Genomic DNA, 110406 nt, shown 5'->3' on the forward strand with positions numbered 1-110406 from the left:
AAAATCATAGCAAATCTAATAATTGCACTACGAATCAATTTAGCACCATTTGTGTACTTTCTCATTAAGTTTAAAATGTATACATGATTGAAAATAAATTTAGTAATTTCTTAGTAGCATTCAACTGACTGTGTGCTTTATTTCATCCATGCTACCAATGTCCTCAAGCATGAGGTCTATGCAATGGGTAGTACACAAGGTCCAAAAAAATGACCCAAAATTTTCTGTCAATTATTTACTTGCTACCCCATAATTTGATACATTATCAGTAATGAATTAAATAATATTTTGAGGTTGAACATCTTTCACAACCTAATCAAATACCCTGAGCAATGCATCCGCTATCTTGGGTGCATCAGATAGATTAATTGACTTCAAGTATATAATTTTTTTGGGGTAATGGATAAGAAAATTGATCAAGGTCCTTGACTTTTTGTTTGTCCACCCATCTACCATGATGTTACATCTAGTTTCTCTTCATGATTGCCTCATGTCATCATAATATCTATTTACTTTATTTATATTAGTATCTAATTTTTTTCTCTCAAAGCATGATATAAAATCATTTTATATCCAAACCTGATATTGGTTATAACATCTGTCATGACCTAAAATTGAAAAGAATTTCTTGCATTGAAAGAAATGTAGACATCATAGAACTATCTCCCAACCATAATATTTATTTATTGGACTAAATGTTGAGGAGACATAGCAATATGAATGTTGGGTTGTGCCCTAAGAGTAGTCTTAGAAGGAAAAAAACTTCTAATAGATCCTCTAACTCTACCTCCTCTCGAAGAACTCTCTTTTACTCTTCATCTTCTTTTTGTGCCTACAACACTATTACTACTAGCACCAATCACACATTTCTTCTTTACTGTAAAACTTTCTACTTCTGATACTATGCTAGAGTTTGTAAGATTAGAAGTAGGGAGTCTATATGTATCCTCTCAGGGTTGTTTTCTTATTTTTTTTCTCATATCAGTGAGTAATTGTTGGCATTGCCATTTTACGACATTCAACAATTTTCTTGATGTGCAAGCCATAATATTGAGATGTGTCATGGCTAAATGATGCTTCAACTGAGAGATACTACTAGAAAAAACAACATGACTTCACTATTACCACTCTCTAACAAGAGAAAAAGAGGGTTAGATTAAAGCATGTCATTAATTAGTGCAATTTTTAACTGCCTCCATGTCTTTGTGTACTCCAACATGACCAATCTATCCAAAGATTTGTCCCATCATTTACCCCATATTAAATAGACCAATAATCCATGTTGCTCCACTGAGATTTGACTTTCATGTTCAGTTCCCTACTTTAGGTGATATATTCTAATAAATAGAATTAAAGTGCAGTTAGCTCTCACTAGTTAATTTTTTTTACTTTAAATGAGCAAAGTAGTTGGGTGCCAATTTTTTGCGAATAAGTGAATTTGCCTTCAATGTTCACATAAGGGGACATTTCAAATATCACTAAATCAAGGATTTCTTGATTTTTATAATTTCAAAGCAGTCTTGTATATCTTGAAAGTTCTGGGTTTTTAAAAGCATATACCAATGCTTTGAGCCTAGAGATGAAGTACCACCAATGCACTCAATAAACCTTGTAACCCATCAAATATCTAGTTTATCCTCTATATGATGGTCAAGTTAATCTTAAGGGAAAGATACTGTTGGCTAATCATAGATCACGACTACTATTCTCATGTCAAAAATTATAGAGAATGTCAAGAACAAGTTGATGCCATTCATGTACCTTTATCTGTGTTGCATTTGGTTGCATCTCCTTGGCAAATTTTCATGTGGGCATTTGATGTTATAGGTACAATTTATGTACATGCATCCAATAGTCATCGCGCTGCCACTTAGTATTTCACCAAATGGGGTGAAGTTATCTCCCTAACCTAAGTAAAAGGTCAACATATATTTGCGTTCATTTACAAGAATATAGTGTGTCATTTCGGTTTACCAAAGGACCTTGTAAGTGACAACGATTCTTATTTCAAGAATAATAGAGCTAGAAAGATATGTAAGAAGTTTGCTATAACCAATCATTTCTTGGCCCTTATTACCCCCAAAGTAACAGTTAGGCCAAAGCTACAAACAAAACCATCATTCGCATTATTAAGAGAACCGTATAAACTGGTTGAGATTGACATGAAAATCTACATGATGCATTGCTTGCATATCATACTACCATCCACACACATACTAGTATCATTCCATTTGAGTTGGTGTATCGGCTCAGGCTGTAAGTGTAGTGACCCTCATTCTGAACTAGATCTTTTAGATGAGAAGAGGCTCCCATCACAATGAGAAATATAAGAGAAGAATAAAAAAATACTATGCTAAGAATGTGATTGAGTAATCCTTTCAAGTCAATGAGATAGTCCTTAAATTCATTCACCATACTGGACCATGTCCCTTGGGGAAGTGATATCTCAATTGAGAAGGACCCTACATTGTCAAGCAAGTCCTACCCAGTTACTCATATCGGTTAATTAATTTTGATAGAGTTGACTTATCCAATTCAATAAATGCAATGTATTTGAAAAAGTTTTATTGTTAGATTGGGTATGCTTTTGATTTTTTTTTTTTTAAAACCTCTCTTTGCCTTGTGAAAATATGTCTTTCAAGAAGATGAGATGAGAAGGAAACCATAGAAGCTTGAAGTTCTAATGAAAAGGTTATCCTAAGAAAAAAAAATGCAATGAAGCGTAATTACCTGAATCATTGCATGCTAAGCGATGGTCTTTAAAAGCGAATCATGAAAAGTTATAACTTGACCATACAAGACTTCCCTAGATGACCTACTCTATAAGAATAAGATCAAGACTGGGTCACTTCTTCCTTGTCCTTACTTCTCAACATCCTTTGATCAGTTATAGGGGATCCTTAGTCACTAGCCTAAGGTGGAGTCCATCTGATAGCCAAAGAGGTGAATAAGGCCAAAGAAGTGCCAATGTGTGAAAATCATATAAACAAAGTGAGAAAATACCTTGTCATACCCCTAAGCCTGGTGGTTCTCGGTAAAGTTATCACCCGGTCATAAGTTCAGGTGAGAGGTCTTTTAAACCCAAAAGAGCAAAAATGGCCGCACATAAAAAGTCAAAAAGGAAAGAAAAAGGCCACACATGAAAGAGCAAAAAATTGTGTCATATCTTGAAAAATGGGGAGGTCAATAGTTGAAGAAAATCATAGAAAGGTAAACTGACTTAGGATGAACTTGGAGTTGTATCCAATGCTCTATTTTTTCTAGGATCATAAGAAAGATCTTTGAGGTACTCACCCTGTTTGGTGGCAAATAGAGTTCTGATCTCTGAGAAGCCCAGCTATGGCCACCCTGTACTATGGACATCCGATTATAAGTTCTTGAGATGGTAGGATAATTGAGGGAATAAAGGATAGGGAATGATAAGACTATTAAGAAATAATATTAACATAATAAGCAAATTATGAAATGTCATTTTGAATGAACGAGGATAAAAACCGCCAAGGTAGGTCAGAATGCTAAAAGTTAAGAACATTTTTTTATTTTTACTCAAAGAAACCACCCTAGGTGTAGGGACCGAGCCGCACTGGCTCAGCCTGCCGTACTAACGGTCTATGTTCATGTCGGCGTAAAACTCTAAGGGCATACCCCTCAACCCACGGGAGTAACCAAGCTTCGACTTACGCAGGAGGTGATGCTCACAGGATTTGAACCTAGACCGCCTGTCAAACTGTGCAGGCCCATCCGGCTACGCCAACTCCTTGGGTCTCAAAGTTAAGAATTGTTTGCAGCAAGTTTTTAACAATTTAAGTATGACATTTTTAAGATAATAATGTTTTCTCTTAAATAATACCACTCTACTACAAGTATGAAGTGAAAGAATAGTATTGGCAATTATTGGAGAATTTGTTATCTCTGTCTCTCTCCATGCGTTAGCATCCTACGTCCCTACCACACCACCTTGGTTTCACCGGTATAAAATGACAATTTTGTTTTTATTAAACAACTAAGGGTGTGTTTTGGGTGACACCCAAATCCTGGGTGCAAACCTGGTTTTCACATTAAAACTAGGTTTGGTGTTGGTTTGGAAGACGCCAAACCTAGTTTGACAAAACTAGGTTTTCATGCAAAAATAGGTTTGGCAAAACCTGGTTAAAGCCAGGTTTTGAAAAAACTGGGTAGGTGAGCTAACTAACTCGGTTTATTCGGCTACCCCCTTCACCTATCCCCATGCCCCAGCCTCATCCCCACCCACCCCTTTTTAACCTACCAAAGGCAACACACACATGACATTTTTCCTACAGTGACTTACCGACATAGTACCGCCCTCACCGGGCAGTACCAACAAACCATTTTTCTGCCAGTTGTCTTGCCAAAAATAGTAAAAAATCATCCTTTTTTTTTGCCTTTCTAATGTAAGTTCGACCATTTTTCGGCCAGTCACCGGCCAAAAAATAATCAGGTTGGTACCGCTAAGCAAGGAGAGTACCATCTTGGTCAATTTTCAGCTACTAGCTAGCAAAAAATTTATTGGATTTTTTTTTTTTTACTTTTAATGATTTTTACTTTTTTTTGCTCTTTGGCCATTTCCGGTCAGTCACCGGCTAGAAAATGGCTAGGCTAGTGCCACCCAGCAACGGTGGTACCATCCTGACCATTTTCAGGCTGATAGCTAGTTGAAAAAATGCTTGGCAATTTTTTTCATATTTTTGGCTCTTCAGTTATTTTCAGCTAGCTAACGGTCAGAAAATGCATGCCAGCTGGGAAATGGTCGAGCTATTGCTGCCCTGTAAGGGCAGCACCATCCCTTGCCATTTTCCAGTCAGTTGCCGCCTGATAAGGACATCATCCTAGCCATTTTTCTGTCGGTAGCTAGTCGAAAAATAGCTGATGATTTTTTTAATTTTTATATTTTTTAGTTTTACCGACTGTCATCCAAACTAGGCCTAATCCTATCTCAACAAAATCAATAAAGAGAGAGCCTCTATTGTCTTTTTTTTTTACTAAACAAAGGCTATTTCTCAAGGACATGCCATTTTGGGGGCATGTCCTTTATGATATAAGCAGACAAGCTTGGACATGCCTACATGTATCACATTATTTTAATATTTTTTATACTTTTCATAATTAAAATATAAGAAAAGTTTTTTATTGATTAAACAATAAAAATAATTTTGTGTCCTTGTGCCTTATTTTTCATAATTTTTTTTGAATTTGCGAGTTGAACTTGCATCACGGGTCCTTGGTTCCACGAATCTTTGTGACATAGAAGGTCGACTCCTTGATCTTATGACCAAGTGTGTCTTTCAATAAAAGTGGGCAACTAACCACGACAGTGTGTCTACCGAGGTAGTTGTAAGGGTGCGGCTTGTGCTGAACTTTATTTGTTATTGGTCAAAAGTGGTGCACATGTGTGTGCGGTGAGGTGGAGCTTATGGTGACACGTGCATTGCTAAGTGGAAAACCCATGCCTTAACTATGGCATGAGGCGACAACACAAGGTAACGCTACATTGCTCTTAAGCAACTCAACAAGCTAGCCTAAGTGTTCATGCTAAATATCAAATGTTTTTACTCAGCTACATGCTCTATGCCACAATTGTTTCTTTGGCCACTCACAACCATGTGCCATGCTTCGGGAGTGCTACGCGACCCGCAACAATCTTAACTTCTTATCCACACACGAAAGCCTTCCCTATAGAATTCATGTATCATAATCGAGTATTCTCTAGCACAATCATATATAGGGAACACATCCTTGAAGTCAAAACACTGAAAGAAGCTACTTCATCAGGAGGTACCACGCTAGTGCCCATGCAGGCCTGCTCGAACTTTAGGGTTGTGCATCACTTTGCACGTTGAGAATTATTGAGCCAAGATCAAAATTTCGTCGACATATTCATATGTGACAAAGACCCGATGCGATTGTTTTGGCAAAATACAATGTCTACTTTCAAGAACTCCATTGGAAACAAAAACTGTGTGTTTGTAAGGGATATTAGGGTTCCTCCTATTGGTGAGGGTCAACGCTCATAACATGGAGACCTTTCTCTTGACTTGCATGGATGCACCACCATGCGGTCTCGAGTTGGTGACCCCTATATCTTGTGAGTGTATGGGGGTGCTCACAAGTATGCAATTTTCTCATGTGAATTTCAAGCATGCACATGACCCACTCTTGTCACCCAACCTCACACTCTTGCGAGAAGCTCAACAAGTGCATGTCGAACGACAATGATTCATCTTGGCTAAGGAGCTTCACTATGTCAAATTAGCAACTCACTTAGGTTGGGGGCTAAAAGGTCTTATCCATCACAGTGGACAATTACCCATGGGGCGTGTGCACTGCACTCTGCAGGGTTTACAGGTGCTGAAAAATAATATACCCCCTTGTTTGGTGAGACTTAGGAACTCGATGCTCACTTTAATGTTCGTGATGTTTATTCAGACACGTAGCTAGCTCTATTGACCCTCGACTGCTCGTGCATTCATCATAAGAATGTGATACAATCATTTCTCATGGACTTGAATGCTCGTATGCGCGCCAAAGACTTTGGCATCACCCTATTTTATCAACCTGTTCAACATTGTCGCTTCAGATATTTTGCTATGCTAAGCATGCATGACATATGCACTCTCACGAATCCACTTTCTTCAAACTTACACAACTCCTCGCCTAAAGCAAACTGCGTGTCAGACGACCTAGATAGCCCGTCAATCTCTCTTTCTATGCGAAACTGAAAGATGTGAAGAAAAAGTCTGTGATATGTTGGATCAAACTCAACTGGTGCACAAAGGTGTTGAAAGCTTTTAGAAGTGGTTCACTAAAGTTGGGTGGTCGTGAGTAGGGGTGGGCAACGGGTCAGGTGGCTCGATGAGCCAAGCCGACCCAAATCGATCCATCATGGGTCAAGTTTGGGTCAAGGTTTTAGATTCAGACAAGTTAGCTACCAGGCCAAAACCCGACCCGTTATATACGTGGGCTAGGTTCGAGTCGACCCATGAGCTACTGGTCCAATCGGACGGGCCTGTGCTATTTATTAATTTTTTAATAATATAAAAATAAAAAAATTAATTAATTGTATAGTAACTTGGTAAGTACTATTATTTATTTATTATATTAATTTTATAAAAACTAAAAAGACAATTAGTTGGTTACATGAAAATTTATTAATTATTTACTTAATTTATTGCACTAATTAGTTAGGTTTGGGCTGAGCTGGCCCAATGGGCTGCTCTTAAGTACTGGGTTGGCCCATTAGTAAATGGGTGTGTGAGACGGGGCTGGCCTAATGCCCACCCCTAGTTGTGACTCGTGAGGCCCGCAACAGTTTTTCTTCCCTTCGACAAGGATCCTTGTCATAAAAAAAAAAGATTGTGATAAGTTTTAGGCTTAAGCTCAAAAACTTTCTTTTATTATGAAGGCTTTTCTCATGAAAGAAATGCTTAGAAGTAGGGATGGCAATGGACCGGGGCGGGGGCGGGAGACAAGCCTGCCTCCATCCTCGCACGGGTTTGGATTTTAACCTCCACCTCCCGCCTTCATCCTTGTTTCATGTTCTCCATCCCCGTTTGAAAGGGGGCGAGGCAGAGCCCGTTTTTCCTCAGTCCATTGCCATCCCTTACAAGGATTTGGGATGGGGCAGGGCAGAGATTAGGACGTGGATCGGGGCAGGAGAAAGTGTAAGTCCATCCCCGCATGGGTTTTGATTTTACCATTCATCCCTGCCTCCATCCCCGTTTTATGTCCTTCATCATCGGTCCAAACGGGGTGAGGCTAGGCGAGGCGGGGCCCCGTTTTCCCCGGGTCCACTGCCATCCCTACTTAGAAAGAAAAAGCGTGCCGTGAGTCCGGATCGGGTGCAATTACATGGCACACAATTTGTGCATTAAGCACCTGCACCTGATTTTCTCCTTCAGGCCTTGGGCCCCACATCTAACAGGTCTTGTCTCAAGATGGAGGGTGATCAGTACACAAATATTTGTGCAATCATATTGCACCGATCTTTTCGCGTTCGCTGTCATTCGGAGACCGCGAACCCCTTCCTCCTTCCTCTCCAATAACCCAACGACGTCTTCCTCCTCCGGTGGGCTTTGAACCCTTCAGCCCCTTCCTTTCTCTGCTCCCTCCCCCTCAAGCAGTCTGTCCACGACAAGGCAACTCTCTCTCTCTCTCTCTCTCAATTTCTCTCTTTTTTCTAATATTCTTTTTCTTTCTCCCCGTGGTTTTGATTTAACTCCCCCCCCCCTTTCTCGATGTGCATCAGAAAAAAAGGTCAGAAGAATTTTTTAATCTATTTGATTTCTTCATTTCTTCAAATTAAGATGTTAAATTTATTTTTTTCTTTAGCACTTCTTTCTGTTTTTTTTTTACCGATTGTAAAAGGGATGCCATGACCTTATACTGTTATGCCTGTTGTTTCGTGTGTTCTTGATTTCTTGTATGAGCTTGATTGATGCTGTGTTTTTGGTTAGCGACGATAAATTTTTTACTTTGGGGTCAATGTTACATGAAACCCAACATTCTTATGTTGCACAGATCCTGAATTTTTGATACAGTTGAAAAAAAATTCTACCATAATGATTTTTATGGTAATAAACCGACTTCTTGGTGCATGTTTTTCCTTTAGGTGGGTGAATCTTGCAATTTTGACCTTCATGCGCATAAGAGAAACCAGAGAACGTTTGTTGAATATCATGATCAGGGACTATAACTTGTCTCTTGTACAAGCTGTTGTGTTATATATGCATATGTTGAGGCGTTGGATTTTGTGGCATTTAAAATAAAATGAAAGATCCATTGACGTGTTTTAAATTCATGAATATTCTTTTGCACTGCTTTGATTGAATTGTATTGCATTGGTGACAATGATACTTGTAGTGCCCGGGTAACATTGCTGCCATTAAGTATTTCTTTCCTTTCTTGTGGCAGTTTGTTACACCGTGTAACTGACCATGCTTCAAGACACATTGTGGATGTCTTTCCCAAGGACAACTATTTGCATAGTACAAAACAGAGAAACCGGTTATGTATTACTACAGGAAAAGTTTATACAATGCAAAATGCTTGTTACAGTTCTACAACCAGCTTAGCTATGTCAGTTTGTTGATGACTCGGATATCTCTTTCCCTGCCCCAATTTCATCTTTAGGGTGATAAGTTTCCTGACATTCTTTGGGATTTTTATCTTGCACCGTTTCTTTCCAAGGAATCTCTTTAGAATATTTATCTGAGAAGTAGATCATTTCTATTTGTTTTGGCTATGTGTGTCACTGCAAGACTGATTTCATGGTTCTGATAGTTACCAACTTGGATGGTTATGCATAGTAGGGGTGGCAAAATCTGACCCGACCTGCCAACCCGCTTCTTAGCCGGGTTAGGGTTTGGCTTAAACGGGTTCGTGTCGTAAACAGGTAGACCTGCCCAACCCGTTTATTAAACGGGTCGTGTTCGTGTTAGGGGTATGCCAACCCGCCAACCCGTTTGACCCGTTTAATAAACGGGTTAGGCAGGCGGGTCAACCTGTTTACACGAACCCGTCAACCCGCAACCTGTTTATATATATATATTAACTTATCTAACCCTAACTCTATATATATTAACTTATCTAACTGCCAACCTGTCAACCCATCAACCGGCAATCGTGTCTATGTTATCGGGTCGACCCGTTTAATAAACGGGTCGCCATGTCGTGTAATCGTGTCGTGTCGACCCGACCCGTTTATTAAACGGGTTAACCGTGTCGTGTCGGGTTACCCGTTTATTAAACGGGTTAACCGTGTCGTGTCGGGTTACCCGTTTAATAAATGGGTCGTGTTCGTATTTGCCACATCCGACCCATTTAATAAACGGGTCGTGTTCGTGTTGAGGTGTTCTGACCCGCCGACCCGACCCGACCCGATTGCCACCCCTAATGCATAGTTGCCAATTGGTAGGGAATAACCCCCAGGTTTGGCTAGTGATATTACATAATTTTTTCTAATAACTGTTCAAAACACAAGCTGCCATTCACTAGTTCTTCCAAGTGTCTGTTATGCTTTTAGTTATTATCACTGATGCAGTGATGCTTGCTTATTTACATTTATCACTATGAAAGTCTCTATCACTAAGGGAAATTATTAGAATGTTTAGCATTTTAAACAGACCTATGAGCTTATACACTAGTTTCTGTATCAGATGCAAAACATGTCAGAGCAAACAAAATTGATGTATGGCACAACTGTTTTACTTTTACTGAACCTGAGTTTCCATGAAACTAAGTGTCTCAAAAGAATGGACACAGGAGAGAAGTCTGAGCAATAGATATCTCTTAGTCATGGGACTGGATTGCAAATTGAAGTGATGAGTGTGTGAATGTCGTTCCAAGCATCTTTTGCCCAATCTTATAATTTTGTGATCTTAAAAACGGTCAATAGAGTTCATGATCCAACCAGAAACTTTGATGCGTCCCAAGCCTCAAATTGCCCAAGAAAATATGTTTCTGCATCTCAATCCCTTTGAGGACATTATGGTGAGAATAGGTCCAAGGTATTATTTCTCAATAAATATTCTTAACAGTGACCTGCAAAACAGTTTACCAGATTCTGCCACAATGTACCTTAATTCTATTGAGTTGTCAGTCCAAATGTCAGCCACAATGAAGACAAGATAGAACACAATAGGAAATAGATAGAAAGAGAAAGAATAGTGACAATAAAAGGATAGTGACTGCATAGCAATACCTGAAGTGACACCAATTTTATGGACATAATGGTGACTAAAGAATTAGTAGGAGGATAGTTGGAGAAATCAGAAGTTGAAGCACTTGTGCAGTAGATAACAAAATGTGAAACAATGAAGAATGCTAGAATTTTTTCTTCAAAAAAAAGAAAAGAAAAGAAAAGAAGAATGCTAGAAAATTAGTATTGAGAACTTGTGAAAGCTCAAATCAGAATGAGACCAGAAGACACATGAAACCTGATAAAATTGGAAGTGAGAGTCATAAACTGAGCATGGCACACAGAGGTGATGTAACCCAGGAGAAAAATAATTGTAAAATTTCATTTTGAAATTAGTACCTCTTTTTATAGTCAAGCTGGGGGAAATGGTCCTCTACCAAGATGCATTTTTAATTCAATAAAAATAGTGCAAAAATTCAAATTTTTACATGGAATCCAGTCAGGCAATTTCTTTTTCCAGAAAATATTGCCTAATTCATTTAACAAACAAAGAGAAAGACAGAGGCTAAGATCAGGATTGGTAAATGCAGTTATCAGAACATTAGGTCTAGTATGGAGCACAATCAGTTCTTTTAACTGTCTGCCTCTACCAGCTTAGGAGCCCTCAACATCATTCAACAACATATTGTTGGAGAAAATTATGACATTCTTGGACCTGCCTTGTGATCTTTGCAGATCATCATTGCCCCTGGAAATTGCTTTGATCTCTGGTGTGTAATCGCCTCTATCATAACAACCACCCACCACCAAAAACATACCTTCAGAATCGCTAACAGTATATGAGATCATCCCATCAACTCGATTCCAGATTTCAAAACTGAATATGCAATACCCCTGTGTCAGGTCTCATGCAAGCCAAAGGTAGAGGCCTACCGTCAATCCACGTAAGCACCGACCTCTTTGGTCAGAAATTCAATTCAGCGTCAGAAAATGTTCCCTGCACACATACCCCAGTCTTCGCTCTTCAACATGGAGATACTATAAATCATATCTTCATGAACTGTATTGTTACGCACATAGTTTTGTTATGATAATATGGTAAACTAAAGTTCCAGCCACTTTACACTCTCTGCCAGCAATGATTAAGAAGTGGTAGGGTAATTCTTTTGGCCAAACTTCCTGCTGATATCAGACCAAAAGCTAGCTGCAAACTTTGAGCTACAGTGCAAATGATCATGAGTTCATCACTTTCCTCTGAAGAGTTGCACAAATTCACCAATTGAATTTTTTTTCCTTTGACTAATCTTGTGTAGGCAACCTGTAAGCTGCAGCACTATACTACATCCACTGATGCTTTTTTCCACTTTCAACAGGCATTCTTCCTGGTAAAGTTCCAGATCTCCTGCCTGGACGCCTCCCTGCACTTCATCCTATCTTCCCAAATCAGTATGTCATCTTCTGCACCAAGATTAACTGAAAGCATTTCCTGCTGCACTGCTTCCAATGATTGAAAGGTGGTTCAATAAAGAGAGAACTCAAGCTTTCTGAAACATTGCGCTTGAGTCTTCCTTGAATAAGAGTCCTTTCATCCCTGTGCAGCAAGGAATTTAAGTTAGTTCTGACCCATGAATCAGTCCATAACCTAACTGAGTTCCCATTCCCAGTCTTCCAACTAATGAGATCTTTAATCCTGCTCCACCCTAAGAATAAGCTCTTCCAGAGGTAAGAGCCTTTCCGCACCTTCTCCATAGACCAAATACCCCTGTTATGCATCTACTCGGCCCTCATGATCTAAGCTCAAGGGAGTTACTTTGGATTGCATTCAGCATAATTTAGCCAGATAAGCTTATGTAAAAAATATATATATATAAACATATTATAACTTATAAGCGTATGTAATTATGTATATATATGTGTGTAATTCATATATAATCTGTTTTTTGTATGTAAATATATAATTATATATATTAACATATTATAACTTATAAGCTTATGCAATTATGTATATGTATGTATATATTGTATAGTTTATGTATTTGCTAACTATGCAAAGAAGAAAAAATTCCAACCATTGTTCCAGATTCTGAAGATGATGATGGTCCACTGCAGTGAACTCGATTAACTTCACTTGCAAAAAAAAGATGCCAATATGAAGAGATGGTGGCGCAACAGTTGGATGCAGCAATGAGGATTTTCTGTCTTAATTTTTGGCCTATATAGTTTAATTTTTGGATCTTTATAGTTTAGAGATGAAGATTAGCATATGAAATATGATGTTTTTAGTTATCATGAACTATCAATAGTTCAGTTATGACTTGTGACATTTTAGTATAACTTGGATGTAAATTTAATATTGTTAAGGTTTTAATTTGTGTTTAAATTTGTAGCCTTTTATTTGCATTGACAGTTCTCATGCATGATTTGTTTATTCAATTGTTCATTTCCTTTTATTTGTCTATTGCTTATTTTATGTCTATTGTCATGATTTTATTTTTTGTATATTGTTCATTCATTCTTAATTTTTTTGAGAAGGTTATTTAATATAATTGCTTTACTGTGTTCGATGTTGCTTATTGTTGATTGGTTTTATGTTGTATATATGTTTGTTATTAATTTTGACAGTTTGTTTACACATTTTGTGTACTTTTTTAAAAAAATTTAACTGGGGTACCAATTAGTCCGCCTAAGCCCCCGCCTAGTCTTTTTAGGGGCTCACCACCTAGGCTGCGCCTACCACCTTTGATAACTAAGATCATGGTAATGGTGTGCATGGCAATGTCCTACTTTGTTGACACGGGGTGGGGCACCTTAAATGAAGAGTCCATGTCACATATGTCATGTTGGCATGATTCTCTTTGTGTTCTAATCAATATCCACTAAGTAGATGAATGGCATCATGCTTGATTTTACGACTTGCAGTTATGAGAGTGATGTTAGACACTTCTGCTATGTCTGCTTTGATCACGTAATTGAACTATGTAAATATCAAGCTAAACATATTTGACTTTCCATGATATTGATGTTCTCAAAAGACATCTGCGTCTGTGGACTGCTGCATTTGGATAGTCTTCCGCAAAACTGGAGAATTAGGCATCTAATAGTTTTTCTTTTTCATTTTGTTTCATGGGTACAGTTTACCATCTAGTGGGCAAGGTTTCATTGGTTGGTAGATGGCTCGGGCTCACCCCAATGATATGATTTTAAGCTACAATGATGTTGTATTGAGAAGATCAGACTTGGATATTCTTAAAGGCCCTCACTTTCTCAATGATCGTATAATTGAGTTCTATTTCAGCTATCTGTCTTCAACCTGTTTCTCGTCCCAAGAAATACTTCTTGTTCCTCCGTCCATATCCTTTTGGATTTCAAACTGCAATTCAACTGAAGACGTCAAAGATTTTGTTAGTCCTCTGAAATTACAAGATCGGAAGCTAATAATATTTCCTGTTAACGATAACGAAGATGTGACTATAGCAGAGGGTGGATTTCATTGGAGCTTGCTTGCATATTATAAGAACTGGTCCTTGTTTGAACACTATGACAGTTATGGAGGGTCCAACAAAAGGCATGCTATGAAGCTACACCAAAAGATCTGGAGTCTCATGGCAACACCTGCGGTACCGAAGAGTCATTTCTGTGAATGCAATACACCACAGCAGAGGAATGGCTACGACTGTGGTTTATATGTGCTGGCTGTTGCAGAAGTTTTGTGCCGTTGCCATCAGAGAGAGCCTGAAGATGATGGGCATCATCGATTTCAGGCAGTGACATTGTTAGAAGTGGGTGACATGCCTAATCGCATCCTGAAGGCTATCGAGGATTTAATGGCCTCAGTAACGCACGATGGGCAATCATTGTAGAGGTTTGTGATTTCTAACTGAAACAACGTGTTTCATGTGTTTTGAAAGAATGTGTAATTGTCGTTGCTTTTGTTGATAGATAACACAAACGCCCTCATTACTAGATCATCTATCAAAAGCATTTACATACCGTTTTTTGGTTCTTTCATTCAATTGCTCCGTTGGTTATTCATGGATGAAAAAGACTACGCGGTTGGGCAGTGGATTTAATCTTAACGAGATTCAGTCCTCTTGATAGGTTGCATGAAGGTCAGGCGGTAATCGCCGGCGCTGACGGTATAGGGTTGGACTTTTAGTATATGGCTTTCTCAGGGGCTGCATCATTCGCCACACTTGTCGAGCAATAGAGGAAGCAACAATCGACAAGGTGGTTAACTATATGGAAAAGCAGTTCAGACATGTTCTACTTAACATAAATTCATGTCTTTTTAATACAAAGCAGGTTTTATAAAGAAAATTGCAATTTTCAAAGAGTTCATGGCAAGAAAAGCAGAACTCCCATATGAAGTCTGTTTAGTTTTTTATTCCGGGTAAAACAAGCTTGCCATTCTTTGAAAGTGGTTTCACATAGGTGGAAACCATGGAGGTGCAAGTAATAAGTTTAGGGTTTAAATCCTATTTCTTACAATTAGGGATTCAAATGGGTCAGATATGGTACAGCTAAATGCATGGGAGAGTCCGATCTGGTTAGATTCGGAACAGCAAAAAATTACAAACCCTTCATCCTGGATCTGACCCATTTGCATCCCTACTTACAACTTCAAAACAATGTTTTTTTTTTTGCAAGTGATCGAGTTTGAGCTGGGCTCAGTAGGTTTAGACTTCAATTTCTATTATTTTCAATTTAAAAAAATGTTCTTTTGGTTGCTTAACGGGCCAGTTTGAGCTCAATTTGTTTAACTTAGGCTTGCAAAAGCTGAAGCTCAACTTGTCTTTCCACAAAAACGGGCTGAGTTTGAACACCCTCTGTCTATTTATTCGGCTCATTCACCAACCCTACATATCGGAGCCTTCTTCCGCACATGGCATTCAAGAAAAGGCATAAAAAAAGGGTGGGCCATCCACACCAACAATATTTCTGAAATAAGACTGTATCCCTACTATTTCCGATCTAATAAAATCAGAGAAAATGGGCAGAGCTGACTCCCATCTCCCATCCTTTTCATAAACCCGACCCTTATAACTAGGGGTGTCAATGGGTCGGATCTGGCCCGGACCCAGTTCAGTCCGAACTCTAATGTGTCTTTGATGTATTGGTACCAGGTCCGGACCTGGGTCTTATTGGATTCACTATAAGAAAAACCATACCTGATTCCTATAAGGATTACATAAACTAGACCCAGTCCATACTTGGTAAAATATTTTTTTATCTTTTTTATATTGAAAAATCACAGGTCTAAATCGGAACTCAGATGCACTTGGGTCTGGTATGAAATTTCACAAACCATACTCGGCTCCATATACTAATCAGACCCTTTGGGTCTGACCCAGTTTTTAATTGAACCTCTTTTCTTTATCACCAAACTCAGACCCTATATTCAAACACCTTTTCCTGTGATTCACTTATAGGAAGAGGACTTGAGGTTTGAACTGGCAGTGGCCCAAATACCTCCTCAAACTCAAACTCCATATATATGCTCCGAGGGTATATTGGCAGGAGGGTCAACAGACAAGACCAACTTAGATTGGAAGGTCTTGCACATGCCAATTGATGTAAAACCAGTTATCTGAGAAGCAACCGTCTCTCAAATTTTCAAATAACCCACAACTGAAGAGGGCAAACAAATAACAATGTGCTGCTATGGGTGGTTTTCTCCAAGAGCCTTTGGTGCCACAACTGATGAATAAAAGATATCTAACAATAGCCTTAAACAACTGAAAGTTCACGTGCACAACTGTAGCTAGAAAGAATCTTGGACGGAGACAAACATGGATCCAAAAAAAGTTGTTCTTATTTTCCGAGTTGCCGGAAAAAGTAGATGCCGATCAAGGGTCCAGAAAAAAAAGTTCTTGTTTCCTGAGTTGCAGGAAACAGTTGATGTCGCTCTGCTTCTTGAATTCATGAAGATCAGGTTGTAGAAAACCTGTGCCATATGTTCAAGGAACAATATAAGTTGGAGAAAGTACAAATAAGTGCAGTGCAGAGCAGTAGAGAAAAATAATGATCCAACAAAACTGGAACAGTATGGGGCAAGGTATGTAAGTTCAGTAAATCAGATGGAGGAGAAAAAAAACAACCAGAGGACTGATTCATGATATCACAGTATCACATCTCTCCTTGTTTTCCTAGCTAAACAGCTCCTAAATATGAGAATGACAGTTTGAGAATATAGCTATACATATTAGCTTTCCCAAATTACAAATGTACCTGTAGCACAGTAATACACGGTTTTACGAATATGAAACAATTAACATACAACAGTAAACTTCAATACGGCCCTTCAAGTTGGAGCATGAAGATCGAGCGTACCCAACTTGGTCTTCAAGAGAGAAAATTGGTCATTGCTCAAGGCCATGGTAAACAAATATGTTAATTGAGAGGCCATGTGAATATATCTGCAATTTTTTGATGCTTTTACCTGGGTTTTCGTATTTTCTTTATTTAATGATAAATCAAAATATTAAAATTGGTAGACAATGTGTTTAGAGGGTTTGTAAAGTTTAGAGAGAACTTTAAAATGATAAAAATAAATTCTACATGCCCCAGCGTCTTACTGACCCTATAGAGCTCAAATTTTTCAGAAATTTATTCTAAACAATTTGAATTAAACCTTAAAAGAATAATTGGGATAAATAATTTAAATATTTAAGACTTTGAAAATGTATTAATGAAATTTAATTAGGTGTGAATTTAATTAAATTTCATGTGAATTTACAATTCCATTATAAAATATTACATTTGAATTAATTTGTATTTAAGTAGAATTTCATTTAGTGGAATAGAATTAAAAAAGTTAGTTAGATTTTATAAAATGGTATGAGTCCATAAGTAGGCCATCCCATCCTATGTGACATCATAATTTAAAGTTTAAAATGATAAAAACAAAAAATAAGCTTTAAAATGAGGTTAAAATGAAAGTTACCAAAAACTAAAAACCAAAAGGAAAAGTCAAAACTTTTCTTTTTTCTAAAACCAAGCCCCATAAAAAGGGAGCCAACCCTAAATGGGTCTAGAAAGGTCCAGCAACAGTTGGACCAATGAAAAAAAAGAAGAAAATAAGAAAAAAATGGTTTTAAGGCAAGTTAGAGAGTTTTCCTCACTAATGTTCTTTTTTTGTTGTTAAGGAAAGAGGTAAATGCTAATAGAAGGAAGTGGGTTTAGAAACCCACCTCCTTTCACACGATTTAGGCTGAAACTCTAGTGGAGAAAAAATGATGAATGATAATAATGGTAATAATAAAAAAAAGGGCCAAGGCTTTTTAAATAATAAAAAAGAATGGAAAGGTTGAAATACAACTTATAAAAAAAGGTGCTTTTAGAAAGTTTTGAGAAAAAGGGGACGTTCCACTCTTGTGGGGACCTCTTATGTTTGGCTGGAACCTATTTAAGAGGTAAGCCAACTTGTATTTATATGTATGCTATATAATTTATCTTATGTAGTTTATATAATGTAATTTTTACAACTTAGAAAATAATATATATCTAGTTAAAATATGAAAAGAAAAAAAAATCAAGGAAGACAATTAAAAGGGTTTGAGAAACTTTTGAGCTAAAAAGTTAATTAGAATAGGGGAAATCTTGTGGTAATAGAAAACAAAAAAAAACTATAAAGAGATAGGTGTGTTCACGCCCCTCCTTCCTCTAATTGCCTCTTCTTTTCATTCTCTCTCTTCTCTCCTTATCCTCTCAACTTTCTCTCCTTTCAAATGTTTCTTTCCCTCCATATGACATTGGAGGATTGAGACTTGCTTGAGGTTTGTGCCTAGATAAGGAAGCACAACCATGTTTGGAGGATGTTTGGCTCGTACTTAAGATGTGGTGATTCATATCCAACAATTTCGACGATTCGAGAAAGGGGGATCTATACTTTACTTGCAAAACATAATTTGTAGCACAAATTTCGTCGATTTTTTATAAGCATAGACCCTAAAACAAGCCTCACATATGTGGGTTTAGCTTAGGGCTATTGAAATATGAAAATAGAATGGGGTTCAAAGAGAAAACCACTTTTGAAAACACATTTTCTCCAAAAATCAATTTCTCAGAAAATAAAACCGTAGATTTTCAAAATATGTTGGTTATGCTATAATTTATCTGCAAATCTTGATTTGGGTCAGTAGTATATATTATGTTAGACTTTCTGTATGAATTTGAAGGATTTCCATGGCCAAAATCTTTAAATATTGTGCTTTTAGTCATATTGAGTTTTTTAGAAAAAAAATCAGTAAATTTAGCAAATCCCATGAATTTCGTAATTAACCCCATACAAAACTTAATTGTAGTTGGTAGAATATGTGCATGTGGATATTTTATGATTTTTGCATATTTTTTTATTTTTAATTCTAAGGAAATTCTATGATTTATTTATTAAATTATATAGTTTATCGAAATTAATTCTGAGAAATTATGTTGTGTGAATAACGGGCCTATTTTTTTAGCCAAACTGCTGAGAAAAATAGATTTGTTCATGGTAGTTTTTGTTAAATTAGTATGATGTAAATTTAGTGATTTTTTTAATTTAATTTATGTTAAAAAAATACGAATGTATGGATTTGGGTGACCCAGTTTGGCCCCGCCCGAATGCATAGACCCGATATTACAGTTTTTTGGCCAGACATTCGACTAGTAAAACACTCATAACTCGCATGTAGAGAAGTTTTGATGAGCGGCTTATTGTGTTGGAAAGCTAATTTTTTTTTACACCTACTGTGAAATTTTGGGCTCTGTTCATAAACTGAGTACGGTTCTGTGACAGTCGAAACATAATATGACATCTCTATAGTAAAACATTTGTAACTTTCTTATACAGATGAATTTTCATGAATAGTTTGCTGCTATGAAAAACTGACAAAATTTTCTTCAATCTATAAAATTTCAGCTCTATTCATCAAATGTACATTTTTTTTGCAACTTTGTAATAGTCAAACAAAGTTGAGAGTTTTGCAAATTTGAGTCGATCTAAGAACCGAACCCCGATATGTGCGTAGTTTGCAAATATTTTACGTAATTTATCTTTATGATTAACATACAGAATGTGTATACATATACAAGTTTAATTTTTTATAGAGTATGATATGCCTACCCTAAGGCATGAATGAATATTGAAAAGACTAGACATGTTGCCTAAAAGGGAGTTAAGCGTTAATTAAGGGACCGAAGGGTCTAACATGCAAAGTGCATTGTTTAATTTCAAATGTTATTTGTGGCTACATCTCTGATCATGTTATGATGATGATGATGATGATGATGTGATGTTGTAATTATGTAGATGCCTATAAATTATGTTTTGTTATCGCATTACCCATTGATAATGCGTGATAATGCATCCATTCTTAATACATAAAATCATTCATTTTAGCATCTTTTATTGATTTACATTTTATGCTTCTAATGTTTTAGAGTTAAAGAAGTTATGGTTCAAATTTCATGTAATTCGGAGTTAAAACGAGGAAGTTACGATCGTTTTACGGTTATAGAGCGAATTCCAAGGCAATTCAGACCTTGATTCGATCCAGAACACATTAATTGGATCTTGGATCCAACTCTAATATGTTCAGCAAGCATTTTTAAACCAAATCTATTTCAAAGTTTTGGAAAAAATCATTTTGGAAATGGCACCAAGCATTTATTTTCATTTTAAACCTCTTTTTAGAATTTTGTAAAAAGTAAGACTTAATTGTAATTTTTTTAAAACTCTTATAAATATCACACTAGGGTTGGCATGAAAAGGATCTTCAGCCCATTTCACGCCAACCTCATTTCTTCTTCTTTACCTCCTCTTTAAATTCCAAGCAATTATCCTTTCTGCTCTTCTTTCCCTCTTCTTTCTCTCTCCTCTTTCCTTCTTCTTCTTCTTTTTCCTTTCTTCTTTCTATTCTAGCAATGAAGGCATGCTTGGAGACCAATCCGTATTGGAGTTGCACATCTCTCTTTGGTTGACGATCAATCGAATTCATTGGATCTAAGATTTGGTGAATTTTCTTTTCTCTTTTCTCAATTCATGCATGGAAATGCATGAATCTTTGTAATTTCAATTTTCTTTCTCATCTTTGTTTTGTTTTAAGCATTCTACAATTTCTAAATTTCTGTAGTTCAATGAGTTTCTGCACATTTCATTTGTAATAAAATTTTAATTCAAAGAAGATCAATTGATCTACTCGAATTGCATCTTGCATAATTCACTAGATCGATCAACCGACTATCTTGAATTAGAATAGTTTTTTTCTTTAAATTTTAGCACACTTTTCATTTCTTAATTGTGATTAGATCAAATTAGATTAGATCCAATCAATGAATCTACATTGAATCTAAGTTTTCATTCTTGTTCTTCTATTTTATTGAAAAAAATAAAAGAAGAAGAGGTGATTTATGCTTAATTAATTTCAGTTCAATTATAGCTTTAGATCAATTATTCTCATATTTTAGATTTCAATTCCAACATGTTAATTTTTGTTTCTTTGATTCAATTCTATAATTAGGTTAGTTAGATATTAGATTAGTTGTTAGAGTTTGGATTAATTCACTCATTGATTCAATCTAATGGATCAAAGAGAGAAAATCAATAACTCTTAGTTTCTGTTTTGATTTCAATTTTTGTGAGATTTTGTTTTCTCTAGAAATGGAGATTTCAAAATCCAAATTACGATCTATAAATTTGATATGATTTATGTTTGAGTCTATTTGCTCTCTACAAAAATTCAACAGAATTAGATTCTTTTTCACGGAACGATCTGAGTTTTTTTTACCACATATTCAGGCATCTCTGTTTTCTGCAACTTTTATTTCTTGTATTTTTTCAAGTTTTTGTTTTTTATATATCTATAGCTTCCGAACTGCAAATCCAAATTCGTAAAATGGATTGGATTCATGAATAAATCTAATTTCTACTATGAAATTTTTGTTTATTTTCAATATGTTTTATTATACTTAATCTATTAAATATCGAAAGCTATCAAAAAATTTGACAGCAATTTTCAGAGTTTCAAAGTTATTCATTTGTTAATAAATTGAGTTTTACGTTGAATTTTGCAATTCTGTAAATTGGATTCTCTTCATTTACATGTTGAGGACATATCTGAAAATTTTGAGAATGATTTAAATTCAATTGATACCTAATTTGGTCAAATTATAAAAATCTATTCTGATAGAGAATTTTGTACTAACTAGTAGCATAATTATAATTTGGTGTATTAATTCAAATTAATGTAGAATTTCATATTTTTATATTTTTATTGATTGTTTTTACAGAAAGGCGCCATTTGCTAATTCTATAGTGTTGAAGTGAAGTGTATTTGAATCTAAAGTGAAGAGGCAAAGGACGAAAAAACTTTATTTGCATTTTTTGTATTTTTTTCCTAGTTAATTAGGGTCTTTTTGGCCACATTAAGAGTTTGCAATTAATTTCAATTCAGTTATTGGGTTTATAATAACTCCTAATTATATTTTATTTTTATATTTTTAGTTAATTCAAAATTTCCTTTTAAGGCAATAAATAATTGGCATTGAGTGGAATATGAAGTTTTATCAATCTGTTCTTCATGTTTAATCTTGGTTCTCACTACTTGTGAGAGTTGGATTTTTAAAATTTGGTGACCAACTTTCGTAAATACTTTTTATCAAAATATCCATTTAAAAATTCATTGATAAAGGGAATACCAAATTGTTGGTGCCATGGCCGGTGAACGACAATTGAAAAATGAGTATTCATTTATTGCCTTATTGTTAGTTTCAATTTTTGTAAAATAATTAGGATTATTAGTTTAAATTTATTGCAGTTTTAATTAAAATTATTAGTTTATTTTCACAATTAGGATTAGATCCACGTTTGCAATCCATAGTGCCAAGTTTACTTTTCTTGCACGACCCATCAAGTAGGATACCTTTCTAGGTGACTTGTGCATGATTGATACCTTACAATTAGTTTAATTTTTAAAAATTTAATTGCATGATTGCAAGTGCATATTTGATTGTGTTTACTTGCTTTTTAGTTTACTTTTACAAATAATTGCTTGCTTCATGGTTTGCGTGGTTTGTTTACGTGTGCACGCTAGGTTTAGGTAGAAAACTCATTTAGGATGGTTGCTTACACTGATCTCGATTCAGGTGTATGCACGGGCAAAGATCCAAAGATCCTAAACTTGTATTGATAATTGAGGATCCCGAGTCCTTAGTTAGAAAAGCCAAACGATCTAGCCCCATGGAAGAAGACCAAAGACTAACCTGTTCACTTTGGGAATACTTTATTTCCAATGTCTACACCCCCGCCTCTTGCATCACGAGACCTAATGTGAGGGCAGACCAATTTGAAATCAAGGCCAGTGTTATTCAAATGCTTCCATCTTTTTATGACCTTAGCAATGAGGACCCATATCGTCACTTTAACAAATTTTTAGAGAACTGCTCCACTGTTTGGATCTACAATTTTGGGGATGACGCTTTGAGGTTAACTCTTTTCCCATTCTCCCTTAAGGATAAAGCTAAGCACTGGCTTAAATTCTTAGATACAGTTCATATTGCTACTTGAGAACAATTGCAAAAGGAATTTCTAAAAAAATATTTTTCCATTGGCAAAATGAATCAATATCGAAAGGCCATAACTAGTTTTCTGCAAATAGAGAGAGAATAATTTCATGAAACCTGAGATAGGTTGAAACACCTACTCAGGAAGTGTCCCCACCACTAAGTTCCAAAATGGTAACTTGTGTAATATTTTTATAATGGCCTTACTGAAAAGAACCGTCAAATGGTGGATGCTACGTGCGGGGGCATATTTATGCTAAAAAATGAAGACAATGCATGACCACTTTTCAAAACATTAAGTGACAATTCTATGCACTATGCTTCATCTTTAAGATTTGATAGGACCACTTCTGATCCCAGTAGTCCAAAGAAAGGAGGAATTTATGAAGTTGAGTCCAACCAAAACCTTCATATCAAAGTGGACCAATTGACCAAAAGAGTAGATCAATTATTAGTCAACCCAACTTTATTGAATCAAGTGAGTCAAGTGTGTGAGCTATGTTCTAGCCTGACACACTTTGTTTCTGATTGTCCTGCAGCACCACTCTATCCTGAATTTGTTCAAGAAAAGGTGAATGTTGCCCAAGGTTTCACCAGTCCTACACATAACCCATATGCACCCACTTATAACCAAAGTTGGCAAAACCACCCCAACTTCTCATGAAGAAATCCATAAGCCCCACCTTACTCCCACCCACAGGTCGGACCATATAACTTTCAGCAAAGTTATCAGACACCCATATTCTAACAACCTCCTCAGCTAAGCCTACCATCTCCTTAGATGCCCATAGCGAGTCTGTCCTTTCAGGAGAAGCTCCTCGAGGCTTTCTCTGACATTAAAGCCAACCTCAACTTTCATACACAATCAATAGCCAAATTAGAAACATAAATGGGACAGTTGGTTAAGGCCTTGAGTAGGTGAAGATAAGGGAGACTGTCAAATTAACTTGTGAGTAACCCAAGGGGTAAAGAACCAATGCATAATGACCTGCACGTGGCAGAGACTCATCAAGAGCGGGTCAATTCAATGATAACCCTTGAAAATAAGAAAGAATTTTACTCACCCATCTAGGAAAAGACTATAGAATCACAAGCAAACATCCAAGAACAATCAATTCCTTCTTTCTCTAAGCCTCCTTCGTACATACCAAAAGCCTCATTTCCTGAGGCATTGAACAAACCAAGAATTTTTTACAAGCAGGAAGCCCAAATGCAAAGAATGTGTGAGATTGTCGAGCATAGTCATACAAACTTTCCTCTGCTTGATGCTGTTAGGCACAAATATCATGTATATTTACAATTAGATAATGGCATGACAAAATTCTTGGTTTGTGGCTCTACCAATCATCCACACACACTATATACTGAATTACAATTAGGTGTGGATGATGACATTAATGAAAATCAAAAGAAGAGCTACCATAGGGTGAGTTTGAGACCAGTTGGGGGTAATGTGGTTGAAAGGTCAAAAGATGAAACAATCTATCTGAGACCTCAAATTGAGCATGACCATTTGTCCATTGATCTCATGGACGATGGAGGGAAACCAAAGATCCGTCTGGCTGAAGACGTAAAACTTAGCGCTTGGTAAGAGGCAACCCACACTAATTGTAAATAAGTAGTTTTGTTGTTTTATTGCTTTGTTTCTTTTGCTTTTTGTGTCGTAAGCATGAATGATAGATCATGCATATATATTGTAATGAGTTACAAGACTAGGGCAATCAGGAGTTTCACATCACAAGGCATTATCAAAAGAGCTTCAACATATTTTTTTATCTAGTTGTACATTTCTTTCACTCACTTCTCTATGCTCTTTTTATGCATTCATGCATTCATATAGTTTCATTCAAGCATGAGAGAGTGTCACTAAAGATAGTGACATTCAAGCATGGGGGAAAATATGATATACCTAAAAGTTTCTGTCCATGAATAATTTTTTTTTTTAAATCTCATAAAATTGAGCATTTTTAAAGCAAAAGTTTAACAATATATGATGGTTTTCGCATATCTTTGACATTTTGAGGTGAATTTTAAGCTCCATGTGAAAATGTTTCAAAAAATCAATTTAGATGAAAAGGGTACTTATGTGGCATTTAAAGAAAATATTTGTTTATAACTATGAAAATCTATTATGATTTACATGAATATAAATGTATTGAATTTTTTGAAAACAAGCACATGTTAGCAAATAAAGAAAAAGAGCATACAAATTGTATTTTGATACTTCTAGCTATAGTGCATTTAAAAGCAAGGTTCAAGCACAAGTTGAAGTGTTTGCACTAATGTGATTGAATTCCTAATCATTAGGCCCGAACATGAGTTGAAGTGTTTGTATTTTCTTTTTTTTCTAGTTAATTAGGGCCTTTTTTGCCATATTAAGAGTTTGTAATTAATTTCAATCCAGTTCTTAGGTTTGTAATAACTCTTAATTATATTTTATTTTTATATTTTTTGTTAATTCAAAATTTTCTTTTTTAAGGTAATAAATAATTGGTATTGAGTGAAATACAAAGTTTTATCAACCCGTTCCTTCTGTTCGATCCCGGTTCTCACTACTTTTATAAATACTTTTTATCAAAATATCTGTTTAAAAATACATTGATAAAGGGAGCACTACCTATGTATATACATATGTATTAGCCAAAGCATGAGAATGAATGTGTAATCGAATGCAATGCTTCAAAGAATGCGTCCATTGCCCAAAAAGTGGTTGAATCCTTATAACAAATTCAATCATGATGTTGCATGTAAGCTATTAAAGTAAGGGCTTGCAAAGAGAGGGCAAGCGGTACATTCGGCTTCATGAAACTCTATTTGAGTACAGAAGGTTGCTCCTCCCAACCCACAAAGATAGGAAAAACCTTTACAATAAACTACAACATAGAGGGTAAAAAACTCATGACTAGAAGTCTAATGCATCGGGTTGGTGGTGTTGGGAGTCTATCTTGCTCTTGTCGTCTCATACCCAGTAATGGTGAAAAGTGTCCGACTATGACAAAGTCACTCCTGTATGTAAAACACTGCATGAGCCACAACCCTTAACCAGGTTTCTGCATGTGTTGTACCCAGAGGGCTAAGAAGTGATATCTTAAGATGTATGTGCATTAGTTAAGCATTGCATATATCATTTAAGAAAGAACATGTAATTAAAGATAAAAATTTGTGTAGGCATTCAATAGCTTCTGCATTTGGTAAGTTCATGCATTTTAATTGCTTATGCATTTTAATTGCTTTGGATGAGTTAATTGATGCATACTTGTTTCATTTAACAAATTATATATGCATGTCAGTTGTGCAAGTATTTCAGTTATTTTTTAGTTTTAAATTATGAAAAGTCTGATGAAATTCCTGCTTTGTATTCTATTTTACGAGTTTAGTATATTTCACCCTATTGAGACATGTTATGTCTGACCCCATATAATTTAATATTTTTTCAGAAAGTGAGTAGATGCTTGCATGCGAAGGTGGGAGGTTGCGACGGGGATCGACCCTACCTTTCCTTTGCCTTCAAGACGTTTTGGACTCTAATTAATTCTTAAATTTTAATTCAAGGATAAATATAATTAATTGTGGACATGTGTGGACATTTGATTTTTTTTATCATATGGATGTTTGAATTTGTTTTAATTCCACAATTGTATGATGTGAATGGTTGTGAAAAGTAGCATGCCAAATTTTAGATCTGATGAGTTTTTTCGTTGTTATTTGTTAAAATATTTAGAAGTATTTTGAAAAAAAATCCACTATTTTTCAGGTTATAAAAATTTGGGTGTTACAAAAAGCCAATTTAGTGGCTGATGCATTGAAAAGAAAAATAAGAGGCCTAGCAAGTATGATCAGAAGCCAATGGAGACTACTCGAGGACCTGATTGATTGGAAACCCTTTGGCTCAGATTCAAGTAGCATTCAGGTTGCAAGTCTCGCTATAAGAACTAAACTCATGGATCAAATTATAGCCTAACAAAAGAATGACATGGGCGTCTCAAAGATGGTTTCAACATGTAAACAGGATATGTGAGCCCTATATCTAGAAGAGGATGGTAGAATCTGGTACAATAAGAGGCTATGGGTGCCAGAGGATCCACAACTATGAAAGGAGCTACTTGATGAAGCACATATAACTAAGTGTATACTATACATCTAGGTAGTACCAAGATGTATAAAGATATGCATCAGAACTACCGGTGGAACAGAATGAAAAGAGAAATGACAAAATATATGTCAAGGTGCTTATTATGCCAATAAGTCAAGATAGAACATCAGAGACATGGCGGGACACTACAGATGATTGAGATACCCCAGTAAAAATAGGAAGACATTACCATGGACTTCATGGTAGGTCTGCCCAAGACACGACACTAGTACGATACTATATGGGTCATTGTGTATCGCTTTACGAAGCCAATGCACTTTTTACCAACTAGGACGAATCAGACTTTAGAGAGTCTAGTGGAATTATATATGTAGATAAGATCATTAGGTTACATGGAGTATCTGTCTCGATTATTTCGGATAAAGATCCAAGGATTACGTCAAAGTTCTGAGGTCAACTACAAAAAACTTTGGAGATAAAGCTTAAGTTTAGCACGACCTTTCACCTGTAGACAAACAAAGAGTCAAAGAGGATGATTCAGATGCTAGATGACATGTTGCATGCTTGTGAATTGGAATGGAAGGGCGATTGGAATAAACACTTAAAGCTAGCAAAGTTTGCCTATAATAATAGCTATCATTAAAGCATCGATATGGCTCTATACAAGGCTCTATATGGGCGACCCTGCAGGTCTCATGTATGTTGAAGCGAGGTTGATGATTGATTTATCGAGTCACCAATAGTTCTACAACAATATACCGACCAAGTACAATTGATATGAAAGAGACTTCTAACTGCTCAAAGACTTCAAAAAAGCTATGCAGATCCAAAGCATCACGAAGTCACTTTTGAAGTCAGTGATCATGTGTTTGTTAAGGTTTTTCCAATCAAGAGTGTGTTTTGGTTTGGCAAAAAGGGTAAGCTCAGTTTGAGGTATGCATGACCTTTTGTCATTCTCGACAAGATCAGAGGCACAACATATAAATTGGCACTTTCACTTCAGTTCTCAAACATCCATAATATATTTCATGTATCGATGTTGAGGAAATATATGTCAGACCCGACACATATCATACAGTATGAGGAAGTAGAGATACAAAAGGATCTCACGGTCGAGGTGCATTCGATAGAGATTTTGGATTAACGTGAACAAGTGTTACGAAACAAGATCATTCCCCTAGTAAAGGTACAATGACAACACCATGAACTTGAAGAATGTACATGAAAGTCAGAAGCAGAGATAAAAGCAAAATATTCAAGCCTATTCGATAAGTAACTTTAGTTAAATTTTGAGGATAATTTTTTTTAAGGAGGGTTGGATGTAATACCTAAGTTTTTTTATGGATATTCTCATAAATAATAAATTAATAATAATAATAAGAGGTATAAAATAAATAAGTTAAATTTCAAAAAAAAAATTTAAAGGCCAAGTTGTCCTACTTACTCTAGTGTAAATCGCACTCAAAACTAATTTAAGTAGAAATGACATTTTTGGAGAAGAAAATTTAGATAATTATGACAAATTAACATTTAAAAGAATTTTACATGAATTTAGAATAATTTGGAATACATGTAATGTCATTCCATCAAAAAGTGAATTTTAGTTTTAGGTATTTTAAAATCCAAAATACCAAATAAAGTTAATTAGTAAAATAATTACTATGAAATGAAAATTTTGATTTAAGGAAACTTTATAAAGTAGTAGAGGTCCATAGGTAGGGCGTTCCCTATTGACCCATCCTATGTGGCACCATAAGTTAAATTCAAACTTGATAAAACATAAAAAAAAAAGAATTTAAAACTTTTCAAAAACTAAAATATGAGAACCAAGTCAAAGGTTTCTATATTGGAAAACCCTCCCAAGGGGTGGGGAGAGAGTCCCACCTTAGAAGGCACTAGAATGGGCTGACAAGCAAGAAAAAAAAAGTAATATGAAAAGAATGGAAGAAGAAAAAGAAAAAAAAAATAAGTCAATTGCTTGTCAAGCAAGCAAGCTTGTTTCTTTTAGAAATTGGAAAGTAGCTAAATAAGGGAGGAAGTCCAGCCTTATGGACCCCTTTGCTTAGCCATATGATGTACATTAATGTACAACATATGAATGCCTAAACTATAACCCTAGAGATAGCTAAGTAAAAAAATATAATGTATATAAACCCAAAATGAATGCTTAAGGAAATTAAGAAAGTAAAAAGAAAGAAAAATAAGAAATTTTGTTTTAAGGGCTGAGATTTAATCTCAACACCTTAGATAAGGGATAGAGTTGAAAAGGAATTATAAATGAGGGGGAGGAACTCACGCCCCCCTATTTGCCTTTTTATGGTTTTTTTTCTCTCTCCTCCTTTCTCTCTTCTTCTACTTCTTATTCCTCTTCTTTCCTTGAGTTCTCATCTTTCACATGGCATAGAGGACCAGACCACACTTTGGACCTAGGCTGAGCATAGGGTTGCAACCACCATATAAAAGGGAGAAGGCGAATCGACAAAGGAACCAGTCTCTCGGCGGTTAAATTCATCATGTTCGTGAAAAAGGTAAGGGGTTCTATTCTTTTTTCATAGATCGAAACTCATATGCATGAGTTTATTCTAATACTAAATAGATAAACCCTGCATCAAACCTCTCATATGAGAATTCGATGTTGGATCTATCATATTTAGCGAAAAAATAATTTTTGGGATCGAAAACCGCTTCAAAAACCCGATTTTCACTCAAATCGGTTTCAAAAAAAATAAAATGGAATTAAGGCTATATACACATATGCATGTATACATACCAAATTTGATACGTACACACACATATACATGTGAGAAAGATTCTAGTTTAAAATAATAGCAAAAAATATATATAATAAAATAAATACCTTTTATGCATTTTAGTCGTATATGGGCAAATCAAGCATAGCCGATTAGCCCGAATCCAATGCACGAAGGGTTTCCATAAAGATGTGGGGACTAATCAGATCCTATAGTGGGGGTCGGTTCAGTCCCTGAAAAAAACAATGTATATGATTATGCAAAATGTATGAATGTTGGTTTAAATTGAAAAAAAAATAGAATTTGGATTCAATAGAGGGTTACATAATTATTTTTTATAAAATAAATTATTGTTCTTGTGTTATTTCTCTCATTTGTGGTATAGGATGTCAATAAAAGAAAAGTGAAAATATAAAATATTAGCTGTGCAAAATAAATGCATATGTTTATGAAAAATACCAAACTTTTTTTTAGGAAATAGTTTTGAAGATGAGAGATCGTTTTCTAGGTTTAATGGCTATTAAAATGCAGTTTATTTGCTAGAAAGTTGGTATTGTTAGTAGTTGCAATTTTTATAATGTTATATGACATGTTGTTAGTGTAAAACAATAAAAAACTCAATTCAGTTTGTATATTTTTGCTCACCTGAATGCACTTTATCCGTTATTGTGTATAATTGGCTTGATATTTGTTCAATTAATCGTTTGTATCTCCCTCGTCCAGAGGAGTTTTTACAAATGGTTTGCTGCATTAAAAATCTAACAAAATTTTACATAATCTGTAAAATTTTGAGTTATGTTCCAAGAAGGTGCAAAGAATAATGATAGTCGAAACAAAAAAATATATGTGAATACTAAACCGATTGTATCTCTCTCGTTTGAAGAAATATCTTGTAGGGGATGACCACCAGAAGAGGGACTCTCCTCTCTAATGTGTGGGGCTTCTTCAGGAGAGTCTTTCTCAATGTGGAGTCCAACTGGATCAGGGATTCTTGCAAGATTTGAACCTGGATTTGCTCTTACTGGATCTAGACTTATCTTCACACGCCCCTTAGGCTAATCTCCTCGAGCGGATATGACACTTTTCATCGAATACAAATGTACCAAGCTCGAGTTGCACAAGCCTATGACAAGCATGTTCAAGAGCGAGAATGTCAGGTGGGAGAGTTTTTTTATTCAGATTCATTACCTTTTAATAAGGCAATACATCCAGCAGACAAATTTGTACCCAATTGGGAAGGTAAGGCCCTTATAGGAGATTTTCTCAAGCCTCCCCTTCTTGATGGAAAGATATCGACGGCAACAAGTTACCAAGTCCTAAGAAAAGCATTTCCAAAGCACACGTCGTGTTCCGTCCAATTGAAAATCTCAGATGCTAATCCATTTCTCAAGGACTGAGTATCTGTCATCAGCACTTTGAGTTCATCACTCATGGTCAGCTTCTTGGCCATCGTCCTTCCCCAGAGCACACATGGACTCCCCCGTTTATAGAAAGCCTGCCAAGTGCCAATCAATAAAGGTAGGCACCAATTGAAGCAACTGAACAAGCACTCACCATCTTCAGTAGGTGTCAATTAAAAGGAATTTTTATCCATTTTTTTAGCCCAGTCCTAGCCCAGCCCTGACTGCAGCAAATAGTTTGATTTGTCCATATGAAATAGATTTTTTTATCAATAATTGTAGCCATTTTTTATTTTAACCATTTTTTTTTCCTACACCCCTGTTTGCCCCCCCCCCACACACACACACACATGAATCCTAGCTACGCCACTGGGTGTAAGGGCTTGGGTGCAGGTGACCCCACCTAGAGATTACTCACTTCAACAGGAAAAAAACAAAGCTCAAATTGGAGTAGAGATTGCAATCCAGTCTTGCTTGTGTCACGAGCCATATTCAGGCTCTATGTTAAGGTCCATATCCAAAAATTAGTATGTTGGCTTGATGAAGAAGGTCTTAAATTCGATCCATTTACACTCGAGAATAGGTTGAGCGCTACTCATGCCACTGATATTGTTTTAAATATCTTCAAAGTATCAACATACTTATCAATTGTATGTAGGGGTGTCAATGGGTAAGGTTTGGTTCCGGCTAAGTGGAACCAGACTTGGACCAGATTTTTGGGTATGGTATTGGGTCCGAACTCGAGTCTAATATGGTCTACTATAAGAGAAATTATACTCGGACTCTATAAGAACTACATGAACCAGACCCGAACGATACCTGCTAAAACAATATTTTTTTATCATTTTTACATTAAAAATTTGTGGGTCTTAATCGAAACTTGGGTTGGGCCCGGATCTAGTATAAAATTTCACAAACTATACTAGGATCCATGTATTAATCTGACCTTCATGTCCGAACGGGTCTTAATCGGGTCTTCTTATTTGTCATCATACCCAGACCCTATAGGGTTTGGTCCGGGTAAATTCGACCCGTTGACACTCCTATGTGAAAAAAAGGTTTTTCTTTTGTGTTTTAAATTTTTGTCACCATGACATGATATCGATCTCCCTTATGACGGAGAGATGGAGCACCAAACCCAGTAAGATCCGACCCAATGGCCTCCTCCGCCCTGTCGCTGCTGCAGCGCTGCACCGACCTCGCTCACCTCAAGCAACTCCAATCCCACATGGTCGTCACGGGCCTCGCCCGCAGCTCCCACGCCCTCACCAAGCTCCTCGAGCTCTGCGCCCTCCTCTCCGCCGGCGAGTTCCTTGAGTACGCCGGCGAGATCTTCCGGCGTGTCCCCGACCCGACCACCTGGACGTGGAACGCCATGATCCGCGGGTTCGCCCAGGGACCCGACCCGAAGGAAGCCATCCTCTTCTACGCCGGGATTCAGACTGCGTCCGCCTCGCTTCGGCCCGATGCCCTCTCCGTGTCCTTTGCCCTGAAGGCGTGCGCGCGCCTCCTGGCCCTCAGGGAAGGCCAGGAGCTCCACGCCCAGATCTTTGGGTTCGGTTTTGGGTCGGATCCGCTATTGCAGACGACTCTGATGGACCTTTACGCCAAGACGGGTGTCTTGGACGACGCGCGCAAGCTGTTCGACGAAATGCCTAAGAAAGACGTCGTGGCCTGGAATGTCCTGATTGCGGGCTACGCTCAGGGCGGGCGCTCCACTGACGCGCTGGCGATGTTTCGCCAAATGCAGCGGAGTCCGGACGTGCGGGCCAACGAGGTCACGGTCTTGGGGGTACTGTCAGCGTGCTCGCAATTGGGTGCATTAGATGATGGCGAATCAGTGCATGCGTACGCTCAAGAGCACTTGCTCGATCGGCATCTGTTTGTTGGAAATGCTCTGATAGACATGTATGCAAAGTGCGGGCGTGTCGATCGGTCATGTCAAGTGTTTGATGAAATGACTCGGAGAAGTTTGGTTTCGTGGAACACCATAATAATGGCGTTAGCAATGCATGGCCGTGCTCATGATGCATTGGGGTTGTATCAGAGAATGAAGACGGAAAATGTGGCACCTGACTCAGTCACGTTCTTGGCTGTGTTGGGTGCGTGCAATCATGCCGGGTTGGTGGAAGAGGGACGTGAATTGTTGAGCTCCATGGAGGACTATGGTGTTGTGTCAAATATCAAACACTATGGTTGTGTGGTAGATCTACTTGGGCGTGCTGGCAGGATGGAAGAAGCATATAATCTGATTGTCAGTTTGCCTATAGAGGTGGATGTGGTTCTCTGGCAGAGCTTGTTGGGTGCATGTTACACTTATGGTAATGTTGAGCTAGCTGAGCGTGCAATGCAGCGATTGGTTGAGTTGAAATCCAATAACAGTGGGGACTTTGTGCTCATGTCCAATGTATATGCTGCGTGTGCTCGTTGGGAAGATGTGGGGAGGACGAGGGAAGCCATGAAGCGTGTGGATGTTATCAAGACACCTGGGTTTAGCTACATTGAGGTGGATGGTGTGATACATAAGTTTGTCATGGGAGACCAAGAACACGAAAGAAGAAAGGAAATCTATGAGAAGTTGAATGAGATTGGTGCAAGAGCTAGGTTACTTGGGTATGCCCCAAAAACATCGTTTGTGTTGCATGACATAGATGAGGAGGACAAGGAAAATGCCCTCTCCTTTCATAGTGAGAAGTTGGCAGTTACCTTCGGTCTTCTAAGCACCAATCATGGTTCTCCCATTCTTGTCATAAAAAACCTTAGGATATGCGGTGACTGCCATGAACTGATCAAGCTTATATCTAGAATTTATGAGAGGGAAATTATAGTCAGAGACCGTGCACGCTTCCACCATTTTACTGGAGGTTTATGTTCATGCAGAGATTATTGGTGAAGCTCCTAGATTGGTATGAGCTTTTAGCTATTTGGACCTTTGATTGAAAAGAATATGGAGCTCCATTCTTAACTGAGTTATTCCCTTCAAGGCATTATCATTCCTAATATTTCCCCCCTGCTTGCTTAGGACAGGCCAGACACCATCCCCTTAGCCCTATATGTCAAGCTTCTTTTTCCGTGTTCTAACACAAGAACAAAGCTGGTATGGACTATCTAAAGGGCCACCTGAGGGATCAAGGGTGCCGACAGAGAGAAACTCGAGCATCTTGGGGTCATTTTATTGTTGGAACAATCAGATTAGGAATCAATTATATAGTCGCTTGATATTGATGACTGAATATTTAAAACTATGCATCTTGAATTAGCATAACTTTGTGCAGAAACATGCTTGGAAATGGAAAAATGAAGATTAGAAACTGTAAATGTACATGAAAAGAAGGAAAAAAATTAGGGGATGGAGTACTTGTTAAGGGAGAGGAAGAGAACTGAGGGAGCCATATGTCAAAGCTCGAGGATTTCTTGTTATGATAATCTCAACAGGATATTGCCAAGTACAAATGGGCCTTGCCTTCTGGAATTGGTATGGCGGATCTTTCCTATTTAAATTTTCTGTCATTATTTCATTATCATTCAAGTAGAAGAAAGTCTTACGGGCAAACTTGTTCTGACATAAAAATTTGCTTTGATTGGTAGAATGATAAATTTCATTATTGGGACGTGCACACTCTAAATTAATTCCTTTTGTAACATGCTACCTAAATTACATAGTACTCATATAAAGTTCTTAAGCAGTTATTCGATGCACAATAATATGAGAGCAATGAGAGGAAATGTCTTTACTGGTTCAGTTCCTTATAGTACGGTTGATTTCCAGAGAAATCAAGTTCATGGACTTCAATGCTCTACTATTTTAGTACTATAAACATGCTGAAGTTCATCACGTCCATAATGTTTGAATGATGATTAAACATGCTCTGATTTTGTTACTCCAAAAGTATTGCAGGTTGATGGAGGAATATTCAGCTTAGTTTTGCACATAAGATTGTCATGCATGCTAATTGGTTTGGATGGCCTAATTGTATCTTGATTAAGGAAGATGTGATGTAAATCGATCTCACCCAATTGTGATACACAAAGCATTCCTTATATATCTTTTTTCTTTCTTTCTTTTTTCTTTATCAGCTTGACAAACCTAGTGCTCATTGAATAAACAAACTTCTTCCAACCCAGCAATAAGGTAAGTCCTGTCGAGAATACAGATTTTAAGGTAAGATATAAATCCACAGCGGTGGTAGGGCTCGGATATAATGGATTCATATTCAGTTGCATATCTTACCGAAATCCAAAAAAAATTCTTTACACATTGAAGAAACAAGTTATATGTATTGGATTCAAGTGGACTTGGTCTATATCTGTCTAGCCGAATCCTTGATTAAAATTGAGTTGAAAACCAGGCACACCTTGATTAAAATTTTCTGTTTGTCACAATAAATGATGGTTGTTTCAATTTTGTTGTAAGTCTGCGAGAATTCTTCTTAGCTAAACTGCTTCACATATGACATTGGTGGCAAAAATATATTCAACTTTGATAGATGATAGTGACATTGTAACATGTTTTTCTTGACAGTGAGAGAGTACTTTTGTATCTAGGCAAAAAGCATAGCCTAAGACACTTTTTCTATCATCGATGGATCTCGCGAGTTTAAAACTCGCCGAGTCAACTCGTTGACTCGGCTGACTCGGCTCGGCTCGGCCCTCCAGCGAGTCAACCCGGCAAGGCAAACTCGGTTTGCCTAAACTCGGGCTTGACTCGGCCTTGACTCGGCTTGACTCGGCCTGACTCGGCCTGACTCGGGCGAGTTCTGGGATGTTTGAAATTTGTTTTTTGAGTTTCAAATGGTAATGATATATATACATATATGCAGTCTACTGTTTACTGTCTGTACAATCTAGTTGAAAAATCATAGGTGCAAGTTGTATCTAAGCAATCTGACCTCATATATGTGTTCAACATGGTTTATTTGCTAGGAATCACACCTTTATCATATTTTTTTATGTAAAAATATGTTTTTTTGAGTCATGAAATGTTGGCATATTGTAGGCCATTGATTTGTGAAGCCCTTGAGAAACTTGCTTACATGTTGACAAACTATTTGAAAAAAAAAATTGTGTTCTAATAGATTGTATGTACAATTGACTGTGTAAAAACATACATTGAAAAACTTACTCTATTGGCAAAACCAGGAGATTTTTGTATGCATTTGCTTTTGTCAAATAAAAAATGGTCTATTTTCAGTTTCAGACCTTGTTTACCTCAAAATTGGGATTGATATGAAAAATCAGATAAACTGTTGAAATGGAGAACCAGGTCTTGAGTAAGGCTAAAAGAGTCTAGTACTTTCTGCAAGCTGATGAAATGGTTTGGGAGTTGGGACTTAAACTAGCAAAATTAATGAATTTTTGCTTGTCGTGACCAACTGTTCTACATCTAATAAACTTTTAATCTTTAAACTCCCAGATTTCTGTGGCACATGACAAATTGACTGTCAAAGTGCTTGTATAGATATCAAATTCAATTATTCAAGCAAACCTCTATAGCTCTTTGCAGTTGTTTTTATATTCTTACAGACATTTGGAGACTATGTTTACTCAAAAACATGGTTTCAGACAAATTATATATTGTTTTTCTTTTAAAATCAAAAGTTAACAAAACCCGGTCCGAGTCACCGAGTTGACCCGCCGAGTCACGAGTCAATAAAGAACGAGTCGAGTTCCGAGTCACGGGTTTTAAAACCTTGATGATCATTATATCCAATTAGTTTTAAATTATTTTCTGTAAACATATTCTAAAATTCTTTTTGCCTGGAGATATTTTAGGATCCTTTTTGTCGCTGCAAGATGGAGATTACTAGGCTTGCTCATAGACCTAAAGACAATGCTCACAATATTCATGATGTCGGGTCTTGTATTTATGAGATGGATGGGAGACCCCACTAGAGTATGATACATTGTCACATCAACTTTTTTTTGCACCATCATTTTTCGAGAGTTTTTCATTTGTGGCCATTGATATGCTCATCACTTTGCAGTTGGATATGGTAAACCTTTTTATCAAGTCTTTGATATATTTTTCTTTAGAATTTTTTTTTTGCTTGACTTGAATTTCAAGAAAGTATTTTCTAATGTCCAGATCAGTCATTTTGTATTCTTTCTTTATAGCTTCCTTGAATCTTCTATAATTTTTGGATTTGATTCGACATTGATCAAATCATTGACATATAAGCACACCATCAAAAAATTTTTCTCTTTTCACATATAGGTCATGTTTGTAAGTAAGAAAAAGTCTCATAAAACAAGAAAATTTTACCTATGAGAAGTTTTAACATGATAACTTTTTCAAATAAAAAAAAATGTGTGGAGAGAGAGAGAGACCTGAAAATGTGGTGGGTGGGTGAAAGATGAAGATTTTGGAAGCTCTTCCTATGGCAACCCATGAAATGAGATGTGTTGTGGGTGAATGGTTGACCTAATGCAAAAAGAATTTTTGATAGAAAAATTTCTCTACCATCCCCAAAATGAGAATTTTTCTTATAAAAAATAAGACTTTTTAGAAAAAAACTTTCTTTTTTTTCTCTCATTTGGAACAATGGAAAAGTTAAAAAATTTCTTTCTTACCTTCACTTTTCCTGCTACTTTGCCACTTTCAAACCCATAGTGATGTCTCACTATGACTTAGTTTTATGAAAGTTTTAATCAATTTTTATGTTTCAAAACCGGGGATCTTGTTTCAAGTCGTTTAGGGCCTTTTTTTATCTGTAAACTTTTCTTTTATGCCTTCTTTTCAAATCCAAGAGGTTGTTTAATATAAACCACTATTTTAAGTGCTCCAATTAGTTGATTTGACTTCTAGTTGGTAGGCTGAAATTTTTAATTCTGCCACGATGGCTAACACAATTCTTATAGTCTTCATTCTAACAACTAGAACAAAGGTTTCATTGAAGTCTACTTCATATTTTTTTGGGGTATCCCTTTGCTACTAGTTGAGCCTTATACTTTTCGATTAGTCATCCTTATTGAACTTTGTTTTGTAAATCCCTTTTAGACCAACATCTTTTCCTTTGGTTTACCTACTAACTCTTATGTATATTTTTTTATATTGCAAAGATTGTCTCATTCATGGAAGTTTTCCAAATATCACTTTGAATAGCCTCTTCAAGGTTTTGAGGTTCACTGGAAAAAATGCCAAATCACATGAATCATAAATGTGTGCAAGAGATTTTACATTTCTTGGGGGAGATTTTGACTTTGAATGACTTGAATATAGATCTATTCTGCTTGTTGAATGGCGCTTAGTAGTTGTAGCCTTAGTTGTCAAAGGCGGTAGGCGGAGCCTAGGTGGTGAGTCCCCTTAAAAGACTAGGCAGGATCATAATATATATAAATGAAACACATTAACCCATTATATATATAACAAATATATTATAATAACTGAAACACATAATATATAATATATAACTGAAATATAGAATATTATAATATATGCTTATGATATGTTAATATATATAATCATATATATTTACATAGAAAACATGTATGTGTTTGTGCATCAGCATATGTGTGTGTGGATGCATGTGAAGTATGAAGTATGAAAAAGAATAGTCAAACAGATAATATATGAATCACACACACGCATATAACTCGTAAACTCAATAAACCAAAAATAAAACTCACAAACATAACTTAGAAACAGTCAACCAGAAATATAACTCAAAAATAATCAAACAGATTATATGTGAATTACATTACACCACACATACATATAAATGAAATACACAAACACAAAATATATATTATAATAATTGAAATACAGTATATATAATGTATATATATAAATAATATAACTAAAAGACAAGATTATCAATTATATATATAACTGAAAAACATAAAAGATGGAAAAAAGAAAAAAAAGAAAAACAAGAATAAGAAGAAAACAAAGAAAAAGGGAAGGAAAAACAAGAAGAAGAAGAAAAAATGGGGGAGAGAAGAAAAAGAAAACTGAAAGAAAGAGAGTGGGAAATGGAGAGAGAGGTGATAAACTGGGAGAGAGGCAAAGAGCGAGAGTGAGAATCCGGGAGATTGAGAGAGAGGAGCATGCGGCGTACTTGTGAAAGTCGTTGTTGTTGTTGTTTTTCTTCTTTCTGCAAAAAACTAAGAGAGAGAGAGAGAGAACTAATGTAATACCTGCAATTTTTGTATCTATTAAATAATAAATAAATAAATTTTATGTCTTAATTATGTGATTTATTTCAATTTAAATATTCATCTTAGAGTTCAATATGAATGCCAATTCGAATTTAAATTTCATGTTAGTTTGAATCTCATTTGAATTTGCATTTGGAATTGAAATTAAAATGGAATTTAATTAAATATGAATTTGCATTTATAATTTGATTTAATTTAGATTTAATTAAATATAAAATTGGATATAAATTAGAAATTTGGATTTGGATTGGATACGGATTTACCTAAATTAATTTGGAACTAAATGGGATTTGGAATCCAATATAGAAGTCAATTAGAGTTTAAATGAAAAATTAAAACTTAATTAGAATTAATAAGACAAGTAGAAGTTCAAGAGGGTGGGATGTCCCCCTATGTGGGCCCATCTTACTTGGCAAATCTCATATTTTGTATTTTCTAACTTTCTAGAAAATATCTATTTTAAACAAAAGTAAAAAATTCACTAAGTTTTCTAATTTAAAATCTACGTGAATTAGCAATAGACTTGAAAATAAAAATTTTGATTTTTTATTAATAAGGTAAAAATAATCCCTAGGGTGGGACATTTCTCCTTAGTGGGCCCCTCTTAGTTGGCACGAGCTTCTACTTTGAAAAGTTAAAAAGAATCCAAAGCTTTCCTAAATTCTAAACAAGGCTTGTACTTAAATATTTCAAAAATTTCCTAAATACAACAAAAAGTCAATTAAGCCTAGAATTTTAGAGAATATCAAATAAGAAGTTAAATTCTGGAATTTTAGTGTTGAAAGGGGATTTGAAACTTACCCAATGGGATTCAAAAATTCCCAAAACCTCTATAAGAGGGGACCCCATTCACGCCCCCTCATTCTCTCTCTTTTTCCCGAATTTGACCTCTCTTCTCTCTCTTGTCTCTTCTCCTTCCTCGTGTTTTGAGGGAGGATCCATTAGAAGTGGTGGTGGTGCCGATAGGAGAAGGACTAGCAAGCTAATTTAACATTTCAACTAACACTCCAACGTGATTTTGTTTTTGGCTTTACGAGGTAGGTACACTTAGCCTTGCTTGTGTACATAGGATTAAGTTGCATGTGCATCTTGTAGTATGGTCCACTGATGCTCATCCACTTATGAATATCAGTCAAACATAATGAGAGGTCTGTATCATAGTATTCTTTCAATCATTATACTCCAAAAATTATTTTGGAAAAAATTATTTTTAAAGAGATTCATGACTCTTTCTTAGAATCGTTTTTGGGTTTGATATTTAATGCATATGAATGCATGTATGATCTATGTTTTGACATTAGATCCATGAGTAAACTGATGTTGTTGTCTGATCCAACATCCAAAACATTGTTTTGTAAAAACTAATTTTTTATTCTTAAATGCTTGCTTTTATAAAATCGGGTCTTATGAGATTCTTGATTTTTGGGTGTGAATTGTGTGTGGATCCCTGTTATGAAATTGCTTCATATAAATCCAACATGCTTAAATGTTACATGTCTGCATATGATGAATCAAACATTAATGAATGCATGTTTGGTGAATTCTTTATGAATGAGCGTATGTATAATGTAGTTGCACTCTTGCTTTTGTACGTGCATAGTGCATGTGTAGACTGGATAAAATTTCAAAAATTGTATTAATGTGTTATCAGCCTTTGCTTCATGCATGGACTGATATCATGTTCTGATTGGAAGTTTTAAGAAACTCCAAAATAGTTCTGAGAAAAATGATTTTGAGAAAAAAACCCTATAAATCAAGTTGTCTTGTAAAAAATATGATTAATTATTCTAACTTTATGATTAATGTTATATATGCATATAATCAGCATGAAGGATGTTAGAACTATGTTAAAATTGATATTCGTGGTGCATACTTGACTAATATTCAAAAAGGAAAAACAAATAAAACCCTAGGTGTTCAAAATCGATTTTCGGGTAAAGGAGCCTCTTTTTATAAAAACGGTTTTTAAGGGATCTATGAATCTTATTAGGTGTTGAATTTTCTATACATCATGATTTAAATATGATTTATGTTAATCTAATAATGATATGTGTTACTGAATTAAAATTCATAAATTAGCTTGTGTATGAAAGCCTTTTTAGGGAAAAACAATTAACATGATTTTATTTATGTGCTAAATTGATTTATGTTCATTATGTGTTAACTTATATTCATGTTAGATCTAACTCTATATGTGCATGATTGATATAACATCCAAAAATAAATCTCAACTTGTGAAAAACGATTTTGGTGTTTGGAAGCCATGTTTTGGAGACAACCATTTTTAAGTGATTCAAGATTTATTTTATGTATTAAATTAATTTATGAACAACATTAATTGATTTTTGTTTCATGTTTAAACTCATATTAGTTGTGTATGAATGACTAAATAACTGAAAACTATTTATGAGAAATCATTTTGGCATAGGGATATGTTCTATTGGAAAATTGGGTTTTCTTTGTCGAACACAAGTAATTTCAGGTGTTGTTTTGAAATTGTAATCTGAATTTCTTTTTAAACAATATGTTAGATACCCTTAGATGTGAACTTAATATGGTGTTTTTTATGTGTATAAATCTAGAATTCAACGGATGAATTCCTATGCTTGCTTGGTGAATCCTTGCAAAACTTTGTGCGGTTTCGAGGTACTTTGTCCCGAATGACCCAAAAGAATGAACTATTTCTCTCAAATTGTAAATCCTAAAAATATGAGATTTTGAGAAGAAATTCCAGACATATGGAAGTATATACTAAAAATTTGCTAGGTTTTAAATTATTGCCATGGTACATTACTGCCTTGTCATGGGCATGTGAATTTTTGAGAAATTTGGATTTTTGGAGAAAACTATTTTAGTGATTATGTAATGTCATTATGTTGTGCATGCTTATTATGATATGGTGTTCAACATATGTTTATGATGTATAGCATGTGTATGATGTACATGTGATGCTATGACATGCAGTATGTATGTATGAGGTGCATACGAAGATTATGAATGTACATAGTGTTGTGTTGTGCAACATGTGGCTATAATATAACCATGTTATAATGCTTGCATATGGAATGTAATTTCAATGTCAATATTGTGTCATGTGTGTATTTGTGCATTAGACTTTGAAAACCGCACATGTACACATATATGTTCAAAGTGTGTGTTAGGCAAAGGTTCCAAAGGAGAACCAGGACATAGTTAATGTAGTGGGTTATCCATGTGAAATATCCACTTTGACCTATGGCCCTAATTAAGATAACCCTCATTCGATATTTCAGGTATACTGTATTGAAAATCCTAGGTCTACCTTAGAGAGGGTAGGTGGTACAAACTCACTGCACCATTGAAATGTTAAAAAATGCTTCAAGTGACAATGACTTGGTTGGTTTTGAGTCCTTGTATAAACACCCCAAATTTTTCCTGTTTATTTTCTGGACACCTCTCTCACAGATGTCAGCTGACCTTGTAGTACAGTGTAGGAGTCTAACCCCTAGATATATTCCAGTTTAGGTGTCATTTCACCCTTTTTATTAGTAAAATTACCATTTTACCCCTAGGTCACCTTAAACCCTCGCCCAACCAAGCTCTTTTTTTATTTCAGAAGAGTTAGAATATCAGTTATTTCTAGCTCACGATGAGTAAATCCCATTCATTTCTATTCATTTCAGCTGAATTTGGTTCACTTCTCAAAAAATGAATTCATTTCTAGCTCAAATTCTAGCCAATTGTACTGGAGTCATTTATTTCTAGTTGATCATGTTTATCTGAGTCTAACTCGAACTCACTAGGAGTTCAAGTAGTCCAATTCTAGTTCAAATTCATTTCTCACAGTCTTAGAGTGCATTTCAACTTATTTCAGCTGAAATTGAGCTAAGTCTTATTAGTTTAGCTAGTGTTTAAGCTCCAAAGTAAGTTCATCTCAGTGTAACTGACCTTCATTTCAGCTCAAACCCAGTACATTTTTGTGATCCTATCTTATTCTAGTGTTCATTTCTCTAAGAATGATATCATTTCTCGATCATCCAGTCTAAGAGTTTAGTTGAGTCCGTGTCCTTTTAATTCATATGAGTTTAGAAACCCTAGAACCCAATCCAATCCAGTTTAAACCAGTTCAAACATCATTTTCTAGTGTCACTCTTTGCCCTGCAAGGGCAAAATCATTTCTCAGGTTATTTTATCTGAAACATCAATTCTATCAATTTTTTTAAGCTGGTACAATTACCAATTTGGGCTTGAATCAATTCTTTCTCTAAAATTTTAGCTATATCCGAGATCCAATTCATATTTGGATCAGATCCAATATCAGATGTGATATCCAATATCCAGCTTTTATCCTCAGATGAAAATTTTCAATTCCTTGTCTCTGTCAGGGGTCTGAGACTTCAAATCTCTCATCCAGGGTTTGCATTTTGCATGTCATTTTATATCATTTTATCGTATTTCATGCCATTGCATATCATTTTCGAGATCCAACACTCTTGTTTTCAAAATATCAAATCCAGATTTGATTTTAAAACCTTTTTTTTCAAAATCAATTTCAAAAACTTGGTTTCTAGAACCAATTTTTGCCATTTGACCAACCCCCAGGGCTTTACATCCCTTATTTTAAAGTATTTTCCTTAGAAAAATGATCTGAATTTGTTTTAAACTCTATTCCTAAATCAACTTCCAATTTTGCCAAATTTCTTCAAGTGGGCCCACCCTGTAGGGGGCGTCAATCCTAATTTTCCACCTTTATTCAATTTTATTTTATTTTCATATTTTATTTATTTCAAAAATACAAAAATTTAGTGGATTTAGGTGTCCTTTAAAGCTTCTTGAAAATCTTGTTTTTAACCCCTTTATTTTACCTTTTTAAAATTATTTTTGAAAAAACAAATGGGGCCCACATAGGTGGCGTCATATTTGAGGGTGTTTAAGTCCATTTAGGTTTACTTAGAGTTTTAATTAAGTTTGGAGTTTGAAAAGTCAAAAGTCAAAATGTGAATTCAATTAGGACTTTGATTTTATTTTCAATTTTATCTTTTGTTTTAAATTCTTTTAAAAACCTTTATTTATTTGCTTTAAAACCAAATGTGGGGCCCACTTAGGTGGTGCCACATTTGTGATTTTGCAGATTTATTTAGGTTTTGTTTTAGAGTCCTAATTAACTTTTTAAAAAAGTCCAAAAGTCAAAGTCCATTTAATTAGGGCTTAATTAAGAAAAATCGCCCCTTGTGTTCTTTTTTTTAAACTCTTAAAAAAAACCTAAACATAAACTTATAAATACCCACATGGGCTGGACGTCCAACCCATGCCTCTCATGCTCTCTCTCCTCTCTTTCCTTTAAGTTCCAGCCGTCTCCTCCTCTTCCTCCATTGCAGCCCAATGTGAGTTTCTTTTTCCTTTTCCTCTTGTTAGTTTTTATTTATTTATTTTATCGATTTTCCCTTGAATCCCCTATTGTCGCCATTTTTAGCATGCTTCTCTTTTCTTTTTACTTCAAGAAATCATGTGAGAGCTTCAAGAAGATGATCAGCTGAACCATAATCAATTTTTTTTTATAATTTTATTCCATGTATCATGCTTATATTTTGTTTATTTTGTTAATGCCTGAAGAAAGAAGGTGATTCGACCTTCTATAGGTTGAATCCCTCTTCTCTATTGGCAAAATCAAATTTCAATCCATGCACCCTGAATTTTATTTTTTATTTTTGTTGTATTCATGTTTATTTTAAGTTATTCATGCATTCAATCATGATTAATGGTCTTAGTTACACGTTTTATTGCTTTTAGCATGCTTAATTAGGTTTAGTTTGTTCTAGGGTTTTAGATTTTACAATATTGAATTTTGGGCCTCTGTTCATGTTATTGTTTTATCTGCTTATATTCATTGTTTAAATCTAAATTTTTTATGGTAGAATCATGTGTCTATGGTTTTCAATAAAAAAATCAGATTTTTTTGAGTTTTGTAACCCTATTTTCTGCATCGTTAAAACGCTATGCAGAACTAGATGTTGTTTGTCGGGGTCATATCTCTGTAACCGAAGATTGTATTTTAGATTCGTAAAAAGCAGCATCTTCGTCAGAGTGTCTAGTTTAATCTGTGAAATTTTTATAATTTTCTACTGTCATTTACTATTTTATTTTCATATGATATCAAAACCTGTGTTTCTTGAACCGACAATCACGGTTCAAGTCCAGGTCCATCTTGCCGGAACGATTTCTTCCTCATCATAAATCATATTGATGATCTGTAAAAAGTGACTGATCCATCTATGTGTCTAATTTCTGTGGTGTGTTTTTTATAAATTTTCACCATCGTTTTCTATTTTCTTGAAGTTCGAAATCAGAGTATGTGTTTATTGAACCGTCAGACATGATTAAAACCTAGGTTCATCTTGCTAGAACAATTTCTTCCTCACCGAAGATCGTATTTCCAATCCGTGAAAGGGAGTTTTCTTGTCATTATATCTAGTTCATCTCTGAAAAAATTTATGAATTTTGATGATTGTTTGATATATTTCTTTGGACCCAAAACTGGGTTTGTCTTTCTTGCATCGTTATGCACAGGCAAGAATCAAGTGCGTTTTGCCAGAACGATTTCTCCCTAACCGAAAATCGTATTCTCGATCTGTAAAAAGAGTTATTTTTATTGATCTGTCTAATTTATTCTTGTTAAATTTCATAAAATTTTATCTCTATTTGATGTTATTTTGGTCTGACACCATGATAGGCACGGAACTGCGGGTAAAATAGCATATTTTTTCCTTTTTATTTAATATTTATTGCTTAAATAATCATAAAAAAATATTTTTTGATTGAATATTATTTTTATGGTCATTATCAGTGTCTATGTCTATTTTTATAATTTTTAGAATTTGTTTGATGTATTATTTAGCTATTTTATAAAAACAGGATGCTGACGAAGTTCTCATTCAACCGAAACACGGGCAAATTTTATCTTTTTCGCATATTTTATTGTTTTCATGGTTTTTTAATTTGATCATATCTATAATCATATTAGGGTGCTCTCTACCCGATTTGGCATTGTTTTGAATTTGTTTGGTCTTCAGATTAAGCGTATTACAAATTTTTTTTTTTGAAAAACCCTGTTTTTAACCCTATTTTGCAAATATTATCAATTTTCAAAGGTATTTTGATCATTTTTCTCTCAATTCTAAATTTCTAATTTTTTTAAGTTTATTATTCATTTAGTTAGGCATCATCCATTATGTTATTTAATGATTTTTATTTCAGAGAAGCACAGAAAAAGACTTATTTCAGGATAAAATCCTTGAATTTCCCTATATTGTTGGATAAATTTAGAAAAGCCTACATATTTCTACTAACATGTTTGCTAATTTTGCAGAGAAACTCAAGATTAGATTTTATTTTCTTTTTTCTTTTTTTTTCTTTATTTATTATTCAATTATTAATGTAACTTGTAATTATAATATTGGAATAAGAATATTTTCCTTTTCTGTATAGATTAGGGTTGCATTTGCATATAGTTTAATTCTAATATTAACTGCGATGGATGATGATTCATGCATATTTCAAGTTCACAATGGTCAACATGAATGATACATGCAATTGCTTCTAAGAAGTTAATAAACACAGTGGATTTTGTATTTGTGGCCATAGTCAGAATACGAATGAAACTCAGATTTATCATTTTCTTTTAAGTTACAAACAACATACACTGTTAGGCTATCTTCATAAATCATTGCATATTTTCAAAAGCTTTTCTAAGTATTTTTTCTTTTAGAATCAAATGAGATATATTCAATACATATTTGTGGTCATAGTCAGGAATATGCGGTGAATCTATCTTATTTAAATTCTATAAGGCACAAAAATCCTTTTATAAATAATTCTCTCAAATTCTTCAGAAAATATTTTCACAAACTACATCCATGCATCATCTAGGTTTAGATTACATCATGAATAAGTTCATAGGGCCACACACTCATCCTTTTTTATCTATTTCAGAATTTAATTTTAAAAAAATCAAATTTCTCAAAGTTACCCGGGCTTTCTTCAAAAATCGATTTTCTTAAAGCATCAGGATTTTCTTTCTTCAAAAATCGATTTTCTCATAATACAATTATGCTATCATGAGCTAAATTTCAAAGGCTCGTGTTGTGTTGGGTGAACCTTGGCCCAACAAGACTTTTAGTGAGTTCCAAAAGTGAACGCAATGAATCTTTCAAAAGCAACAAGTATGCAGGCAGTATTGATGCAAATGCACAATTACAAGGAGGCAACAATCACACAGAGTAGAGAGAGAATGAGAGAATAGAGGGAGGGAGAGGAACGTTCAACAACAATCAATTCATTGAACACAGAAAATATACAATAGTGTCATGCACCGTAATCTCATTAAGGAAAATGCAAATTATAGGTATATAAAGTTGTATAAACATTACAAGGCCGAAAGACCCTTGTGAGCCATGCAAGGCTTTCAGTAGGCTTATTACAAGGCAAAAACTATGCAAAAAGATTGGGCCTAACGTTCTCCCCAACCTAAGTTGTTGATGTCCTCGATGACAGGGTCCATGCTTCATACTCATCCACTACTGAGGAAAGTTGGTGGACATTCTTCGCTTTCTCCCAATTGGTTTCTTCTTCTGGCAGTCATTTCCACTTGATAAGATACTCTTTGATTTGTCCTTGACAATTACACAAATGATCCATGAGGTATTTTATTTCTTTGGTGTCAGTTGTGCAGAGAGGTGTTGGCGCTCGCGTCAGCTGGTTGCGACTGTTGTCTTCTTCATCAGCATTGAATGACTTTAGGTTACTGACGTGGAAGATTGGATGTATTTGAAAGTGTAGAGGAACTTTGAGCTTGTAGATAAGGTTGCCTACTCGCTTGATGATAGGAAAGGAACCTTCATATTTGCGAATGAGGCTCTAATGTAGACCTCAAAAGATCCTGGTTCTCTCGAGATATAACTTGACCAATACTTGGTCTTTGACTTTAAACTCCGAAGGGTGACACTTCTGATCTGCCCACTTCTTCATCCTCTTGGCAGCTTTGTGTAGGAACACCTTGGCCAGTTTTGTTTGATCCAGCGAGTCTTTAGCAAAACGATGGACAAGAGGCACCTTGCCCCAATGCCAATTCAAAGGGACTATGGCCAGTTAATTCACACTTCTATAGGTTGTGGGAGAACTGAGCTACGTCTAGAAGGTCTACGCAATATTTTTTATTCGAACCTACAAAGTGCCACAGATATTCTTTAAGGAGAGTGTTGGTTCTCTCTATTTGGTCATCTGTCTAAGGGTGGAAGCACATTGAAAAGTGCAACTCCGTCCCCAAAAATCGAAACACTTATTATCAAAACTTCCCTTTAAAGTGTGGGTCATGATCTTTGATGATGTTCTTTGAGAGGAATTTCAAAGTAAGGACACCATTTTGTTTTAAAGACTTGTAGACGTGCATCCCCATTGATTGATGAGGCCGGTAGAAGGAAGATGGGGCAGATTCAGGTTGGCTCTCAAACTTAGGGGAATCCAATCTTTTATAAAAAATTGGATCAAGGAAAATGTAAGGGGGGTAAATTCTCACACATATAGGAGCTTGAAGAACAAATCTATGATCTATAGATCAAAGTTGATGCTTTGCACACATATAATCATGAAATGTTTAAAAAATAAGAGTTCATATCTCTTCCCCAAGGTGGGACCCAAGAATGGAGGTTGCATAATGAAATTTGATGGCACCAAAGATCAAGAATTTCAATGCTCAAATTTGAAGAGCAAAACACGAAAGTTTTTCATCAAAGGGCTTTACACCGAAGGAGGGTTAATTGCATCTAACATATACAGATTGTCGTATGATTATTGGCCCAAAAATTTTAACCAAAGCAACTAACTACTTCAAGACCTTCTTTCCCCACCCCTCCCTCATTGTTGGTCAGCTTTAAAATCTCCCATTGGGATTCTTAATGCTGGAGGATGCTTCTCTTATAGAGTCAACTTTTCAAGAAGATAAAATAAAGGAGGCGGTGTGGTCCCTTCCTTTGGAGAAGGCTTCGGGATTGGACAGGTTCCCACTCATTTTTTCAAATGGTTTTGGGGGATTTGCTAGAGTGATTTATGTGCTTTGCTTTCGGAGTTTCATGCTAATGCCAAAATGATTTGTGAGCTTAACAGGTAGAATTTGTTTTTAATACCGAAGGACTAACAAGTCAATGATAATTTCATATTCTCATCCATACACTACAAGGATGCAGGTCAATAGCGATGACATATCTTGCTTCTATTGACCTATTTATTGCCGCTATAGGCCTATAATAGTGAGAATTTTTTGCCAATAATTCGCCAAAAAGAATTGGCCTTTGTTGAGTAATAACAACATTTAAAGCTCACTGTTAATGGGTGAACCAACACCAGTGAAGAATCTTGCAATCTTTAATGGCGATGTTGTTTTAACAATGAGATAGGGTATAACAGTGAGATGTATTATAGGTTACCTATAGGTTATAATAGCAAGGTACTCTCATCGTTATAGGTTATAACAGGGTGAATTAACTCATTGTTATAGGCTATAACAGGGTGAATTAACTCACCATTATAGGCTAGCAAAACAGAAATCTCGCCTATAACGGTGAGAAAGAGATCTCATCGTTATAGGCTATAAACCTCCAATCAAAAAACAAAAAATTAGTTTCAATTTTTTTTTACATTTAACAAAAACAAGTAAGCAAAGCGAGTTTGGAAACACACTTCAAATCCAAACCCGCTACACCCTCTATATCCTCTTCAAGCCTGCAACAAACATATACTTCTCTAATATTTACATAAACAAGTAAACAAAGAGAGTTTAGAAATTATATCTTCTACAAGCCTGTAACAAATACACTTCAAATACAAACTCTATATACCCCTTACATCATCTTCAAGCCCGCAACAAACATATACACTTGTAATATTCACGTAAACAAGTAAATAAAAAGAGTTTAGAAATTGTATCATCTCCAAGCCTACAACAAATACACTTCAAATACAAACCCCCTACATCATCTCCAAGCCTACAACATATATATTTCTAATATTCACATAAATAAGTAAACAAAGACAGTTTAGAAATTGTATCATCTCTAAGCCTGCAACAAACAGACTTCAAATACAAACCCCCTAGATCCTCTCCAAGCATGCAACAAACATATACACTTCTAATGTTTACATAAACAAGTAAACAAAGCAAGTTTAAAAATTGTATTCTTTAAGCCTGCAACAAACACACTTTAAGTATAAACCCCCTACACACTCTACATCTTCTCCAAGCCTGCAACAAATATATACACTTCTAATATTCATATAAACAAGTAAACAAAGAGTGTTTAAAAATTGTATACACCCATCACAGAAAAATTAAAATAATTACATCATAAACAAGTAAACAAAGAGTTTAAAATTTGTAGCAAGGTAAACTAAAGATAAATGGGAGTGTGATCCAAAGGTGATTTGTGGGCCAATGTTACCCATAAGATCATGATAATAATTTAAGGAGGTAGATACTAAAGCCCGGACCAGGAACCTAAGGCACGACTTTTGTTGGTTATTAGACCATGTAAATGCCCCCCCCCCCCCCTTAGAACATCATATAGTTCCCTAGCTGAATTCATTGAAGTCTCGTATTGCTCTGCTAAACTTGACAAGGTGATTACATTCTTGTGGAGATCAAAAGTAGATGAAATCTTCAATCACACCATTGGATAGGTGTCCTCATGCAGGAGTGGAGTGATGCATAGCCGGGTCCACATCCCTAATTGGATTGTTTGAGATCCATTTTATTTTACTTTGGATATTTTCTCATTTGGGTCATTGTAATAGACATTGAATCTTAGCAATTGATTCATATCTCTTTTTAGTAGTTTAGTAGAATTAAGATTTCCTTTCTTAATTAGTGTTTATCAAGTATGGTAGTTTTAGTCTACAAGGATTAGAATTCTTCTCCTATCAATATAGGAAAAATCTAAGATTATAAACAGTTTAGAGTTCATAATTGAGAGTTGTTTTTTAGATAATTCTAATTATTTTTTTTTGTTAATTTCTTGCAATTTCTTATTATTTTCTAGCATTTTCTCTGAGTTTTTGGTCTTTCCTAGATAATACGTAGAGTGGGTAGTTTTCTCATAAATCGGGCCCTTCCAATTTATATTAATTGGTATTTGAGTGCCCTCTTGGTTTACATCAATTGGTATCAAAGCCAAAGCCCTTATCATGTTTACGATGTCAGAAAATAAAAGAGAAGAAAGCATAGAAGAGATCATGGTCAAAAACCAAGATCCACCCAAAGAAGTGATGTTGTTGATAGCGTTGTTTGCCTGATTGAAAGACGATGTCTCGTTGATCGCTCAAAGCGTGCATTAGTTGCAAAATGGTGTAGTGAATCATCAATTAGAGGCATTGGAATGACAAAACACCATTTTCATGCAGCATTTTGATAGGTGATCGATGGAAAAAGGATCGATGATGGGACATCATTGGTCATTAGTGTTTGTTCGATATTTAGCCATGAGGAGGGCCCAATAAGCAGCGATAACATTCAATCCATCATGGTATAAAAGATCAGAGGAGGAGGGTCTCAACCATACCCCCATGTCTCTCTCTACCACCACCCTTGTCTCTTGCGCCCCTACTGCCGTAGACCCACCCAATGCCTCATTGTTGGTGGGCACAGGCCAACAGGGACTAGACCCGTCATCGTGGCCGACCGACAGGGAGCATCTCCTTGTTTTTTCATAATTGACAAAGGGTCATGAGTGCACCATCATGGGTCACCCATCGATGGCTAGCCATCGTCTGGTGCCGACGGGGTCCACCCATGGTTGATGCACCGCCTGTTGTAGCCCGCACGTCTCGCACCAGGAAACCCGTGTCTGGTTTTCTTATGAGGGTAGGGCATCCCATTAAATAGGAACCGAACAAACCGATTCCCATAACCATTTAGGTCAAGGAACCGGTTCCCAACCTAGTTCTCGTATACAAAACCTGGTTTTGGGGGTTTTAGGTTCGAATTTGAATTGGTTCTCATTAGTTTTGACCCATAATACCCCAGTTCTAGGTGTTGTGGGTTCGTTCCAAGGGCTTCCACCTTTGGATTGGACTCAATCCCTTGATTTTAGTCTGAATTATCATATCTAAATACTAATCAGACATGGACGGAGCTCTAGTTCCAATCCAAACGGGGTCGAGACCAGACCCATACATATTTGGATCTGGATTAGAATTAAATCAGACCTAGTCCCATCAAGCTCTGATCCAATATCTGGCCTCTTACATTCTGGGCTGATGAATCATTGTGTTTTTTATCTAGTCGTGATCCAATTAGATCCTAACCAAGTCAAAATTAACCCAAACTCAACTTAATTTTCTAAATGGTCCTACACCAACCAAAATACTATCCAACACCCACCAATACCTATGCGCACCTATCTACTATCTAAACAACCCTTGAAGTACCCATTTGACCCATGTGAAAGTATTTTGGATCCGATCAATTATATTTAAATCCAGAAGCCTTTATAGTTGGGCTTCTCTACTTTGTCTAAAATATTGCAAATGGATCTATTTAGTATTATGTTACACCAACCATCAGGGAGCGACAGGGTCCATATACTCTCTCTATTTAGATCGTTGACAACATGGATCTTGGCATCGCTAGTTTCTTTGTATCAGTGAATCAATCTACACCCATTAGATATGACAACACCTTCATGGTTCTTAGAAGTTGAGTGAAGCTGGAAGAAACGAAAGCAGGATCAAGACTTGAGGGAAAGTCTTCTCCAACTCGGGAAGAATGATGCAGGAGTGGAGTGATGCGTAGCAGGGTCCACATCTTCGTTGGATCATTTGAGACCCATTTTATTTTAGTTTGGATATTTTTTTATTTGGGTCATTGTAATGTATATTGGATCTTAGTAATTAATTCATATCTTTTTTTAGTAGTTTAGTAGAATTAAGATTTGCTTCCTTAATTTGTGTTTATCAAGTATGGTAGTTTGAGTCTATTAAGATTAAAATTCTTTATCTATAAATATAAATAGTTCAGAGTTCAAAATTGAGAGTTATTTTTCAGTTATTTTTTTGTTTTCGTTAAGTTCCTGCCATTTCTTATTATTTTTCAGCATTTTTCTTGAGTTTTCTATCTTCCTAGATAATTCATAGAGTGAGTAGTTTTCTTATAAATCGGGTTCTTATGATTTATATCAATTGGTATCAGATCACCCTTTCATAAATCAAGCCCTCTCAGTTTACATCATGTCATTTCTAATATATGATTTAATTCAGCCCAAAAATAGCTTATTGGAGCTTGTTGGTGTTTCGTAGACTGCTGTTAACAGGAACTCAGAATATGGCGATGTGCTTGAGAATAGTAACAGAGAAAACACTCATGTATCGACGATAACGCTATACCATTGGAAACTCCAGCAGATTAAGATACCCTCGGATTCCCCTCAAGATGGCAACGCACAATAATTAGAGCCTCTCCATAGGTGATTTATTGTGCCCACATCAATTTCCTCAAGTTTTGTTTCTTGCAATACCAATATATTAGGCATGTGGCTTTTGTTCTAGCTTCCAAGAAATGGAGTTCAGGCCACAGATATTCCAAGACACCACCATTATCTAGAGGAATGGGCAGACCTCCTTGCTCTGACTCTGAGCATGCTACTAAAGCCACTTCATGAAAGATCATCCATAGTGGGGGCTGGGGATAGGTGTCAGAGCTCATGTTTGAACTTAGTTAGGCAGAGACTCTTCTATGGGGTTGTTAGAGCAGACATGTCCACAGAAAATTCAATCTGAAAGGATAGTTGGAGCCAGTGGCCTAATTAGGATTCATGTGAGGGGGGGCAAACAGGGGTGTAGGAAAAAAAAACTGGTTTGATAGTCGGGGGTAGCGCCCCCAAAAAAAAAATTGAGATAAAATAAAAAATAGCTACAATTATTAATAAAAATCTATTTCATATGGACAAATCAAACTATTTGCTGCTGTCAGGGCTGGGCTAGGACTGGGCTAAAAAAATGGATAAAAATCTATTTCATATGGAATCAGGGCTGGGCTAGGACTGGGCTTTTACAAAAAAAATTAACTGCCCCCCCCCCCACAGCTCCGCCTATGGTTGGAGCGGAATCCTATTGACATCCTCATCCTGCAGTTTGACCTCTAGTACTGCAAGCGCTTAGAAAATAAGTCATCTCGAGAATGTCCAATGTAGTCAGAGACTGGGTGGTTTGAACTGGAGAGTTGAGAGACAGAACAAGTGGGGTTTATAGTAGGGGTGGCAATCGGGTTGGCGGGTCAGCATACCTCAACCCGACATGACTCGCCAACCTGTTTAATAAACAGGTTGGGTCGGGTAAATGGGTTGGCGGGTTGACCCGCCCGCCTAACCCGTTTATTAAACGGGTCAGCCGGGTTGGTGGGTTGGCATACCCCTAACACGAACCCGACCTGTTCAATAAACGGGTTAGGCGGGTCAACCCGTTTATTAAACGGGTTAGTTTAAGCCCAACCCGAACCCGCCTAAGAGGCGGGTTGGCGGGTCGTGTCAGGCTTTGCCACCCCTAGTTTATAGTAGGGAAGGGTCCAAGAGTGTGATCGAAAAAGGGGGAAAGGCAATGGACAAAAAGGTAATTTTTGAGGTCATAGGTGATAGGATGCTGAGCTGAAAAGGGAAAGTTCCTTAGTAGTTGTTCAATAATGAAACCTGAATTGGAAAAGTCACAATGTACCAGCCCGTTAAATTAACGGGGGCTAATGATGGGGTTTAGTGCCACATATGATAATAAGGGAGTGGTGCCATTGCTAATGATAAACAACAATGCAAGGTGGGGTTGCGAGGTTGAAAGACAAGGATTTGATGTTCGTCACAATTGACAAGGATAAAAAAGGTTGTATCGTTCAGTATGGGTTCTTGGGTCACTTCGTGCATCGCGCAAGGAGAGTTATGGGGGAGCCTCAAAGGTCGGCGATGTAGGTTGGTTCAACAACTGTTCTTCCATTATCGGATTTTGAGCACCCACGATCGCTTTTGTGGGTTGTGGGGTTTGACAGTTCTAGCAGTCACGGTGAAGATGGCATTGAATAATTGGAAATGATATTGTCCCAACTAAGAAATGATCAGATAGAGTTTCCTCAGCCTTTCTAACAATTGCATGATCCTCATAAGTCTGATGGCTTACCAAGGATTTGTGCCATTGACAGTTTCTTCAACTCTACGCAAATTAATTAGACTAATTAAGGACTCTTTAATTAAAAAAGCAATTAGTGAACTTCTAGAAGGGGGGACATTCACTAAGACTCTTTGGATTTACACCCACCCTTCCCTCTGCCTCATGTAGGGCCTTTTTGCTAATTGTCCCGTCTCTTAGTGATGACATGTGTCCAGTTTCTCCTCTTCCTGATTTGGATTCTAAACAATTATTTTTTCTGTAATTAGAGAAGCCACCTCAACTATCATGCCATCATCCTGGGACCCACACATTGCTGGTTGACCTTCCTGGGGCTCTAGAGGTGGTATTTGGATTCTGGGCACTGGATCTGAATCCCCTGTCATTTTTTAACCGTAACACATAGTTGTGCATGCTTCTTCAAAGAATGATGCAAAATTTGCATCATGGACATCTAAATTCATTTTCTAACAATCTTCACATGATCCCACGAGAAATGATGAAAGATCTTTAAAATAAATTATTGAGTCCAGATCCATTCTTTTCTTTTCCTTCGCTCAGCTGATTCACATGGCCGCTTTGCCAAATCATGCAAGGCATCATCTATATTGCACCATGATGAATCCATCTTGACTGCACCCTCCAAGTCAAGTACTGTCTGTAGGACAGAATGTTGCTATTATGAAGTTCGGGAGGTGCAGAGGGGTGGGCTAGAATTTAATGAGGGCTCTGAGTTTGGTCGTCTGGCCTGGGATATCAGGTATGTAAAAATATTTTTTTAGGGTTTTATAAGGTCGAGATTAATTTATTTTTGGGTTAGGTCAGGACATTATAGGTTAAGTCAGTTTTTTGGGGTTTTGACAGGTTAAAAGAATCGAACCAGATCTCAGTGATTCAGACAATTTTTTGGGATCTGTAAATTGAGTTTAAAAGCTAATAAATGTACGTTCTTAGGGTAAAAAATTTAGGATTTGTGGATCTAGGATCATACCTAGGTAATTTTTTAAGTTTAAAAATTTTAGGTCGTCAGGATCCAATCGTTGGATCTGACAGGTTTCGGTAAATGGTGATGTATAAGGATTGAGATCTAATTTTTTTATCCATAAATTAGGTTCGGTATAGGATGGGTAGGGCTAACTATGTTGCTTTTGGAGATTTTTTGGGACTGCAAGTCCTGGGACAACTATCGAGCACCTGAGTTGGTCAATGTAATACTTGATATTTTTTAAAAAATTAGAAAATTAATTTAATTTAACAGCTATTTTAATTTGTTAATAATTGACTAATTAATATCATTTAATTAATAAATGGGACAATATAACATGTTGGACCTTATGTTGGATCACAGTCCTTTTAGATAAAATCCATAATTCATGTAGGAGCCTATTATCTATAAAAATTAATATTTAAATTTTAAAGAAAATATTTGGAAAATCATAATTAGGAAAGAGGTTAACTGGTGATGACATGAACATGAAGGGTGGATGTGATGGTTGGAGGTGGTACAACCCCATCACAAATCCTACCTGCTTGATAAGCTTCTTCATTGTAAGGTCCTGAAAAACACAAAAATTGGAGAAGAAAATTGCAACATAGTTCAAGGTTTGTGTTAGTTTTCGACTAGATAACAAATTGTATTGGAAACATGGGACATGAAGAACATCATTGAGGATAAGTTCTGGTGATATCTAAATTTTTCCTATCTGGGTAACCAAAATGCCTTGGCCGTTTGGTAGTTTTATTGATTTGGGTTTATAATGGGGGTAATATCAAACAATGATTCAAAATGAGGGGTCATGTGGTCTGATGCCCCCGTGTTAATGATCCAAGAGTTCATGAAATGGGAGAGGTTATTTGACATATTACCTGCAAAGTTAGTTGAAGCAGGTTTAGCATCTATGTTGATCAACAAAGCAAGGTGTTTGAGTTGATCCCACATTAGTTGCAAGATGATAGACTCCCCAAGTGTTGTGGTCGGATTCACGTTGGAGCACAAGAATTCCCTTGATTCAACGTTATTGTGGCACAAGCATTGGATAATGAGGGGGATATCCATGTAAGACATAGCATTTGGCCTTCATATGTCTAAGCATATCACAATGGTCACATTTGGGCCAGACACATCCCTTTCCCATGTTGTGATTAAACCCAGGTTTGGTTTGCATTCCCATGTTCATCTTAGCCGGGAAGGTTGTCGCTTATGTGGTGGTACGGTTGGACAACACCAAGAGACGTTGAGTCTCTTCTTTGAGCACCATCGAATAAACCTTGCTTATATTATGCAAGGGTTTTATGGTCAATATTTGGCTTTGGTCTGCGAAGGTCTCATTGAGATCCATGAAAAACTCATATACTTTCTCTTATTGATGATAATTATTTAATTCCTTAAAGGCGCCACATGAGCATCCAAGGACCATGACATAAGATCCAAGCTCATTCCATGAGTCTTGAGGGTGGTAAAGTAGCACTATAAGAAATCTGTGGATTAGCGACGACCTAAATTCGTCGCTAATCCATCGCTAATATGTGACTAAACAGTTTAACGATCGATTAGTGTCACATTAGCGACGGATAGCTTCTATCGTGAATTTTTTGACACTAATTAGCTACAGAATATATTTGTCGTCTGTTCCGTCGCTAACTTGCGATGGATTAACGAATGCCAAAATCCGTCGCAAGGTCGTCGTTACTTTGCGGGGGTATCATTTTGTGACAAATTTCTAGCCATCGCGAATCCATCGCTAAATTCAATGTCTATAGCGACAGATATATCCGTCGCTAATCCGTCACAAAAAAGAAAAATAAATAAAAAATTTATTTGAAAATTAAATATCGAAAAAAAAATTCTCGTGTACAATTTATATTTCCTGCGAATAAAAAACAAAGTACACATCAAAATACATATAAAAGGAAACTGAAACAATTAATCGATCCACTATAAAATTCGCAAGTTCTAATTATTTACAATTCAACATTTACAGGTTTTAAACAAAAAGAAGGTAGAACAAATTCAACACATAAATCTAATCATCGCCAAGAATTTGTGCGTCCTCTTGTTCAGTGTCTCGATTTGTCCCTTCAACTCCACTACGCTGATTATCGTCAACAACCTACACAAGAAAAGAAATGTCAATAGTGATAAACAAAATATACTGAAATAAATTATACTTTATATGTGATTCTATCATGCTCATATGTGTTCTAAGGCAGTAAAAAAACTTTATACATGATTCTATCATGCTCGTATGCGTTATAAAGCAGTAAAAAAAACTTTATATGTGATTCTATCATGATCATATGTGTTCAAAGGCATTAAAAAAACTGTATATGTGATTCTATCATGCTCATATGTGCTCTAAGACAGTCAAAAAGTTGTATATGTGATTCTACCATGCTCATATGTGTTTTAAGGCAACAAAAAACTTTATATGTGATTCTATCATGCTCATATGTGTGCTAAGGTAGTAAAAAAAACTATATATGTGATTCTACCATGCTCATATGTGCTCTAAGGCAGTAAAAAAATTGTATATGTGATTCTACTATGCTCACATGTGCTCTAAGGCAGTAAAAAAATTGTACATGTGATTCTATCATGCTTATATGTGTTATAAGACAGTAAAAAAACTTTATATGTGATTCTATCATGCTCATATGTGTTCTAAGGCAGTAAAAAAACTTTATACATGATTCTATCATGCTCATATGTGTTATAAAGCAGTAAAAAAAACTTTATATGTGATTCTATCATGATCATATGTGTTATAAGGCAGTAAAAAAACTTCATATGTGTTTCTATCATGCTCATATGTGCTCTATGACAGTAAAAAAACTTTATATGTGATTCTATCATGCTCATATGTGTTATAAGGCAGTAAAAAAACTTTATACGTGATTCTATCATGCTCATATATGTTCTAAGGCAATAAAAAAACTTTATATGTGATTCTATCATGCTCATATGTGTTATAAGGCAGTAAAAAAACTTCATACATGATTCTATCATGCTCATATGTGTTCTAAGGCAGTAAAAAAATTTTATACATGATTCTATCATGCTCATATGTGTTATAAAGCAGTAAAAAAAACTTTATATGTGATTCTATCGTGCTCATATGTGTTATAAGGCAGTAAAAAAACTTTATACCTGACGGGCACCGAAGCTCATGTTGAATGCAGGCGAAGTTCCTCTGTCCTGAAAAAAGTTGTACAACTCATTACGGACAATGTTGAGAATGACTCCATTTAAAAAGTACTGCATTTTGTCCTCAAGACGCTGACAGACATCATCCCAAGACATAGCAGGGTCATTAGGACGTTGAGAGTTGATGTTGGCGGGAGAACTCTGTGGGCCCAGACTGCAGGAGGCAACGACTGGTGTGGTGTTCATGTTACTCCCAAACCTGAACACACGACCCTTTTGGGGTTCACCGGTTGCAGTCACCCATGCTGTAGGATCAAAAGGCGGATGCTGAGTGCAGTCATTGCCATATCGTTGTACCATTTGTTGCTCGTAAGACTCCTACAATGTAATGATTAGAATATGAATTAATAATTAAGAATTACAATATTTATGATAACTTAATTCATAGTAACTTGTCTATTACAATGTTTATTAATAAAATAAATACATACCATTGTCGCTCTCATCTTCTCTGATATGAACTCTCCTGTGGTCTTACGTTTATGTGTTTCAACAAACACATCCTTGTATGACACAATGTCTCCTTTTTCTGCTTCCTGCGAAGTGAAATGATAAAAGATTTAGTTAACAAGTTTGCAACAATACTTATAAAATTGACAATATATATTGATGAGTTACCATTTTCTTCTGGTGGCTCCCAAAAGTCCTAGATCCACCTGTGTGTAGATGGACTTCGGGCATTTTCGCTCGATTTTGTGCAGCCTTCGCTGAGTGGTTTCGAAATGCATCCCCAGCCCACTTGTCACACATTGCATTCCAAACATCTGACCTGATAGTAGGAGGTCCATGGCTCTTCCACTGCAGTGGATCATCTATCCCGCTAGATGCTTTTCTTGTTGTAGTCTTCATATTGTGCAGCATGTCTGCAAATCGATTGACAGGCACCTTCTGTCATACCTTCCTTGCATCATGTTCCTCCATCGTATTCGTAAAGCGATTCGAAGCCTACAAATATTTTCATAAAGTTAGTAGACATGACTATAACAAAAAATTAAATATGAAACACATTAACTATGACAAACAATTATATATCGTGAATGAGGACCACAATCTGTCTATCACCTCTTTTGGATACTCTTTCCATTGAGCGACCGGTCCTGGTAGATGTTGAAGTAGTGAATTCTTAATTTCGCGTACTACTTCTTGTGGCTCGAACCTCATGCTGCACATGAATTGGTACACAGTAAATATCAATATATAATAATTATAAGATATGCAATAAGTGAAAATGAAATACTTACGGTCGATTATTAATATACACTTATTGAATGAGTCTTCTTGTGCCAGACTAAGAAGACCTTGCATCATGTGTTGGCTCCTGACTTGTATGATCAACTGGTGTAGGTGGGTCATGTATAGGCGAAACATCATCTGTAAAAAAATATTTAGAAATTCTCAGAATGCACATTTCAACTAATCAAGTATCCAATTAGTTAAATGATATACCTATCAAAGGAGCCCGTGAAGATGAAGGCTGAGTCTGGCTACCACTGGATGAACGACCACTGTAAACTCCACGAACCATATTTTAACAAATAAAAAATGCCATGCAATACATTCAAATTGTTTCAAATCATTCACATCAAGTATTTCAATACATTCAAATCATTCACATCAAGTATTGCAATGATACATTCAAAACATTCAAATCATTCACATCAAGTATTGCAATAATACATTTAAAACATTCAAATCATTCACATCATGTATTGCAATAATACATTCAAAACATTAAAATCATTCACATCATGTATTACAATAATACATTCAAAACATTCAAATCATTCAAATCATTCAAATCAAGTATTGCAATAATACATTCAAAACATTTAAATCATTGCAATACATTTTTATACATTCAAAACATTCAAATCATTCACATCAGGTATTGCAATAATACATTCAAAATATTCAAATCATTCAAATCAAGTATTGCAATAATACATTCAAATAGAGGTTTGTATTAAAAGATTTTGCTCACTATCTCGAGAATTCTTCATCATCACTTGTTTGACTTTTATATTCTTCTTCTTCTTCTTCTTATGCATCTTCTTCATCATCTTTTTCTTCTTCATCTTCTTCTTCATTGTTTGCCCATCCACTTGGTATATCATTTGAATCACATTCTTTTATGAATGTTTCATCGACCAATGACGATATGACATACATATCATGCGCAACATCGTGACCATAAGAGAAGTCATAGATATCATCTGATTGATAATAATCACTCTCTTTAGTTAACTTGTCTTCTTGTAACTGATCATACTCAGGATATAGTTTGGACTTCACCTTGCAAACTGCCCACCATTCATTTATATCTGACTTTTTTGTACTCGGATATGAAGTATAATAAACTTGTTGAGCTTGCGATGCTAATATGAATGGTTCATATGTTCCAAACCTTGATTTATGATTCACTTCCATAATGCCTAAGGCTTTTTCGACTCTTGTTGCAGTTGGATCAAACCAATGACACTTAAATAAAGTTATCCTATTATTTATGCCTAAGTAAGTCAACTTCATTATTTCCTCTATAATATCGTAGTAATCATGTTCATTTTCACCGTAGCTGCTACCCTTGACACACACGCTACTATTCATCGTTGATTTGTTTATACCGTAGTCTTTTGTATGGAATCGATAACCATTTAAGATGTACCTGTTGTAACATTGCACAACTTTGGTTGGACCATTTTGTAAATCACATATTCTTTGATCTTTAACATCACCATGGCGGACCTACACACAAACATAAACAATGATTGTGATCATGACCAATTAAGTAACTTAGTGTTGTTTACAAGTACACAATTTATGTGAGCGTCCTTACCAACTCTTTCAACCACTCCACAAACTTAGTTTCACGTTCTTTTTGTACTTCTGCATCAGTGAGATGTGAAACTTCTTTTCGCAACTCCATATCAAATCGTCTACAAACCATAAATACTTATATTACTGAACCATGTATGCACGTATAGCACATAAAAGGATTTAGAATTATGTTGTGGTTATATATACTTACTCGATGTGTGGGCCGATCACTGAGCAATTAAAAAGAATATAGATGTGTGTTGCGTCTTGCTCTCGATCTGCCAAGAGTCTTAATCGGCAACTACCAAATGCATGCCCAAGTGATTGAAATATCGACTGTTTGTCAGCTACAGTTGCATGTTCTCCATCATCGTTACGAAGCGGGCATGTGTAACGTGTTGGAATGTGAGGTTCAAAGTACATAAATAAGAAATTTGAAATCTCTTCTAAAGTGTACGCCTTACAAATAGAGCCTTCTACTCTTGCTTTATTACGAACATTTTTTTTGAGGTCAAACAAGCATCTGTCAAAAATATACATTTCAAATTTGAAATATCTGTCATTAAAGAGACAAATATAAGATAACATATACCTTTCAATTGGGTACATCCACAGATATTACATAGGACCATCAACCCTTAGTTCATATGGCAAATGTATGATCAAATGTTCCATAACATCGAAAAATGCTGGCAAAAAAATCTTCTCTAGCTGACAAATAGTAGTGATGACAGAATCCTCGAGATTCTTTACCTCAAATACTATAACTTTCGATGCGCACAATGTTCTAAAAAATCCACTCAAATTAGATAATACCCCCCATATAGGTTTGTCTAACATATCATGGAATGCTAGGGGTATCAATCGTTGCATAAAGATATGACAATCATGGCTCTTCAACCCATATAACTGTCCATCATCAATCTTCACAGCTCGAGCAATGTTAGAGATGTATCCATCTGGAATTCTCAATTGTCTCAACCATTCACATACCTGCTTTATTTGATCAGGTCTAAGCACGTACATTGTCTTTGGTTTCAGTACTTTGCCATTATACTCTTTGAGTTCCAATTCTGGTCTTTTACATATTACTTTTAAATCCATACGGGCCTTCAGATTATCCTTCATTTTTCTTTTAACATTCATTATTGTATTGAACATATTATCAAAGACATTTTTTGCCACATGCATCACATCCAAATTATGTCATATCTACAAGGTCGGTCAATATGGTAGTTCCCAAAATATAGATTTTTTTATCCAATTGTGATTCTTCCCAAATCCAACGAAGGGCGTCGGACTACAAGCATCTGTTAATACATCTAGAAAGTATTGCAATCTTCTTAAAATCTCTATACCAAACAATCTTGTGGGTGAACCTTCCATTTCAGTTGTGTCTACTCAAAACATATTCTTTTGTTGTCGGAACGGATGGTCGTTGGGTAGTAGTCGATGATGACACTCAAACCAGCACAACTTCCTTCCACGCGTCAATCTAAAAGTTTTTGTATCCTCCATGCAGTACGGACATGCCAACCTCCCATGTGTGCTCCAACCAGATAACATACTATATGCAGGGAAGTCACTGATTGTTCATACAACAACGACCTTCATATTGATTTTTTTTTTTTTGGCATCATACATGGTAACACCATCATCCCACATTTCTTTTAGTTCATCAATCAATGGTCTTAAATATATATCAAGATTTTGGCCAGGTGAGGTCGGATCAGGGATCAATAGAGACAAGAAAAAATTTGGACGCTTCATACACAAGCTTGGTGGAAGGTTGTATGGAGTTACAAATACTAGCCAACATGAGTATGGAGTTGATCTACCCCCAAATGGATTAAATTCATCTGTACATAGACCGAGTCTAAAATTTCTCACTTTCATTGTGAAATTCTGATGAGTACGATCAAAGTGCTTCCAAGCTTTCGCGCCAATAGAATGCGTGATCTTGTCTTTATCATGTCGAACTTTATTTGCATGCCATATCATGTGTTTAGCTGTCCTTGAAGACATATACAATTATTGCAATCTTGGAGTGATAGGAAAGTAGCAGAGCAACTTGTATGAAACTTCTTTTGATCTCATGCTACCATTGCCTCTTGTCTTTGGCTTGAACCAAGGATGCTCACATGACGGGCATGATATGTTGTTTTCCTGATTCTTGAAATACAACATGCAGTGATTTGGACAAGCATCTATCTTTTTATACCCCATACCTAGAGCGTTGACCATAACTTTCGCACAATAGAAATTTTGTGGCAATTTCTCATCTTTGGGCAACATACTCTTCACAATCATGTACAAACGGTCAAAACATGATTGACTCAAATTATACTCAGACTTCAAACTCATTAGTTGAAAAACTGCAGACAAGATAGTGTGACTCTCGCAACCGTTCTAAAGTGGCTTATCAACATCTTTAAGTAAATCATAAAATTTACTAGTTGCATCGTTTAGTGATTATTCATCTACTGCAGTTCTTACATCACTATGACCTATAGCAGAACCGAGTTCTGTTTCTGCGGCATCAAATATCATATCCATATATGGATTATCGTGCACCACATTCACCCGTGCATCAAAATTGTTTTTAAATTCTTCTCCATGAAATATCCAATTCTGATAATTACTCACAAAACCCTTCTTGTATAGGTGATGTCTAACGTCATGAGGTTCTACAAATTGATTATTCTTACAAATCTTGCAGGGACACCTAATCCAACCTGTGAGATCCATTGTACTAACACTTGTCGTTGCAAATTCAAAAAAACTTTCAACACCATCCATATATTCACGCGATAACTCATTGTCAACTATCCTACGGTACATTCATTCACGGTTTGCAGTCATTTTGTCGTATGATGTTACAAATAGTATCCTAACCAATTAAAAGAGAACCATCAGAATGCTATGATAAAAAAAAATATCAAATTTATCATGCAATATATGATGTCATACAATCACAAGAATTATGATGCATGCATTGATAACTTAATATTTTTCATGTGCAAACTATTCATAACACGATACATTAATTTGAAACATACTTTTATTATACAATTTCACATGAAAGTCATAATTAAATTGAAAGTAACTACATGCAAGCATGGATACAATCACATCAAACATTGCAATACATGGAAATCATTTATATCAAAAAAAGTCAAACATGTACCTGCAGCAAATACACTTCAATATCTCGCTAACTACTACCATGCCTAGCATGGAATCCGTACTCCAAAAATAAGAATACTTCTATTCTCATACATTAAAATCATGCTCAGCATGATCTTCAAACTCCAATAAAGCAGTCCTAGATATCAACAACTAAGTGAGTGTGTGAGCAGTAAAATGTTGCATCCAATAAATTAAATAACATGTGATGCGCTTGCATCACTTACTCACCACGGGTATTTACCCGATTTACATTATTTTTGTCACTTACTTAATACGGGTGGCGGGGCACAAGCCGGTTCTGTTGAGAAATCTACAAGAGACACTGTGTTAAAATGAAGTCACTCTCTGCCGGAAAAAAAAATCGAGGCAAGGTCACCCCCTTGCCCGAATAAAAAAACAACAGGGGGGCGACCCCCTGCCCGAATAAAAAAATGAGGCATGGGGGTGACCCCTGCCAGAAAAAACAAACGAGGCAGGGATCGCCTCATCTGCCGAAAAAAAAGAGGCAGGGGGCGGCCCCCTGCCCGAATAAAAAAACGAGGCACGGGAGCGACCTCCTACCAGGAAAAAAAAACCATGGAGGGGTCGCCCTTCCTGCTGGAAAAAAAAAGTGGCAACGAGGCAAGGGGGTTGACCCCCTACCAGAAAAAAAAATGAGTGGCAGGACAGCGACCCCCTGCCTGAATAAAACAATGAGGCAGGGGGGTCGACCCTCTGCCCGAATAATTAAACAACGAGGAAGGGGGGTCGACCCCCTGCCGAAAAAAAAACCCATGGAGGGGTCGCCCCCCTGCTGGAAAAAAAATGGCAACGAGGCAGGGGGGCGACCCCCTGCCGGAAAAAAAAAAACAATGGAGGGGTCGCCCCTCTGCCGAAAAAAAAAGTGGCAATGACGCAGGGGGGTCGACCCCCTACCGAAAAAAAATGAGTGGTAGGAGGGCAATCCCCTGCCGGAAAAGCAGGGGGTGACCCCCTGCCCGAATAATTAAACAACGAGGCAGGGGGGTTGACCTTCTGCCGGAAAAAACAAACTAGGCAGGGGGGTTGACCCCTTGCCGGAAAAAACAAAACGCAGGCAGGCGCCCCCCCTGCCGCAGGTAAAAAAAACTGGGATTTACTTACGGCTGGTGGGGGGCGACGGGTCGGGCGGCGGACCGGGGAGCGACGGGCGGTGGTCGGCGGGGGGCGTAATTGGGGAAGACGGGCCAGGCGAAACGGGGGGCGACGGGCGGCGGACCAAGGGGCGACGGGCCGAGCGGAACAGGGGGCAGACCGGGGGCAGCGAACCGGGGAGCGACGGGCGACGGCCAACGGGCCATGGAGTGCGTCGGGCGGCGGGGGATGGCATCAGGCGGCAGAGGGTTGCGTCGACCGGACGGGAGAGACGCAACATGAAAGAGGAAAAGGGGCTTTTTATGCAAAAATTAGCGACAGATTTGGCGACGGCTTAATTTCGTCGCAACTCTATCATAAATTTACATGACCAGTTAGAGACGGAAGATTTTGGTCGCTAACATCGTCGCTAAGTAGCGACGGAAAACCATCCGTCGCCTTATCCGTCACTAATCATCGTGTGTGTTGCAACAAAAATGGGTCACCGCTAAGCCGCCGCTACGTAGCGACGGATTTAGCGACTAAAGGTTTTCCACTACAAGAAAATTGTTAATTAGCGACGAAAATTAGCGACGGATTTTTTTCGTCGCTAATTAGCAACAGATTAGCTAGAGATAGAATCTGTCGCTAATTCACGACGGATTAGCGAGGAAACAACTTTTATCGCTAATCTGTCGCTACTTAGCGACGGATTAGCGACTACAGTTTTTGTCGCTACTTTTTATTACAAGAACACCATTTTAGCGATGGATTTAGAGAGGGAACTCTGTCGTCGCTAATCCGTCGCTAATTAGCGACGGCGTAGCGACAGAATATATTTCGTCGCTTGTTTTGTATTTTGATTTAGCGACGGCTTAGCGACAGAAACATTCCGTCGCTAAATGTCGCGTAAATCCTTAATCCCATCCCTCTTTCTCTTTTTCCTGTTTCGCTGTATTGCTCCCGCCCGCCGCCCTCTCCCTCCCGCCGCCCGTCGGCTCTCGCCACCGTCCTGCCGCCGCCGCTCGCCAGCCGTCGGCTCTTCGTCCACCGCTCGCCAGCCGGCGCTCGCCAGCTGCCGCTCCCCGTCAACCTCCCGCCACTGCCCGGCGACGCGCAGGTAATTTTCTTCTTCTTCTTCTTCTTCTTCTTCACGCTGTACGCCCCGACGATGGCCGATGAGGTTGAGCCCGGGCTATCGGCGGCGAACCTCGCCTGAGCTTGCCTTGCCTCAAGCTCATGGCCTGAGGTGAATTATTTGGGGGATGCGAGGATTACGAATTTGGAGGACCGTTTGATAATCTTTTTCTTTTTCTTGTGGAGCTTCGCTCGGCCCGTTTTTCTGAATTGAAGGAGAGGTCATTTTCATTGTCTCTGTTTCATCATCCCAACCTCTCTCTCTCTCTCTCTCAGGCTTCATTTTCCATTTTGGTTCATTTCTCTGAGTTGGGTATTTTTGGCCCCATGTCGAAGTTTGCCATGGAATTGGGAGTGAATCCTAAATTTTATTCCTCTGTTTTGTTTGTCCGGAAATCTTGGATCAGATTTCTGAGCTGGGTGTTCATGGTTTCATGTTAATGTTTCTGGAGTTGGTGCGGGGATCTGGGGTGCTCGGTTTTTGTTGCTCTGTTCGGATTGTTTTCTGTAGTTTTGGACTCCTTTTTCTGAATTGGGTAGTCATGATTTTCATGAAGTTCCCAAGTTTGAAGCTGGAAGAGCTTAGCTTTACTCTTATTTTTTCTTTTTTATCTCTTTTGGGATTCGGTTCAATTTTCTGGGTTGGGTATTCACGATTTCGTGTTAAACTTAGATATTAGTTAGGGGTGGAGGTTTAGGGTTCCTACTGTTGTCCCCATGCAGCATTTTGTTTTTCGTTGTTCATTGATAATTAGGAAATTGGCAACCAAAATGGACTTCAAGACCTATTACAATTATTAGTTAAAAGTTGGATTTTTTATTTTCAGGACCTGCATAGCTGATTGCCCATTGCTAGGGTCTGCAACATTATTGTCATCTAGATTCTTGGCTCTTAGATAGCTTATGTATGATCCCATGCAGCACTTTAAGTATTCTTCTTGATGATGGTCTTGGTTGACTACTTGTGAGTTTCTAATCATGCATGGACACCATGATGTTGGCCTTTGGAAGAAGTTGAGGTCCTTTATTGCAGAAAGGTTTGTTTTAACATGGTGTGAGGACATGGGATTCTCGTATGGCAGCATTTCTTGTCTGGACATGAAATTTAGCTCAACTTCCCATACAGTAACTGTCATGTTTTCTTAGCGTTGATTTAACCTACTAAGCATCGTGAGGGCTTATGCATGCATTAAATGGCAAGTCTTTGTTAAATAACTCTAATGAGAACAAAAAAGAAGGCGTTAAGCGGGTTGTATGTCTAATTGTTGAGGTGGTAATTATAGTATGTTGTACCTGGTCCTGCACTTTTTCTAATGGAGAAGAGGACTGAAGCATGCCACTCATAGGTGTTCAAAGGTGTTTTTAATACACAAAAGATTCTGTACATAGTGCATTAGTGAATAGGATAGTATTCTAGTTATGTTTTTGTTCGTGCATTGTATGCAAAAAGAAATTAGAAATGAATAGTGTATTTATATGTACTCAAGACATTTTAGTGTAAAAACAGTACCTTTAGGGTATGTTTGATGGTATGAACAAAAAAGACGGAACAAACCATTGGTTCTGTTCATAACTATTCCAAGTCCAACATTTGTTTGGACCATACTCAAATGCTATGTTTCAAGCTCATGGCCTGAGGTGAGTTTTGTAACATTGGTGCAATTTTGAATTATACTGAAAACATGGGAGCAATTTGAAAAATTAGCCTTTAGTTTTTTCATCGAGTTCTCACTACAATTTGATGTTCAAGCTTCAAAAACAAGGTTCGGAGTGCACTTATAATTCTTCCAGTTACGGCTCACCGACTTCTTGCGCCGACATAAGCTCCAAGCAGCCGACTATTCTTTCCGGTGATGATGTACGCGAGATCATTAATGAATCACTGAATAACTACTTCCAATACACCGTCGCCCCCTTTCTCCGAAATGAGATCAAGGCCGCTGTTCAGGATAGGGGATCTTCGATTCTAGGTCCCTTTCAGGTATAATCACATATATAGTTTTTTTGACTGTCTTAAAGCACATCTGAGCATGGTAGAATCACATATAAAGTTTTTCTAGATGCCTTAGAACACATATGAACATGCTATAATCACATATTCAATTTTTTTACTGCCTTAGCACACATATGAGCATGATAGAATCACATATAAAATTGCTTTGCCTGCCTTAGAGCACATATGAGCATGCTATATTCACATATTCAATTTTTTTACTGCCTTAGCACACATACGAGCATGATCGAATCACATATATAGTTTTTTGCCTGCCTTAAAGCACATCTGAGCATGGTAGAATCACATATAGAGTTTTTTTATATGCCTTAGAACACATATGAACATGCTATAATCACATATTCAATTTTTTGACTGCCTTAGCACACATATGAGCATGATAGAATCACATATATATATTTAACTTTTTGTCTGCCTTAGAGCACATATGAGCATGATAGAATCACATATAAAGTTTTTTTTATTGCATTAGAACACATATGAGCATGCTATAATCACATATTCAATTTTTTGACTGCCTAAGAACACATATGAGCATATTATAATCACATATTCTGTTTTTTGACTGCCTTAGCACACATATGAGCATGCTATAATAACATATAGAGTTTTTTAACTGCCTTAGAACACATATGAACATGTTATATATCATTTATGATAGAATCACATATAAAATTTTTGGCTTTGCCTGCCTTAGAGCACATATGAGCATGCTATATTCACATATTCAATTTTTTTACTGCCTTAGCACACATACGAGCATGATCGAATCACATATATAGTTTTTTGCCTGCCTTAAAGCACATCTGAGCATGGTAGAATCACATATAGAGTTTTTTTATATGCCTTAGAACACATATGAACATGCTATAATCACATATTCAATTTTTTGACTGCCTTAGCACACATATGAGCATGATAGAATCACATATAGAGTTTTTTTATTGCCTTAGATCACACATGAGCACATGATAGAATCACATATAGTGTGTAATTTATTTCATTATATTTTGTTTATCAATACTGACTGTTCTTTTCTTGTGTAGGTTGCTAGCGATAATCAGGGTAGTGGAGCTGAAGGGACAGATAAAGACAATGAACAAGAAGACGCACAAAATCTTGGCGATGATTAGAGGACTGTGTTGAAGAGGTTCTATTTTTTTTATTTTTCCTAATTGTAATTGTTGAATTGTAAATAATTAAACTTCTTAATTTTAAGGTGAAACGATTAATTATTATAGATACTTGTTATATGAATTTTTTTGTGTGGTTTGTTTTTTATTTACAGGAAATATAAATTGTACAGGAAATAGAAATTGTACAGTTCTCGGTAATTAATTTTTAAATAATTTTTATTTTATTTTTTTTCGTGTTTGCGACGGATGATTCCGTCGCTATTCATATTAATCTAGCGACGGCTTAGCAACGGAACCATCCGTCGCTATTCATATTAATCTAGCGACGGCATAGCGACGGAATTAAATCCGTCGTCAAGCCGTGGTCGCCGTTTAGTACCGGCGGATTGGCGACGGAATATAGCGCTCGTTATTCTGTCGCAATTAGCGACGAACCTGGCGACGGAATTATTCCGTCGCCAGTTAGCGTCGAAATATTCGCGACGTAAGCATATTGTCGCCTCGTTGTCGCTAATCCGTCGCTAACATGGTTAGCGACGGATTAGTGACGGATTCGCGACGGAATGTGGTCGTCGCTAATCTACTGCTTTGTTGTAGTGTTCCTTCGCTACATCCGTCAATATTATAAATCTTAGCGATGGATAAGTTTCTATCGCTACATCCATCGCAAAGTTGGGACAGAAAAAATCTGTCTCTAAGATCCGTCGCTAATTGACATTTTTCTTGTGGTGGAGGTGGCCAAGGGTGATTGATCTTGATGAAGGACAAAGATCATTTTCTTAAGTTGGTAAATCTGTGCAATATTACCTTTGAGAAAAATGATCTTCAAGATCAATTCATGTGTCACGTGTGGTGTCAGCATAAAGCATTGAGGATTCAGAAGAGTACCATGTCATTGCAGCAATTCCAAACCTACGGATCTTTGGATGTTGATAATGGATGTGACAATCAGAGGCATAGCTAGGAGGGGGCAGGGCTGGGCTGTAGCCCAGTCCTGCCTCCCGAAACCGTTACTTTTTTTTTTTAAAAAGCCTAGTCCTAGCGCAACCCTGATTCCATATGAAATAGATTTTTATCCATTTTTTAGCCCAACCCTGACTACAGCAAATAGTTTGATTTGTCCATATGAAATAGATTTTTATTAATAATTGTAGCCATTTTTTATTTTATCTCAAAATTTTTTTTTCTACACCCTTGTTTAACCCCCCCCCCCCCTCGCATGAATCCTAGCTACGCCCCTGGTGACAATGATTCATCAACCAATACGTACTTATTTTTGGAATTGAGATCCATCTTCAGCATCATTTTCCATGTTGAATAGTTATATCCAGTTAGTGGTGAGGTAGGTACCTGAATTGTCCGAATGGTGCAGCAGGTATGAAGTGGTTAGAGACGATGATATAGATCTGCGACAACACAGGTAGCAACGCGGGCAGGTTATATGTCCCCCCCCAGTAACATGCACTCTACAGTGCATGTTCTTGGGTCCCCACTGAGCGCTGCGTGGCGCTAAGTGGGGGTGTATGGGGGGAGCTGTACATCCTGCTGGTTGGTGTACGGCTCCCCTGTACACCCCCACTGAGCGCCGATGCTCAGTGGGAACCTCGGAACGCGCACTGTACGCGTAACGCAACACCCTCTCAGTACCAACCCACCATGATAACAAAATCAATAAATACGATAATGCAAATGACCTCAATAGTAGCACCAACAGTATCCAAGGTAGGAAACCGAGTTACAGAAAGAACTCGACATGAAACACCCAACAGATCAAGGTGTGTTTTGATACCATAAGGAAATGGATATGGGAAGAAAAAGTTTTCTTCTTTTCGTGTCAGCATAATATAGGATACAAACTGTAAATCCCTTGATGATTGGGACATCAATACAAGATAAAAGGAAATATAAAAACTACATTTTAGATACAACACGTTTGAGATAACGTAAATCTCGTGTTTCACGTTAACAACTGATATGCATGGGTTGTCTTCCATGCATATCGTGATACCCATGCATATTGTAATATTTTGTACCATTTCTAAACCGCCCTTATTTTCATGAATCATGAGTTGTCGATTTTGCATATCTCAAATATAGGATCTTATTATATTAAAAATGATACAATCTTGTAACACAATAAATAAACCATGCTAAACACATCTATAGGGTTAGATCACCATTTGGTGGTTAGATCCATACAAACAAGGGTGTGTACCACCATATATTATCATGGTACACAACCAACATATGTTTTATATATATATATATATATATATATATTCAAATGTTAATTGTATTATGGCAACTCTGTAAGATAGAATTTGGTTTTCTAGGGTTGATAGTGGAGAAGTTAACCAATAAGTCACCTTATTGTAAATCATACAAGTTTTTAACCTTAAATGGCTTCTCAATTACATCTTTTTCCTTGTGCGACAATCTGGTCGCTTCCAATCTATCTCAAAGATGAACTAGGCCAATTTAATTGTATTTTTATGGATCAATTGAACACTTGTCATTTTTTTTTATTGTTATCAATAGAGAGTTATTCTTTTTACCATACATGTTGACCAAATCATTCTTAGAGGACAATCTTCTGAAAGACCAAACCAACAATAAAAACCATATATAGTTACTATGACCATGATCTTAAGTGGCTATTTACCAAGTGTGGCAATTGGCTGAACAAAGCAAGATCATCATAAGCGCCTGAGTGGCAATGGGCTTGGGGAGAAGGTGCTGACCCCTTTGCTCCAGGTTTGATACCCACCAGGTGTGAGGGTGCCTTTAACTGGTGGGCTCCATAAAGGCTTGGATGTTGGTGACCCCATCTGAGGTTTACCTTGCTGAAGGTGGGACCATTAAGTGACTTAGTTCTCGGAGTGCGTGGACAAGCATCAATCACAATATGAGGTTTTAGGCTTCTTGTCAATTTTGGTATATAATTAGCTCTTGTTGTATCCACCTTGATAATTTTCAAAAATGAAAACAAACATAAGATGATGCAACAGCGGAGCAAAAGACCTAATCCATAAAGATCCATTTGGATCTAATTCAATCTAAGATTTTTATTTAAATTTCTTATTTAGAAATTATCTTTTTATGTAATGAATCTATGTCAGATCCAAAGTAGACCTAGGGTTTATCATCTTTCCCTATAAATACTCATTGTAGGGATTTCTAAAAGAAGAAGTTGAATGATAAAAATCAATTACTCTTTTCCTTTAATCTCCCTCTTTATTTCCTACTTTTTGATCCTTTTCTCATATTTTCCTATATTTCTCAGTTTTTGTGCATAGGGGTAGCATAATATAGATTTTTCTCGTAAATCAAGCCCTCTTGATTTATATCAATTGGTATCAAAGCAACACAATGATCGAAAAGTGAATTGGGGAAACCATTAAAGCATATAGGGATCGTACATGGACCAGAGATCGATGTATGCGATATAAAACAACAAATGGGCGAGATAAGGCAAAACATCGCATCATTGGTAGAAATGTTCAAAGCCCAGTTTGGAGTCCCACAAACATACCCTCCAACCCTTATGGCCTTTGACACCCCCAACACTTCGTTGTTGGTGGGCAGAGGTTGACGGGAACAAACCCTGCCGTCGGCATTGGTCGACGAGGGGCTTGGGGTCACTGCCCCACCCATCACGGGTTGGGTAAGGGAGCCCATGGTGGGTGTCTCCACCGTCAGCCAACCACCGTCCGGTCAGACCCAACCAACCATCGCTCTTTCAATGACTAGATCTAGCTGATTGACAATCACCCTGCCCGCCGGAGGACACGTCCACCTGCAACTTCAACTCAGTTGACCATATCCCAACCCGCTCATGGGACCTTCCAACACCAACATTGATTGGAACTTGGCCAGTGCATGCACGTCAGTCAGATCCATCTGGTCGGCACCACCCCTACTTGTTGAAGGTGACGAAGGCATGACCCACATAGAGGCAGTGGAGGACTTCTTTATCGTTGACCTCAGCCTCAGCAACCCCTTCACTTGTCAGCTAGCGCATCCCCAACCTGCTGGAGGCGATGCCGATGTTAACAGAGAGATGGTGGCAGTGGAGGTTTCCTCCTCCACCGTCGTATTGCAGCAAACCGCCAACAGGATGACCATCAACAGGAACACCACCGGTTGCCTCCCGTTGGTGCGCTCTGACCGGCAGGGTGGCCGACCAGAGGCCCCACTCTTGCTCTGCGCAGTTGGTGTCAAGGGGGGGCGTCTCTTTCCCTAGTGTGGGTAGGGAACCCCGTGAAACATGAACTGATCGAATCGGTTCCCATAACCGGTTTGGTACATGAACTGATTTTCAACCTAGTTCCCTTATACAGAACCCGGTTCTAGGGGTTTTAAGGGTTTTGGGTTCAGATTTAGACCGATTGCCACTAGTTTTGAACCATATCTCCCAGTTTCTAGGTGTTGTAGGTCCGGTCCTAGAGTCCCACCAACAGGTTGGACCCAACCCTTTAATTTTGGTCCAAACTCTCTTTTGGATCAATTTCAAACTCATGTTTTGAGTCTCACTCTTGAGTATATGACCCAAATCCATTTTCCTTACCCATATGAGCCTTTGAACCCCATTTCTAACTCTTACCCATCCCAAATCCTATCAGATTCGGTTCAACTTGACCTAACATATTCACCCTGGACCTACCAAAAAACACTTGGGTCCTATTAAGATTAACTTGAATTCAGTTGACTCTATTTGGAACCAAGTGTATCTTAAGGTGAATTTTCCTAGTTTGATTGATGCTCACATGAAGACCCATTTGGTTACATGCTACACTAGTCATTGGATGATTAGTCTGTCAGTTTGCACTTGCTTGAACATTCTTTGGATCAAATCACACCGGTGCTAGCAGATCTGTGTATTGCAAAGGTTTCAATTGTCCATTGTTTTCTACAGTTAGAGCGCAATTGGAAGAAGCGTAAGCGAGATCAAGACTTAATGGTAAGTCTTCTCCAACCCAGGGAGAATGATGCAGGAGTGAAGCAGAAGACCCAGTCCACAAAGATCCACTTGGATCTAATTTAGTTTAGTTTTTTAAATTGGATTTTTTATTTAATTAGAATTAAATATTTTTATGTAATGGATCTTTGTTTGATCTAAAGTAGACCCAGGGTTTATCGTGTTTTTCTATAAATACTCATTATAGGGATTTCTGAAAGAAGAAGTTGCATGAGATAAGTTAATTACTCTTTTTCTTTAATCTCAAGTTTTCCTCTTTATTTTATGTTTTTTGGTCTTTTTCTTGTATTTTCCTACTTAATTTTTTTGCATAGGAGTAGCGTCACATAGATTTCTCATAAATCAAGCCCTCTCGATTTACATCAAAAGATCAAGGATAGTTTCTGTTGTAAAATACAAGAATATGTTGAATGCCATATATGGACAGGACAGTGGCGTCTTAGCTAAGGAATATTTGGGTTCAAAGTCACACTTGCCATTTTTTAAAAAAGAAAGAAAGTATCACTAGTATGACCGCAACCAGGTACCAACTAGATTAGTTCAAGTGGATCAAGTTATGCCCAGACTTGTTTGATTTTCTATATGAAAAATAATAGAAAATTTGAGTGTGCTGTAGTTACTTGTGAAGGTAGGATAAACCATGTTGATCAAGTTGTTGCAGACCTATTGAAATCCATGAACTTGTCATGTGCTAGAGCATCACAGTGGCATTGATGCTGATTGGGCTAAATAATTTTCATTTTCAGCTTCTTCAGATACTTCCACGTGCGTATGCAAGAGAGAGAGAGAGAGAGAGAGAGAGAGAGAGAGAGAGAGAGAGAGAGAGAGAGAGAGAGAGAGAGAGAGAGTTTATTATGGTTTAAAACCACTGTTAGAACAGGCTCCAATGGAGTTTGAATTTAAAGCCCCCTTAATTGAGATAGCGTGGCTCTACCAGTCCAGCAATGTTATTAAGATGATCATGCTTGTCTCAACATAGTGCCCAAGGCTCTCTTATGCTGCTAAAGTCAACTTGTTTTATGTTTATTGCAGTAAACTAATGTCATGGTGAGATTTCCGCAAGGTGGCACCTACATTACTGTTTTCAATGTTTAGTTGAGAAGCTTTCTTGAGGCTTTGAGAGAGAGAGAGAGAGAGAGATTTGATTGGCAATACAGTCACTGAGGATTTTTTTTTTTTGAAATAAACAATTACTGAGGATTTTCATGTGATGGTTTGGTGGTTCCCCAACAGTCTTATCCAAACCTTTCTTCCTTATTGAGATCCATACATTTGTCCAGTAATCATGTGACAAATATCATAAAATTCATTCAGTCTCAGTTCGGGTCTGAGTTGGGACTCAGGTGAAACCAGACTTGGACTAGATTTTCAGGTATGGTATCTGGATACAGATCTAATCGAGTCAACTATAAGAAAAAACATACTCAGATCCGTTGTGAAAAATTGCTGGTCTTAATTGAAATTCGGGTTGGGTCTGATTCTGGTATAAAATTTTACAAATTATACCCGGGTCTATGTAATAATCGTACCTTCGGGTTCAGATCCAAGTCTTAATCGGGTCTTCTTATTTATCACCATACCCGAACGTTCGGGTCGGGTCCAGGCCCAGTCCCAGGCCCAGGCCCAGGCCCGTTGACACCCCTACACACACCCGATGAAAGAGAGTGCTCACACGTGCTAAGCGAAGAAAACCCAGACACGCCTATAGGGCCGGCTCGAGAGCCCCCGCCACACGTACCACCAACGGATGGAGGACGCGTGTGTATTGACTTGACAATCAAGGTGGCGAAGAAGCTTTCGTGGTTTACGGGATTCCCAGAATTTGCCTTTCCTCTCCCACGGTCTCTCACCCAGTCACCCTCCCTCCCCCCCCCCCCCCAAAAAAAAAAAATCATATTTTTCTTGTTCCATTTTTTCATCATCCCCTCAGCAAAAGATAATTTAGATAAACCGAGTAGCTTATTAGATAATTAGGAAAAGACACCCCAATTTCTAGTTATTACATTCAACCTCTTGCCTTTCCTAAATGCCTCCCTGACGTGTGAAATGACAACTTTAATCTTTTCATTTTGTTCTAGAACAACTCACTTCGTGTTCTTCTAGAACGTGTTTTTAATGATTTTGTATGGCTCTAAACACGAAGGTCATCTTTATAATTAAGGAACAAGTGGCACCGTGGAAGGTTAACAAATAAAAAAAATCAGCAGGCCGAATGCAATGACCTAAAATTTAGCACGTTGCTTGTGAATACTGATAACTTACCCGACTTTTCGTCAATTATTGAGAAAAAAGGAAGGAAATATCGTTCCGCCTCTTTCCATGGCGTTCAGAAACCCTAATTCTAATTTGGAGCGTGACGCCGTGGCAAAGGGGCAACGTAGGAACCCCTAATTTGTTCTATTGCAAGGGTCGAATCTGACGAGTCGTTCCACGTTGTCCCTGTGAGACTTTGTTTCGTGAAGCTTTCTTCTGCCAATTTATCTTTTTCTTCTTTCTCGTCGCCTTAGTCCGAGTAAGGTTTTGCTTTTCTGTATTGGGTTTTTGCTCGTTCGTGGCTTCTTGATTTCTCTGTTTCGTGTTTTCCTTCTTCGGAATTTGGTGTCAGGAATTTTTGCTGAATTTGGTTTTGGAAGTTTGGGTTTTAATTGGTGATTGAGGTTTTGATTTTTTGTTTTGTTTTTTACTCTGTGTTTCTGATTAGGGTTCCAAGAATGTAATTGGTGTTATTGTTGATTCATATGGCTAATTGGGTTATGTTATTGTTCTTTTCTTGGTGACTCTTTTGGCTATTGTTTTGCTGAAATTTAGTTGGTGTTTTTTTTTTTTTTTCTTTTGTTTGGTTAGCTGTTTCATTGATGGCTGTGGTTGCGAGCGTGCTTGATGAGATTCTATTTCTATGTTTAGAAAGTTAGCTTTTTCGCTGACAGGGTCTTCCGTGACGGCAAGTTTGGACTCATGGAATTGAGTGGAACTGGATTCCAATTCCTTCAAAATTCTTTCATCAACAACAGGGGAAAAGATAAGTTTGATGGAATTGGATTCCAGTTCTGCCCAATTCAGTGAGAACAAACATGCCCTGAAGGTGTTTAAAGGTGTCCTCGTTCAAATAACAAAAAATTAACTCGAAGTTGGTATTTTCTAATTGTTTTAGGTGCCTATCAGAGATGAATTGAGGGTTTGATTTCGAAATTGTGTAGTGAAGGAAGCACGATTTCTGGTGCGCTGGCGTTTCTTCGGCTTGTACTTGATGCAAGGGAGAAGGTTTTGGTCTTCTGGGTCTGAAATTGATGGCTGGTGAGGGCTTCAAGTGGGGGACCAATCAGTTGCCTCATGGACAGTCTGGATTTTCCTCAGGTTTGGCTGTTCTATTAGCCAGTGAAGACCGAAGGGGCAAATCTCAGAAAGCCCATCTTCTTTCAAGTTGTGATGATGTCGGTTCCCGGACAGTTGAGCATGCGCTTGAGCATATATTCGACCTGCCCTTTAGATCGATTTTTGTTCCGGCAAGCGCTATTGATGTGGGCTTCATTCGGTCGGTTCTGAGTGAAGAAATAGAGAGGTTATGGGCCAAGTCGGATGTGAGTTTGGGTGACAGAGATGGAGTTTTCATCTTCGACAATGGGTGTGGTGCACATGATGTTGTAGTTGATGAGGCTAGTATTTGTGGGGATATGAGGATTTCTAGGCAGCCGCTCCTGGTAGGGAGCATGGCGGTTTTTAGCAGTGCACGTGCTAATGCTTGTGTCTGGAAAGGGAAATGGATGTACGAAGTAATATTGGAAACTGCCGGCATTCAGCAGCTTGGTTGGGCCACTATTTCATGTATATTTACTGATCTTAAGGGAGTAGGAGATGCTGATGACTCCTATTCATTTGATGGAAAGAGGATTAGTAAGTGGAATAAGGATGCAGAGATGTATGGACAGCCGTGGGTAGTTGGAGATGTTATAGGCTGCTGCATAGATTTGGACTGTGACGAGATCTCATTCTATCGAAATGGTGTTTCTCTTGGTGTGGCATTTGATAAGGTGCGGAAAAGGGAGCCTGGACTGGGATACTACCCTGCCTTTTCTCTGTCGGAAGGTGAAAGATGTGACTTGAATTTTGGCTCCAGGCCATTTAGATATCCAATTGATGGATTCTTTCCGATCCAAGCACCTCCCCTCTTTTGTTATCATGGGAAGGAAGGGTCAGCCACCACTGTTGCTACTTATCTTCTCCGTTGCTTGCTTAGGCTAGTAAAGTTGCAGAGTGTAGACATGTCTGCTTCAACATCAGTGGTGAATCTGCAAAGATGGAAGAGGTTTCCTCCACTTGAACAACTTTTCAGCCCGATCTGCCAAGCTATTTGCCAAGAGTTCTCTGCATTTGGCAAAACATCTGGGATTTCAGAGTATATTGCTCGGGGCCCACTTTTGACGTTTTTATTAGATGTCTTTGGGATGCAACCACCACATGACTACTCGAGTGTGGACAGAATTTTGGATCACCTTGCAGTGTTTCCTGAATTCAAATCGTTTTTCCAGCATGTTATGCATGCACTCGCTTGTTGTTGCAAAACTGCACCTCTAAGACGCGACGAGCTGATGGATTGTCCTTATTCTGGATCATACTCTCATCTTGCATTAGCTTCTCATCTTCTGAGACGTGATGAGCTGATGGTTCAATTATGGAAGTCCCTGGATTTTGAGTTTCTACTGGAAGGACTTCTTTCAAGGAAAGGTCCAAACAAGCATGATTTGCAGTGCCTTATGCCAACTGTTTGGTGGCCTGGATCATGTGAGGGCACATCATCTGAATCTAGTATGCTACTAACAACAACATTATCAAATGCAATCAGTAAGGTATCTTCTCCCCCCCCTCCCCCCCAATATTGTGTATGGATCTTATTTAAATAAAGCATCATGGGTTATTTATAGTTTGATCTGTCATGATTGCTGTCCTGAATGTTTTATTGAAATTGATAACCTTCTTCTAGTGGTGACTTGTCAGGGTTAAATTTTCATCTTACATGTTTCTGATGATTCACATATCCACTTTCTGCATTGCACTAGGGAGTATGCTACTACAACCTAGATTTGTTGTTGAAATACTGCATGCACTGTGAACTACTAAGTAATACTATGTATAGGTATGCTCATGTTGATAGATAATTTCTCAAGAATGTTCAGAAAAAGGCTTTTTAGTTTCCATATATATCAGAAAAATATTTGCAAATGTCAAAGAAAGAAAATTAATGGAAAGTAGCATTGTGAAAAATATAGAAATTTAAAGATTTGCTGAATAATGGTTATAAATGTTTTTACCTGAAACTTGGCAATAAATGTTTCTAAGGTTAGAACTTAGAAGTAAATTTTTTTGAAAGATTAGTGTTTTCTTTTTAACCACCTCCACCTAGGTGCTTGCACCAGCTAGCCTGCACTTTTAACACATTGCACCATATATGCACACACAAACACATGCACATATCCACGAATTATTGTTCAATTAAACCCCAATGTCGCAAATTAGTATTTTCTTTTTAAGCATTCCTGCCTGAGCATTTGCACTGGCTAATATGCACTTTTGGCAACATTACACCATTCATGCACACACAAAGACATGCTTGCACAAATCCAATGTATTATTAACAAATTAGACCCCAAAAATGTGATAAAGTGTCCACATAATTTCAGGAATGTTTCTGGTGAGACTATTCAAATTAAAGAACTATTTCTGTAATAATGACATCTTCATGAATCTGTGCTTTATCATATTCCTACTTAGGGTACATTTGGTTGTGTTTTTGAAAAGTGAAATTACTGTTCAAAAGAGATTCACTTTCAAAATCTAATGAGATTTCAAATCTCATGAGACCTCAATCTCACTTTTGGGTTTTGTGCCAACTCATTTTTTATGAGGCTTGCTTTTAGGATTCTGTGCCAATAAAGTTTTATGTCTGGTTGCTTTTGGAGTACTGTTCAAATGTGATTCACTCTCTAAAGTGTATTAGGAATTGGATCTCATGTGATCGTAGCAGCCAATACATCTCGTGGTAACAAAAATGTCTTGTTCTGTGGTATATCAATCTTCTGTCTCTGGTTCATATTTTCGTCGACCAAAACATACCCTTAATTGTAAACATGCTCAGTGAATGGCCAATGTCGATTGCATTCATGGGTTCCAATCTAAAAGACAATATTCAGATCTATAGGGTTTACAAGAAAATAATAAATACCATTCCTTTAATTTAAGTGTAATACCTTGTTGTGGTAAAATCTTTGGTTTGCGTCCAAAGGGTGGGTCTAACCTTTTGTATATGACAGACATGGTTTTGTGGTATTTTGTTACACTTATTACCTACAAATTCAACAGTAAAAAGGCCGAACAGACCCCAACACTAGTTCTAGTTGCTGGCTATTAGATTCACATAAACCAAAGGTTGCACCGTAATATTATTTTTTTGCATTACTGTTATATACATATATCATATATGCATACATGTATATAATCAATTGAATATTATCTTGCTACATCCAAAAAAACAAATCTAAAAAGGCTATTTTATGTGCAAATGTATATATGCATGACATGGTTATAATCTTAAGTCTTATCCCACCTGCATGGACGTTGGCTGTAGAATCTTGTTTCTGCAGTCCTTGTCTGGAGCTCACACATGTATAACCCCAAAATCTTTTGTATGTTCTCCTCTTCTAATTTCTTCTACTCATATACTATCAATCTCTTGTACTGGTGCTGTCTCTAGCTTTGATGAAACACACCCAAACGGCCAAACCATCTTTGCAATGCTTCTATTTTATTAGAATTGACAGACTTCTGAGTTGCTTGAGATCAGAAAAGATACCATCTTTTCCATATGTCTCTGATGTTTATACTAGACACATTACATATAAATTTTGTATTTTACTACAAGATTTTTTTTATGAATTGCTTCAACATTTAGGTGCTGTCTCGTTTGCTCTCATGATACTGCAGCCTTTCTCTTCCTAAAGGTTAATCCTTTTGTGCTCTCATTGCATTGATATTTTCTTGTAACCTTAGTCCAGTGAAGCTGGTTATTATATACTATATCTAGAGAATGCAGATGTCAGTACTATTGTCTTGAAAGACTTCTACTGCCTTATTTCGTTCATGTGAACATGTTCAAATATGTGAATAGGTCAACTAATTCTCTGCATTACCAAGGACTTTGAAAGGATTCTGTTCTATCTAATGCCAAATTTTAGTATTATTATTTTCATTGATGCTCCAGCTGCAATATTTGTTTATTCTTTTTCCCCTTTTCCCATTCAAAGATTGAGGAGATGCAACGAGAACTCTGCAGGCTGGTCATACAGTTTATACCTCCATCAACTCCCTCTCAGTCACCTGGATCAGTGTTCAGAACCTTTCTACAGAACCTTATATTGAAGAATAGAGGTGCAGATTGCAATGTGCCTCCTTCCGGAGTTTCAAGCAATTCTGTTCTTGTCTCTGTGTACACAGTGATACTTCATTTCCTTTCTGAAGGATTTGGTTTTGGGGACATGTCTGAGTGGATGAAGAGTTCAACAACCACAAGTCCAAAAGTTGGTGCTAGTGAAGGATTTCTTCACAGGGGCGGTCAGCAGAGTTTTCCTATAGGGTTGTTTCTTAGACCTGACCCCCTTCACATTGATTTTTATAGACTTGGAGGGACTTTTAGCCATTTGATAAAATCTTATCCTACTGATGATAATGAAATGGAAGTGGTTCGATGGGAGGAAGGTTTTATGGACAATGAAGAGGCACGGGTAACCCATACCAGTAGGAAAAAGCCATGTTGTTGTGCCAGTAATGATGCTGATTTTGCTAGAATTGCAAAGAGTCCCGTTAGAATTGTAACTAAAAGCCCTAAAGCTCATTGCAATTCTATTCCTGAGAGATCTGCACATGTTGCATCAGAGTGCAGTGCTAGCAGCTTGAATGATGAGATTGTTGACAAACCTAGTTCAAGTGATCAACCTGATACTGGCTTTGGATATCGATCAATGCAGCATACAAGGAGTGTACCAAGGGCTAATAATGTGTCTTCTGAAAGTCTAAAAGAGGAGGAACTGCTGGATGCCATGCTCTTGCTGTATCATCTGGGTCTTGCTCCAAATTTTAAGCAGGTGATTTGTTGCTTCTCTTTTGCTAAAATATTTGCATGGACATTGTACGATTGAATTTCATATAACGTTAGACCTCTAGATGGTGGATATTTATTGATTTCTCCCTCATGCAGTGGTTTTACAACTTTTCTGTGGCAATTGGTGGGTAGTAAATGATGAGACACATTTACGACATTGATGTAATCTAATGACATACCATCCTTATTATGTGATTGGAACAAAAGTTGTAATTTGCACTAGTTTAAGTGTGTAAAAAACATAATATAATTTTGGTGTATGTGCAATTATTGATGTGTGCACTTGTGCTAATTAGTCACTGTTTTTTTTTTCTAACACATTTTAAAAATACTATCATGCCTTCTAATTGCTACAGCCAAGTGGATTTTTATAAATGTATAAACAATGAGTATATATATATATATATATATATCCTTATTATGTGATTGGAACAAAAATTGTAATTTGCACTAGTTTACATGTGTTAAAACATAATATAATTTGGTGTATGTGCAAGCATTGATGTGTGCACTTCTGCTAACTAGTCAATATTTTTTTTCCTAACAAATTTTAAAAATACCACCATGCCTTCTAATTGCTACGGCCAAGTGCATTTTTATAAATGTATAAACAATGAGTATATATAAATACATATATATTAAGGGTAGCTGCCTATCTCTTGTCAGGTGAACACCCAATGGACGTGCGCTTAATCGAACAAATAGCGGTGGTTCCGTCCACTGCTAAAAACTGATTTTTCTGTTTTTACACTGCAGGCGGCACATGGTGTGTGTGCATCTGCCTGCTGTTCACCTGCTTTGGGGTAGGCAGTGTTAAAATATATGTAACTATACATATATATATGTCTAAAATATATATATATATATATATATATAATACCCGATAGGGGTATTATCAACTTTTTACATAGTTGTTTTAGTAAACAACTATTTCTTTTTCCTTTTCACTCTTTATTTTCTTTTTATTTTTGTGTCTCAAAATCCAACCCAAAAGGGGCCCCACATAGAGTTGTTGGGGCCCCCAATGGTCGACCGTTGGGGGCTCCCAACGACTCTATGGGAGCCCCCTTTTGGCTTTCCTTTTGAGACCCCTTTTGGGGTGTATAAATAGGGGTGACCCCCTTTGTATTCTTTATGCTTGAGAGCTCTCTCCTTCAATAAAGTGTATTTATTTTTTAGTTTGTGCCTTTCTCAAGGCTTGTTTATGTTGTCTCATAGTGGACTTGGTTATTATCTCTCTTGTGTATTGGACCATTGTTGGTCATTGTGAATGCTTATAGCATTCTTTATTTTTTCGCATACTTCATTACATGGTATCAGAGCCATTCGGTTCTTAGAGGAAGAAGCGTGATATTCATTTTCACATATATTGTCTCTATCCTTCACACTCTTTGGTGACATCATGAATCCAAAATCAACCTATCCTTCAAGCTTAATGGAAAGAACTACATGATGTGGGCATCAGAATGGAGAACAACCTCAAAGGTAAGAAACTTTGGGGTTATGTTATGGGTTCTATTCCGGAACCCCAATTAGAGCTCACTAAGATGGAAGGAGGTCATGAAAAAGCTCTTGAGGGAGACGCTCGCCTCAAAGCCATTGAAGGCCACCAAAAGAAAGTTGAAGATTGAAAGAGCAACCACGCCAAAATCTTTGTTTGGTTCACGAACAATGTCGAACTCAAGGTATGTGCTAATATAGCTAAATTTCGCCGAGCCAATGAGGCTTGGTTCTTTATGAAGGGTATGTATACCCAAAAAGACCTTGCAAGAGCATATTTTTTAAAGAAAAAATTAGAACCACTAAACAAGGTGATTCAAGCATACAAGATTATTATAGTGCATTAAATCCTCTATGGGATGAATTGGCTTTTTTAGAGCCAAAATGGATAGCTATGGAGGATATTGAAATAAGGCAAAAACAAATGGAAGAAGATCGATTGTTCTAATTTTTGTTTGGGCTATGTCCCGAATTTGAGCAAGTGAGGTCATCACTCCTCCATAGATCTATTTTTCCACCAATAGAAGACGTCATTGCCGAAATCACACAAGAGAAAACTAGGCTTGGCATGAGTAAGAATATTGTTGGAGTGCTTGCTATATCCAAACCCGGTAATAATGTCAAAACCTATAAACCACCCCATTTTGAAAAACATGAAAACAATAGTGGAGGAAGAAAGATGATTATATGTCATCATTGCTATGAGCAAGGTCACATTAAACCTGCTTGCCCAAAGCTGAATGGAACATTCAAACCTAAGGTGGCATCCCTTGAAGAATCTACCACTAAAGCAGAAGAGGGCAAGAGTGGCGACCTCAAAGAAACACTTGGTCAAATATCTATGGCTCTACAACAAATTCTCAAAGCTATTTCCTCCACATCGGGTGCGGCCATTGCATCTACATGATCACCCGATACGTATTCTTGGATTTTAGACTCCGGAGCATCCTTTCATATGACCCTACATGAAAATGCATTAACCGATGTATGCACCAAAGTTGCCAAACTAAGAAGCGGAAGCGGAAAACGATATGGGAAGCGGAAGCGAGAAGCGAGGCATTTTAAAATTTATACGAAGCGGGAAGCGAAGTTTCAATTTAAAAGCGAAATATGAATAAAAAATAAAGTAATATGGAATCAAACAAGAAACAAATAAAAACTAAAATAAAATTGATCATTCTTATATATCATGATTTTTCTGTAAAAGAGTTAAATTTTTGTTAAAATCTAACAATGATGGTTACCAATTTAAAGAAAGTACATGGAAAGTGAGTGAAAGCGTGAGAAAATACATGAAAAAGCTGAAAAGAAACATGAGAAAAACATATAGTATGCATAGACCATGTGTATGAGAAGCGTGGGGGAATCGAGCTTCCCATGAAGTTTCGGAAGCGAGGAGTATCGCGCTTCCGAAGCGAGTTTCCGGGAAGCGAGCTTCCCACCTACCTAAGAAGCTTCCGGTAACTCTGGATCATAGTCACTTGTATCATTCAAGGTAATTTCTTGCTGAGAGTTTGATTTTTTTTAATAAGTGGATTTTCTCAGAAAATCTCAGGAAAATCTTTGGAGTGTTGAAAGTTGAAAATATAAAAAATAAGAAAAATAAGAAAATAATAGGTTGTATAACATTTTTCTTGCAAAAATATAAGAAAATTAGTTTGAAAAGTTTTTAGAATAGAAAAGGAAAAATACAAAACTATACTTGAAATATATAAAAATAAGAGTTTTTTCAAAAATATCTTGATAGTATTGCGGTATTATCACGATATTTTGAATTCTGGTGATATTAAATATCGTGATATTTTACCGATATTATCAGATTACATTAAATTGATGATAATATTGTGATATTTTGAAAATATCGGTGATATCAATTACTATGATTGGGATATATTTACATTTCTCTAGTTGTTGGATATCTGGAATTGCTTATTTCATTTTTGTGAAACTTTCTCAAAGTGTGCATATGGAACCATGAAACTTATGGACATATATTATTGAATGCAGGCATCATACTACATATCTCATCAGTCACAATGGATCTCTATGTTGGATGAAACCGACAGACAAATAAGATCAGAAAGAAGTTGCTCTGATCAGCTAAAGCATTTGAAGGAAGTCCGCAATGCTTATCGAGAAGAATTAGTTGATTGTGTGAGGCACTGTGCATGGTAAATTGATTATGACCTGTTATGCAAGTTCATTTTTCATGGGAATTTTGCTGATTGGATAAGCTCTTTGGTCTTGCTTTGTATTCCTCTGGATATTGGTAGAGTTGCACCCTTTGAGATGGTGTCAGCCCCACCACCACTAGAAACTCGTGTGTGTGTGTGTATGTGTGTGTGTGTGTATATATATATATATATATATAGAGAGAGAGAGAGAGTAATGGGTAGGTGCCTGACGCTTTTTGTCCCTTCCGTGTGCCTACCGAACTTTGATAGGGGTTTTCAGTTTATTTTTTTCAAAAATCTGACCCTACAGATGTGTTCTGCATGATCGATTTGCTAGAAAATCACACTTGGATCATGTTTTTTGAGAAAAAATGATTTTTTAAGCATTGAATATTTTTTAAAATTGTAGACTGTCGATTTTTGAATCTTATAAAAACCTAACTTGGTGTTGGAATTGAACGATCCAAAAGTCGATTCCCACAAAATCAAGCATGTAGATCACATCTCTATGGTCAGATTTTAGAAAAAATCTTTCCAAAGCTCGGTAGGCATAAAAAGCACCTACCCATCTCAGCTCTCTCTCTCTCTATATATATATATAGAGAGAGAGAGCAGCTCATAAACAGTCTTATCTCCTAAACTGTCCTAAACAGTTTCAAGGGGACAAAGTTTCGGGTGTTTCCTTAATGCAAACTCATAGATGTATTCTCTTTAGCTTAGTAAAAAACAATGTATTAGATTAGGCACTGTTCGTGTTTAGATGTGTATTTAGAGTAATCGAAATTCAACGACTTATATTGGACCAAAACATGGTGAAACAGAAATTGAGTTTTCTCATCAAATCAAATCGATCCCAAGCATGGATTTTAGTGAATAAGCATGATGAATGCATCTGTGGGTTAGGATTAGTTAAAAAACATGTGCAACTATGTTTTTTAGAAGCGTTTAGGATGATTTAGGACAAAAACTGTCTAGGAGCTACTCATCAATACACACACTATATATAGCATAGATTTTAATGAATAAGCAATGATGAATGCTTCTGTAGGTTGGGATTAAGCAAAAAGCATGTGCAGCTATGTTTTTTTAGAAGCGATTAGGATGGTTTAGGACATAAACTGTCTAGGAGCTACTCACCACTACACACACACACACACACTATATATATATTAGCTACACAAGTGGGTAAGGAACCCCTTAGTGAAAATGTAATATTTTTCATTTTTCCAGTTTTTTTACACATCTGACCCTCCAGATGTGATCTACATATTAAGTTGAGTATAAACTGACCTTTGGATCAGATTTTATGAGGGTTGAAAAATCAACAGCCTACAATGTACCAAATTTTCAAACCTCAAGAAAACATGTTTTTTTATGTCAAAAAACTATTGATTCAAGATTTAATTTCCACTATTTTGACCATACTGGACACATCCATGAGGTCAGATTTGGTCAAAACAACCTCTGCCGATGAGTTCTAACTAGGAGGTTTTTTACCCACGATGGTAGCAAATGCTATATATATATATAGGGATAACATTTGCTATATATATATATATATATATATATATATACACACACACATAGGTGCAGGTGCGGCGATGCGGCACTTTAAAAAAACTTGGGTGCGGGAGGCTCGAGGTACCCCTTGGGGGAATCTTGAGGAAACCCTTATTTTTTTAATAGGGGGGGGGGGGCTCGAGGTACCCCTGCCTATTCTTGAGGTACTCTCGAGCCCCTCCCTTTTTCAATGGACCAAAATGGACTCGGTCAAAGTTGATCGAGTCCATTTTGGACCAAAATAACCATGGGTGCGGGTTAACTGCACCCAGGGTCACATTGACCGTACCGGGTGCCGCACTCGCACTCGTGTTGCATCGACGCGGGTGTGGCGGCCCCTATGGCGAGTCCTTGTGACATAGATGTATAGATATATATTTGGTGCTATTGCAGGCATGAAACTGTTGAGCTAGAACTCATAGGTTCAGGCTTTATCAACTCAATCTAACCACACAGATGTGTTCAACATGGTTTGTTTGTTGATACTAATATTTGTGAGTATATATATATATATATATATCACTGTCATCGATATTGGTGATATTTGAGAAATACCGATATTAAAGTTTATATCTCTTGATATTTTAAAAATATCACCAGAAGACAAAATATAGCAATATTATCATGATATTATCATGATAATATCGCGATATTTTTGGGATTTTTTATTCTAAGTTTGTATTTCCTATTTTTTTGTTTCTTTTATATTTTAAAACCTTTAAAACATGTTTCTTTATATTTTTGGAAGAAAAATAATGCAAAATTTATTATTTTCTTAGCTTTTTTATTGTTATTTATATTTTTTCCAGTTTTTAAAACTTATGAGATATTTCCGAGATTTATCAACTTTTGAAAATCTCTTCGAGAAATACCTCGTCGAGAAATTACCTTTAACGATACAGGTGACTATGATATATATATATATATATATATATATATATATAGAGAGAGAGAGAGAGAGAGGTGGTAGCTGCTAACCACTTTTCTAGCTAACTGGGGTTTTGAAGGGGGTTTTTCATGTTTTCCTTAAATCTGACCGTACACGTGTTCAACATGGTCAATTTATTTGGGAGTGACACTTGGATCATGTTTTTTCAATAACAAACATGATTTTTTAAGCCTTAAATATTTATGAGAATCTTAGACTGTTGACTTTTAAACGTTATAAAAATCTACCTTGTATTGGAATCGGATGATCCAAGAGTTGATTCCTATAAAATCAATCATGGAGAACACTTTTGTACAGTCAGATTTAAGGAAAACATGGAGAAAACCCTTCAAAATCCCAGTTAGCTGATGGTTAGCTAGAAAAGTGGTTAGCAGCTACCACCTTCTCTCTCTCTCTCTCTCTCTCTCTCTCTCTCTCTCTATATATATATATATATATATATATATATATATATATATATATATAATTCACTCATGGACCTTTTGCTGCATCCAATGGCGGTGGTGGCTGCTATAGTCATATGAGGAAAGATGACTGCATACATTTCTTGAAAATGTTTTGCATTGACTGTATTGTGTGCTTCTTTTGTCTGATTTTCTATAATTGTTTTGCTGTTCTCTTTCATCTTTTTACCTACAACCCTTCAAGGTGAAAGATGATTAGATGAATATAGTTATCCCATATGGAGCAGTATATCTCTTTCTCTAGATTACTTTACAGATTAGTCTGCTACTTTGTCATGGAAAAGTGTGAACAAGTTCTGTATTAGATAGAGTTTTAAAGATTGACATGAAATATCAAGTTGGTTATCAACTACCGTTACCTTCTGGAGGAGGTGTTACAAATTAATTTTCGCATTTCTTTTGGTAAAGTACTGATTTCTTGCACATTTTTTACTTTTTTTATGATTTCATGCTAGGTGCACACTGGAAATTGTGAGCTTTCATTTCTGCTTAATGTTTACATTTTTTCCCTTATTATATTATAATATAATGTTTATATATGACAGTACTGCCTCCACATTTTTCAGCTGCTGAAAACCTTTACTATATGGATGCAAAGCAAGTGATATTGTTCACCTTATTTCTTATTGATTTGATCTTCATATCATGAGGTTGGTGTCATGTGCATAAGTGGTTTTTTATGTGCTAAGTTGTGTAGCATAAATGCCTGCAGGTATCGTATCTCTCTATTTTCCAGGTGGAAGCAAAGGGGAATGTATGCTGCATGCATGTGGATCGTGCAATTGCTATTGGTTCTTAGCAAAATAGATTCGGTTTTCGTTTATGTTCCAGAATTTTATCTAGAAGCATTGGTAGGTTCTTCATTCTTGTTCCTCATCATGTTGTTCTGGTTGTTTAGTATAAGCCTATCTTTCAAAGCCAATTGTCTACCCATCTAACTTATCTCACACCTCTTCTTCACCGAAGGGCTATCAAAAGATGCCCGCTGATGGTAAAGAATGTTTAATCTTTCCATGCACTGAATTATATTATGTGATAACTAATAATATGATGTTCTTTGTCAATGTACACAATTTTCTTTATATTTTGCAATTTCTCTAATCAGAGATACTTGATAACTTTCAGTTTATTTGCCTTATCTCTTTTAGTTGTTTAAATATTTCAACAAATGATTGAAAATACTTATGCTATGGGTTAAGAGCCATTCTTTGATCTGTTTAAATCTTCATACTGTCTAAATGTATGTCAATACCTTGAAACAAGTCTTCTGTAATCATCAAAGGACATTTCTCAATGTGAATTGGGTCTTTTGAGCTATTTGGCCATGTAGTGGGAAATCCTTTTTATTATCCAGTACTTGCCACATTTTTATGCATGCATGCTTGTGTTTGTTTGTGGACACTTTTGTCCAGTTTTAAACAGACTTTCTTGGCATTTTGAAATTGTGATCACATTTATGATTGCCTACCGTGGGATTAAGTTTTATTCTCTTCAAAATCTCTTTCAAAAGGGAAAATATGGCTCTCAACAGAAAAATGATGAATGAGAGAGAGAAATTACAATAATTCGGTTAACACAACCTGCCACAACATTAAACAAAAGGACCTGTATTGTTTATAGTTGAAAATCAGCTAACGTGGCATAAAATGCATTATGTGGGACTAAAACTACAAATGAATTCACTACTGAAAGAGTAATATGAGAGTAAACTTATTTTGGTTTTAGATGGATCCACATGTAACAAAACTTTCACCTGTATCTAGGGGTGGACATTGCGCTGGCCTGGCCCAACCCGATTAGGACCTGAAGGCCCCAATGAGCCTTAGGATCGCCGAGGGGTCAACCCAATTGTTGTTGTTCTTGGGATCGGGCTGTGAGGCCTTGCCAATAACCACCCGACCAGCCTAATATCGCTCATCGAGCTGGTCAGACAGGGTGGGTCAAGAGAGAGAGAGAGAGAGAGAGAGAGAGAGGTATTGGGTTGTCTTGATGCCCAATAAAAGAAAGAGGGAGGTGAGGACACGTCTCACCTCCCTCCTCTCAGCCTCTCACATCAAATCAGCAGAATCAGGCCAGCTGACTACACACCATAGCCTACAGTTGAATTTTTTTTTTTTTTTTTGAAATTTTGGTTCTGCTGGATGGGCGGGTATATATATATATATATATATATAAAGTAGCTTTTTCAATTTCTTTAAATGGGGTAATAAAGGCCCGACTTGGGCCAGGGCTGCTGCCAGAGCCCGACTCTTATCGGGCTGATCCTTCAACTACCGGCCCGAGCCCGATCCATGGTTGTCTGGGTACCTGTCCTATTGTTCACCCCTACCTCTATCATCGTTTACATGATCAGCAATCACTTTCCATTTCTTGTATTCTTGTAATAGTGTCCATAAACTCCTCTTGTTGCATTGGGAAAAGTATTGTCAAAATGCTTTTACAGAATGGCAGGAAAAAGTTTTGTTTTGTGTTTTATCATTAATAACTGTAATAGCATTCAGAAACTCCTCTTATTGCATTGGGAGAAGTATTTTGATATGTGTTTTAAAATACTTTCTTGTTCTATTGCAGGTTGACTGCTTCCATGCATTGCGAAGAAGCGATCCACCATTTGTCTCTTCATCATGTTTTCTACAGCAAGGACTCTCTTCATTTGTATGAAGCAACTTCTACATTTGTCAATGTTACCTTGAGTTTGATTTGATTTCCACCTGTTTAGATTTTTTATTTCCTCGTAGAGATGGTTCTAATTTAATTTAATTCTTGATTGATGTTTCCATAATCTGAATTAAGACTCATGTTTTATTGTATGTATCACATGGTTCAGTAATTTTTGTTCCTAAAATCTGCTTGTTAACTTAAAAAAGAAAGAAGAAATTTTTACAAGTGCCTCGCTTCCCGCTTCCTCTTCCTGAATTGCTTCCCGCTCCCGCTTCCTCGACTGGCAACTCTGGTTATTCCCCATCCTTATTAAATGATGTATGATGACTTCCGATCATATTTACAGCAAAGGGAAGTTGATTAACCATGAGTCTGTCGCACAAAAGGTTTAATGCATTCAAGTTTACCATTCACTGCTTCACTTGAGCACATCATGGCACATTTAAATGAAACAAGGCATCTAAAGATACATATGAAGCCCATGTAGCTTTTATCACAAAAAATGACTCTCTTTTCCTATGATATGATGTTGTTTGAAATGTTTATGATAAATGCTAACATTTTCTATCCATTTTTTATCAGGTTACTTTTGTTGTTATGCATTTCAATGATCCCCGAATATCAAGTGCTGATCTAAGAGATGTTCTCCTTCATTCCATATCTGTCCTAGTCCAATATAAAGATTATTTGGTTGCTTTTGAAAATAATGAAGCAGCTGTTCAGAGAATGCCACGTGCTTTGCTTTCAGCATTTGACAACAGATCATGGATTCCTGTTACAAATATACTTCTCCGGTTGTGCAAGGGTTCTGGATTTGGATTGTCAAAACATGGGGAATCCTCGTTAATTCGTTTCCAGGTTGATGCTTGCTGCAAACAGACTTTGATTTGGGGAAGGTGTTTTTTTCCATTTTTTTGGGGTTTTCTTTTGCAGAATGTTTTGATGCTTCTGTTGGTTTTTCTATGTAGGCTTTATTAAGGGATATCTGTTTTCTTGATCAAGAATTGTTCTCTGCATTTCTTAATCGTCTGTTCAACACTCTAAGCTGGACAATAACAGAATTTTCAGTTGCCATCCGAGAGATGCAAGAAAATTATTTGGTAGGTTTGCTGAAGTCTGAAACACCAAACATGCTTCCCATGATTGAACACCGAGTTGACGTTCAGTAGTTAGATGCTTTTTTATCTTTTCTGTTTCCAAAAATACTGCATGGCCTGTTTAAAATATTTGATTCAGAAATTCCTCAATCTGCTAAAATTTTGCATCCAATCATTAACTCAAATGTTCAACTCTATTGCCATTTAATTTTTACGTAGTTGTTTCATTCTCTGGAAAAAGGTTTTCAATTATCCGACCCCATGCTTCAGTATTCATTTTCTATGCATGTAGTCCTTATGTATTAAGCTTTTTCATGGGGAAAATAACTTTACTTTTGCTTCCATTTGGGATTATGTTTCCTTTAACTACTTTCTATTAATCCAAAATGATCAGTTGACCTAACTATACTGAATAACCTAGCTGATCACAGCAGCCACCTGGGCCCCTGCAACATCAATCAGAAACTCCTAACCCACAGATCACCCGTAACCCAGAATACACCAAGCCATGATGTTGACCTTGCCTCATACTTACATTAGCAGCATGAACCAAATAACTCAAATATTAATTAGAAAAGCATATTTCTGTGTTTAATTAAAGCATTCAGTTGGATCATGTTTCAGTATATATATTTTTGTGCATCAAAACATGGCCTAGAAGAATGTGTTGCAAAATCATTTACTCGTTTCATACTGCTTTCTGTTACCAATTTCATCATTATTTTTAATCCATAAACTTTTTGATATGCTGTTATTTTAGAGCTGTCATTTAAATGTGCTCTGTTTATTACTCTAATTATTCTTAAGTTGGCTATTAGTTATATCTCCATTTTATTTGTATATGTTTATTTCATGTAATCAGGTGGTATCATAGTATGGTCAGTTCTGAAAATGCTAGATTAGTTGTATTCTCTCTTATGAGTTATCATCATTCTATTGCTTCATCCTTAGGATAGATGTACTTCAATGATATGAATGAGAGAGGACTGTGAATTTCCATCATTCTTTTAGGATGATACTGATGCCATTTCTTAACTCTTCATGGCAAAGGTAGGTTGAGCGTAGAGATGTGTAATTTGTCTTTGACAGCAATGGACCTGCTATTGAGAGTACTCACTAATTTATTGATGTTTTTTTTAGGTTCCAGAGCTGCACCAGAGAAAATGCGGCGTCATATTTGACCTCTCATGCAACCTTGCAAGGGTATTGGAATTTTTTACACACGAGATTCCTCAATCATTTGTTTCAGGACCTGACATGAACCTACGGAGGTTAATTGAGTTAATCATCTTCATTCTCAACCAAATGACTTCGACAGCTGATGTGGAATTCTTTGATATGTAAGTTCATGTACTTGGTTAAGTTCTTTTTGTCATTTACACGGTATCTCCAGCTATATTTTGCAAATGGCTTGGATGATATCCATCCATTTGTTGACTTTTTATTTGCGCTCATCTCATTGAGGTTGCTATGCATTTTTAACTCCTATGAATTTACAAGTTACCTCCATTGGAGCACCTAAAAGGAAGTATATTGGTAGCCAATGCCCAAGTTATTTTCAGTTTCTCATTATTCTAGTTATTACTTTTCCCCAGTATCACATACACTTGGGTAATGGACATGTAAACATGCTCTTCGTGTGCAATATCCTGTTTAAAATGGCATGCAAGGGAATGAAATGTCAGAGTGAATTGGAGTATCCTTGTGACAGCTTTTTATGAGGAGCACTCACATGATGAAATGCAGAATTTATGAGACTAAATGCTTGTGATATTAGGACACAGATTTTTTTTCTTTAACTGATGATGAAGATTAATTTGTGCCCTATGCAAATATTTTGCCTTCTGCAGGTCAATTAGGCGACATGGCCAATCTGTTGAGAAACTTAATCGAGCCATGATTTTGGCTCCTTTGGCAGGGATGATCTTGAACCTGGTGGATGCAAGTGAGGATCCTTTACAGATAGAGCAGAATGACATAGTAGGAGTCTTTACGAGCATGGATTGTTCTGCTGCCATCAGTTATGGATTCCAATATCTGTTGGACTTCAATTGGGTAAGTTCTTTGAGGATTCTGAGGCTTTGATAGTTTGCTTCTTGCTAGAGCAGAATCCTAGTGGCCAAGTATCTCTCAACAGTATTGGAAGCTGAAACATTTCTGCTTTGAAATAACTTTAGAGAGCATATTTAGTTGTTTCTATTTACTAAAACATGCACATCGAATATTTTAACACAAAACTTTTTGGAGTTATATGATTAATTATTCTGTCCTTTTTTTATTAACAAAAAGGATACGTATTACAAGAGTAACCTTTCTACCAGATGGTAAATATTGACTTTCTTGCATAAGTAGTGGAATCCAATAAATGATCTTTTTGTCATATGTAGAGAGCCTGGAAGTAGGCATGAAAAATTATTGTGGCAGTTTAATAGTTCTTTCTTCAAGCAAAAGACTTCCCAGCCACAATGTTTCGGACCAGATGGTAAATACTGACTTTCTTGCATAAGTAGTGGAATCCAATAAATCATCTTTTTGTCATATGTAGAGAGCCTGGAACTTGGCATGAAAAATTATTATGGCAGTTTAATAGTTCTTTCTTCGAGAAAAGATTTCCCAGCCACAATGTTACGGGCCATCCCAGATCAGACCCCAAGAAGTTCTGGATCAAGATCCTCCCAAGAGACCCGGTCTTACATAGACCGGAGGATGCCCTTTCCTATTTGGATTCTTATTTTTGGTCTTTTATTTATTTTATCTCTTTGGTAGATTCTATAAATAAGTGTTATTATTCTTGATTAATCATTAATGAAATAGTGGATTGATTCCTTCTTTTGTTCTAACCTGTTCATAGAACCTTAGTCCTAAAAGGAACACCTTTTCTCCCTCTCTTCTTCCACGTTTTCCTCATCAGCAACCCACCCAGAGTGATCGATATTCTTCCTTTGCCTTGTTGTTGGCCGAATAAGACGCAAAGCCTAGCCAGATTGAGAACAATTTTTTCTCTTTCCAGGTGTTTTCCTACACCAGAGCCTTCTCGAGGCCGAATTCGTAGAAATTGTCCCTCCCTAGGGGTTAAGTTTCTAATATTGATATCAGAGTGAAGCTTTCTGCAGGATCAAGAACGATGGATTTGTGTCTTGGAGGCAGATCAAGATCTTTTTTTGCAACAACGAGCGCCCACACCCTTCTTGAAACAGTTCAGGTTCCCATCATCACATTGATCAAAACGTCGGGGAGTTTGAAATTCGTTCAAGCAATGGATAAGATTAATGAGTCCTTCGACAATCTTAAGAGTAGCATAGATCGTCTCAATAACACTGTAGATGGAGGATTCACCAGAATAAAACGTGCATTGCGGAGGATCCTGCATTCCGTGACTAATTTGATGGGATCGGGAGACGCCAACGAGGGCCCACCCAACATTTTTTCGTAGGTCGGACCTGAACTGCTTTTGCCCGCACGGACAATCGGAATCGCCGACAACGTAGACTCACAACTGCACCCTTCTCCTTGCAGCACAGGAGCAAGGTCGACAGAGGTGTTGCTGCGTGCTGGATCATACCCAACGACCCCTCGCCGGCCATGGCCACCCGACGCGACCCCCACCTGTCGATGGGAGCCTCCTGACCCTGCAACACGATGGAGAGAACCATTCTCTCTCTCTCTCTCACGTTGCACCCACGACTGTCGTTGCTAGAGATGTCACCGCCGATCACCTGCATTGGGAGGACCCCGCTTGTCGTCGTCGTCGATCCCTCTCAGCCACTGGCCCCGAAGACCCCTCTCCCTGTCGGTTGCTGCTGATCTTCCCCTCTCTTTCCTGATTCCGACGAGACGGGGCAACCTCAACTGCAACCTCCCGACCCTCTCTTTCTCTCCAGTCTCTCCCTTTCTCCATCTCTCCCTCTCTACGGAGAACGACAGAACGACGCACCCTGTTTGATTGTGTACCATCACTGCCCTCTCTCTCTTGGCCCCTGCTGCCTCTGCCATTCGACCCTCTTTCTTCCTCTCTCCCTCCTCTTTCCCCAACCCCATCTTCTTCGTTCCCCTCTTCTTTTCAGTGACCACCACCACTTGACTGACGACACTCCTGATCGCTGGATGGGAGGCCACCCGGTCCCCCTTCTCCTTCCTTGACTTCTCCCTCGGCCGCCCTTTTTTTTCTTGTGAACAGGCCAGATCACCAGCCACTGGCAGCCTGAACGTCGACAGGGAAATGATCGGAGAGCATTCTCCAACCTCCCCTAGCCGGAGACCACCATGGCCACAGGCCTCCAGCCCCACCGGTGACCTGCCATGGTCGGTGGGCGAGGGAGGGTTTCCTAAACCTAAGTCACTCCCACCACCTCCTCCCCATCGTACACGATGGGTGGGTGGGAACTGGTTCAACACAAAATCGGTTCTCACTAATCAGTTCACCCCTTGTAGCTTGCCCTGAAATCGGTTCTGGGGTCCGAGACCTGAATCATGCTTGTCTGGACCCGGATCTAATCCAAATACCTCTCACTTCGACCCATTTTAACCCTAACCTCTATCCAAATCCGCCTGAACTGTTCTTAAACCTGGGACCCAACCCACTAAACTTTAATCCAAATTCAGCCCCACTACACTTGGACTCAATCCAAAAACCTATAAACCTAAACTTAACCCATGATCTAAATTTGAGTCTAACTAAAACCTTAACCCCACCCAGTCCATATCCAAACCAAGATCGGACCCAAACTTTACATGTCCCAAGACCCAATCCTATCAAGACACGTGGGAAAACCACACGCCTATTATTTAACTCCTGAGGTGACAAAGATCGGTTGCTGCTGCAGTTTTCAGAGAGCTCTCGCATTGAGGACAAGGTGAGTTTGACAGGGATGGATTGTTACGGACCGTCCCAGATCTGACCCCGAGAAGCCGTTCTAGATCCAGATCCGCTGCCCAAAAGACCCAGTCTGACAGGGACTGAAGGACGCCCTTTCCCATTTGGATATTTATTTTATCTTTTATTTATTTTAGGACTCTTTGGTAGACTCTATAAATAAGTGTTATTATTCTTGATTAATTATGAAAGAAATTAGTGGATTTATTAATTTTTTTTGTTCACCCTGTTCATGGCACCCTAGTCTTAGAAGGAACACATTTTCTCCCTCTCTTCTACGTCTTCCTCAGCTGCAGCCCACCTAGAGAGATCAAAATTCTCCTTTTGCCCTACTGGTGGTCCAATTAGACGCAGAGCCTAGTAAGATCGAGAACGGATTTCTCCCTTTTCAGGTTTTTTCCTCCGCTTGAGCCTTCCTGATGCCGGATTGGTAGAAACCATCCTTTCCTAGGGGTCGGGTTTCTAACACACAATGCTGATTATTGTCATTCTTCTTGAGAAAAGGGGCAATACGTGGCAGTTTCCATTTTTACTATTTAGAAAAGATCTTCATTCCATACGGTGTGAGTTGGATGAAACCATTGTCTGTTGATTGGAAGTAAAGTTTTCATGGGCCAGTGATATTTGAGTTACTACTGAATGATTCCATTATCTCTATAATCACTCTTATTGCAAATGTGACCAAATTGCTTGCAGGGCCATCCATTTTATGGTACTATGAACTGATCTCCTGAATCTCCAGCTGTTTGAGCTTGGTTCAGTAACCATGACTCTGGGTTAGAGTTCTGGTCAAATAAATGTTTAGCTTGAAGAGCCAAGCTTGAGTTTGGCTTGCTGAATTCTAACCAAGCATAAGCTAGGGTCAGGAAAACTCTTTTTCCAATAAACCTTCCTTTTGTAAAATATAATGAGCAACATGGGATAGGATGAGAAATTGTAATCTTCTGAATAAGAGGCAAGGCACTAGACTGCTAATTTTATCTTGTACTTTAGGACTCAACGCAGCACATATTGCAGAACTTGGACTTGTTCTATATGTGCCTGAAATAATATCTGGAACTATAATATTGCGCAATAGGATTTATCATATGATGGTGCATGCAATGGACACAGTTTCGAGGTCAAGGTCATGCTGTTGACAAACCTGATGCATATTCATCGTCATCGGACCTAGAGTTAAAGAGTTTATCTAGATGAAAGTTCTCAATACTGAAGCTAAATTGTTTGCAATTTTGTAACAAGTCAAGGTCTCTCTGGGGTGTTTGCTGCTATCTTGTCAGTGTTTTTGGTATTGATCTCCTTAACGCTGTTCTAGTTTTCTTTTTTTTTGTTATGGTTGATGGAAACTGGAATACGATGGGTTTTAGAAGTAGTTCTGCTTTGTAATCTATGTTATTTGTTGACATATCAACTTATTTTCTTCAGGGTGGCATGCTCAGAGGCAACATTCCATTTATCAGACTTAAAAAGCTTGAGAGATTTGCAAGCTGCCTAAGGAGCAGACGAGAAGCGGACAACATGGGCATGATAGAATGTGTAGCAGAGGATGAAGAGGACATTTGCTGCATTTGTTATGCGTGCCAATCTGACAGCCAATTTGTTCCATGCAATCACAAATCATGCTTTGGCTGCATAAGCAGACATCTCTTAAATAGCCAGAGGTGCTTCTTTTGCAATGCAACAATTACAGATGTGAGAGAAGTGACAATTATGGATCAAGGAGTGGATGGACAGTTATAAAAGTCATCAGTTGCTTTGGAGTTTGCCTGAACTTGTCTGCTACACTGAACTGCACTTGGCCGAAGGCTGAAGTTGTGACAGGTAGCCGGCAAACCTTCAACATATCAGGTGCTGCCTTTTCTTTATATGGCAGTATTTAAATTCCATTTGTATGTATGCTTTTGACAACTTAGGTTGAGGATAATTCATAGGTTATAGTATTTAGTGGGAATTTTGTAGGGTGTGAATCGAGGGCACTACTTATGTAAATATGAGCTGTAAATGAAAGGAAAACTCTCTCTCTCCACCCCCAAACACTCCTGATCTGTTAAATTTCCAAGTCTGCAGTGTTTGTAATCTTGTTTGTTATCTATGGTTGCATTTAGACGATCTATAGAATCAACTGGTTTTACAAAGTTTTTCCTGAGAAGTGCTCTCTTTGTTTTTTAATTGGTTGTTATTTTGAGTTTTGCTAACCGGGGCCGTTGTTTGTCTAATCTACCTCTAAACTACTTGTTTGAACTGAATTTAAATTATTTTAATTCATACCTGGTGCAACTTGGGCTTAAATTTCAGCAAATAATCTTGATTTTTGTGGCTGTTGACATTTGCAGACACCAGTTTTTGCATTTTTGCCTCCAAGTCTTTATGTTGCTTATTGGTACATCACCTTTAGCATTTGGAAACTGGTAGTCAGAGGGAGTTTATTCCTTTGGAAAAGTAATAACTGCCAAATCCAGGAAATGGTGCAAATACAAAAGGGAGACTACCTCAATTCCTTTCCCAAATGTTTAAGGCACTGTTTGGAAACTAGCAGTCCTTGGTAGCTGGGGCCGGAACTATGGAATCCACAAATTGTGGATTAACACTTTGTAAATCCATTTCTAAAACTGTTTGGATGATGTGTATTTCATAGTTCTCTAGCTTCCTGATTCCAAACATACATTAAAATGTTGCAAATGCAATTGCCCATGTTGGACTGGGGTTTGGTCTAGAAAAGGCTTGGTTTGACATGTTTGGGTATGATCCCACTTTTACGTACTTGTTTGACTTGGGCTTGGTATAGATAAGGCTTGGTTCAACAATTTCTCATACATTTTTTTCCTACAGAAAATCAATAACAAAACACAGAATGAGATGAAGCGATCCACAAACCTATGTAACGTAACGGACACAGGGAACATGCTGAAAAGATGAAAGCTGTCCTGAATGACCCAAGGCTTTCATATAAAATGCAAACCAGATTATTTAGCTTGGCAGCTGCTAAGGTGACAAGCCAAATGTACCATAACAAATTCCTAAAATCATTCAAGTGAAATTCATAGGCCCTGTTTGTAAACTCGGCATCAGAGGGCGCTGGAGAGGATTCATAGAATCCCCAGGTTTGGGATGGAGGGAAAAACAAGAAATCGTGGAACTGGCGTGGCAATTGCCAACGCCAGTTTCAAGAACCAACTACCACCATCGGGAGGTGGTAGTCGGAGAATCCCATGCCGACGCCCCTCCCAACAGTTCTTTCGCCTTTTCTGACACCCTCCCCACCTACCTCACTAAAGCTCCCACCTATCTTCTTAACTCCACACACCTACCACCCTCTCTCTTTCCTCTCCCGTTCTCAACCCTAGAGAGTCGAGCTTTGCTGGGGTTAGCCCTGCTTTAGCTGATTGGAGCTGTCATTCTCTCCCATTTCTTTTTCTCTAAGGTAAGCAATTGTGGAGAACGTCTTTGTTGGCCATTGGAGTTGGGGGCCATTTGTGTTTTTCTTTTTTTATCTGTGTTTTTCATTGCTTCATTTTCTTCCTTCTTGTATGTCACCTCCCATGTGTTTGACAAAATGTCTAGCCTAGTGCTCTCTTTTGTCTGTATGTTACCTCCCATGTGTTTGACAGAATGCCTAGCCTAGTGCTCTCTTTTTGTTGTTGGACATCATCCATTACCAGATCATTTTCTGGTCTCCTTGCTTGAAAGAATAAACATTAACATATAAGTCTTCTTTTTTGAAAGAATAGGATTCATTCAAAAGCATCAGTAGTTACGAAAGATACAGTAAACAAGTGTCCGACTGTTAGCTATGCCCAGACAATGCGCAAACAGTGCGGTGTAAAAAAAACCATGACAGAAAATTACATTTGATTTTCCCTAGCTAGATTGCCCGGTTCTTCCCAATCCACTCGACGGGGCCCTCAGGCCATTTCCAGCGAGCTCTCGAGTAAACCTCCCATCTCAATAAGTCGTGCAAATGATGGAAATCAGATTTTGTGTCACGAAAACGTCGGTGATTCCGTTCAGACCAAATGAGTTTTAAGCAGAGAAAACCCAAACCCTCCAAATAAATTTCCATTTTTTGTCCAGACCGTTGAAGAGCATTGCGACGACAATATCTATAGGAAAATGAAGGTCTGCCCAACATGTGTAAATCAGCCCATGCCAAGTTTAGTATTGATTTAAAGTAGATGCATTACCAAAATAATAGTTGAATTGATTCTTCCGCCTTATCGCAAAGAATACACTTACTTGTGAGGCGAATGCCACACCATTTGAGCATTTTTTCTATATACACCCTTCTCATGGTAATATGCCAAGTCATAAGAGACATCTAAATGTAAATATTTTTCACATAATGTAATTAGAGCATCTGAATTATTGAAAATCATACACACTTACATTTGTGGTTCATTTATAATTCAAACTCATAAAAGAATACAATATTTTATATTTTTTATTGATGACAACATATAGTTATGTATACCTTATAACATATAAGTATGAAGCATTAGAAAAAATTAAAGAATATTATCAAGAAGTTGAAAATCATCTTAATAGAAAGATTAAAGTTTTACGGTCCGATTGAAGAGGAGAATATACCTCACATGAATTTTTTGAATATTGTAAGGCTAATGGGATCAGACCTCAAACTATGACTCCAGGCACTCATCAACAAAATAGTTTAGCTGAAAGATTCAATATGACCATTATTGACATGGTTAGATGTATATTATCTAATGCTTCATTACCCAAAGTATTTTGGAGAGAAGCAATAGATACAACATATGTTTTAAATAGAGTTTCTTATAAGAGTATTGTCTCTACACCTTATGAATTATAGATATGAAGAAAACCTAACCTGAGTCACCTTTGTAGATGGGGTTCAGTAGTTCATATAAAGGTTATAGAGCGATCATGAGATAAACTCGATACAAGATCTGTAAGGTGTATCTTTATTGAATATCCCAAAAGATCTAAAGGTTATAGATTTTACCATCCGATAAGGGTTTAATCGAAAGTAGAGATGTTATATTCTTGGAAGATCAAAATATGGAATAAATTATTTCTAAAATAAATATAGATGATCATCTTGATTTGTATTATTATTTTGATGACTCGCAAGAACATTTAAGTAATGATAAACCATATGTTAGTTCTTCATCTTCTTTTCATCAGACTCAGATTATGTACAAAAGGTCTAGAGCTCTCTTGTCTTACTTGGATGACTATTATGTCTATCTGTCGGAGGAACTGTAATACGCTTTAGACCTTGATGACATAAAAGATAATATGTCATATGATGATACAATAAAATCATGTGAGTCAAGAGACTGAGTAAAAGTCATAGACGAAGAAATTGAGTCTATTGAGAAAAAACAGGTCTGAGAATTGATCGATTTACTTAAGAAAAAGAAAGCCATGGGATGTAAATAGATTTTAAAGAAGAAATTTAAGTCTAATTGTAGTATTGATAAATTTAAAATAAGGTTAGTAGCTAGAGGATTTTCTCAGAAAGAATGATTAGACTATGTTGACACATATTAACCTGTTGTAAAATTTATCTCGATAAGAATAATTCTCGCTATTATAGCTCACTGCGATTTAGATTTACATCAAATGGATGTTAAAACCATATTTTTTAATGGTGAGCTTAAGAAAACTATTTTCATGAAACAACCTGAAGGCTATATAATAAAATGCAAAGAAGATCATGTATATAGGTTAAAAAAATCTCTATACGGACTCAAGCAATCACTACGTTAGTGGTACTTAAAGTTTCATAAAACAATTACATCATTAGGGTTTGTGGCAAATAAATTTGACCATTATGTTTATGTCTAAACAAGTGAGAGAAAATTTGCTATCTCTCACTATATGTGGATAACATTGTTTTGACTGAAAACGACAATGATATGATTGTCAAAACCAAGTCATGGTTAAATCCTCAATTCGAGATGAAAGACATTGAAGAGGCATCCTATGTTCTTGAAATTAAAATCACTCGAGATAGAAATTCTAAACTTTTAAGCTTTGAGTCAAAAAAGGTATATAAATTATATACTCAAGAAAATTTAAATGAGTAATTGCAAGCCTGTTAGAACACCTATGATAAAAGGTGTCAAATTGAGTAAGAATAATAGTCTTGCTGATGGACAAAAAAGACTGAATGTCCCTTATGCATAAGCTATTGAAAGCCTAATGTATGATATGCTATGCATAAGGCCTGATATCAGCTTTGCTCATGGCCTTGTTAGTCGCTACTAAAGTAATCCTGGTTGGCCTCACTGGTAAGCAGTAAAAAAAATATTTCAATATTTAAAAGAGACTGTAAATTTGAACATATTTTCTCAAGATGATGCTTTAGAATTAACTAAATATTCTGATGCTGACTTTGCAGGCAGTAGATATGATAGAAAATTCACTTCTAGATATGTTTTTCTCCTCGAAAGAGGAGTAGTTTCTTGGTTTTGTAAAAAATAAGACTGTGTAGCTCAGCATACTGAGGAAGCATAATATATTGCATGCAATGCAACTGCAACATTTGCCATTTGGATACATCGCTTCATTAATGATTTGAAGCAGGATATAACCAACGGGTCAGTTCAAATTTATTGTAATAACCAAGCTGTCATATCTCTTATGAATAGTGAAATAGAAAATTCTAAAAGCAAACATATAATGGTAAAATATCATTGTATTCATGGCAAGATTGAAATGAATGAAATCAAAATTAGTTACTTACCTACATCTGATATGATTGTTGATCCCTTAACAAAAGGCATATCAGAGAAAATGTTCTCGAAACATGTATCATGTATGGGATTAAGATATGTCTTATAAGACATATAGCTGAATGAATAATTAAAGTATATAACTCTTTTCAAGAAGTGGGAGGTAAAACCCTCCATCATGATTTTTTTTTTCATATGGCCAAGTGAAAGATGTTGGTCTTACGTGACTGTTGTGACCATGTTTTCACGCATGAGTTCATACGTTGAGAAGAGAGGTGAACCCACTCTCTCTTCAATACATGAAACTACCTGATAGAGGCCTTATCCAAATAAAACACATTTGAACATACTTCGTTTAGATAAGCATAAGGTGAAAATGGTTACCGATTTTCTCTTTTTAGAGAGAAAATTGGTAAGTCCCAACAGCTAGGTAAGGATGAAAAGAGCCATCACATCTCTTCCTTATAAGGAAGAGGTTCTCACTTAGAAACATACAAATAGAAAGTGAGAAGATCCCCTCCTGAAAAAGGCCTTTTACTTACCTTTTTTACATTTACTTAAACTCATCTTCTTCTCTACTAACTGTAGATGAGCTCCATGTGCTGCGATGGGAAGGCAAACATCTAGGGTTGAGACAGATTGGTTATGGGAGATAGGTGTAGAAGCAGCCAGGTGAGGGGCTAGGGGGGAAGAATAGAGCCTGACATCACCCTCCATAATCCAAGAATTGGCGCAGGGGCTAATCAAATCTGGCCATTGATGTAGAGAGGTCTGGTAGGGGCATAGGTGCTAGTCGCGCTAGTGGTATGGGAGATAACACAGTTACTACTTACTAGTCGAGTTAGGCCAGTATCGTAGGTTAGTAGATAGTGGGGAAACTAGCGAGAGTTCAGAGGTTTAGAAGCCCAGCGTCATGTCACCTCCAAGATTTCGAGAGGTCGAAGGTGCGGGCCAGGTCTGTGCATTGTCTCAGAGATGTAGTCTGATCAAGATGCTTGGGGGTTGGGTCCAGCTTGAAGGTATGAATGGCCCGACCCAGGTGATGGTCTGACTGGTCCCGAGTAAGGTCGAATAGGTCCAAAGGTGGGTCAAGACATACAAGAGGCCCAAGGTCTAACATGGGTGATGTGGACTTGTCCCGGCCTACGTGATTGGTAAGCTATAGCCCATCGCCTCAGGGTATCCATAGTTGTGGTCTGTTTGAAGTGTGAGAGGAATGGTGATGATGAGGCCTCGAGAGAACCCCATCTACCATGATTGCAGATAATCGAGGATCCAGGATCATCACTGTTGTCGGATTTTGTTGGCCGGTGTTGGCATCAGACGTGACAACCGTTGGAGGTTGGCTTGAATCGGTGGTGCAATGCCGAGCCATTGATGGCTTGATGGCCAGGGTGATGTTTGACGGAGGATCCAGCCAAAGATTACAGTGGATCTGGCCAAAGAACATGGTGCTATGCGTAAGTTCGATCTCCCTGGAGGCGTGATTTGCATCTCCAGCAAGCCCGACGATGAGGGCATTTGAGCATTGGGTGGGGCCTCCTTCACAGAGGTGGTCACCGGGCGAGTCACATGGCACCGACGGCATCTAGATCACATATGTATGATGAAATTTAAGAAAAAAATCATGAAAATCTCAATTCATACTCCCGTTCACACATTTTCAGTTAACATATTCTTTCTTTCTTTCTTTTTACAGAGAAATCAAGGGTTAGGCAGACCCCTACCAGTTATACAACCATACCATTTGGTGTTTGAACTTGCAACTTTCCAACACAAGGTAACGCCTCCTGCCAGACAAGCGTGCCCCTCATTAGTCAGTTAACATGTTTTAGTATTTTAATGGCCCCTAAAAAATGATATACTTTGCTTTTATTAACAATTGGCCACGTAAGGCAGGGTGGTCATAGGCCCCACTCAGGGTTTTCCAAGAGAGGGTGTTGTGTGTTCTCCCTGGAACACCAATTCGCGTGTTCCGGTGTGTACGGAGGAATATCTTGGGACCCGTGATAATTCATGTGCCAATGTTGCCCACGATGACTTTATAATAAAATAACATATAAAAAAGGTAGATATGTTTTTGACTAAAATATCCTATCGTAAGATAGATATGTGTTAGACGAAAATGTCCTTTCGCTCCCCGTAAATAGATTTGCACATTCCGCCTTTGTTTTTAGCTTGTGCTACAACACATGACCGCCTTCTCATTCTTGTCTTGTGCTAGATAGAAAACTTTTTCGGGTTCGTTCCTACCTCGTGGAGATAATTATAAATTGAATGACTGGTTCGATCATTGGTGGGCGTCATAGGGGGATTTGTCGGCCATCTCTTTTTACAGTCTTCTCTTTTCTTCGTTTTTGTTAGGCAATATAGAAAAAAGCAATGACGCACAAACATTCCAACAAGTGCCATTAAAGCGTGGTGAGTACCTTTCCATGTCATCATGCTATTGTTGAAGAACGTATGTCGGCGTGAGTGTCATTAAGGCGTTATTTTGTTATTGCAAGTACATTTTATAGTTTCGACGGTTGGAAACTTGAAGATATTTGTAAGGCGATGGGATCTGTTGACAAGAATGGTTGGTTATAGATGCGAGCAAGGGCCTCTACCCCATCCGGTATCGTCCATTCACTTAGTATATACAATGTAACGCAAATCGCGGTTGTAGTAACATGCATATCGATTTCTGAGATATTGTTTTATTGTTAATATCGATTTGTAATATATTATGTTGAATTCCTATATATTGATTTATAAGATATTATGTGTTTTCTAGTATCGATTTGTGAGATATTGTTTTGTTTGTTAATATCGATTTGTAGTATATTATGTTGAATTGTCGTATATCGATTTGTAAGATATTATGTATTTTCTAGTGTCGATTTGTGAGATATTGTTTTGTTTGTTAATATTGATTTGTAGTATATTATGCTGAATTATCGTATATTGATTTGTAAGATAATATGTGTTTTCTAGTGTCGATTTGAGAGATACTGGTTTGTTTGTTAATATCGATTTGTAATATATTATGTTGAATTGCCGTATATCGATTTGTAAGATAATATGTGTTTTCTAGTCTCGATTTGTGAGTATTGTTTTGTTTGTTAATATCGATTTATAATATATTATGTTGAATTGTCGTATGTCGATTTGTAAGATATTATGTATTTTCTAGTGTCGATTTGGGAGGTATTGTTTTGTTTGTTAATATTGATTTGTAATATATTGTGTTGAATTGCCGTATATTGATTTCTAAGATATTATGTGTTTTCTAGTATCTATTTGTGAGATATTGTTTTGGTTGTTAATATCGATTTGTAATAATATTATGATGAATTATCGTATATCGATTTGTAAGATATTATGCTGAATTGCCTTATACCGATTTATAATATATTATACTGAATTATCATATATCGATTTATGAGATATTATGTGTTTTCTAGTGCCGATTTGTGAGATATGGTTTTGTTTGTTAATATTGATTTATAAGATATTATGTTGAATCTTTGTTACTTTGATTCATTCAATTGTTTCTTTGACTTGCTTAACTAATCGATAACCATTTTTATATGTATCTTGAATAAATCGTAGTAAACGTATGCGTTGGCTAACACAAATTGATATTTTTCTCTTGACAGTGTTGAGCATATCAACTAGTTGCAGTGAAGATGTTGTATCTCAATCATTGGAAAGTCATAGAGCAACAGACAACCGTACTATCAACGCACCTGAAGAAGTGAATATGTGCACTAATGATGCACATGATAAGAAGGGTGCAGACATTGGATTCACTCTTGACTTGAATATTCTAGCAGACGAAATGTAATTCGATAATTAGGTAGACAATCATGACAGTGCACTTGACAAAGGTGCAGGCACCTCAAGTCTACATGATAGTACACTTGACTCTATTCCCATAGAGGGAATGCAGTTTA

General features: G+C 37.1%; 3 protein-coding genes across 9 annotated transcripts; all 3 read left to right on the forward strand.

Annotated features, from left to right (window-relative positions):
• The first annotated feature begins 8002 nt into the window (after nt 1-8002).
• On the forward strand, nt 8003-14678 carry LOC149840995 (Cysteine proteinases superfamily protein). 3 transcript variants are annotated; one of them, XM_090004616.1, is made up of 2 exons: nt 8003-8271; nt 13788-14678. In XM_090004616.1, exon 2 carries the CDS (start codon nt 13825-13827, stop codon nt 14512-14514), a length of 690 nt encoding a protein of 229 aa, XP_089860742.1. In that variant the 5' UTR covers nt 8003-8271; nt 13788-13824; the 3' UTR covers nt 14515-14678. The 3 variants fall into 3 exon arrangements, with proteins under 3 accessions (XP_089860742.1, XP_089860743.1, XP_089860744.1); XM_090004617.1 differs by having other exon boundaries at nt 8003-8153; XM_090004618.1 differs by lacking the exon at nt 8003-8271 and adding an exon at nt 12151-12168.
• Nucleotides 14679-32593: 17915 nt separating this feature from the next.
• On the forward strand, nt 32594-35679 carry LOC149840996 (pentatricopeptide repeat-containing protein At1g34160-like). The gene has a single exon (XM_090005171.1). The coding sequence runs from the start codon at nt 32594-32596 to the stop codon at nt 34328-34330; it is 1737 nt and encodes a 578-aa protein (XP_089861297.1). The 3' UTR covers nt 34331-35679.
• Nucleotides 35680-78646: 42967 nt separating this feature from the next.
• LOC149840997 (E3 ubiquitin-protein ligase RKP-like) lies at nt 78647-101887 on the forward strand. Of its 5 annotated transcripts, none has more exons than XM_090003534.1 (11): nt 78647-78837; nt 79477-81169; nt 83621-84457; nt 87982-88145; nt 91834-91972; nt 93693-93776; nt 94365-94640; nt 94751-94882; nt 96020-96219; nt 96730-96934; nt 101178-101887. In XM_090003534.1, exons 2-11 carry the CDS (start codon nt 79613-79615, stop codon nt 101490-101492), a joined length of 3909 nt encoding a protein of 1302 aa, XP_089859660.1. In that variant the 5' UTR covers nt 78647-78837; nt 79477-79612; the 3' UTR covers nt 101493-101887. The 5 variants fall into 5 exon arrangements, with proteins under 5 accessions (XP_089859660.1, XP_089859656.1, XP_089859658.1 ...); XM_090003530.1 differs by having other exon boundaries at nt 78655-78837; nt 91819-91972; XM_090003532.1 differs by having other exon boundaries at nt 78655-78837; nt 79523-81169; nt 91819-91972.
• Nucleotides 101888-110406: the final 8519 nt, after the last annotated feature.

The sequence above is a fragment of the Nuphar pumila genome, chromosome 4, assembly GCF_984573655.1.
Source record: "Nuphar pumila chromosome 4, dmNupPumi1.hap1.1, whole genome shotgun sequence".
NCBI classification, from domain to species: domain Eukaryota; kingdom Viridiplantae; phylum Streptophyta; class Magnoliopsida; order Nymphaeales; family Nymphaeaceae; genus Nuphar; species Nuphar pumila.

Bases quoted from the DNA above. Each gene is read 5' to 3' on its own strand.
- LOC149840996 (XM_090005171.1), top strand. From the start codon at position 32,594: ATGGCCTCCTCCGCCCTGTCGCTGCTGCAGCGCTGCACCGACCTCGCT.
- LOC149840997 (XM_090003530.1), top strand. From the start codon at position 79,613: ATGGCTGGTGAGGGCTTCAAGTGGGGGACCAATCAGTTGCCTCATGGA. The intron at 94,641-94,750 runs GTTGATGCTTGC...TTTTCTATGTAG, and splicing joins CCTCGTTAATTCGTTTCCAG to GCTTTATTAAGGGATATCTG. The intron at 96,935-101,177 runs GTAAGTTCTTTG...TATTTTCTTCAG, and splicing joins ATCTGTTGGACTTCAATTGG to GGTGGCATGCTCAGAGGCAA.
- LOC149840995 (XM_090004616.1), top strand. From the start codon at position 13,825: ATGGCTCGGGCTCACCCCAATGATATGATTTTAAGCTACAATGATGTT.